The sequence below is a fragment of the Aquila chrysaetos genome, chromosome 9, assembly GCF_900496995.4.
Source record: "Aquila chrysaetos chrysaetos chromosome 9, bAquChr1.4, whole genome shotgun sequence".
Lineage (NCBI taxonomy): Eukaryota > Metazoa > Chordata > Aves > Accipitriformes > Accipitridae > Aquila > Aquila chrysaetos.
In genome coordinates, this window is record NC_044012.1 from 16,294,482 (window position 1) to 16,421,015 (window position 126,534).

The 126,534-nt window shown below is 40.8% G+C and overlaps 3 protein-coding genes and 1 long non-coding RNA gene across 18 annotated transcripts; 3 read left to right on the forward strand and 1 right to left on the reverse strand.

The window, feature by feature from the left end:
• Nucleotides 1–14,417: 14,417 nt before the first annotated feature.
• Nucleotides 14,418–39,581, reverse strand: LOC121233506. 10 transcript variants are annotated; one of them, XR_005933099.1, is made up of 9 exons: nt 39,497–39,581; nt 38,973–39,064; nt 33,856–33,933; nt 30,192–30,272; nt 29,157–29,246; nt 27,893–28,006; nt 22,006–22,101; nt 16,879–16,997; nt 14,418–16,512 (listed from the first exon to the last, which is right to left on the reverse strand). It is a non-coding gene; the product is annotated as an uncharacterized LOC121233506 (long non-coding RNA). The 10 variants fall into 10 exon arrangements; XR_005933093.1 differs by lacking the exons at nt 14,418–16,512; nt 16,879–16,997 and adding exons at nt 19,604–19,856; nt 28,543–28,581; XR_005933095.1 differs by lacking the exons at nt 14,418–16,512; nt 16,879–16,997 and adding exons at nt 19,604–19,856; nt 28,512–28,581.
• Nucleotides 39,582–39,671: 90 nt separating this feature from the next.
• On the forward strand, nt 39,672–46,763 carry CNEP1R1 (CTD nuclear envelope phosphatase 1 regulatory subunit 1). Its single transcript, XM_030023824.2, has 6 exons — nt 39,672–39,798; nt 42,146–42,217; nt 44,489–44,562; nt 44,906–45,015; nt 45,154–45,208; nt 45,472–46,763. The coding sequence occupies exons 1-6, from the start codon at nt 39,774–39,776 to the stop codon at nt 45,511–45,513; spliced, it is 378 nt and encodes a 125-aa protein (XP_029879684.1). The 5' UTR covers nt 39,672–39,773; the 3' UTR covers nt 45,514–46,763.
• A 55-nt stretch (nt 46,764–46,818) lies between these two features.
• On the forward strand, nt 46,819–72,404 carry HEATR3 (HEAT repeat containing 3). Of its 6 annotated transcripts, XM_030023819.2 has the most exons (16): nt 47,334–47,493; nt 49,057–49,229; nt 50,105–50,192; nt 51,153–51,265; nt 53,081–53,190; nt 53,944–54,084; nt 54,839–55,122; nt 55,810–55,900; nt 58,981–59,138; nt 60,171–60,253; nt 60,515–60,651; nt 63,098–63,186; nt 64,015–64,158; nt 64,261–64,437; nt 65,389–65,532; nt 71,155–72,404. In XM_030023819.2, exons 1-15 carry the CDS (start codon nt 47,374–47,376, stop codon nt 65,506–65,508), a joined length of 2,028 nt encoding a protein of 675 aa, XP_029879679.1. In that variant the 5' UTR covers nt 47,334–47,373; the 3' UTR covers nt 65,509–65,532; nt 71,155–72,404. The 6 variants fall into 6 exon arrangements, with proteins under 6 accessions (XP_029879680.1, XP_029879683.1, XP_029879679.1 ...); XM_030023820.2 differs by lacking the exon at nt 47,334–47,493 and adding an exon at nt 46,819–46,958 and having other exon boundaries at nt 65,389–71,352; XM_030023823.2 differs by lacking the exon at nt 47,334–47,493 and adding an exon at nt 47,081–47,099 and having other exon boundaries at nt 65,389–71,352.
• An 807-nt stretch (nt 72,405–73,211) lies between these two features.
• TENT4B (terminal nucleotidyltransferase 4B) lies at nt 73,212–119,721 on the forward strand. Its single transcript, XM_030025529.2, is given in 13 exon segments — nt 73,212–73,694; nt 73,696–73,922; nt 96,498–96,621; nt 101,824–101,870; nt 104,737–104,857; nt 105,903–106,010; nt 109,362–109,490; nt 110,771–110,984; nt 111,865–111,991; nt 112,090–112,193; nt 113,939–114,126; nt 114,709–114,873; nt 116,810–119,721. Coding segments are annotated over 13 exon segments (2,055 nt in total). The 5' UTR covers nt 73,212–73,373; the 3' UTR covers nt 116,990–119,721.
• The last annotated feature ends 6,813 nt before the right edge of the window (nt 119,722–126,534 follow it).

A 126,534-nucleotide genomic window follows, 5' to 3' on the forward strand; every position in this document is an offset into this window, starting at 1 on the left:
TCCACTCCAAACCTGCACTCCTGCGGTTATCTGGTCCTAAAGCTTTCCAAATCCTTCCATGTCAAATTTTATCAACACAACTGTTTGAGTTTTAAGTGGATAATCCGCTCAGCCCTGCCAAGCCAAGTAGTGCATTTCAGAGAGTTACAGGCTCATCATTTGGGAGTTTTTAAGACTGGCAGGTTCGTGTGCTTTCTGGATAAGCAGGGTGGTGGAGACAGACAGCACTGTGATGTGAGGGCATCGCCAGCAACAAGCTCCAGAGCTCACCACACAGAATTTACATTTCCCTCCAAAATTCGGGTGCTGCCCCAGGTAGCCAGAGCAACCCACTACCACCACCTGCCAGGAGCCAAGGCTTCGTGAAAGGAAGGGATCCCAAGGTGGCTGGGAGGTCGCACACGCTCACAGGCAATAGGCAAACATGACAAATCTGGAACAGAGCTGATAAATCCTCCTCTGCATGGACAGCATGGTTTTCCATTTTGCCTTTACAAGCTTCAGTAGACTGCCTCTCACATACAGTATAAATGAGTCTCTGTTTGGGGAGGATCACTGCAAATGAGCCGAGCATCTGAAGCTCCCACAAGAGTCAATGGCAATCGCAGGCACTTGGCTTCTCTGGAAATGGACAGTGTTTTACCTTTCCTCTCGTAATGACAAGAAGTTAACAGGGAAACCAAGAGGATAGTCCTTACACCCTCCAAAGTGCATTTACAACCTGATGGACAGGTAGCGGACAGGGAGGACTCCCAGGCCCTGGGTGCCTCCAGCCCCCAGGTGCCGGCCGAGGAGGTGCCGCAGCCATCACCGCCAGCAGTCCCGCCGTAGGAGGGGAGGGCACGCTGCCCAACTGCCCCAGTATTTCTCATGGCACGTCACGTTGCTGCTGTTAGCAACTCAGTCCCTGGGCCAGCATGGCCATAGACCTATTAGGCACATCCTGCAGCTCCTTCTAGCTGTGATAGATCTGTTCTAAAAACACATTTCCTCTTTACAGAACTGTTTAGTGGTTCTGAGTAATTATTCCCTGTGATACTATTTTCCATAGTTTTAAGAGACAGTGATTTATTTTACTGCTGTCCATCTAGCAGATTTTCATCTCCTCAGGAACACAAGTGCCAAGAAAGGAGACAGTGCAGACTCCCTGTGATTGTACATGAAGCATCGGCAATAAAAACTTGCGGCAAGTTTTCATTTTCTGCTTTCCTGAGCTAAGTTTCTGGAGAACTGACATCCATTTGTCAAAAGGCATTATTATGAAGCAATACCTATGAGCGCTGATATTGACTTACTGTCTCTGTGAAATTTCTTCTCATCTCTTTCCAACAGAGCTGAACACAAAGCTGGCACCGTCTCCAGGGAGCAATTCAAATAAACTTTTAAGCTAGCACCAATGCCCAACGCACCTCCTTCCAGGACTGGCGAGACTTCAAGAAACTCTCTGGGAAGAGCTGTGCAAGTGCCGCTGTGGAGAGCTGTGAGATGCACTCTCCTCTGATCCGGAGGGGACAATGCTAAAGGGGCCATCATACGATGTGTGGGCAGTGGTCACCCAGGGGATGAGTTGTTGCTTTCACTCACACGCAGATCTCCCAGGAAACAGCAAAACACCCTCTGCAGCACAAAAGCATCCTCTACATTAAGAAATTGAGCTGAAAAAGGGACATAGCATTTCCGGGACCTGCAGCCGAAGGAGGCGATTACACAGCGGAGGGCAGGGCTGGCTCACAGCACACAGGTGTGTATTTCCCCCCTTTTTTCACTCAGCAGAGCAACCTAATGCCTCAGCAGGGGAACAGAAAGCTGAGAGTGGGGCAAACCTAAGCTTGCCATCTGCTCCGGGCAGGCTGGGCTAATTCGGGTGTGTAATGCCCTGCACCTCCTGCCATGTCCTTCGTGCGGGTAGGCTGCTGTTGCCGGCAGGCAGTGGCGAGGAGCCAGTGCACCCGTGCACCAAGAGCCTGTATTATGGAAATGGCAGTCTGTGATCATAGGCAGTCTTCCGCCATAGGGGCAGAAAAAGTTTTGGCCGTCTTTTTCCCTTGTCACCTCTGCCTGCCATTATCCCTTCTTGCGCTAGAATAAGGAGGTCAGCCAGACCCACACAATTAGAGGAAATTGTATAAGGTTGACCTTGTACCCTGCCAGGTCCTTTCAAGTGTGGGCAGTCTTTATCAGTAGCAGCATAGAAAACACAGAAGAGATGTGCTTATAGGTGGGAGAATGAGATTGTTAAGACATTTTTTTCCCCTCACTCTCCACAAACTAAGATAGTACCTCTGCCACTTGGGTGAACTTAGGTTATTCCCACTCATATCTGGCAGCCCGTGGTTTCCTCCTTCATCTTGACTTCTGCTATTTTCATTCTGTGATGTCTGTACTTTTGCACTATTGGGAGTGGATTGTGTGTGGATCACTAACTTTTGGACAGGTCAGCTATCTCAGCCTGAGCACCACTAGATGGATACTAATAAGAGGAAACGAATACATCAAAGAAAATTCTCTCTTTTTCTCCTCATATCCCTCTCCCAGGCACGCTGCTTTCTTCTGCTCTTGTTGTTGCTGCCCTTTCTCGCTCTGCGTTTATGCTCTGATTTCTGCAGATGGTGCTGTACCAAGAAGAGGTGAAGACTGACTTTTTAGGTCTGCTGGAACTACACGAATGAGCCCGCATGGAGCCTCCCCTTCAAAAAGGACGATGTAAAAGAGATAATGGATGCTACAAGCCATGTACAAAATTTAACAAAACAATTAGAGCCGTGGCTGTTAGGACACAAGTGACAGTGCTGTGGGGAATGCATCAGCAGAGTGTACAAGTGGCTGTTTGAAGGAGAGATCTAAACCCTGGAGTGCACAGGCGCCTCCAGTCCAATTAAGTCATCTGACAGCTGGAGATGGCTGTAGCTAATATTTGGCCCAGATGGATCTAGATAAGCGTACCATGTTTGTCACTTCCTTGGCAGATGATGAGGTGCAGGAACCCTGAAAGAGCTGAGCAACCACCCCTTCATTTTGGACAGCTTTAGAAGACCTACAAGTGGAAACGTGGGGGGTTGCTGTGGTTGCTATAATAGTTTTTCTGAGGACATTGTCCAAACATAAGATCAATTCCCCTTTATTTATAAGTGGTGGAAGCTGGTACAGCTGGTACACTGACCATTATGTCGATAACAACTGTATACTTGCCTTACCTGCCACCAGACCATATGTAACCCAACGCAGAGACACTAGTGAGTTGGTCACACACAAGTGTTGGGGACCAGAGTCTCTCCGGCCGCACTGATCATGGCTGGAGACGTGCACGTGTCTCAGCTGCATTGGCGTAGCTGTCTCTGAGGGCCTAATTTGGCTGGCAAAATCTTTGCTACTGATGGCAATCCTTGAAAAGGAATTGCTCCAGCCTGACTGGCTCACAAGGGCTGCAGTTAGGAAAAAAAACATTCCTTTACCAATAAAAGGAGTAAATAGGATTTGGAATCAGGAGGATACAATAAACCTGGATTCCCCAAACACTGTTTCTACAGCACCAGCACTTTGAGGACTTCCAGGGCAAAACCCAAGTATCTCACATGGCAGAAGGACTGTACTGGGTAAGAGCTCCTGTTTCTGCTGCACTGGCAGATTACAGGAGACCAGGCTCTAAAGCTGAGAAATTTAATGGTTTGGACCCATGAATTCAAAGTAGTTAGGCCCTAGGAGCTTTGTGGAAGACTCAGGATGCTTTCCTAAAGCAGTTTGGGTTACCTTCTTTGAAAACACATGAAGCCAAAAATTCCCCACATGGCAAAGGTCTGCCAGGCCACTGAGCACTTGGTATGGCCTGGGGAGAAGGGTGGCAAAGCTGCTGATTTCCAGCAGTGGAGTCAGTTTGTGGGATAGTTACAGGTACACGGAACACTTGCCTAACCTCTTCCTGATCTCGTGGCTTTTCCTATTTTTTTTTTTTTTTTTTTTTTTTTTTACCCTTCCCCAATTTAAGCATCAGCCATAAGAACAGTGGTGTGGCACAAGGAATAAGAATTCACTAACTCCACCCAGTCCAACCCAAAGTGCTCACCCTGCCTTGGTCACATTATTAACAGGCCTGGGCACAGCAAGCAGTTGCTGAAGGTGCCATGATGTGCAAAGGAGCCCTGAGACACAGCCCACATCAGAGAGATCTTCCCAAGCTTGTGATTAGACACAGCAGAGAGAAGCAAACCAGAAGTGCATGACAAATTAATGGCTTTGCAATTTGTCACTACAGCAATGGTGCGAGTTCGGGTATGCAGACCAGGCTGCCTGGTACCAGCCTCAAGGCACTCTGGGCAGATAATGTGTGCAACATGTTCTTGAAAGACACAGACTTTCAGAAATAGCTTTCAAATCTCTTTTCAAAAACTATAAGCCCTTATTAAACTAATTCTTCTAATTCATTAAGCATCATTTGTATTATCTTAGCAAAGAAGTGCAGAAACACTGAGGTTCAGTGACCAGTTGTTTCCTAGACTCCTTTTTGCACAGGATATTTGTTTAAAGTTGTTTTAATGGCCATACCTGCCTGTGCTAAGTAAAATGGAATGATCCTTCCATTAGTGCAACCTGGAGATAGCATCTCACTTGTGGTTTCCGTTTTTCAGATGCGTTAATAACTACAGCCCATATGAAATCCCAGCATCAAGGACTCACTCCAGGTTGGGTTATTAATAAGCCAGTGGGAAGCTCTGCTGACTTCTGCAAAGACAGCCTGACCCCCACGCGCAAAGGCAGCGGGAGATGCACCCAGGGCTGGTCTGTGCAGCCCTGTGCCCCCGGGGCACTGCCGGGGACCAGAGCCAGCTGCCTGCCAGGGCAAGCTCGGGTGTCTCCTCCTGGGGCTGCACCTTGCCTTACCCTTCAACAGGCAGCATGTATATAATTCTATATACATGGGACAAACACACACGTGACCTGCGGCAGTGGAGGCTGGCAGGGGCACAGTCGTGGGTCAGGCCACCGGCTGCACTCCCAAGGAGGGCGCTGCCAGCATGTCCTGTGGCTGTATGCCAGTACATCCCAAAACCTCACGCCCATACTGAGGCTAGCTGAGCAGCCGGTCACCAGCTCGTGCTGCGGCCGCCTGCCATCACCCACTTCAGCACAACAGCACAGCAGCCCCAGCCTTTGCTCCATGCTCTCGGCTCATGTTTGGGTTTCCAAATACATGTTTCATGCAGTATTTCAAAGACTAAATACCAGTCACCTCTGACACCACTTGCTTTTAAAACCTCATTTGATATTTGTATGTGGGGCTGTATTTTCCCTGGTGGTTTTACTGAGAAATTATGGTAGATTTACATTTTTCCAACACAATTATTTTCCTGAATGTTTTTTGCTAGCTGAAAAATAGTACATGGGGAAAAAAGCAACAACAAAAAAATCAAAATCCTAAAGACACTGGGTCGGGAAACACAAGGTCCTCCCACATGGCAGGGTGGTCCCAACCTTGTGGCAAGGAGCTCACAACCACCCACCCACAGCAGATGTCTCGGCCCAGCCATCCTCCTTTGGTCATGATCTAACACTGTATTACACCAAGTGTGAAATTAGGATACCACAGTTTGCTGAAGAAGGCGATGCCCAATTTTGTCAACAGCAGTGGCGGAAATGTTTCCACCTCCAAAATTTTTCTGTGCACATTGGCCCCTCCTGCCCAAAGCAGGGAGGTCGATGCTGTTTTCCAAACACCTCTGGTAAGAGATGAGGCAGGTAGAGACATACAACCTGAAATGATTTTGGTGCATGTGCCAGGGAGACCTTACTAGGACTGGACCTCAGACGAAGAACTGCCTCTGATCCCAGCAGTACCTGCAGGAAGCATGGCTGGTCTCAGCTGTCACTGTGCCACCAGGGCAGGCTGCTGGCCACCACAGTCCCTCATTGGCCAGGCAGAGATGAGCCAAAACTGATGAAAACTAACCCAGATCACTTTGCCCCAAAGCGGCATGGGAACACTCATACGTTCCCGTATGCCACTGGGGCCCCTCTGGGGGAGGGAAGGGACATCAAGGAGTGGCAACATCGTCCCCACGGCAAGGATATGTCACATGGGATTTGCCCCCACCCTACTGACCCATAGCTTACCATTTCCAGCAGTCATTTTTTGAGGAATTGGCTGTCTCGGGGCTGCCCATAGCAAGCCCCCACATCCTGCTGAGCCCCTGCATTGGCACAGCCCTCCCGCCGGCCTGCGCTCGGACACCCCCGCGTCTCTGAGCTCTCCCCGTTTGCTAACATCCCCATTAGCTGGTAATGACTAACATTTAGAAAACATATTTCCTCCCACATGGTTCCAGAGGGGTTTGCAAACTGAGCGACAAGAGCTCGGCGCAGGGACTGCTCTGCTCTCTGGGGCGAAGCACCACAGCGGCTCCAGGGTGTACCGCAGCCCAGGAGAAACCCCACGCACCGGCACTGCTGTGGGACAGTGGCGATGCCAGCAAGGGGCTTGGCACTGGGGACAGATTCCTGCATGCAGAGCTGCCCGTGCAGGGGAGGTAGTCCCCAAACGAGGCCAGCATCTCCCAGGCATCAGCGGTTGCTGGTGTCCCCAAGCAGCACTGCATCCCAGCGTGGTCAGTGCCCGGTGGGCGAAGGCTGCCCAGGGACCACCAGCGCCAAGGGGGGCTTTGCACCATGGGCACCCACTGGCCCACACCTGCTGTGGGGGCTGGGAAAGCCAGCATGACAACAACCGTGACAAACTTCTGCTACTTTCCTAATTTTCTAAATGTCCGGCCATTAAGCGTTTATTTCAAATTCTTTGCCACGGAGTCATTACGCATTCAGGTGGAGAGGAAAGTGAGCTCCGCAGGAGGCTGACAGTAATTCTGCATTAGTTAAGCATTAGCTGACAGATGTACAAAGCAAAGCCATTACTCCCGTCAGCCGCTCTGCCCCGACTCCTGTCCCTATTATGGGGCTCCTCCAACCAACAGCTTCAGAGTGCCACATAAACGTGGGGACGAAAGCCTAGCAAGAGGGGGTGTCAGTCGTCATTAGAGGTGAAAGAAAGTGGGGGGAAGGATTTTGTCTGGAAGGCAGTTTGGCAAAGCGTTACCATTGCATTTATTTATTTCAGTGCTTTTCTGTTGAAGCAATGTCGCGGATACAAACATTTCTGACTGCGTACGGGCCATTTAGAGCGGTATCCTGGCTTCAGCTGGGATAGAGTTAATTGTCTTCCAGAAGTCATGCTTACATAAACTTCAGGTTGCTAAATATTAAACAAATTTGAATTTATTTGAAATTCAGCCTATTAGTAATGATACTGTAAAACCACAAGAACTCCCTAGAAAATTTGGCCTCCAAATAGCTTTGACTAAATCACTTACTACATACTAATCACTAAGTACTATTAATAGGAAAAGAAATACATGAAGAGATCACTGAGCCTGGATCCAGAACTGTATAAAAGATCGATGCTGCTTTTCTGCAGAGCAAACTTTAAAAAACATTAAATATATAGAAAATCAATGCAAATTACAATTCCCTATGATTACTGTTGTTGGGTGCAAAAGCAAAGATACACGGAGCAAATAATTAATTCTCTGTAGTATTTCTGTATCCCTCCATCATCAGTATGTCTGAGCCCTGCACAAGCCTGAGCACTGTCCCATCACCAGAGACAGAGACTCTGCGGTTAACAAGCACGCTCAGCGCTATCAGGAAGAAATTTCCAGTGCGGTAGAAAAAAACTGGTGTCTCAGACAGGTCCTTGTCTGACAGGCAGACCAAGTCTCAGACAAGTCCTTCCTATCGCATACCATTTAATGCAAAATTATGCCCAGGAACCTAAATAGCACATTATAAAGTGCTTAAAGATATAAGACAGCCCCCCCCCCCCCCCCCCAAACCCCAGGGTCCTCTATTCTTGCTGTTTATCAGATGACATCTATGTTAAAAGCTTTTGCGCAAGCAAATGCAAAGATACAGTGGGAACAGGACCTGCACTCCCTCTGCATCAGTCTGTGTGAGGTCGCCCACAACCACAGAAAATAAGGTTCAGGAAGAATTAAAATTTACCACTCTCTATGATCCTGATAAGACTCAGCTGAATACTTATTTTCAAACATCTGAACAAGATCTGCTGAAGTTTCAGTGCAAGTAATTCCTCCCAGTAGCAGTTCTTGCTATTTTGCCCCCAATACTGTCACTGCTGTGCAGTTGCAGTCCTTTCCTTCTCTGGGCAGACAGTGTCAGCAGTGAAGATGTTTCTCTTTAACGCACCTCAGAACAGCTTTTGTCTGCTTTTAGTTTCTTCCACAAATGGGCCATACGACAAGAGGGAAGCGAGGATGGCAGGTGCAGCACCACAAGCAGGAGGCACCCTGACGGCTGTGTGCGCCTGAACCCCCCAACAGCGCTGGGCTGCCTGCAGGGCTGCTTTGGGGGTACTCTGCCCCAAGTCCAGCAGCTCAAGCCAAAACAAACCCTTTCTGTGAACTAAACTAATAGCAGAGGAGAAGAGAACAGTGAATTCTGAGAGCCAGAAACCTCCTATTGTATCATTTCATTTTTAAGTTTAAATCTAATTCACAGATGAAAGACCCTGTAAGCCCATCGTTCCCTTTAGGATCTGTGTGGAAAGGCACAGAACAAAGCTCATACCCACCGGAATTTCTCACGGTCCTGTGGTGCTTCTTGCCCAACAGGCAAAGCCTGTCTTGCCTTCTCTCTCTCTCCCCCACCTTTAACTACTTGGACATCACCCACCTTTTAATGACTGGCTTCAATATTTTATTGCCCTGTACCGCTTTCTGTTAAACCATCCTTTATCATTTCCCTCCTGCCCGTTACACGCTCCCCTTTAATAAATTATTAAAGCATGTATTTAGATCACAGAAGCAAAGAAATTAGATTACATTGATCCACAGCAATTTGCTCCAACACCGTTTCATGAAACAACATCCCTGCCATGCTTCATTCACATCAGACCTCAGCACCAAACTCTCACCTCCAACATTTTCATCAGCTCAGCATGTGGCTGACCTGGGAGCCAAGGGCGGGCACAGGGCAGGGGACACCACGCATGGCGGGGATGCCCAGGGCTGGCACAGCTGTGTCGCTGCGGGGTGGGTGCTTTGCAGGACGAAAGGAGGCCCCCACAGAGAGGGTTATCAAACTTGAGAAGGAGTATTTCCTCTGTCTTGCATTCCTTTTCTCTTTGGCAGCATTTTTCTTAAAGAAGACACCAGATGGATTTTTAATTATTTTCAAGACTTTCCTGAAATACCAATGTCTCCATATAGCCCTGGCAGAGCTGGCACGGGCAGCTGCGGTACCCTCCCAGGGACAGTGCGTTGCTGCAGGCCTGTGATGGTGGTGGCATAACCACGTCCCACAGCACTGCAGAGGGGACAGGCAGCCATGGAAGGGGCTTGCAAATGCATCGGGAAGAGATTGCAAGGGAATCTTGCAATCCATCCATTTGAATCTATCCAATTTTGTCCATGGACAAAAAATTTTTTAACACTCTGCCATACCTCCCAAATTTGGTCCTTCTCCAAAACACTCTAGTTATCTCATCCTGCTGTGTCACTTTTTTGACACAGCAATTTAATTTCAAATGGAAACCAGCAAAACAGCCAGAGAAGTGTCACCTGTAGGATACCACAGATAAACTCTACCAGGACCAAAACCAACCTGTGCCTCCAGGGAGCTTGTAGTTCCACTGTCAGGAGGAGTTGAGCTACCCCATCCCATGGGAAAAGGCTGTGACTGGCAGGCAGGTTGGGGTGACTGCTGGGGCCCCCGGCTCTTTCTGCACAGGTCGGGGGTCCACACAGGTGCTGAGGAGCACAGCTGAGCCCAGCACCGGCTTCTGAGTGGGGCCCTGCCCTGCTGGCTAACTGCAGACAATGCACAACATGGGCAAAAACCACTTAGCTTAAACAACCTGCGTCTGTGGGGAAATTCATCTGGATCCAGCTTGGCATATTCAAAGCAGAATAGCTATTTCTGACCAACTAAATCCATTATCAACCTTATTCCAAGCTCTGAAATTAGCCTAGGCTGAAAGTACAGACAAAGACTAACATTAATCAGGTAACTTGGTTTGTGTCTAAGCGCAGGAAGTGACTTTGCACACCAGTGGGACAGAGGATTGTTTTCCACAGTGAAAAACCATTCCACTTCAGAGGGGTTGCAGTTTCCCAGGGCGGACAGACCCAGGATGTTGGCATGAGGCACCCTGCTCTGCCCAGGCCAGCAAGTGGTACACCAGCAGCATAGGAAGGTCCTGCCTTCACGGGACTGTGGTGCCAGGTCTTGGCCCTTTGCAAGGGGGATGCTGGACGCGTCAACCTCCCCAGCAGCCCAGGTGCATCCTTCGGCCTGAAGGCTGCGGTGCCCGTCCCGCTCTCGCCCGTTGCGCCCCTGACCCGCCACGCACGGCCCGGGTCGTTCGGATTGCTGCTTTCAAACGTACGGGAAGGGGACTGTGCAAGATACCCCTCGGTCTGGAGAAGAAAGTCCTCTGTCATGCAGGTCTACTTCTCCTTTCTGTTCTTTCCTTAATGATCCGCCAGAGCAGGCTTCATACTGAACGGATGCAAATACTGTAGAACACGGTGCTTAAACGGATCGGTATCAGGGAGACGATCGAGAACTTCTAGCACGTTTTTCTGACATAAACGACCTAGCTGAGCAAGACTCAGACGCATTATTACAATGTTTCTTCTTGCTCTTCCCCCCGCTCCTTTCTCTTTTTGAAGGCTCCCAGAAGCAAGCTCCGACCCACGAGGCCCGGGTCCTGCAGAGCCACCGCTCCCCTGCCAGCACGCGTCTTGCCGAGCCGTCCTTCCCCGCGCTGCGTGCCGGCCTGGCCAACCCCCGCCCGCACGGACACCCTTCGCGCGGTCCCGCCGCCGCACCCCAGCTCGGAAAAGGCGCGATTTAAAATCACGCCGCCGGCTCCGCCCCGCGCCCCCCGCTGCCGACCGGACCCCGCGGGCGGCGGCTCCGCCCCCCGCGCGCTCCCCGGTGCGCCGCTGCCCCCTGGCGGCCAGAGGCGGCAGCGCCGCGGCGGGGCTGGCGGAGCGGGGGCGGGGGGCGGCGGTTCACCCTGCGGACACCGGCACCGCTCCGCCCGTCCGGGGCCAGGCCTGGGGAGGGGGCACAAGGAGCGGGGCTCTCCTCTTTGTCCAGCCGCGCGGGGACTTCCCCTTTCCCCAGGGCCGCATCCGTGGGCTCTGGAGAGCCGGTACACCCACGCGCGGCTCTCCGAGGACACGGGTGGTCTCTGGGTTCCGCGCAGGTGCCCGTCTCCACCAGCAACGGCTGAGGCAACTCAGCATCTCTGGGCTGTCTCAAACCCCTGGAGTAAAGCCGAGCCCAGGCAGGGGCTGCTCCAGCCCAGGAATGCCTCTCAAAAACTTTTCAAATAACCCTCGAGCTTCCCATTCGTCCCGACGAGCCGCTCGCATCTCGCGTTCACTTCAAAGTCACAGCTTTCCTAACCCTCACAGCCCCTTCCCACAAAGCTGGAAAACTGGTACCAGGGCCCCTGCAAGCGGGTCAGCCAGAGGAAGCAGAGCGCAGAGAAGTACTTCTGCGGGTGAACAACTTAAAAAAAAAAAAAAGTCACAGAGCTGAGTTTGGTGTAGAAGGGGCTATTTTTCCCTTCCCTCGCCCCTTACGTCACTGCTTTAGGACTCAAGGCACATGGCAACACTTTGAAGGAAAGGCTCAGCACTGAAGAAAACAAAGGCACTGAAGGAACCCTTCGGCAAGCTCAGGAGAGGTGCGACAACCCCTATAGGAAAGGCAGGATCTGCAGGCTGAGGCACTAGCTGTGATTGCTAGCCAATGGCAGGAGTAATTAATAACACCGTCTTGGCTACTGCCAGGGTTGTAAGCCCGGAATCGTTAGATTATCTACTCTGCCCATTCATGCAGATGACTTCTCTAAAGCAATTAACCCCTTGGAGCTCCAAGCTGCAGAGAAACCGATGTATCAACAGTGGTTGTGGCAAGTCCCTACAATGACAGAAGAAATAAAAAAGTTGTTGATTCTGTGTGTAAACCCCTGGAACTTGGGGCACATTACATCCTTGTCAGCAAGGGTAAAAAGCTTCCCAGTTATGAGATGACTTTCCTCTGCCAAGATGCCTGGATACTCATATCATATCCAATCATCTTTTTGTGAGAAAAATAAATCTCTTAAAACTCAACAGCATGAGGCTTGTTTTCACAGCCACGGCTCGTTTCTGTGGTCTTTAATAGGCTCCCAATGTATCTCCAAATCCTCCCTAAAATACGGATTCGAAACAGGAAATTCTAGTATTTTTTCTCCAAAACCAGCACCAGTAAGTGTTCTCCCTTCTGCTAATGGAACCAAGAGAAAAATAAGCCATGCAAGGATTGTATTGATTTCTTTCACCACAGCACAGCACTAAGTCTTCCAGCTGCAGCTCCAAAACACCATCTCCCATCTGAAACACAACTTGCCTTCTTTGTACCCAGAAGTGTAGCAAGAGCCAGCTCTTGCCTGTGGCTGTGTTTGCTGATTGAGTCCACTTAGCCAACCGAGTCAGACAGAAACAGTGTCTTTGTTATTTACTACCTTGCTGCTTCACTGTTTGAAAGTTTCACCAGAAAAAGGGTTTCTATCACTTAGAAGTGCTCAATCTACAGCACACAGGCTGTGCTTGGCTTGACAAACCAACTCATCCTGCCCACAGCCTGTCTCTGCATCCGACCTTTCCACACAGTTGTCAGTAGCAGAAATTTTAGTGAGATTTAACCCAAGAGCCTAAATGCTTACAGAGAGAGATGAAGAGGATTGAAACCTCACTGCTTCCATGAGAAAGGTATCTGCTGTTGCAATTTCAGTGTAGCTCACAAGAGGCAGCAGATACATTTCCAAGAAAAGTTTCTACTTCCATTCATCCCATTTGCAATATGTGTCTTGCTTCGACGCATCTAATTAGTTTACACAAATTACACAGTCTAGCACTCTTCCCTCCAAAAGTCAGAGAGAAGACTCAAGCAGACGTTACTAAACTGCTCCACAGCTGGTTTGCACTGAACTGCATAGGAAATTGCTACTAAATAAAGCAATACAGTGAAGCAATACTGCTACTAAATAAAGCAATACAGTGATGCTTCTGTTTGCTTTTCACATCCTAGGAAGCCCCACAAAGATTTACGGATGCAGAACAAAGCATTCAGGTGTTAGGACATGTCTGAATTGAAGGTGTACGGTCCACCACAAGGTCTCTCCAACACCCATGTGTAGTATGGCACACTCTCCAATTACAAGATTGCATATTTAAATAAAGACACACCACTTCTCTAATTGAGTGACTATCTATTTGATAAGGAGCAATGCATCATTTTATTTACCATCAGGGTTTTTTTTACTATAGGGAATATAACGAAGGGAGTGCCTTTGGTTACCACCCAGCATTTAGCGCACAGCCTCCTGTTTCCTCTTTGTCGCTTGTCACTGAGGTCAAAAGAGTCAGAGAATTTGGGGTACCCATTGCCAGCATACCAAATTGGGTACTCAGAGAAGTCCTTACACAAACAGGACCCAGTTACAGACACTTTTTACACGGTTAAAGGCCTAAAGTTACACGGAAAAGCTGTGACAGGCAAGAAACTCCAGGAAAAGCGTCATGATCTTTGTGATCTCTCAGGTCTCAGGCTTAACATAGCCTTAGAGGATTAGAGTCTGTTGCTGACTTTCATCTATGAGGAGCCTTGCAACTTCTGCAACATCCTCTGCCTTCATTACGTAAGGTGGCTTTGATTCTAAAACACCCCAGATATAGAGACAAACAACCTGCGCAAGTGAACAATAATCAAACACAACAGAGGACAACTATAACTAAGGAATACAGCATAACCATTGTACATCCCATCAGGGATGGGACTGAACTGGAACCTCAGTTCAGCATCTTCTAAATATTTGATATTGCAGCTTTAGCATTGTCAATGTAGCCCCAATACATAAAACCAGCACCGAACACAGGTTACATACCTTAAATCAATCAGAACTCAATAGTTAGGTACTGACACTTGAGTCTAAGATTTACCCTGGAAATCAGGAATTATAATTACAGAGGATGCCAGAATTTGGCAGTGAACATTTCTGAATGATTAGTTCTCAGTGAAGGGATATTAAGAAGCTGCTAAGACATCAAAGTAGCTTAAGTACTGTCAAGCCAACAGTGTACATCATTTCATTCATAACAGACCTGAGAATGGAAACTTTCTTCCCTCTACATGTTCCACTTACATCCCCAACAGTATTACACCCCATTAAACACTATAAAAGGATGATGAGGAAAAAGTACCAAAGAGGAAAATACCCAATAAAATATATACTTTCACAAACATCATTAGAAAGTTTACAACACACAAATGAGCACAAAAGAAAGGATAAGGGCTTTAGGCTCACACCATTTATTCAGCCCACAGACCAAGTAAAACCAAGTAAATAACTTAATATCACAAGAGGAAACATCTTCTTGCCTGGTACGCACACAGCACTCATCTTTAGCAAAACTCATTAAAACAAAACCAGCAAACTAAAAACCTATCAAAGTATTTGTGTATGCCCAACCCTATGTATCACAGGTAACCATGAAAAAACAGTTTGAAAAAGAATACAGAAATAGGAAATGCTTAAAAGAACTGTATCTAAAAACATAAAAATTGTTAATCATCAAGCTTTCATGATCATGCACTCAGACACTTAAGCAACAGCACTCATCACTCAGCAATTAACAAGCCAACCAATATTTGTATTTTTTTCAACACATCTGTTACAAAGACCAAAGTTTACTGCCACCATACCGCAGTCAGGTACATAACCCCCGGCCTCCCTACTCACACTCTGCATTTGGAGAACACTAGAAATCACCCTCATAAACCAGTAAATTTTCTTTCTCAATCCTACAGCTCATGTGAGTGCTTGAGGGGGACTGAGCACACAGGTTTCCCCACAGCCTACCCAGGATTCATACCACACCTGGGTACCACAAGGCACAGAAACAGCTAAGCCCACTGTGCCCAGGTTTTACACACAGCCTTTTAACAATATGCACAAGCAAAACTGCATTAATTGAAGCCTGCTTTTGCAGTTTATAGATTACTTTAGACAAATGTCTCATGAAGAAGCTCTTACCTGCAGCAGGGCCCTCCTCCCAACACACTGCCAGCAGCAGGCAACCCTGCCAGGTGGGGCAGGTTAGCTGCCTGTCCCTGGCACATGGCTCACCTGCCCATCACTAGCTGCCAGCTCGTGAAGCAACAGGATAAAAGAAAAACACAGGCAGAGGGAGCAGTGCACTTTTCTCCCCGGTCTGCAGTGGGTAGAGAGCACACCAGGCTCATTTTGCCCATGGAAATAAAAGGCAAAGCGAGGGCACCGATTCCTCCCCCTCGGTTGGGCTGCAGCAGCTGCTGGGCTCTCTGCAGCACTTTGATCTGCTCAGGCAGGAGAGCAGCTTCAGATGCCTCTTTGCTCTCCATGATTTGTGTTCAGTTCCCAGGCTTCTGGTGAAGGGCTGGCAGCGAGAGGTGTCTTCCCCCCTCAGCAGCTCTGACCAGCAAGGCGCAGCGCAGCCACCAGCCAGGGAGCTGGGCAGCCTCCTGCTCCCTTTGCCAGCACTCCTCTTCCCGCCTCTGTCGCCTTAGGTGCATGGCAAGAGGGAAAGTATCAGACTGAAACGCGGCCATGATGCTGGTACACTGCAAAAAGAAGTTATGTGCCCCGAACCACACATTTTAAATGAGGAAGTCACCTTCTCTTGCCTTGGTTACTCAAACTTTGCCAGACCTCTGCAGAACGACTACAGCTCAACAACATTTTCATTTACTCCAGATACAACATTTAAGTTCAAAAGCAGGTGAGAGTAGCACTGCTGTTTGTCTGAAAAATACTTTAAATCCAAGTTTTCTGTCAGAAAAGTAAATCCAGCTGAAGTTGTAAGAGTGCAAGGAGAAAAATACAGTGCCTTTAAAATATACCACCACATGAGCCCTGAGGACTTCTAAATCAACCGTAGTACTGGCAATATGAAAAGCATTCAATAATTCAAGCTCTCTGGGCCATATGTCAGCCTTAACTACAGATGAAAGTTATCTTTCCTTTTTCTACTTGATCACTGGAGCAGGATTCTGGTTAAAATCTCATCTGATACATTTTCTTTGTAAAACATGATGTAGGCCTCGAGTGACTACTGCACAACTACGCAGTTCAGAAAATAAACAGCAGATTGATCGAAGGATGCATCGAGAGTCATTTGGTGTCCACAACACACCTTCTGCGGGCCTCTGACACCGCCACGCTTTGTATTTACTCCCATCCTCAGGAGCAATACGAAGTTTTGAGGACCAGGAGATGGACAACTGGTGAAGCTTCAGTCATCTTCGCCCGTGGGTGGCCTCAGCCAGCCAGCAGTTTCACACAGCCCTGCAGTCCATGCACAACCAGTAGCTCTAAGGAGAACACAGACACCTCCAGAAACTCACAGGCGACTAAAAAAACGAGCAGCAAAAGCAGCTAAGCGGGAATTCACGCTCTCTCCTTTGCTTTCCACAACCAGTGGCCTAAATCGGTCTGGGCTGGAGCACCTGTACTGCCACGGCTGAGGCAAAGCCTCCTGCCCTGGCTGCGCCGCATGGCGGGGGCAGGCGGCACCCAGCCCGGCCCCGGCCCTTCTCCTGCGCGGTGGCCGGCTCTCGTAACGGAGACGGATCCACTGGCTCCCTACAACACGCCTCAATGGCCGGGCTGCTTAGTCCATAAGGGAAGCAATATCAGCTCTTTTAAAACACAGCAGGACTTAAATATTTACCTGTTCGAGGTTCAGTTTGCCCTTTTTTTTTTTTTCCTTTACTCACCTGTGTGGTGCTGCATATCATCACACTGTTCTTGCACGCTCGCTGGTACTGTGAACGTTTAAGGACCATTGGCCTTTTTAACCAAATTAAAATTGAGCATACCTCACCCAAACACCTCACTGAAAGAGAAACAAGCATTTTTATTTGTCTATAATAAACTTTAAGACCACTTCTAAGAGCCTGCAAATAGCAGGTCAATGAAAGAAGTACCTAAGCTGCTCAGAAGTTTCCTCAGGAAAATAAATTCAAAGTTCACAATTCATTTAGCTGACAACATTCTACAAGGCTTGGGTTTGGGTTTTTGTGTTTCAGGGGGTTTTGTTTGGGTTGGTCAGTTTGGGGGTTTTTTTGCTGTATTTAAATGAGTGGAGTTTCAAACATGATTTCCTTTGTGCACAGGCATGCTGAGTTTAGAACTCTGGGGTTTTATTTTTCTCTAATTTCACATCAGTAAGGCTACTAACTTAAATCTAATTCTCTTGAAAAGTAAACATCCACAGAAATGCCCCACTTGTATCCAAATGCAGGTGTAAACTGGTTTTGCTGTGGTTAGCTCCTTTAAATTTCCTTTTCACATGTGAAGCCAGAGGCTCAAGTTGACTCCTAAAATAGCAACGTAACACCCCTTTTTCACTTTCTTTTACACGCCTCATTTCTGTTCCTCACAGTGCAGGTACATACCTCTTTCACTCTTTATTTCCTTAGGATATTTAGTTTTAGCACCTTCCCCACAACACGGAGTCATTAGGGCTTATGTGCACAAGGTGCCAGCTCTCCAGCCACTCGTGGCTGGAGCCCACTGCAGGGCCAGCAGGACCTGATCGATCCCTGCCTGTGCCAGAGCAGCACTGCAACTTCCCACTCCCTGCTTTTGAAGAGAGAGACTTTTACACCATGGCAGGTAACTCTTCAGCAAAGTTCACCTCAAAACCTCAACCTCACGTGTTAAAAAAGAAAAACCCTTAAATAATACAAGTTATTACATTTAATCCCTTTGGGAGAAGTGGGGAATGATTTTGTGATTAAGGACCTACTGTGGGGCTCAAGAGAATTAGTTCAATTCCAGGCTCTGAAACAGGCTTCCAGGTTCCCCTGGGAAAGCCTATGCAATCTCCTATCTCACATGGACACCAGCAGGGTAATTTATAAGTGGATACAGCCCTCAGACAGTGTAGTACCAATAGCCAAATAAATGTACAGGTAGGAGTTAGATGGGCTGCAATCATTTTGAGAACTAGTTAGCTATCCAAAGAGGGCACTACCATTAGACTACAACCATGGAAGTCATACTTAAGTTTTTAAAAACAGGTATTAGAGGGAGTCTTGAAAAACAGTAAGTTATATTATTACTCACTCTCAGGCTGACAGCTAGTTCCTAATGGTTTTAGCTAATGCATTAAGTGAATGAAAAAAGCTGCAAGATAAAAATAAGTTGGCAGGTCTTGCAGAAAGACACCACTTAGTTCTCAAGCACACGACTATTTTCCATGGTTTGCACTGCAGGGAAATTTTGCTCAATTAAGATCTATAGTTGGTATTGTTTCTTGGCAAAATTAAATTTATGAATTGATTTAATTCATAGAATGCACAAATTCAATAATGAAAACTCATATGACAACATGAGTTATGATAGAGCAAATCAAGCAAGCACCATCAGAAAAACATAGTACTGAAGTGACTGTGTAACCTTCTAGACAGCAAAATGCTCCACTACACAATCCACAGTGAAAGCATTAGACAGCCTGTCTTCCAAAAAGAACAAAAAGATTTAATTACTCTGATATACTGATAAGCACACATATTAGTCAGTTCTTTCCTATTATCAGCAGAAATTTTCCCCTACAATTATGAAAAGCTGTCATACACACCAGAAATACATAAAATAAAAACTACTTCCCATTTTTAAAGACCTCACAATCATTGAAAAATTTGACTCCTTTCTGAAAAAAGTACTGTGCCTATTATGGTTGCAAGTAATACCTATAATTTATTTAATGCATTACAGAAGTTACCTTCAGTAACTTCATGTGTGCTTCATATATATCTAAACTATTTTCTCTATGAAAGTAATTGCCTCTTTCAGAAGGTGGAAAAATCCACATAAAGTTTCAAGATCAGTGTTGCTGGCATTGTTTCTTTATGTGCAATCTATAAGCAATAATTTAACCTTGATACTAAGTATTTTTGCAGAGCATCTACCATTTATTTTGCATGTATTAAAACCAAGTATACTTGATATTTCAGTAGAACAGCTGTTAATATTTTTTAAATCTGGCATTTGATTGCCTTGTATACAACTACAGATTAAGGTGGTTTTTCACATTAATTTACTGGACTGCTTTTCTAACTGCAATTATTTCAATATTTTCCTTAATTTTTCCATTGTTTTCACTTCCATTATAACTTGAAGTTACAACAGTTGAAAATACAAAAAATCCCAAGCAAATTCAATATTCAGGAATTCAATATAAAACGGTTTCAAAGCTGTCAGTTATTAGGTGAGCAAGTAACATCAACAATTCTGGTTGAAGCTAAGGTCAGTCCTTTTACCTTCATCTCTCATTAAGGTAAAATGCCAAAATAACTGACAGACTTGCCATGAATTTAGAGAATTCCATCCATCCCATCAAACATGCACTGAAAGCCAGGTCTGACCAGATCTGCCCATTCTAACTTGAATAGCCAGATAAAGTTCAACCACAAAGTGAAACTGGTGACAACTGTGTAAAACAGGTAACTTTATTTTGTGACTGTTTAGCACCTTCTAATTTAAAATTACCAAGGTACAACACTGACATTCATGAACATTTGTTTTAATAGAAAAGCCTTCTTAAATTTTTCAGAAGTTCTCATGGGCTGGAGCACGAGAGAAGGTGCGATGCATGTGTGGTTACAGGACTTCCACTATTGCCAGTTATGTCAGCAGTGTCTTCTTAATTAAGCTCTCCATTGGTGCTGTACTGGTTTAACATGAACAGCTGTGACAAAACACAACAAATACTGTAACACAGTTGTAGTTTCTGTATCTGGTCACCCTCCCCACATCTACTTATATTTAAAAATCAATTCCCCTCTTCCATCAGTGAAAGGCTAATTGCCATCTCAATGTTTCATTTTACTGTATTATCAATCCTAATGATTTGCCATAAACTTTTGATTGTTCCATGTCCTCAAATAGGTAATCTAACATCTAACTTCTCACTTCAATGCAAAATATAGTCCAATATCCTATTCCTTTTAAGTATCCTGCATACCTGAATCAGGTTTCAGGCAAGGGCCCACTGCAAAGCTAACATACTCCTCCAGCTAATATTGTGCTGCAGAACATTGTTAAAATGAAAAGGTATCCCCTGTTCTAAAGCCTGATGCAGAATCATGTATACCTGTTTTACCACTGATGGATGCATGTCTCACCAATTCTTGTTCCTGTCCAGGCAACTTGTTTCAATATGAATTGGCCACACACTTCTTCCTCACATCTATCCTGAATCATCTTTATTACAAATTAAACCAATTACTTATTATTCTATCTAAAATGAACACAGAGGAAAGTTGTCTCCTCTTTAAAACCTTGAAAGAATCAACCCATACTCTTGAAAGAGTCAACCCATGCCAAGAGGAAGAGCTTTGAAAAAAACCACACACGATTCCTCTAATAATCTTTTATAGTTCTGATAACACCTTTCAGATTATGTCAGCTCACAGCTACTGCGCACACTCAGATAACACCAGAGCACTGCACACCTAATAAGCAGTAAAATAACCCACTTCCATTTCACAACTAGAGAAGCACATCAGTATATTTTTTATATTATATTTTATATGTCTATAAAACACAGGGATGGCCAACTAATCACACATTTAACCATCATGCTTCATTATTACTGCAACTCCTATGAAGGAGGAAAACCTTCACTCCTTAAAAAGGCTGAAAAATACACTCAAAGCAACCATCAGCTTGCCTTGCAAATCAAATCAATGTGAAATGTCACTTGTCTGCTCCTCTCTAAGCATTGGCTTTCTACTGAGTACAAGCTCGAGCTAACTCTAAGCCCCTTCCCTCCTCTCGCTCCCCTTGTGACCATGGCTGCCCCAAAACCTCTGTTCTAACACAACAGCCAAATTACTGACCAACACCAAGAAGCTTGGAAGTACAGAAAGCAGCTCTGACAGGCACTGTAGCTACATTACCAAAAACCATTGCCTGCAAGAATTATCAGTCACCATGGGTCTAATCCCCTTTTAAATTAGTGGGGAAAATTGTCTGCAGTGTCTATTTTCCTTTCCCCAGCCCACACATCTACAAAAACAAAGGCAAAGCTCTACAGAAAAGCTAGCCAGCCTTCCTACAGGCCAGAAGGTATTTCTCTCTCAAGGTCTGCAACCCTGAAAGCAGGGCACATGACTGCTTAGCTAGAGTCATTAAGTAGTTCATTTAAACTGATTGTGATCTACCTTTTCAAATCTACTCTTAGTGAACTATGGGGATCCAGAAAATTATTTCCGCCCCCCCCCCCCCCCCCCCCCCCCCCCCCCCCCCCCCCCCACTCTGGAAGAGTTTAAAAAGAGAACTTTAAACTCAAATGGTGATGTACAAAAATTATTTATTTCTGGTTTAGCTTTTATTTGTTTCTCCAGCTTAGAAATCAGGCCTTCTTTCTCTCCCAATTAAAAAAAAAAAAAATTTAAATCAAGAATTATTATTATTTTTACTTCACATCTACAGCAATATCTAATAATTTTTTCTACATAATTTAAATTCTAAATACTCCAATTATAAATTACATTATTATATTTCTACTGTGAATAACATTTCATTTTGCTTGGATGACAACAGTAACAACCACACAGGCATCTATGTGTTAACTACCCTGATTATCATGAAAAAGCCAAAGCAAACCACTAGACTTGTATGCTTTAGAAAGCAGTACCTAATTATTTCAATACAGAAACAGTATCTTTCATGCTGAGACTGGCTTGAAGAAAGATAGCCATTGTTTTCGTTATTTAAATGAAATAAAGTTCTCCAGCTAGAATAGATGTATGGTTGTCAGCATCATGAATGTTTTAAGTAGAAACAATTTACAGTTATTAAACCAAACAGCTACAGAGCTTTGTCACTCTCACCTGGCACTGGCAAAAGGCCAGGCGTCCCTCCAAGCAGTGGCCATTTTGCAGGTTGATGTCAAGAATATCCCAGAAGTCCAAATCCTTTAGCAGGTGCTAAAAGAAGAAGTGGAAGATTATCCTTTGCATCTGACAGTCCTGTTTGGAAGTGGGTTTTGTTTTAAAACAGTTGACAATGAAAAACAAACAGTAAAATCTGCTTTTGTTAGCAGAGGACACTCTTAACTGTGAGGGTCTAAAAACCACCAGGCTTAAGAAGTGCCAGTTAGCTATCTGCAAACAGGTACAGAAGCAAGCACTGCAGACAAAGCAGTGACACCACACACCAATAGCTATAAATGCCTTAGCCTTTATCATCGTGCCCTACCACTGAGCTACAAGTATAACCTTCCTGTACATATTTAACAACAGAGCACACTGACCTGCAGTGTTGCTAATCTTAGCACGAGCACACTACAAAGTAAAACTCTCCCTGACATTAATGTTAACCTGCACATGCAAGTTAAAACACAAACTGAAAAATGAAGTACAATTGTTATGGAAAGTTAAAGCCAGATTTTTACCTCCAAGTGATTTTGTCATGACAAATATTAGATGTCATCTGAGGCTTGTTCTAAGCAAGGATTTAATCCACAACCATAATGTAGGTCACTAGTTTTGATACAGTTTGTGCCTAGGATTCATTCCAAGGAATCAGACTCAGCACTAACATCAATAGCTGTCAAGAGTGTACATGTGGTTTCTTTTTACACTACCATTTAATAAAAGAAAATAATCCAATTAAGCAGACATCACAATATTTTTTGCTGGCTGACTTATTTATTTCAATCATTAAAGCAGTATTTAATTTACAACAAAGCACCACCCTCTAATCCTATACATCCAAGAATGTTCATGTTTAAAACCTGAACCGCCCTTGCCGTTTCTGCTGCCCTTTTGGTTTTCAATGAGCTTCAGTAACTCAAAAGAATTGCAACCAACTTGGTAACTAAAAAAGAAAGCTTTGTAGAATGGGAAAAGTTCACAACAGGGGAGGAAAAAAGCCTTTCTAAAATAGCCAGGTGTTCACCTCAACCCATACCAACTTCAAACAGATGCAAGGACAGTAGTTGAAGCTGATTTCAGATTAAGGACATGAAAGATGAGCTTTATATTCTTATGCTTTTATAATGTTAGAACGAATTCATTTTTAGATAAAGAATAGTATACTCCCCTACTCTCCTATTCTTTCACATAAAGTTTGCTCTGAAAATAGCATGGCTGAGTTCCAGTCTTTCAACTACTATTTGATCACTGCCAAATATTTGCAAGTTCAGATTTTTCCACATTCCACCCATCTACTTGGTTGTAGTTCACATAGTATCTACTATGTTTTGTCCTACTTTTATGAGTAAATGTACTGTGGCAAGTGATCAAGTCAGTCATGAAAACAGAACGAATTACTTCAAAATACAAAACTGAAATAGTATTGGAAGAAGAGCCGCTGACAGTCTATCACACAAATGAAGGTTTAACCTGAGGAAGGGGTGGCTGGCCTAAGAGAACAACCCTGCTTGGCAGCGGAAGAGGTGGAGGTTTACTTAAGGTATGGGTGGCAACGCTAGTACATGGCCTTGCACCCTCATGACACATTGTGTCTTCAACTTCAGTTGAAGGATCAGTTTGTTCAGTAACACTTACTCTAAATGGACAAAAGTGGTAAGCAATTCTTCAAAAGATATTAAGAGCACAAGTAGAAGCCTGCAAGAATCTCACTATCCCCATATCACAAGGGGATCCAAGAACTTTCTGTAGAGTAGCTCTTAAGATCTAAATGACACAGATATTCCAAGTCTATAATTTACATATGTGGCTGGGTTTGTTTTTTTTCTTTTAGAGATGTTCTGCTGAATTTTAATTTTTTTAATTAAAGTAAGTTTATACACCATTATATTACTGAATTCTGTTAAACCAAGAGTTGCATTCTGCTTAATGGACTTAATTGGTATCACTAACTTAAACGCATTTGTGTACAGTGTTATTAAAACTTAAATAGTCAACAGCATTAGCAGATCAAATACTCACTTTGCAACCATAACCGGTGAGAGCGCAATTGCCCATTAGGGTATTTGTGTGTATGTCCTTATAACGTGTAGCTCTGTGAAGAATATACGCACCCTACTTCAGGATGCACGTGCTCATTAATACACACACTGGCATTTTATACATAATTTTGATCTCTAGGGCCTATCATTTATTTACAGGTTATTTATGTGGAATGTACCCAAGCTTATTTATATCAGATTTAAAAGATGCTTGAAGTTGTGTTTCAGTGGGAAAAAATATTAATACCTTCAACCGTATCTTTTCTGGTCTTTGCATAGTCACATACTGAGTTCAACTCCACCCAATCCAAGTATTTCCCCACACTTAACAGAAATATGTCTAATGCCCAGAGGGCACACTGTACATCTCACAGCTCCCACGCTAGGCAGTCATCTACCAGATGCTGCCTTGTGTGAAACCCTGGTACACTCCTGTTGCTCATGCTCAACAAATATATTCCCAAAAGCTTTAACTACGAGAGCCAGCGCATCCTCCACAGGCATGTTGTTATGCACTACAGAGAAGACATAGCTGGCATTACAAAGCTTGTGTTTTCATCAACTTCACACATTTACAAAAAGATAGAAAAATACAGCTGTTAAGTCTGTGCAATATAATTGAGTGAGATGTTAAACCCTTCAGTTCAGTATTGATATAGCCCTCCTGTAGCTGCAGAGGTTAGTTTTGATTTAGCACCAGTATATGAAATTCATCTGAAATAAATGAAAAGTTGTAATTTCTCCTTCCCACGGTCAAAACATTATTGGTCATTCATGATCTAAAGCTAAAACTGAAATAAAGACTCCCAATTCCATACAAAGGCTTTCACAAACAACTATACCTGAAATAATAGGATTAGTACAGATTTTTTTCTTAATTTCAGAATATTTTTACCTAACTGGAAAACAGGGTAGTTACTTTCTCTCTGGGAGAAACTGCCTTTTTACTATTGTGTTCTTGATACAAGAAAAGATGTGGAATTTGTACATTTACAGTAAAAATTTCTGAAACAAATACAGATAAAAACTTTTAAGAAGGACTTTGGTTCATTTACACAGAATCAATGCAAGAAAGTGAAATTTTAATTAAGCAATTTCTATATAGCTTCCTATCATTATTATATGTGACAATTTGTTGTATGTATTTTATGCCATTTAAGCAGCAATCCAGGACAGATATTTAGTCATTCAATGAATTATTATGAATTATTAGAAATTAATTCAGTGAACTAGTTCAAAACTGTCTCATTTTAACTAGGTCAAATTCTGTTACCCAGAAGTGCAATGAATCAGCATTTAAAATTTAATGGGTTTAAAAAAATTTAAACTGCAGTTCTGAATGGGGACTACTTTAAGTGACATCTCTCAAACAAGCTAAACTTTCTTTTGATAGAATAATGAAGCATGATTACAATGCAAGAGAAAAGTGCTACGTTGGGCTGTTCAAGAATACAAACCCATCATTTTTTACTTCTTGAAGTGCATGTGTGAGATCTGACTTATGTACAGTATATTATTTCCATACAAGACTAGGTTCTTGTAACTGATTGCCCATAACTCTAGCATATTCCCCTGAAGAAAAAGAGAAGTTGGTTATACACAAATAAAAGTCTGTGTCATTGTTTCCTATTGCTGTGCTGTTGCCATATTGTACATGCCAGAAGCCACAAGTATCAAGTCCAGTGTTGTGAGGTATAACCCCCTCCCCAAAACAGTGTTCATTGATCAGAAACACTTCCTACAATACCAAGAAGTAACTGTGATCTCTACCTTATGCCACACAAAGTTGAAATTATTTGTCAAAGTATAGTTGGAAGCTGTAATATACATAAAAGGAAGTTTTTTTAGTTAGTGATTCCTGCTTGATCATGTTTTAGTGCTAGATTTGAGAGTGAAATACACTAATTATTGAAATTATTTATATTTAGCATTTGATTCTATCTCATCATCCTAGTATACCAGGAAATACTCAACTGAAAAGAATACAGTCTATTATGAACTATTACACTGGCATTAGTGTAATTTTGTTAGTAGCCTGGTTTTTTAAAAAATACTGAAGATAGAGGGCACAACAATTAAGGGTAGTGATCCATATGTTCTGAGGATAGATGCTAAACATTATCCTTTAAGAATTTTACTAATATCTTGAGTTTAGACTTTTAGACTAGGAATATCACATTTCATACTGATACCAACGTGGAGAGATGAAAGTCACAAGCTCCATTTGCTTCACCAACAAAAAAGCTGGCTAACACTGATCCTGAAATTACCCATGGGACAGCAGACAGTCAAGGAAGAACTGTCTTATTTTTCATATGCTGTAGTACACCTACTTTTTTAAACAGTACTAAAAGCATTTCATTTACATATTAAAGCAACATATTTGGGCTTAAAACAACTGAAAACAAATTGATTTGTCAGCTTCAATTATTTTTGTTTCAAAAAATTAGAAGTCAATTTACAACCTGTTCTGATTATCCCACACGATCTTTGCATTTCAGGCACATTAACCAACCCAGCTGCAGCAGCTGTACTTTTTCCTATCTGGATTTCAAGTCCCTCTACTACTGACTAAACATTTCAATAGACCACTAAACCATGATAGTGGCAGAGAATTTCCAACTCACATTTGAAGAGATTATGTACCACTACATTTCTGCAACACTCCATGAACCGAAACAGAAAGTCTCTGGTGTATTCCCAATCATATTTGAGTATCAGAAGGGGATATGTCAAACACAGAGGTCAGTGAGGAAGAAGGGAATTAAATACTGCATTTACAGCACCAGAATTCAATACAAAGAAAAGCAACTGTCTCAGCTTAAAATTCTGTTGATTCTATTATTAGAAGATGTGTGAAGGCAGAATATAAGGTCTACATTTCCTGTAAGTTTCAAATGCATTAAATACATAGGGAAGTGATACCAGTAACAAATTTGGTATTAAACATTTTGCTACAGGGAATAAGAGAGAAATGAAAGTTAGAATATCAAAGCAGCAATAAGGAATTCAAAGCAGCTACAGTTTAGATTTCAGTTCTCTAGATAGTCCTCTTAGAAGAATAATGAATTCTGTGTATTTGAGTGGTTAAGATCTCGCTGTATTCAAGTTGACCCAGCTCACCTCCAGAAGATGAACAGAGCAACAAAATGAAAACTAACGCTTTTCTGAGATTAGACACAGTTGTGATAGAAGTTTGTCTTCTGTTTAACAGAATGTTACTCTAAGAATTCATTTTTCCAAAGTGTTCTTCTAGTTTTGCTTCAAGTACTAAGAACTAGACACTAGACAAAATACTTGAAAGTCCTTTCATATAGCCAACTAGCCAACTCCCATTCTTCCTTCTGTTGGCAACTGTGAAAGGAATCTTTTCACATTAGAAAGTTATCTGATGTGCATCAAAACCTTCAAAGATTACTCAGACAAAACCAGTATCCGAAACTACTTTTAGTATGTCTAGATTAAGAGACCACAAAATCCAACCAAATGCTGCAAGGTGGCCTTTAAAACAGGAAAGAGAAATTATGATTGGATTAAGATCAGACTTAATTCTGAAGTCAATTTTTTTTAAGAACCTAGACAGGTACCTCATGGCTGTCATTCTCCAAAGCCTGGGAGATGTATAAGAAATTTTAGGACTACCTAGAAGTATTAAGGACATCCAGAAACTTTAAATAGGCATAATCTCCAAACATTATCTACATATTTGCAGCGTCACATTTCTGAACTGGGTTACACTTACCTATGTAATTAGCATCACTGTAACAGAATTTGGTGAAAAAAAAATCTTAGTAGAAACCTACTTTCGCTCCTTGCTGATGGCAACAATGACAGTCAGAAGGTGTCTCATTCTTTCCGCATCTGTTGGTAAAACTGCAGGTATAGCTTCTCTCTACAATCATTCCTGGTGCAGTCATCTGCAACCAAGTGAAAAATCAATTAAGCAACAGCACAGACTGCAAAACTATATTAGAATATCACCAAGTCTTCACTACTTTACCATTTAACAATACTGTCAAAAATGATAAAAACAGTTCTTTGAAGCAAGTTGGTTTGGTTTCCCGCCCCCCCCCCCCCCGAGGAAATCTGTTACAGACATGCAAGAAGGCATAAGAAACATGGTTAAACTTGGCTGCAGACTTCTCAGAATTAATCTACTGAGAACAGCCCATTCATCTATTCCAACCCACAGAGGATTATTTTTGCCCCATTCTCTCCTGAACTTTCTTCCATTTTGATGCTGGGACTCAAAGATCTCACTCCAAAGGAAGGCAGTGAGAGACTAGGAAAAGCCAGACTGCTTTTTGTTTTGCTAGCCAGACAGTAGGAGCTAAACTGGAGCATTTTTCATCTGTGTTAAAGAACACTTTACCCAAATACTTTAAGAGCCATGTTGAAAAAATACCCACACTGGACACACACCAATGTAGGAGTCAAAAATGAGCTTGCTTACCTATCTCCAACATACAGTCACCTTCCAATTTTTTTGGATCTGCAAAATATACACACATTTCTTCCTCACAGGGTGTTTTGCACTCCCTAAGTAACTCAAGAGAGTTATACCACTAGTTCTCAAACACTAACCACTTCTAGCTCCTAGCTCCCCATCACATATCACATCTCAGCCCCACCCCAAATAAATGGACACTCATGAGCTGGAGCCCTGAGAAGTAAGCCCTGCTCTCACAGCCTGCTCTACAGCCTCAGTGCCAGATAAACCCACTGACTGCCAGAAAAGATGATACTGTAAACAAATCTTTCAGAATTTTGCTTTGCTGCAAGGTGGTAGCAATACAGACCATCTACTGCCTATTGCAATCCATACCTTCCAGTTCTGCTCATTTCAATAACTGGCTGAATTTTTCAAATGCTGAACATGGATATACAGCATTTTATTGGCATGACCTTTCAAACCAAATTAAGAGGTTAAAACACCAGGAAAACCAGTAATTGTCACATTCTGCTAAACATTTCTCTGGAACTATTAGTCTTCACAATCTTCCTAGCAGTCTTAAAGGAGGAATAAAACAACAAATATAATTCCAGGTCTATTGCTCACTGACTTACCTGCACAAAAAAACAGGTAGTTAAAGCAATATCCCTCTTGCACCATCTTGGAAGAACTCAGACTGAGCACAGGTAAAACGGTAAGTGATCCTGCAATTCAATTAGCAATTATTCCTCACACAGCTCTTCCCACGTGCTACAACACTCACACTATTCATTAACTTGTCCTAGATATCATGGGATTAACAACTTCTTTAGATAGTTACAGAAAACTCTCATAAATATTCTTCTCTACCCTGAAGGGAAGTACCTATGTATTTTTGCCACTGAGTTCTACCAAGGATTAAACTTATTTCTCACATTCTTACACTCAGCTTCTATTATCCCTGTCTCCTTTTATTGGGTAGATCTCCCCATACAGCTAATGCAAATATGGGTGTCATTGTCAAAATCTTTTTCCCCTTCCACCACAGGAATGCATGGTAAGCAACATGAATTCTTAAAGTATCTGCCTTCCCTGAAGTTCCAGCATAATGTCCTGTGATAAACATCTACCTGGTCTGCTGGGAACCCAAGAAACCCCTGGTGATATACAAAAATGCTGCAGTAGAAAACCAGACCAGAGATTTTTTTCACCTAATCCTAGTGTAGCCTGTATGCAAGCTCCTCAATAATGGGCTCCTGCCATACTCCCACATTTTATAAATTTGCTGGATTGCATCCACATATTCAAATGCAACTCATGTTCCCAAGTGTGCTGCTATACCTGGATATACCTGCCAGCTTTCCCTGGGACATGGTACTCTGTCTTACTGGCCTTGACAGCCTTTTTGCTGCACTAAGAATGAATCTTTCTATCAGCTCTCAGAGGCCACACCACAATTTTTGTGAGCATCACTTAGCACTTCAAGCCTCAACCACTCACCAAAGAGTGGTACCTCCTGAAAATAACCAGAGTTATGATTTTTCTATAATGATTTAAGGCTACCACCAGTGGACCTTGAAGAGAGACTGACAGATATTATGAACTTGTCTGTCAACTATAGACAAAAGTGCATGCTCTAAGAAGGAACAGGAGCTAGTTACAATTCTTACCTTTTTAGGAGTACTGGTATCTCATACTAATCTTCTTTCCCTGTCAAATGCTCATATTGCTGCCCAAATAGCTCTTCAAAGCTAAGGAGAAAACATGTTTTGAATGCACTCTTCAATTTAAAATAAAAGGCCAGTTCATGCAAAATGTTTCTTCCATGCTTATGGGGGGATTTAAATAAATCAGACATATCAATTTTCAAAATACTAAGTGTAAGGGAATGCTGCTAATTGAATGTATATGTTTCACCAAAACTGAACTGATGCAGAAGACTGTTCCTCAGAACTCATACAAGCTCATTTTGCAGTAGCACCTAGTTGCTCTTCTTGCTATTCTGCATTTTCTGTTGCTCCCAGCACCTCCAGTTATCTTACCACATAAATTCTCTGTATTTCATGGGGATATAAAGCATCTTTTCACTAAATATAGATCAGGCTAATAAAATGAGGGTTTTGAAATCTATTTTTTGCTTTCCTAGAAGGGTAAAAGGCACATAAGCCTGGCACAATGTTTTAACTCCAGATTTTAAATAATTTGGCATTCTTTAGAAGGCTACCTTTTTCAGCACTGAAGCTTTTTTAGCTTACAAATTCAAAGACTTAATCAAAAGAAGAATATTTAAAACAACTGGCAAAATCATTAGCTGCACTTCTAGAAAGCCATTTTGGCAAGAGAGATTACTCCAACACACCATTTACATCAGACATCTGTGGACTAGCCACTTACATTGCTAAAGAGAATATCTATCTTCGTAAGGTCCTTTTGCTCTTGAAATTAAATACCCTATTTTGAAAACCACTCTCATACTTTGGATTGTAAGCACCTGCAAGATCTTTGGTAAACAGACAAGATGGAATGGGTGAAATAAAGCCTTACAGTATATCCCTATTTTTTATATCCATGTATTTTTATTCCTATTCTACAGATTGGAAAAATAATCAGCAGTAATTGATGGTTATTTGTCATAACTATTTGTAATAGTCACAAAAATGGACAGGTATTTCATTTTGTATGGTTATTATTACATCTAAAGTGAAATTTTGAGTAACAATTTAATCCAAGAAAAACCATTTAGAGATGTTAAAATCAAGACAAATAATTTATATCACAGGTGAGAGATCAAGTTGCAAATAGAAGACCAACATGTTAAAATTAGGCCAAATGCAAGTTAGTTTTGTGCGCAGTACAATTATAATCCTGTCAAGCTGTACACCTCATTCTTAAAACTCCCTAGTAATTCATTAAAAAAGCCTCACTTACCTTCCTACAAGAGTCACTATAACAAAGGTTCTTAAAGGACCACATCACCTAATCCCCTTCCAACATTTTTCTAAACTGTATGAATAACAAATTAATTACATGAAATTTACTTAACCATAGCTTGACCTGAGTTAGAAGATGTTAAAACTCTCGAGAACTTTTCTTCAAGCATCTTCTATATAGCTAGATTTAGTCTGTAGTGGAGAGTAAGTTTCTCTTACCGCTAATAGAAAAAAGTTAAGGAAAGAGGTAACTAATTACAAAATCATCAAAAATTGCAGGATGACTCCAGAGCTGATAAAATATGCACCTATGCATTCTGAAAAAGAACAGGAGAAAAGCCCCATTTGCTCTTGAAACAAAGCATATGTATTGGGTTTGCGTGGCAAGGGTTTGGTGGCGGCTTCTGTGGGAAGCTGCTGGGGGCTTCCCCTGTGTCCGACGGAGCCAACGCCAGCCAGCTCTGGGATGGACCCGCCGGTGGCCAAGGCCGAGCCAATCAGCAATAGTGGTAGCGCCTCTGTGATAACATTTTTAAGAAGGAAAAAAAGTTGCTGGGATAGATAGACAGAGGCAGCAGCCGGAGAGAGAGTGAGAGCATGTGGGAGAAACAGCCCTGCAGACACCAGGGTCAATGAGGAAGGAGGGGGAGGAGATGCTCCAGGCGCCAGAGCAGAGATTTCCCTGCAGCCCGTGGGGAAGACCATGGTGAGGCAGGCTGTCCCCCTGCAGCCCAGGGAAGTCCATGGTAGAGCAGATATCCACCTGCAGCCCGGGGAGGACCCCACGCCAGAGCAGGTGGGTGCCTGAAGGAGGCTGTGACCCCATGGGAAGCCCGCGCTGGAGCAGGCTCCTGGCAGGACCTGCAGATCTGTGGAGAGAGGAGCCCACGCTGGAGCAGGTTTTCTGGCAGGACTTGTGACCCCGTGGGGGACCCACGCTGGAGAAGTGTGCTCCTGAAGGACTGCACACCATGGAAGGGACCCATGCTGGAGCAGTTCGTGAAGAACTGTCTCCTGTGGGAGGGACCCCACGCTGGAGCAGGGAAGAGTGTGATGAGTCCTGCCCCTGAGGAGGATGAAGCAGCAGAAATAACATGCTATGAACTGACCATAAACCCCATTCCCTGTCCCCCTGCGCCGCTGGGGGGGGGTTGGTAGAGAATCCGGGAGTGAAGTTGTGCCTGGGAAGAAGGGAGGGGTGGAGGGAAGGTGTTCTGAGATTTGGTTTTATTTCTCATTACCCTACTCTGGTTGATTGGTAATAAATGGAGTTAATTTTCCCCAAGCTGAGTCTGTTTTGTCAGTGACAGTAATTGGGAGTGATCTCTCCTGTCCTTATCTCGACCCACAAGTCCTTTGTTATATTTTCTCTCCCCTGTCCAGCTGAGGAGGAGGAGTGATAGAACGGCTTTGGTGGGCACCTGGTGTCCAGCCAGGGTCAACCCACCACAGCGTAACACAGGACAAACTTTTCAAAAAGTATCTAGAATCAAGCCTGTACACCATTGTTGTGGTTTAACCCCAGCCAGCAACTAAGCATCACACAGCCGCTCACTCACTTCCCGCCCCACCCCTGCAGTGGGATGGGGGAGAGAATTGGGGGGGGGGGGCAGGAAGTAAGACTCATGGGTTGAGATAAGAACAGTTTAATAGAACAGAAAGGAAGAAACTAATAATAATAGTAACAATAATAAAATGACAATAATAATAATAAAAGGATTGGAATATACAAGTGATGCACAATGCAATTGTTCACCACTCACCAACTGATGCCCAGTTAGTTCCCAAGCAGAGATCCCCCCCAGGCCAACTCCCCCCAGTTTATATACTGGGCATGATGTCACATGGTATAGAATACCCCTTTGGCCCGTTTGGGTCAGCTGCCCTGGCTGTGTCCCCTCCTGACTTCTTGTGCCCCTCCAGCCCTCTTGCTGGCTGAGCATGAGAAGCTGAAAAATCCTTGACTTAGTCTAAACACTGCTTAGCAACAAATGAAAACATCAGTGTGTTATCAACATTATTCTCATACTGAATCCAAAACATAACACTATACCAGCTACTAGAAAGAAAATTAACTCTGTCGCAGCCCAAACCAGGACAACCATAAAAGTTGTCAATTCAAATCATTACAAGAACATCCACTCTTTTTGCCAGACTTAAACTCAGTAGCCAGGTACCTGTAACAGACAGCACTTTGGAATTCAATCTCAAAGAGCAGAGTCTAGAATTTGGTAGGCTTCAAGGCATGAGATGTTTTTCTTAGGTATTTTATCTATTTATATGACCAGATTACTATTGAAATTAATGTATATTTCTGCTATAGCATTACGAATATTTTTGTTAAACACATAGGATGTTCAAAGCCTTAGAATAATTTCTATTTATGCTACTGAAATTTTCTTACCTATTCAGATGTTCAAAATTCTTTGAATAATCATCTTGGGAAGAATGACTCTTCTAACATCATTTGTAAGGATTTATACTAAAAGAATTAAGAATATGAGGTTAGGTATATGTTACCAGAAAAGTCTTTTAAAAGCTAGAATAATGCAAAGTGTTAAACAATGATAGAATAAGCACATTTAGCAGATTTTCATACTACATTTGTTTTTTAAAGAGTGTTATTATATCACATAAAAGTGATGTACTATTTCTACTTCACCACTCTTTTATTAATGAACTCTAGGGAGATGTGAAAAGGTCATGTTTCCTTGTTTGGGTTTGCCTAACCTACTGAATGCCTTCTGATACACTACACAGCAGCTCAGTTCCTCCTGACATCATTTAAAGAAAACTACACTGATATCACAACAGTTATTGCAAAAGTTTGCAGCCTCAATGGGACATTTTAAACCAAGATTTCTGCTTACACAAGATCATTCTAAAGCTTTTGCTTCATCCATTTTCCTTTGAATAAAGAGGTACTGAACAGTTTACAGCAGGAAGTGCCTTTGTTAAGCATCAGCAGCCTACAGGATCTAAAGTGACTTATGTTAATATTTCATTTATTTGCTTTCCATAAGATGTGGCACTTGTACATCACTCACATTCTATATTAAGAACGTTTTTGGACTACAGTATTGAAGACAGACGTTACTGAAAAGCTACATCCTGAACTCACCATAGGAACTTGCCATAGGACAAACTTGTACATACTTGCTTACTTTGGCTTGTACCAAGAGATGTCTTTCATGAGTACAGCTTTGTTAGGAAATAAGTCAGGGTTTTTTTTATTTTTCATCCCTCTATTTTTCTATTGCAGTGGTTATAAGGATTCTCCAAAACAGAGCTGGGATATGTTGCACTCTATTTGTACTAATTGCTGGACTTCCCAAAGATCCTATGTTCTAAGACAAGAGACATGCAGAGGATGGTGCAGAGGAAGACTATCTAATGCACGTATTAATGCAAACATGATAGCCCTAGGGGTGTGCGTTTTGTTTTTTTAAAGATCCTGATAACCTAACTGAGCACAAATAATGACAGATAATCCATTTAACTTCTGTATATTATCTAGAAATATTGTGGTTTTCCTCAAAAGATGATTAACCAAAAGCCTCAATAGAAATTACCTCCCACTTCTCCTGCATAACTGCAATACTATAGGGAGAAGAGCAAGGAAAGTTCACTTAACAGAGGAATTGTCATGTTATTTCAGAATATACTCTTTTGGAAGCAGGTATGGGATGGAGCAATGTGAGAGACAAAAAAACATAGCCAGACTTGTGTGCTTGTGGTTATTTTGTTTGTTTTTAGTAAGACACACTTATGCTTGGAAGGAATCACTGTTCTGCAAAAGTAGTATCAAACATTAACAGTACAGAACAAGCAGACAGCTGAATGCAAACAACCCTCAAAGCAGCTGCTGTGAATAGGATCTCAGGCTGAACAAAAAAAATACCCAAAACCACAGCTGGAAACAACAAGAAATACAGCATACCCAGACAAGCCAACAGGGTATATGGCTCACCATTTCAAAAGCCAACAAACTTCCTACTCCCACATCTAGCACAAAGCAGACTGTGAGCAGAAGAGTTCAACCAAGTGATCAGATGCCAACTTTCAGGAAGCTGTCAGCCATATGAATATAGCTGTAACAGCACCACAACCTGTGCTACTGCACTCTGCACCCATCGCAGCCAGTATTAACACCTTTGGGCTATACTACTCCGCGGTGGCAGCTGCCAGCCAGGGAGGGAGATGGGGACATACCCATGGGGAATGACCAGGCAGATGGGAACAGTGGCCTCACCTCCTCTCAAGGTCTGTCTACCCACAGCAAAGATATGATACTGCTATATCCAAAAGGAAAAAACAGGTTCAGCTTTCAGTCTTGGGTTCTCTACATTGTTAATAACAACCAGTTCGGTTTTCCTATGAGCCTTTATTATTATGGTATAACATCTTTGCCATAAATTTAAGATTTCAAAGTAAAATATCCTTGTTCTAAACACATATATTTCAACCTGAAAGTCAATAAAAGAAAACAACTTTTATCATATGAGGGAAGACACCTGAAGAACTAAGGTACCCCTCAAAACAAGGAAAAAGCAGATGAATACACCTTTTCCCTATCAGCTTTTTAGAAAACCAAACACGAAGTGTGGGAAAGCGTGAGGAATAAGAGGAGAGGCTGAGAAGACAACTACTTGGGAATTAAATGGGAAGGACTAGGAACTGGAAAAGCTGCATACACATGATTCAAGATTGAACAAGACTCCTATCCTAACACAAAAACATGACAAAAAAAGTGAAAAATAAGTTGCCGAGGGAGTTTTGTTTAATTTGATATTCTATGTGCAATATCTAAAGACTCACTTTTTCCATAAACTGCTTCATAGCAACATTTCTGTTAGATATTATTCACTTCAGAACACATGGAGTCTACCTGGACCTATGCCTGGGCTGAAAGTCAAGAAAGTTTGCAGATTAAATATTGAAGACAAACAGCAAAGAACAGTCACTACAGATTAATAAAACCCTGTGCTAATTACAACATAGAACTCGCACAACATTCATAACAAAATGTGTTAAGAGGAACAATAAACTAAAAAATGAATTAAGTTATCTTGGATATAAGAAGCCTGTCTTCTGAAGTGCTCTAAGGAGTAAGAGGGTGAGTTTTACTACTCTGAAGTACCTAAAAGTACATAAAAACCTCACTCCAGTTGCAGAAAAAAAGCAGAGGAAGACAAATTAGCTTTACAGACTACTGAAATTCAAACCATTTTTAGCAGCTCAAGCCATAACATCATACTTAATGTGGCAGAACAAGTTTCATACTACAATTCTACAAAGTGAAAAGAAATCTTCTGTTACATCAAGACACACAGAAAATGTGTATTTCTATGCTATGCATACATTGCGTAGAGATGATCCTATGGATTTTCCTCAGATGTCCAACAAAAGGCTTTCTCTTTTCTACTGAAAATGCTGCTATTTGATAAAGCCTGTCTTCCAGGATAATCTTTTCTTATATTTTCTATAGGCCTGCTCCAAGAAAAATGTAACAGAGAAAAAACATTCTGATCAGAATTTTTTTGTTGTCTAAACCAAGAAGCCCTGAATATGGATCTCCTTACAGAAAAAACCCTGTAGTTCTGTGGATAAATAACATTTCTCAGGAAAAATGAGATGGAATGAAGAAAAAAAGAGAGTTCCTTGACAAGATTTTTAAGCATCCAAAAATCTACTTAGGAAAGGAATATAAAGCATATAAACACTATCCTCATATCCCTAAATGTAAGTTAGGGTAATACTCCTCAAACTTGGAAGGTAATTACTACAATAAACAGATTTATAAAAATACAGGATTAGTAAATTCAAAAAGACTGAATTTTTAACAGCCTTAAACATTAACACAGTATCTCTGAGGTAGCATGTTGCCTCAAGAGGGAGGGATTGTTTAGAGAAAAATGAGCAGGGGAAGGGATTATGTTGATGAAAATGTGCAGGAGGAGGCTGGAAATGCAATCAAACTAGGAAACAAGTGACCCATCCTAATTATCTCTGATAGCAGATGCTGCTAACAGATGCTTTCACATTATGCTCAAAGTACAGCTGTGAGAACCAGAAATAGATACCAAAGATGCTAAACTCAGAAAGATGCATCCCTTGCACCTCGAAAAAAGATACTTGAGATATTCTAAGCTGACAAAGCATGTTTCTTCCAATCACCTCTGCGTTGTGAGGCAATCCAAATGTACACTAAACCCTTTTGCTTAAGCTGTTAATTTTAAGGCTTCAAGCATTATTAACGGATGCACTAACCCTAAGAAACAGCTTATTCAAGTCATCCTTGTAGTATGACGACAGTTACATTGTCTTGTCTCATTTACCTTAGGCTAGTCTCCAGTCACCAGAATTGCACAGAAGAGAGTAAAAGTGACTTGGAAAAAAAAAAATTAAAAAAAATTGGGGAAATAAAAGCATTTTGAACTGCCCCAAAAGTTTTACATTACAAACAATAAAGGAATTATAGTTTACTTAAGCATCTCAAGGGTTATTGCTCTTAGATTTTTTTTTTTTTGTGATGTAGGTTCAGCCTTTTTCACAAATCGTGAAAGCTTGAATGAAAACCAGCTTTAAGATATCTGTATCTGTTCAGAAGTAAACTTAATAGCCAAAGCAAGATAAAAAGAGATCAGCAGGACATCTGCACATCAGCAAACTCACAGAATTATAAATAGCCTAGTGCAAATTACAACTTTCTGGTACTTTCAGGATGCTAGAAATCTCCAAGGGCTATGCAGAGCACTCCGTTTTTCAGAGTAGCATCTAACTTCTTGGGGTCTGATTAATTTAAGGTTCTGCTAACTGCAAGAGTACAGCTGTAGTAAGGAAGAGAACATCATCTTCCCCAGCTCCTGTCTTTTGATTCAGTGAAATATTCTAGTGCTAATATCTGCTATGGTCTTTATCAACAGCCAGAAGAAAAACACCACTGAGGTGCTCAGCCTTTCCATGTGGCTAACAGAATTCCAGCCACCACCAGTGGGAGCGTTTCTGCTGGTTTTTACACTGGCAAAACTAGTGTAAACTAGCTAGGCAAAACTATAATAAGCTGGACTCACAAACGCTCTGAAGAAAATATTATGCCATCATCTACATTCAGCAGGCTATCACTAAAGCAAGAGTAACTTAAGACTTTCTAGAAGGCACCATTTTTCGCAATCACACTTAAAAGCAATGAGAGCAAAATGACTACAAATCATATGTTCATGACTTTCCAAGTTCCCTTTAAGAAAGTCTTTGTACCCAAGTAATGTCCTGCCCATGGTCCACAGGAGAGAAGTGATACCACATCCCACCCCTGAGAACACTGCAGTTCTGCAGTTGCCTGCCTTTAAAGGACAGCAACACAAAACTCCCACTGGGCCACAAAATACCAATCCAGCCTCCAATACGGGTTAGCTGAAAACAGACGGCAGCGCAGAGAGCCTTGGTCCCTGGAGAGCTCACTAATCAAGTTAGTCTGTAACTCTAAAAGCTTTCATTTAAGAAAAAAACCAGTTCCATTACCTTTGTATCCTAGCTAGGACAGCAGGAGACAGCAGTAAGGGCCATGGGACCGCAATGGTTGATCTCTTCACGTCCAATGGGACACTTACAACCTATAAAAAACCCAACCTTTAAACGCTGCTTTTGGACACTCGCTATTTCGGATGTTACCACCCCCTAGGCGATGGCTACCGCCGAGGCACAGCCAGGAGCTGCAGGGCAGAGGCCCCACCGACACGCCGCTGTCACTGCCCCCACCTGCGGGCCATCCCTCCGGTGCCACCCCGCTCCCCGCCAGCAGGAGGAAGCACAGCCGCCACGTCAGGAAAACACGCTCTTAAATAAAACCAGCAGAGGGGGGGACGGACGGACGACGAGCGGAGGCACCTCGCGCCCCTCCTCCCGCCGGACATAGCGGCCCCGCGCCCAGGCGCTGCTGAGCTCGTGAGCCTCATGTCCTGAGGGAACCGACGCTCGGCAACGCCCGCCCCGCCCCAGAACCTCCCACCATACCCTGCCGCCCCAGTCCCCCGCCGGGCACTCACGGCCGCCCCGCCGGCAGCGGCAGCACCGCCGCCCCAGAGCTCCGCACCCCATCTCCACCGCCCTCAAATGGCCGAAGCCGCGCCCCTTCCCTCTCCGTAACCAATGCGGACCGCGCTTGCTGAGCGGGGCGCGGCGAGTGGGAGGCTGGCCAGTAAGGCGCGGCGTTGTTGCGGGGGCGGGGCTAGGGCCGGAGGGTAGTGCGGGGCGGGCTGGGCGGCGGGCGGCTGCGGGGCGGCGAGGGGCACGGCCGGCGCTCGCTGCCTCCGCCCGCCCGCCATGAACTCCCTGGACCAGGCTGAGGGTGAGTGCGGCGGCCCGGAGCGAGCCCAGAGCTGCCTCTTCGGCGCGCCGGGAGCTGCCGGCTCCGCGCCTGGGCTGCCCGAGCGCGCTGCCTCGTCCCTCCGGAGTGGGCCTCGCCGCGGTGCTGCCCTGAGGGGGGCGAAGCGGCCGCGGGAGGCCTCGGCTCCCTCTCCGCTGCGCTCCCGGGGCCGGCGCTCCTCCTCGGCCCAGACAGGCGAGCTGGGGCGGGGTGTCTGGGGCTACCTGCGCATCCTGAGGCTCGGGGGCGGGCCGCTGGCGCTCTCCGGCCGCCCCGTGGAGGCGGAGAGCGGGGCTCGCAGGGAAGGCCTGTGCCGAGGGGCTCCGTGTGCGGGCCCGCCAGCCGCCTTCCTCCCCTGGGGAGGAGGGAGCTGCCCAGTGGGCTTTCCCTGTCGGCGCCGCTTCGTGGGAAGGCGTCCCGACTTTAGCATGTTAAAATCCGCTTGGGCCGCGGTAACTACTCCGCGCACGGGTTTTTATGTGAAATGCATTTCTTGCGGCTTTGAGTCCTGCCTCACGCACTCGGCGTTACGCTATGCCAAGGCTCCTTTTGCATTTGAAGAGCGTGACCTCAAGTAGTCCTCTCTCGTTTGAGAACGTTGATGGTTTGGGTTACAAGTTCTTTGAAGTTACAGCTTACAGGACGCCAAAACCCTGAAAGGAGTTTTTAGTCCAAAAATAAGACTCGTAGAGATTTTTAAAATACATCGGTGTCTCAGACTTGGCAGGTGTTCTGTAGCAGATTCTAGAGGTAGACATGGCAACAAAAAATGGTAGTCCAGCGTTGTCGTGGCTTTGTTGCTATGTCTGTACAAGCTGTAGGGATCTAAGAAGTGTGCCTTGCTAGTTACAGCTGCCAAGTGCCAAAGTGATAAACTCAGAGAAGGTTCTTAGAACATGGATATCCAAAAATAAGTTAAAGCTTTAAGTTCCTGTTTTCTGAAAGACTTTTTCCCCCTGTTTTTTATTTTAACGATGTCTATGTTATACGAGTGGTTTTTTAAGAACTTTGTTATCAATAGCTTGATTTTATGCCTACTGGGTGCTATTTCTCAAATAGCAGGTTTTCATGTGATGCCTCATATTCCCCTGCTCACTTCAGTGACTAGTTGTAGGAGTTTGTGCTAGTCAGGGAACAGTTAATTAGCTTTAATTGCTGGCAGTGGCTTAGCTTCCCCAGAAGGGAGGTGGAGGACAGGCCGTAACTACCAGGCTGTTGGCAGTAATTAAGACTAGTTAGCTGTTCTGTGGCTTAAGTCAAGATGCTGTAATCTTCCCCCATGAATTCACCTGCAAACCCTTTAGGAATAAATTTAGTTTGGAAAACTGCATTAGTAATGATCATAATAGGTATATTTCTTCTGATCTTATTCTCTAATTGCTTTGTTATGGTAAATAATTTAGCAATAGTTGCAAGTTGAAGGGAAAAAATTCCAGAGTGATGCTAACTGAAAGGCTTTAGCTGAAAGTTAAGTGTATGCTAATAAAAACTTAACTCCAGGTAGAATTCTAGCTTTGACTGGAAAGTTGTCAAATATTGACCTTGTTGAACAGAACCTTAAATCTAACATAGACTTCAGGTGAAACAGCTCCTTGTAGACAAACATTAGGTAGTTGGCTAAGACTTTTTTTTTTTTTTAAGCAAATTAGGAGTATGAACTTGAAATGCTGCTTGGCACTTAACAACAATTTCAGTGGAAAGACCGTGGGAGAATGATGGCAATGAGAAGAAAAATCTATTTAAAGAAAAAAAGAATTAAAATAAGATCATTGGGCTAGTGTTTGCTGTGGGTTTTTACATATATGTGTGTGTATATGTACATCATGATGCTAAAAGTTTGTATGAAACAAAGTCATCAAAGCCATGCTGCTACAAGTAATCCCTTGAACAGCTGGCAAATGGCCAACTTTTTTTTTATTACTGTTATATAGATAATAGAACTTAATGGTTTCCTGATGTACTTAATACTCCAAAATGTGATACTTTTTTTTCTGTGTGGAGGTGCTATTTAAGCTATTCTAAATCTAACTCTCAGTATTTTTAAAGACATCTAAAATACTCTGATTTCTCAACTATATTGATTTTCTTTTCCATAAGTGGGTCTGTTTCTTGCATTTAGTGTAACTCCACCATTGTACTTATTAGCTAAGGTTCTGTGAAGCTACTTTGACTGTGCTTTTATTACATCTAAATGATCATTGCATTAGTTTTCTCTGCCTGTTTAAGAAATGGGTGTGCTCAGAGGAAAAGTGAATTCCTTTTATCTTGTACATTAAAATTTGATTAAATAGATGAAGATCTAATTATGCTTGATATACATCCTCCCCAGATCTCAAAGCTTTTGAAAGAAGACTTACTGAATATATTGCATGTTTGCAACCAGCTACAGGACGTTGGAGAAGTAAGTTTGATGTTCCAAGGGATAAATGGGATTCTCTCTTTTGCAAGCTTTTTAGATTTACCAGTGTGTATCTTTGATTTATGTTTGCCCAAACAAAAATCTGTGCTTATACTTTCTAAAATTTCTGTGGTGTATGTTCAAATGCTCTGCAACAAGATAATACAAGATACCAGACTAATACTTTAGCCATAGTTAGATAAATGAGGTCAAGATTGAATTGGCTCAAGGCTGAATTATTCTGGAAATAGTTGGGCCAGTAAGTTGCTGTATTTGTTTCTGTTTTATTTTGGTTTTTTGTTGTTGGTGTTTTTTGAAGGCTCAGACTTCCCAGACCGTCACTATAGTTATTGAACTAAATATGACTGGGTGAGATAGTCCCTATAAAATTGAAGGTGAAAAACTTAACAGCAGTGTGCCTTAAGGGCAGAATATGTCCTCATGTCTGTTCCAACAGGAAAGTTTGAAGGCAGGGGGAAGGCAAAAAAATACCCCAGATATTCTGCCAACTTTGGGATCAGGAGTCCATGGTGGAAACAGACTGCTTTTTTTGTTCTAAGATTCTGCTGAAGTTTCCATACTCAAAGAATACAGACATTTTTTAGAACATATAAAATAGCATATTTTTCTCCTGAGAGGCCAAGAGGTTAATTTCAAATGAAGGAACTGGAGGAATGACTACTTAAAAACCAAAAACAAAAAACCCACCCCACCCCAAAACACAACCAACCAAACACTACCACCCCAACCCCCGTTGTTTTAAAGCAATTGGGAGGCAAGCAGGTATTTGTAAGTAAATCTGTGCAACTTGTGTGCACCTACTGTAGGAATGCATTTGGCTTCCAGTATTGCTATCTACTGTCAGCTATAATAATAAAAATAAAAAAGTACTGGAAACTTCTAAGTGTATTTAAATGAGGTTTGCATAACTAGTATTATGTTCACTAGCTAACTTTTTTTCCTAACTGCTTGTTTTGCTAGTTTTGTAATTAATGTATAAGAGGGAGTTTTTACTTTAATTATAATGGGATATTTAACCTAATGTTAACTTTTCCTCCTGTTATCCTGGGGAAAAAAGGTATTTATATAGAGAAGAAGCTCTATGCTTTTGATAGATCTTTTCCAACTTTCTTTTGAAAGCATAACTTCTAATGGTTACTTTTTAATTTTGTTTTTAATTTTGTAGTATCAGTAAGGAATATGCAACTCAGCAGTAAATTATAACAGTCTTGCAAACCTGAAAGTAGTATATCATGAATATCTGGGTTTTGTTTTCAGGTTCTTTCCTATGATCCTAAAGTCTGGTAACTCTGGGTCTTCTCTTTTTTTGTGTTGGTCTTTGTTTTCCTTCCCCTCCCCTCCCGTGCCCTCCCTGGTAAAAGACTTCATTTACATCCAGAACTTCAGGGTCCACAGAAAACACTCGGAACTGCCAAATGTCCAATGAAAGCTGCAAGGCTTTATGGGTGTGCAACAGAACATGAGCTTTCTCTACCTTTACATTTGTTCTGTTTTCTTTTTCCATCAACCCCTGTTCCCCAACCCTTTGTAGTATCTCAAAATCAGTCTAGTATCTTGTGTTACTCTAGTATGTATCTAGCATTATCCATTTACGGTGAATTGATTGTTCTTCCTAGGCCATTCTGGATGTGTAGAGGTTTTTGTTAATCTTCATGTGCTAAAGCAAACATGCCTTCTGACTCCTGTTTAAATTTTGTGGGTTTTTCTCTGTGTCAGCTTTCCTTGCTTGTTATTGTGTTGCTTGGGGTAGGGAGCATAACACAACTTAGATGTGCCACTGAAACTGCTGGTGCTAATGCCTCAGGCTGCTCTTATGCAGAAGAGCTAGCAGGGTAGAAGCTTTAGTTCTGCTCTGCAATTTACTGGTGCTGCATTTCTGTTGTCTAGACTGCATAAGCTCAAATAGCATGCTGAACATTTGGTACAACTCTTACTCCGGTCCTCCAACTCATATTTGTGCTAGCTGTGATACTTTAGAAACTTTAATTTCTTCAAAGCATCAGGATATTTTTACTTGAAAGAATTTAGATTTTGGTACCTACTTGTCCTGTCTAGAAAACTTGTACAGAATCTTTATGGTTTCACACAATATAAGTTTCTTTGCCTATTTTAATTTCTACCTTCCAAGTAGAAGCTTTTCTTACCTCAGAAGTGGGAGAAGAAATAAATGCTTATGAGCTGCTGCTGAAAAATAAATGCTTTTTAATAGGAGTGAGGTATACTGTTTATGACTCTCGTCCTTTTCTTTATCAGTGATTCTGATAGTGGTATCAGTCTGCACAGCAACTGGTGCTTGGAACTGGTTAATAGACCCAGAGACACAAAAGGTAAAGATCATGCTAATCCTGAATGTAGTCCATTTCATAGCTTGGTGTTGCAGTCAAGTGGTATAGTATATTGCAAACCGAAAGGCTAAATAAAGGTGGTTCTCCCATGCAACTGGGAAATCATTTTTAGTTAAGCTCTCAAGCTGTCTGGAGTTGTTGTGGCATATGCCCTGGGACAATGCCTACTAAAATGCTATCCCTTGAATGATTATCTAAAGAATTGTTCACAAGTACTTAGAAATGGCTAGAAGCAGTATTTCTTTTTAAATTAAGTGAACTAGGCAGCAACTTTGTGAATGTTTTTAGAAAATACATAGTGGGACTAATTTGATTTCTTTCCTAGGTGTCATTTTTCACATCACTTTGGAATCACCCATTTTTCACCATTAGCTGTATTACCCTAATAGGCTTGTTCTTTGCTGGAATACATAAGAGAGTGGTGGCACCATCAATGTATCCTTTGATCATATTTGTCAGGTTAAAACCGGTATAGTTACTGCTGTTATTGAAGCCTATGCTAATATTGCTTTTTCAGTTTTTATTTACTCTGTGTACAAGTGTTAGCTGCTTTCCTTGACACAATCCACACAGTATAGCAGCCCGATGTCGAACTGTTTTGGCAGAATATAATATGTCCTGTGATGATGTAAGTGTTAGTGGTTCATTGCCTAAACCTTGTTTTTGAAAAAATGCAAGTAATTTAAAAAGGCACGTTTGTTTTTTTTTTTATTCTGAACAGCACTTGCGTACACCTTAACAAATGCTGTGTGTCTGTAAAACTGGAATGTAGAATATTTAGTATTGTTCTGTGTGTCATTTTAAACTTAGCCTGTAAAATTGAACTTGAAGTGCAATTGTTGGGCTCAACTTTCAGGGTCTAAACTTTATATATTTTTTTCTGTCTTGCAGACTGGAAAATTAATTTTGAAACCTAGGCCTCATGTTCAATAAGGGCTGTCTTCCTTCAGTTTTTTCCACTGCCATGGAAACCAAAAAATGACCTTTTTTTAAGGTAGTATGACAGAAAAAAACCAAACAGGACTGGTTGTCACTGCCTGGGAGTGAAAGTCTTACACAGTTGACAGTCAAAGTGTGCAATATTACTTTCTTGAATATTTACCCCAATTCTTTGTTATCATATTATCAGTGCTTTTGCTATTTCTGATTACCTCTTTTTCAGTATTAGTGTCACTTTTTTTACTTCAGCTAGAACAGAACATACAGGTGAAGTATGTTAATCGCCTATGAAGTTGAACTTGAAAGTCAAACCTCATTTGTGTTACGTGTCTTTGCAAGCTATTGTAGATAGCAGATCAATGCCAATGTTCGGGAAAAGAAGTAATATTTGCTGTATGGATTTTTTTGTTCTTGTGAACAGTATTGAAGGGAACACTTATCATTCCCATGATGTTTTATTAGAACACGTACTCATTACAGCTGTCCTTGTCTCCTGGTCACTCTTTTTGGAACTGGTTAAAAGGCTTGCAGAAAGACTGTCTGTCTGTGCTGGAGAAAACTGGTCTTGCTGTTTAAGAACTTTGCAAATATATCAAGGATCACATTTGTCAAGTTGTATATATAGTGCACCAGCCACTTTCATTGTGGTCATACGTAGCTCCTTGTTTGATCTGGTTCACAACACTGCTATTTTAAGATTTTAATCTTTTAAAAATTGTCTTAAATATGCTTGTATTTTCCCGATTGTAAGGTTGTACTGTATCTTAAATCCCCATGACCATTCTGAGTGGATTTTTATGCTGTGATAGTCTGAATACGAAACTAGTATTGCAAATGTATAACTTCAGATTTGTTGAAGAAAATATAAAGAGTGCCACAATAAAATAACAAAATTTGTTATTCAGAGTGTTAAAAACAAGGTGTGGATGTTATATGCATAAAGTGTAACTTTTGAATAGCTAAAATTGTAAAGAGTTTTAAGAGTTTAAGTTGTTCAAGCTGCCTTTTTAATTGTTTCAAACTCTTTTAATTGACTAAAACGGCAAAACTGTTGCAACTTCGGTAACTCCTACTGCAAGGTAGACTGGCTTTTACAGGCAGCCTATCGATGTAACTTTGTCAGTTGAGATGCTAAGAATTGTCTCCTGTAATTTTTCCAGTAAGTCTTCTGCCCATCCATTATTTTTAACTGCTGTATATTTTGTAGGTAAACATGTATAAAATAAATTCTTTGTATAAACAGATGTTATCTTCTCTTGTACTGTGCAAATACAGATCCCAGGTGAACACAGAAGAACTTCAGAAGTTTATAGCTGAAGTCTGTAACTTTCATACCGGACCAACATTTCCCTTATTCGATGTGGTTCTTGCAGTCTAAGATACTGACACCAGAGGGAAAGTCCTTCCCGTTTTCCATCCTGCAGGTCAATCCAGCCTCTGTAAGTGCCGCTAGAGGAAAGTGTTTCATTCCACATTTACCTTGTTTGAGTTTTTGACGCGGGGAGACGTCCCGAGGAAGACGGCGTGTCCTCGAACCCACGCAAGGACGCTGCCGGTGCTGGGCTCGCGGGGGGGCCGGGGTAAGTTACACCCGTTCCGCTGGGCGCGGAGGGTGTTGCGCTGATCTCGCTGGCGGCGCTCGCCCGGCCGGTGACCCGCGCCGCGCGTGTGCCGGCGACGGCGCTGCCGCTTCGCTGCGTCCGTAGTGGGAGAGCTCGTCACCTGGCAGTAAGCGCGTCTTCGGCGCGGAGGGCGGCCGGCCTGCCGGGGCGGCGGCGGCCGGGCCGGGCTGCGCCTGCGCGGGGGCGCACACGTGGGTGCGCCGGCGCCGAGCGGCGCGGCGGCCGCGGAGCCATGGGGAAGAGCCGGGCGCGGCGGTTCCGCAGGGCCCCCTTCTCCCCCGCCGGCCCCGAGCAGCGCCGCGAAGGGGAGGGCGGCCCCGAGGAAGAGCCGGCCGCGGAGCTGCTGGAGAAGGTGCGGGCGAGAAGCGGGGCCGGCCGCGGGTAGGGCGGGCTCGGCGCGACCCCCGCTCGGGAGCGGGGGAGCGGGTCCGCCCCGGCAGCCGCGGCCCGGCGGGGGGCTGCGGGGGCCGGTGCCCGCCGCGGCCGGTGGGGGTGGGGCGAGGCCTCGGGCGAGGGACCGGCTGCGGTGCCGCCCTCGGGCGCGGGAAGGAGCCGTGCGGGGCGTCCCTCCTGCCGCCGCCGCCCGTCCCTCCTGCCGCCGCCGCGTCGCTTCTCCGGCGTCACGGCTGCGCCCGCGGGCGGCTCGGCAGGCAGGGGCGGCGGCTGCCGCCGCTCTCCCCTCGCCCCCGGGCCCGGCACCGGCGGGGCGAGGGGCAGGGCACCCCGTCCGGGCTCTCGTTCTCGCCTTCCTGAGGGAGCGGTGCCGAGGGGCCGGGGCGGGGCGGGAGGCTGCTCGGTGCCCCTCGTCCCAGGAGAGGCTTTGGAGGAGTTCTTGCAGTGCTCGGCTTCAGTCTATCCCCCCGGAGAGTTTTCCTACGGGTAGCCAGAGCGATGAGTCCAAGATCCACATGTAAGAAATAACCGACAGAAAAAGCTGAAAAGGACTGGGTTTGGCCGCCTGTTGGCCGCATTCCTGGTTTTGGTTCAAGTACTGCAGATGAAAACTAGTTTAAACCTCCTCCCGCGCATGTGACTTTAGAATCGGAACTAGAAATCTCTTTTCCTTTAAGTAAATACATCGCCTTTGTTCACTTCACCTAACTGAACTCATTGAACAACTCGCTGCTCGATTATTCTTCTGGACTAACCTATTTAGTCTTTTAAAGAGAGTAGAATAAAAATATATATAAATGCCCAGGGGAGGATGAACTGAGAGACCTCTGTCAGTTTCAGCAAGGCAGGATCTGATGTACCGCTCTTCTCCACTCTGCTCTTCGGCAGATGTTTATCTTTTCTGTTAGGTTTTCAACAAACTCCATGACCTGCCAGGATAGGCTCTTCTGCTGTTTTATTATTTTTATGGTTTGCAATTCTTACATCTCACCTAAACCTCTGTTACAGCACAAGTCAGTGTTGTCTTGTGGACGTAGAGCGCGCTTGTTCCTTGTCTTTAAGCAGATGGTTTTAGTGTAAAGGCTATTGTGTTTTTTCATATTTTTTTGATTCTTTAGTTTTTCTTTATGGTGGCATACGTTATGGCTGTTCTACTTCCTTGATGGTATTTTTTCCTCCTACTTTTGTCCTTTTTTTTTTTTTTTTTTTTAAACATGGTTATCAAAAGTAAATATGAGGTCTCACCAGTGCCAGCTACTGTCAAATCTGTGTCTGAACTACGGCTCTTTTGTTAAACACCCAGAATAGTATTTATCTAGTCAAGTAGTTAACACACATAACCCAGGCAAAGATTTGTAAACTTCCATGGAAGTTAAAAGCTCTTGATTCCTTTCAGGAGTAGTAAAACAGGAGCTACAGTGCTGGGCCTGCACATCAAAAGGCAGATCAGTCTTTTCACTCAGTGAAAACTTCCAGCTACCTTTTCCCTCGCCCCTAATCTGCCCTGTTTGTGTCTCCCCAGCTGCAGCATCCGAGTGCTGAAGTGAGAGAGTATGCCTGTGCCAGTATTTCCAAGCTGTTGCAGCAGAAGCATGTAATCCCAGCCTTTCTGCAGAGAGATGTTGTCCGATGTTTAGGACCGTTGTTGATGGATCACAGTTTAGCTGTTCGTGAGACAGCTGCAGGTGCTCTCCGGTAAGCATTTTAAAATATTTATTAAAATATTAATTTTAATATTAATTTTAATTTTTAAAATTTAATTTAATTTTAATTAATAATAGTTAGAATGAGGTACTCCTGGCATGGTAGAGAAAAGAATGGGGTTTTACTGTTAAAAGCCATGAACTTGAATGCCAGCCTCTCTTTCTTTAACTCTATTTTGAGCAAGTATGCCTATGTCAGTCAAAGTCCCCGAGGGAGGGGCTTTTCTTGCTCCAATAGGCTGTCATGAGACTTCAATGTCAGCAGCAGGGTTTAAGGTAGTTACTACCATTTTATCTACTCCCAATGGAATGCACTGCTTTCCATCCTTATGTTATGCAAAAAAATCAACAGTAGCATGAAGAAATATAGAGAACTTGAATGCTGTTAGTATGGCATTTTGTATCTTGATTACACTGTAGGAGCAGTGGATTATTTAGAGAATGCACATAGCTGGCTTTTTGAGAAACTTGTAAATATTGAACAGCATCAGTTTGAGTTGGTATTCTGCGGTCAGACCTACAGCTTGCTTTATTTGTACAAAATTGTAATGCTAATACTTGTTAACATCCATGTTTTACCTTACACTGAGTAAAACATGACAGAAGTCATGTTCTAGTACAGATAAGCTTTCTAGTTATACTAGATAAGTGGATTTTATTTATTTTTTTTTTTCCTAACACCGAAGTTGTTCTTTTCTGTTAGGATGGTAGAAGACTAAAGTTACTGATTAAGCAGATTGATTTTAAAGCAAAAAGTACCATAACCTTTAAAGAAGAATACGGAATGCATGTTTTTTTGAAACATTCCTGGAAAGTATTGTATTTAATCTAAAGCTTTTTTTTTTTTTTTTTTTTTTTTTTTCCCAGAAATCTGAGTGCTTGTGGAGGATTTGAAGTCTGTGATGACATGGTGACAAAAGACATCATGACACCCCTTGTTGCACTTCTTAAAGAGGTGTGTTTATTTTTATTCTGCTTTTAAAAGTGATCTAGCCATTGAATTATCCCATTTTCAAAAATAGTTCATTTTTTTAGCCATTATCAAGATAAGATATTTGAAAGATGTTTTAAAAGAGTGTTTCAGTAGGTTTAATAGTACAGAAGTTATTCTGGAGATTTCAAACCACTTGCTTCTGCCTACTGACCTGCTAACTTGGGTCTGTGGTGAGGTTTGCTGCCTAGGATGATTTTTGCATAAATGGCTTGGAGATTTTGGGTCTGGAACATCAGTCAAGACAAGTCTATTCTGTCAGTCAAGATCCAGATCCAACATTTATGTTGCAACATTATTCTAGTGAGGTTTTTTTGGTAAACAGTTTTGTCTAAATGGAAGGTTGGATTTACAGTTGGGTAGTTACTGCTATTGTAGAATAATCTGTACTGAATACTTATTCTTTGTTTGGTCCAGGTGTTGCAGTGCAGTTTGGAAATTGCATTGAATTCTGTCACCTGCTGTCTTTGTATGAGCAGCCTTGAGCAATACCATCATTTTCTGTATGTTTCTTCCCCATTTTAAAATATGGGTAATAGCATTATTGTAAAGTGCAGCAAGATATTAGCTGAATTAATCTTTGTGATTAGAAAGAACTGTTGAAAGTTGCATACAGACTATTAGCAAGGAACAGCATTTCAGATTCTAAAATGGCTAAGTATTTCTTTATTAAAAAAATGCTTCTGGAGACTTTTGAATACAAAGCAAGTACCCTAAGTGTCTTTTTACAAGAGAAAAAAAATTATCAATGGTTCAATTCCATTGTGGCCCAGTTTTCATAGAGAGTAGGAAACTAGTCACGTTTTCTGGTAATAAACACTTCATGAGAGATCTCTTCATTCACTCTGCTGCTAATGTTTTAAGTTTTTGCTTTTCTTCTTGGCTTGTTTGTTTCCCAACCCTGGTTCTCTTGTTTGGTTGTAGTGTAGTACTGGACTAGATGCTAACCAGCTCTCTCCAAAGAAATGCAGAGACATGAACAAAAATTATATTGAAGACATAGCTAATGAGGCTATTAATTTGCTGTGGAATGTATGGTAAGTGCTGTATAAACACTGGCCTTTTAGAAGAGCTAAATTAAATTGTTCCTGAAAAAGAGCGTGGTAATTGAGGCAGAAAAGAAATTACTGTCCTTGCATGGGAAGATGTATTCAGTTGCTGATTCTGATTTCTGATTGTGTTGCTCCTACACGTGCCTTGCTTAATAAATGGCAAGCCCTCATCTGGTCTGAAATACAAGTTTATCTTCTATCATAAATTACTTTTCTAAGTGAAGGATTCTAAAAGTGCACAAAGTTGGTCATAAGTTTTAGGAGAGTGTCAATTTTTTTTTTTGTATTGGTTATTCACCCTGAGTTCTGATATTGTTTTCTGAACATGTTCTGTCATAGTCTCCTGTATAGTTTGGGTTGTGGAGTCTTGCATGCAGTTCCTGTAGATCCTTATTGTGATACGGGAGATGGAGAAAATTAAATTCTGATCAGTGGACTCCAGTGCTCTGGGAATGAGTTTTTGTACTACTTCCTCCCTCTGCAGGTCATCCCAAAAGTTAATATTAAATGTTCGGACAAACTATCCTTTAGTGGCTGAGGCACTGATAAAAATCTACTTAATGGTGTAAGAAAAACTACTAATTGAGCAGTTCACATTCTACATTGGAAACACCAGGTGAAGGAAGAGAAATGGCAATGCTATTAATACAGAAATGGCTATAAACATTAAAGTGATACAAACCTGTTTTGAAAGTTCTCCTTGAATTTTGTATTGTTTCTCTTCATTTTTTAAGAGCTCCATAATGTCATTATACATTTGGTCCATACAGGATTTTGTTTTGCACTGTACAGTATTGCAATGGAGCTGCCTCTATGTGTGTCTGTATGGTATGGCAGCTGGCTTGAGGCCTTATTTGTAAATTGGGGTTTGTTTTAGGGATTGGAATCTAGAACAGTACAGAAACTGCTTGCTCAGCACCTTACACAGAATACAGGACCCTTTGTAACTCTGACTTGACAATCTTTTGTGTTCATTTTTTTTATTGCTTTTGTAGACATAAGTGCTTTGGAACAGGAACTGCAATCATTAAGTGTGCTATAAATTACTTCTGTATTTTGAACTTTGTGGCAATGCCTGTGAACTGCTGACTTCATTACTAAGTTTGGTACTGATAAAATTGAGGCTGGCATTGATGCTGAGGCATAGTATTTTCAAAAGTAAAATTTTAAAGACCCTTGTAGCTAGTTAAGTCTCATGGTTTTTATAGTTTGAATTTGTCCTGTATCAGTATATTAGTTTAAGAGTGGCAAGAACTGTGAAAAAATAAAGAAGCACAAATCCCACTGTTAAATAAAGTAAATGTCACATTTAGCATTGATTTAGCATGCATTTCTGAATGTTAAGAGCAGTCATTTTCTGGAGTAAGTGAATATTTATGTGAGAGGCAACAGCCCACTCTGTTGTCAGTGGGTTTGTGGATGAAGTCTTCCATGGCTGCAGAAAGCCCTGGGCTGGCTTGTAGCCTGCAGCTATAAGCTACCTTTCATGCTCTGGCTGGCTCTGTCTGTGTGAGACTGTACTTAGGATCCCAAATAAACTCCTGAATACTTTGTGTGAGGAAGAACCTGGCAGAAGCCAGCTTTCCTCAGAGGTGTCCAGGGTATTGCAGCTTCTCTTTCTCCATTTTTATATAGAGTTGATCATAACCTTGATAACAAAGGATAGCTCTTTGACTACTGTGTAATTCTTAGGTAGGTTTTTAAAATGTGAGTAATAGTGAATACATGTTACTTAAAATGTTGTTACAGTAATTTTTTCTGGGAAAAGCGTTTTATTAATTTTTTTGTTTTATGCATTAGTGAATGCAACAATACCGCAGTATACATATTCAATAAAGAAGGATGTCTGGAGGCTGTGTTACATTACATGAAGAAATTTTCCACAAATGTGGATCTGGCTATTTCAGTAGGTAAGTAGTAAAAAGAGAAGATAAGGGTTTAAAGATACTTTTTTTTTTCTTTACCATATGAATGTAACACTGATATCCATTGCATAATGCACCTGCCTTAGCATTACTTAAACTTTACACTGAATATAAGACTTTGAATTCCTTTCTGAACAGCACATCATTCAGAAGTTGACATCCGTTGTGCTTGTTTTCAGTCCAAAGGAGAATGGCTTATTGGTGGTTACATGGGAGGAAGACTTTTGTGGAAAGCAAGCTCAGACAGAGGCTGAGCTTCATTTTATTTTCTGGTTTTGGTAATGAAGGGTTTAATTTGTAGAGCAGAGGACATAGTCCATCTAAAATAACCCCAAACGACTCCTATCACTTAAAATGTGGTTTTATTAGTAGTATTGTTATTATAGTCTTGTAATGGTATTATAGGTGCATGTGCTTACAAGCTTTTTTGGTGTTGTCCCTAGTCAGTATACAATGGAGAAACTGAATTTTGAGTAGCTGAAATTAATACGGCTAGTCCCATGTCTGATGTGGTACTGTCCTCACCTGTTTTATGTACAGATTTGCCATAGAATGTCTTTTAATCTAAAACACAGCTTGTGAAGGACAGTGTCACACCGTTACAACATGATGCTGCATGAAATGTTTTTTCCCCGTGTTTCATTACTCCAGCTTTCAGGAAAATAACACTTTCTCATTAGAAGAGTGAAAGCTACTATTGGGTTTGTTAATTATCTTTGTTGTTGTTGTTTGCTGCAGCAAACTGCTTGCAGGCAGTGACGGAAGATAATCCAGATCTTCTTTCTTCATTTAATGCTTCTGCACAGCAAGTATTGGAAACTGTGATGTTGTGTCCAGAGAGCACAATGAAGCATATCCTTCTGAGAACGCTGATAGCAGGTACGGTGCTCGAGGGTGTTCATTGCTGTGTGATGGAGAGCACGGCAGGTAAAGGAGGGTGGGAAAGATAGGCGGCTTAGTCTTCTCTGCTGTAGTCTGGACATCTGATCGTCAAAGCCTGTATAGATGGTTCGTGAGGTTACTTCTGCCTCTTGGGATTATGTTTTGGAGTGACCAGATATTTGCAACTAGTTTTAAAACTGTCTTAAATGCTTGATTCTGAATTCAGTACCTGCTTAGTGTGATAACCCGTTTTAACTGTTCATTTGGTTTTCAGCAGTGAAATGAGTCAATAGTAGTACAGGAATCATTTTGATTTCGACAGGAGTAGATTTTTACCTCAGGTTCTCTACCTTGCATTCTTCTTTCTACCTCAAATGCTCAACCATGGTGACTTTTGATACCAGAATGTAATGAATTAATTTTGAGAATCCTTAGAAATTGGTTATCTCGCATGGGTTTGTGTATTGCAGGTAAAAAGTGTCACCAAGGTCACTCCACATAAATATGCTGCGTATGCTTCCATGCTGAAATTTACTTGAGATGTGGGCATAACATAGTTATTACAGATGAGTATATGAAATGCTAAACAGAAAAAAATACAGAAAAAAGAGAAAAGACTTGACCACTCACACTGAAATTTAAGTACTGAGTATTTTAAGTAGCGGAGGCTGTGTCCTTACAAAATATATGGCTATTACAGAGCTGAGAATTGAGTATTTTAATTTTTATATGTCAACTATCTCATGTTTAGGCACTATCTGGAATATCAAGGATACCATTCCACCAGGCAGTCTGGGAAGCATGGTTAATGCAATCCTGAAGATTTTTTCAGAATCATTAGCAATAGATGCTGGCGAAATGATTATTAGTATGAATGAAGCTGAAAAGAAGAGGTTAAAACTTGCCGCGGAGGCAGAAACAGAGGAAAACATGAGTGATGTTATAGATAACTGTGTTTTGAGTGAAGATGATGACATGGAAGAAATACCAAAAGGAAAAGTCAGGAGAGAAAATGACATTTCAGATCTACTTCCGGTAAGCGTGGCTGGCTGGCTCTCGGACAGCTTAGTGCATTTGGCTGAGCATCTGACTGGTCTTGACTCAGCATTAGCCAGGGTAAACTACCTGCAAGTGTTACTCATCCTAACTCCCAAATAGCTTGACTATTTTAGCTAAAACTTCAAAGATGAGCATGGAGAATTCCAGCACAACTTGTTCCAGTGTGTTCAAGTTGCACAGCACGTAAGGAAAGCACATTTCCATTTTTTACCTCTAGTGGAAGGTATAGGCTTATCTGACACTTCTACCTGTAGCTACTGCGGGAAGTTCTGATTTCTGCATAAGGCGAGTGAGATTTTTAATGGTTGTAACCATTCAGTCGTGAGTGGAGATGGCTCAGAGATTAAAAAATGCATTCACTATTGCATACATGGAAAGAATAACAGAAATACATGTTTCTGTTAGGACTTTAGCTAACTTTAGGTAATCTTTTCTGTTACAACTTTATTGCAGGTGGCATTTCTTGAAGGTAGAATTTGTTTTGAAACATCCAACCGAAAGATGAGAGATAATGCTTTTCTTTGGTGTTTTTTTTAAAGTTTTGGTGTAGGATAAGAAGAGGAAATGGCTGGATTGTATTTTTAACTGACAGCTTGGGTACTTTAATTTGCACTGAAATGTTGTTTTACAAAATTAAATTCAGTTCATGTTTTTATTTTTTAGTCTGATAAGTGGGAACTGAAAGAAGTGACAGCTTTACTGATGGCTCAGCAGACTGCTCTGGAAATCATTGTTAATATGTGCTGCAGCGAAGGTTTGTAGGAATCTCTTTCATTGCAAGTGCTGTGGTGCATTTTGTTTCTGGAATAGGTCATGTTTAGTTTGCTGTTTAGTGATCTTAGCTTTTAAGGGTGAATGCACATAGACTTACTGTCTCTGATACCCTCAGCTGAGGGGCAGATTGGATTGTAATTTCTATTACTAATTTAAGTGGATTTTTTCTCATTTAAGTAATTTCTGTTGCTTATGGATTTTTTTGCATGATGCTACATGTGCCAACATTTAAGAACAAACACAAAAGCACTTGTGCCGAAGAGATACTTCCTAAAAAATATTACAGCAAATTCTTTGTGGAGTTAGAACGTGGTCTAAGCGTTCATCGGATACAATATGGGTGTGAATCTTATTGCAGGATGGGGGCATCATTTTTTTTAATCAGATAAATCTTGTAGTTTTGATTTAGTTTTGATACTACAAGTGTTGCAAAAGGAGGAGAGAACAGCTTTTGCATGCAACTCTGGCAACAGTGCAGATTTAGGCTGTTCAGAGTTCTGCCTTTATGAGCTTGTTTGGAGGAGAAAGCAAGCCTGTTATTCTGGGGGGAGTAGGAAATAGATACTCTGTATCTTCTATGAACTCTGATACTCAGTTTTGATAGCTTTTTCCCTAATCTTCAGGAAAACAAATCAGTGATTTTCAAATTCTGTTTAAAAAAAAAAAAAACAAAGAACAACCAAACAAAACTAACTCCCCCCAAACCCCTACAAAACCTGAAAACTTTAATTGGTACTGCAGTTTGTAAGGCTGATGCAAAAGTAATTGTGTAGGAGATAACTTTCCGAGTAAATCTTACAGGTTCTAATAAAATCCACAGTAATACCCAGATATTCCCAATGGTGATTTTTTTTTTCTCTTACAGCGCAAGGAAATTCTGCACCTAGTATATGAAGCTCCTTTCATAACTGCATTTCTCATCTAATGAGCTGTAATTCATAAGCTCTCCCCTTTAATTGGAAAATCTCTTGTGGATAAGCTGCATATTCTGCCATTCACTCAGTGTAATGTAAGGTTGATTGTGTTGTATTTCACTACAGTACTTTGCCCATTCATGGGCAGACAGAAACATAGTCTGTAGAAATTAAGAGGAATCCAGAGGCAGCTGTTCATTTAATTTTCAAGTTATTTGAGGACTAAAATAGCTTTAGCCATTATGCTGAGTTCATGGAAACACTCAGCTTGCCACAGAACTGAGGGAAATAACCAGTCTGGCAAGAGACGTGTTTTACTGAACGCTGGCCGGCGTTTGGAGGAAGCAGAGTGCTCTCTCCCCTTAATGGGGACATGGGGGGGAAGTCAAGTCAAGAGACTTCAGCATTGCTGTACAGTCTGTAGTTTGTAGGTTACTAGCACTAGTTAAGACAGGATTGCCATTGGAAATGCTTCTGTATTTCCAAGAACATTACAAGAAACCTGATCTTAGTTATGGGCTAACGTTCTAAAGCCCAGTTCCTGCTCTGCCCTGGTCGCTGACTGTGAATATATGATGATGTATCTTTGTTGTTGCTGAATTGCATGGTCAGCTCATACAGTTATCATTTAGTTTTCAAAGGAGATTTTTGTTTGCTTTGTAAAGATGCAGGTGGAATTTTATTTTTTTAGAAGACGCAAGAGACTGACTGAAAGCAGGATGTCTGCTTTGTTTTCATGCTTGTTGCTACTGTGGGTTGGTAAAGCATGAAAGACAACTGTTTTTCCCATGCAAAGGCTATTAATACCAGCATATTATGGCTGTAGAATTAATTGGATATTACCATAAGCAAAAGAAGATGCCCATGTGATCAAATTGCCACAGCCTGATGAGATACCTTGCATCAGATAAACATTAGTCATCACTTTCAAATAAATTCTTAAGCTGCTGCACGGTGCAGGTGAAATGCATTCAGTTAGACCCTTACTGCTGTATTTTAAGTTAATGAATTTACCTTTTGCCACAGAAAAGTGCATGGCTGTTACCATACTTACTACGGTACCTAGATCTCGTGTGAATCTGTGTTGTGAGACAAAATTACTTGGGGGTGAATGGGATATTTTTTTTCCACAGTAGTTAAATATCCAGACCTATGTACACAGGCAGAGCTTTCACCTGTCAGTGAGGAGGATCAGTCCAACCTGTAGACTTAGGACTTGTGTAAACACCAGTGTCACACCAGTTAAAATGTTACCAGGTTTAAAACAACTTTAGATAAATCAGTGTAAACCCTGTGGACATAGATATATCAGTTTAAATATAAATGATGGACTGACTTTGTGCTTGTCAGGCTGAGTCTGCCTTTAGCCATGGACAGATTATTCACTTTACAGTACCTGTGCCCATTGGTAATAGGACCTGAACCCCTCTCACCATGTCTGCCCTTACAGATCTGCTAGTAGAGTAAATCATGTAAGTATAAACCTAGTTCAGGTTTATAACTATAAACCTAGTTTAATTTACTTAAAATATGCTGCCTGAAATGGCTAACAGAGATGATATGGCTTGCTTTGCCTTGTTTTGCTGTTGTTGTTTCTTTTCAACTGGCCTTGCTGTGGAGAGAGTAGCATCTTCATCCAGTCCAGTTACTGCCCAGTCAAGAGGACATGTCTGTGGCTTTGGTATTGCCAGAGAAAACAGTTGCCTTAAACTGATTGCAGTTAGCAAACAAATTAAGTTACACTGGTGTATTTGCATGCTTGAATCTACTTCAAAAAGTAAAATTGTACAATCCAAGTTAAAATCTTCATAAATGCTTTATAAAATGTTTCTTCTACACCTTTTTTGATATCTTTAAGTGAAGCATAGTTAATATCAGAGAATGAAGTACCCATGTATGAAGAACCTCTTTCATAAGAATGCTTGTTGCCTGAGTGAATATTAAATACATAATCTTTTAAAATAAAACAGTTTAAACAAAAGTAGTATAATATTTAGAACTGTGGCTTAATGGCACTTGCTTTTTGTGGACTTCATTAGAGCCCAAGAGCTTAAAGACTCCTAAACTAAGGGGTGGAACCAAGTATAATTGAGAAGTAGGATACCTATTGCGTGAGTGCTGTTACAAGTCTGTCTTCTGTTTTCAGATCCCTCTGATGATGAATGGGAAGAACTCTCCAGCAGTGATGAAAGTGACTTGTTTATGGAAAACTCATACAATGAGGGGAGTGGGCTGCTCATGTCACCCTTGTGCCTCTCTGATGAGGTTAACTCAGCATTTCTGAACAACCTAATTCCAAAGAAGGTATTGTCTTTTATTTCTAACACATGGTACAGTCTTTCTCTTGTGCCTGATTTGTATCCCAGGTTAGGCAAACAAATTATCCCAATCCATCTGGAGAAAAGGAATATTTTTTTTAAATCAGCTTAGCTTCGCTTTTTTTGGCTTAGAGGTGGAGTATCATCACCTGAACTGTCATGACTTAAATAATTTCTTCATGTAAGTGGGAATAGAAGGTTCATGTGTGTCAGAAATTGTGTTTTGCTTTTTTTCTTTTTTAATTTGGCTTTTCCAAAATACAAAGGTTATTATTCCTTGATTCAGACATGAAAAAGATTACCTGCAAAAAGAAAGGAAACTTTGAGTAGAAGCATGAATGCCAGATTTCCATATTAGCTAAGTGAGGTGGAAGTAACATATGTCAATGGCACCAGTCAGCACTGCAAAAGTACAAGTTCCTCTTTCTCTCTGTTTTATACACAGTGTCTGAAGTATAATATTTGACACTGACAAGAATTCAGATGTTCTTGTTTCAGAGTTGTTTTGCTCGTTCTTATTTGGGGTTGTAAAGATGAAGTTTGTCATTTGAATCAGTTACTATGCTAGTTCAGCAGCATTGCGGAATTCTGACCCAAGACATCAAGGTACGAGATGAAAACATTCAAGGCTTTTTGTACTTAATACCAAGCAGTCTAAGTTTCATGGCAAGGTCTTTTACACTTGCACCTATCTGTGAAAATTCCATAGTGGAATCTGTAAGAAGAAAGATTTAAATAAAAAAGAATAGCAGAAACATAGAAAATCACCTTTTGTTCAGTAGAGTTGGATACTTAAAGTATGCTATGCTAAACCCAGTGTGTAATTGCACCATTTGAGTGATTGAGGAAGATTCTGGCATTTTTGGCAGGTGAGACACTTGCTATCTGGAAAGCTTTGAAATATGTAGTTTGAAGTATCTGTTTGACATTAAGCTAAAATGTCAGTCTTCCTTCCAAACACACTAAAAAAAAAAAAAAAAAAGCTTTATTGCTAAACCTTTCTTTTTCCCCTCCCCAGATTCTTGAAAAAACTGGTTTTCCGAACAGTGTTGCTCTAGACATCTGTATGCACAATCCGTCTTGGAAACCATTAATTAAAAAGTAGGAACTTCATTGTCTCTCTTACTATTTTTCATGTATATTCAGTTGTTTTGGAAATCTTAGAAGGATTGTCCATCTTTGGGTTACTTTTAAGATCTGGACAATGGCAGATATGATACATGATTTTGAATAAAGGGATACCAGTGTTTCTGTAAACTGCACACTGGATCACAGTCTTATTTAAGTCAAGATTCTTCTTTGTATTTTGACATCTCTTTTCAAAGAGATCTACTAAGTGCATTTTTTGTTTGTTTGTTTCAGACTGAATGCAGTGCAGTGTAGAGCTTTAACGTGTCTTCATAGCATTTTGTTAGTGTCAGACGTGGATTGTCTTGGAGGAGCTTCAGCACTTCAGTCCCTTGCACAGCATCTCTCACAGCTAGTCTTTTCTAAAACGGGTAAGATGTTAAGTAAACAGGGCTTGCTGACCCCCTTTGCTGATCATATAGATATAAGGTAGCCATGTACATTGTTATGTTTTAATGCCATTGTATTACTAACTTTATCCCTTTGGCCTTTCAAAATAAGGATACTGAATGTCAGAAATGTGCTGTGTATGTGTTTATCCAAATTGCATCTTGAGCAAGTATGCTTCTAATGCAAGAATATGCCTTACATCTGTGTGTGCACACAGAAAGTCACCAAGTTAGGGGATGAATCCTGCCTTGCTGTGAGACCAACTGTTTGCTTGATCATATTTGTGAGAATATCAGTTCTTGATCAATCAGACAAGCCATGAAGAAGATGGAAGATTTTCTTTTTAAATGTTCTAACTAGCCTAAACAGACGTGAAAAAAGGGTATCTAGCACAGTCTTTCACATCATTTTTTTCTAGGAATCTTAGGAAATTGTGGCAAAAGTGGTTGTTGCAAAAATCTCCAGAATGTACATGCTTATTACAGTAGGAAGGAGAGCAGCCCCCTTGTCTCCAGGGCATGCTTTATGCATATGATTGCATAGCTTTACTGAAAACGTATTTGTAATAAGAAAATATACAAAGTTTTTATGACTAGATATTAAAGCTGCTCAACTTCCTGTTATGGTGGTGGTTCGATTTCAATGCAGAAGGCAATAAATACCATTTTTCTAAAAATACTATTTTAGAATATCAGATATATCCTGAGAAACGCTAGAATTTATCCACTGTAGTTCCTCCAAGGCATATTATTTCACAGAGATATTGTTATGGTTTCCCCATACATCTGCTAGTAGCAGTATTATTAGATGGTCTAGTGTAGATATGCAGCAGTTAGCATTTCCAGCTACCTCTTGTAATCTTATACATCAGATGAGCATCATTCCAAAAATACTGTTGGACCATTTATGCTATGATCTCTCTGTTACTGACACTAGAGAAGCTGAACTGAGATTAAAAAAAAGGCAAAAAACCCCACCTGGTTCCAAGCTGATGATCTGGTTCCCTGACAGGCTGCTTCATTCAGACTATTCTGATAATCTGTTTTTGTTTTAAGGTCAGTGATGATGGCTTTTCAAAAAATAAGAGGTATTCTTAGAGACTGGGAAAGCTTGCCAATTCTCAAAATTGTCAGAAAACATTTTTCCTAAGACAGATCTGTTGAAGTCTAGCATATGCATGGCTTTGTCATTTCTTGTCTCTTAGAAGCTTGAGAAGCTGTTTTCTTCCCTTCCTTCAAGTGTCTTCATTTGTAGCCACAAATGTGGTGTATGTAGTTCTTATTTGCTGTAGTGTATAGTATGACACTACATTAATGCTTGAAAATGCATCTGCCTGCAAAACACTCTTTTCTCAATGTCATTAAAAGCATATGATCAGTCTATGGGAACATTATTACTGAGAGTGTAGTGCTTGAAAAACTAAAATGCAGGAAATGAAAATAAATATGAAGACATATGCAAGGAAGCACACATAAAACATTTGTCTTGTGTTTGAAGAGCAGGACTTCCAAGATTTCAGGGTCTACATGTTATGCTTCGCAATAGTCAAAGTTCTTAGATAAAACTGGAGAAGGGGCTGCCTGAAGACAGAGGATGTTAATAAGTTAGTTTAATGGCCCAAGTCCATTTTTGTTAACATAATATTTTTTTAATAGTTAAATGCTATGTAATGGCAACTGCCAGATAGAGTTGATAACATACCAACATGTGGTTAGAAGGAGTTCTCTAAGCAGGGTGAAAAAGAGGTGTAAAGATCTAGTTGCTTACGTGGGAGAGGAGGAGATACGCATGAAATAATCAAGAGGTTCTGTATCTAGAGTGGTCCAGAAAATAAGAACATATTAAAGGAAAAGAAAAAGCTTCAACAAATGCAGAACATGCATTGAAGATGATGGCTGGTATTGATGAATTTGAAGTTAAACGAGAATAATGCAGTGTTTGAGTCATACATTCCTGAAAGATTATTAAACCACTGGAAAAACATGTTCTTTGAATTGGAAGGAGTCTGGTGTTCTGGGTGTCTAAAAAGCCTGCTTAGAAGACAGAAGAAAGGAGTTAAAGTATGCAGTCAGCTTCTGTAGTTTTCTCAGTTCCTGTATTATGGCCTCCATGTGATACCAGTTATCAAGCTTCTGTTCTGACAGCTGTGGCTTGTACCATATGTTAGGTCACACAAGTGTCTTAACTAGGGATGTGCCTGAAAATGAGGACCAACTGTGGTCTAACCTCCAGATGCAATTAATACTGAATTCAAAGAAATCACTATGGTTACAACCTGCAAAGACCAGCCTCTGAAAATCTAGCTCTTCCTGTTTGTGGTAGTACCTGGAGGAACAATTAAAGGGATTAAGGAATTTGTATTTCTTTGGTTCTCGTATCCTTCATCTTACTGTTTAACTTTTGGCTCTGGGTTCAATTCTTTGACAGAACTCCCTGCAGACACAGAATTCCTGGAAGCCATAACCAGTGCTTTGAGGGCTCTTCTACAAACAATGGCATCAAAGAACATCTCCCAGGTAAAAGCTTTCAAACTCAAATGCTCTGGTAGGTTCAAAACGATGTGAGATTATGCTGGACAGTTTTTGAAACAAAACCATTTAAATGAAGTGCTAAATTTCAGCAACTGTGAACACTGAAAAAATAGATTTAGTAGCATTCACTCTTTGTATTTTTCATGGACCTTACAGGAATATGTTTTTATGTATCTCCTCCTTAACATGTAAACAGATGAAAGGTATTTCAAAACCAAAATAGCAATAAGCCACAGGTAGTATCTTTAGGAGATGGATATAGTGACAACCATTTAGTAAATTAGCACCTAGAAATGTGGATTCTTTTATTTCCTGATGTCATCTAGTTGAAGCTCATTGTCCTAGAATCTTGGTTGGACATGAATCAGTGAGCTAAATATAGGAATGAAGCATAATAGTTTGTTATACAAGATGTAATACTAGGTGGCCTGCTGGTCCTTTCTGGCTTTAAATTGAAAAATTAGCTTCTATGCTGTAAGTTGTAATGAGTTGGAAATAGCTATTGAGCTAGGTAAATTTTTGAAAACCCCTTTGGGCTCAGAACTTTTTCCTTCAGCTTCATGACAGCCTTGGTTATGTTCTGGAAGAAACACCGTAACAAGTTGGAAGGGAGAGTTTAACTGTTTCTTGCTAATTAAATTTTCAGAATTCATGTAGTTTTCATAATACAGGACTCTGTTTCTCTGTTATAAATTTGCCTGTGTTCTGTAAAAGCGAATTATCTAAATGTCATATTTGAAAATTTCCATGAAAATGTAAATATGTCTATTTTTTTCTTTTTTTTTTTTTTTTCTCCCCCCCCTTGCTAAACAGTGTATGACTCCTGAGCAGCTATTGGCTTTGTGTGAAGCTGGTATTCACAGCAGCAATGCCAGTGTTAGAGTGAATGTAGTGAGCATCCTTGGAATTTCTGGCAGTGTCCTAGCAAAAGGACAAGATACAGCTGAAACACTAAAGGTGAAAAACCAAACTTTGCACTGTAAGCCTACAACAGTCTTGATACTTCTTTCAGTTTTCTTAAGCATTGCTGGAAAAATCAATTTTTCTCTCTTATTTCAGATGATTGGAAAATTTCTTCTTGAGGTTGCTATGAAGGAACCTTCTCTTGTGGTAGCAGGGGAAGCCTTGGATGCACTTTTTGATGTATTTGCAGATGGTAAAGAAGCAGAAAAGGCAGCGGTACAGATCAAGTTGCTTCCAGCACTGAAAGAATTTCAGCCAGTGTTCAAAATGAGGGTAGGCATCAAATGCAGCCAGCTCAGGGTCTCAACACACCATGTGGGTTAAAGCTTTGAGATTTGGGCTGCTAGAAGAGATAATTAAGCAGGAATATATGGCTTTAAATGATGACCAAAGAAAGAAAACAAATAATTGAATTCCTGATATTCTACTTTAGAGGAAAGCAAATGCACTTACCTTGAGGTTCATGGAACCATCAAGGTAACAGTGCAGCATCTGCATTGCAACATCTCCATTACACCATCAGCATTATTGATGTCCAAATCACTGTACTGTTCTGATACCCTTGTTAAAAAAAAAAAAAAAAAAAAAAAAAAAAATCCTGTAGATGTCTCTGGAGGAGAACAGCTAAATTGGTGGGAGAGAAATTACATTGACATCTTTTGTTTTCAACGTGCTGTAGTTGCAGGTGGACATTTTTGTTCTGTTGTTGGTTAATTAAAATAGATCATGTATTCTGTACTTTTAAGAATCACAAGGCCAAAGTTCTGAACTGTAATTTTAGGTACATCCTTGTCTTAAATAGAGAATGACCTTTAATACGTTGTTTCATTAGTCAGATGAAGCCTGAGGAGTGACTTTCATAGTCTTGAAGCCAAGCACTATACACACAAAAAAATAAATACCTGACGGTGCCACAGTTGTTTGGTTAGTTAGATGTGCAAGGTCTTAAACTTATTTTCTGTAGCTTTTTATATGAATGTTTCAGATTTATGAATGAAATAGCGTGCCAGTAGCAGTCTAGTTTTAGGCAGAGATGTATTATAGTAATTTGACTTGCAGACATAACTGCTAGCTGTGCATGTGCACACGTGAACAGGTTGGAGTTCTCAAAAGGCATGGGTAGTATGTCTTGACAGAAGACCTATATAGACTTGCTATAAACTTTAGGTCATGTAATAGGAGAAACTTCTCCGTGAGTAAAGTAATTATTTTTTGGTTTTACAGATGCGAAAAGAAGGCAAAGGACAATATAGTACAGATCAACTGTGTGTTCTTGACAATGTGAAGATGAATTTGAGAAGATTCATTGCATATCAGGAGACACTAGGGAAAACCCCAACTTGAAACATCGAGGAACTTTAAACTAAGGTTTCCCTTATTGAATAATGTTTTCCAAAAATATAATCATTTTGAACTTCTAAAATTTATTGAGCAGAGCAGTTTTGCTTTCATGTTAATACTGCATTTTTTTTTACATTCAGTATTTTTATATTTCTGGGTTGATGCAATATGAAAGTCACATCAGCGTAAAAAAATATAGCATACTTTGAGATTAGGTGTTAGCAGTGATAAGAATGTGCTTTTGCAGTCCTGAGGTCTGTACATAGCACCACTGCCATTGTTTAGAAATCCTCACATATCCTGGTGGAAAACTATAATTGCATGAAAAAGTAATTTAGAGGATATTCTTGGTTATGTGCCAGGTCAAGAAAAAAATTTTAAAAGCTCAAGATATTTTTCAGGGAATTGAGCAGTGGCAGAATGCTCATATTTGCTATTCGCTCTTACCTGTTTCTAGAATTGCACAGGCACTTACAGCAAACTTCCCAAGAGAAGCGTGTGACAAATGTGTGGATTACTGTCAGCACTTGGATCTGTTACTTCATGAGGTTTATTGAAGACTGTTTCAGATTCATTTATGATAAATTCAGTATGGTAGGTTTTTGCTGTGGAAATAAGTGTAAGAAGATCCTACACTTACATGGAGCTCCCTGGTTTTACTTAATTTTGATTGGTATTTCTGAAAATCAAGTCTCCTGATTTACTTTCTTCCTTGTAATTCTACATCTGATGAATTTGAATTCAGGGAAGTAGTAAACCTAATATTTTTTTTTTTTATACTGAGATATTATCTAAGTAACTTTATAATTGCCTAAAATATCTTTTTCAAATATTTCTGATAGAGATTTTTTTAAGCTGTAAAATACAGAAACTATTTTCAAAAAATGTCACTGATTGATGAAGATTGTATATGAAGTTCCATATATCAAAAGCTTCGGTTTTGTTTCTGTGAATGAGATCCTCTCATACACGTTTTTTTAAGGAAAAAAACCCACAACGAAACACAAAAGCATCTTGTTATGCTGATTTTTGAAATGGGAGTTTTTCTCCCCTTCTTCTCTTAACATGCTGCCTTAGCACAGGCATCTAGTTTTTGGCAAACTTTTGCCCATGGTGTTAGGCATGGAACTACCAAGACCAAATTTGCTCAGTTTGTTAGATTTCAGTCTCTTAGATTGGAAAGCAGGCTCAGGAACTGACCGGCTAACTTGCAAATGACTTGACTTTGTGAAATCCTGACATATGGTACTTTGTCAAATGCAAGAGAAAGTGAAAAATTAGTTTAAGCAGCTATACTGCCTGGAAGTCCTGTTAGTGCTATTACTTTACAGGAGTTGGATGAAATGTGTGATGTGATGCGATGCAATGCCTGCTAATCAAATGAGTGAGTGAGAGTGTGGGATTGGGAGGGCTCCAGGGCCATTGAGCCTGGCCTGGAGAAGTCCTGAGGAGCACAGAGCGGTTGAAAGGTTATCCTGGGATTTGGCGGGGGCAGGCAGCGAAGAGGGCTGGAGTGTAACAGCTGAGGAAGGAGCAGCTAGGTGGGTTATGGCACAGTGCGTGGATTTTAATCCTCATGTTAGTTATATTTGCTGTACACTGATGGTAGTATAATATTAGCCTGATAAAAGGTATTAATACTTGTTTGGAGCACGTAAAAGGATTTTCACGCAGAAAGTTCTGCGCTCACTTTCTGGGTGCTACATTGAAATGCAGGATCATCTAGGTTGGAAAGGATCTCTGGAGGTCTCCTAGTGCAATCCCCTGCTCAAAGCAGGACTTAATTTGCAGTCAGATAGGTTGTGCTAGGCCTTGAACATCTCCAAGGATGGAAATCCCACAACTCCTGACTGCCCTTGCTGTGAACATTTTTTTTTTTTTTCCTTTTTCCCCTTGTGACTAGTAGGATTTCCCCCTGCTGCAAAAAGTGCCTGTTTTCCTTTGACTGCACACCACCAAGAAGAGTCTAGCTCCACCTCCTTTATAACCCCTATTTGGTAGTTGAAAACAGCTATATTCCCCTCTTCTCCAGGCTGAATAAACATAGCTCCCTCAGCCCTTCCTTGTACATCACGTGCTCTAGCTCTCTAACCATCTTGGTGGCCTTCTGCTTGACCTGCCCTATGGCATCTTGTACTGGGGGGCCCAAAACTGGACGCAGTACTCCAGGATATGGTCTCATGAGTGCTGAGTAGAGGAAAGTAATCAATTTTCTTGACCTGCTGGCCATGCTTCTGCCAATGCAGCCTGTTATTTATTAGCTGTCATCACTGCAAGGGTGCACTGCTGCCTTCTCTTCAACTTACTGTCCACCAGGACCCATAGGTCCTTTTCTCCAAGGCTGCTCTTTGGTCATTCAGTCAAGAGCCTGCTCTGTTTCATGGGATTACCCTGTCCCAAGTGTAGCACTTTGCATTTTACATCCAGCGTAGCAGTCAGAATCTGGTTCCAGGGGACTGTTAGAACAATGAAGTATGTTATTTTTTGTTTAGGGTTTTATTTTTTTAGGTTACTAATGAAAAGAAGTGTTTCATCTTCAAATATGAATCTGAAAGTTGCAGATAAATATATGGAGGATAGGGCATCCACTAGAAAACCTGGTTTTATTAATATGATCTACCAGACCCTGTTTTTTTCCTTCAAATGAAAAGACAGACTGTCATTTAGATCTTAAACTATTCCAGCAGTAGGAACGCATGGATTATTTTTTTTTTTGCTATGCACTAATCAGTTGAATGTCTTAAAAAAAAAAAAATTTTAAAAAAAATTGTGTCATAATAAGATAGGTACATAGTATGAACCATATTGCTTGCAGAAGTATATGATTTTTACTGCTTAAAGTGCTTGTTTTTATCTTCTGGTACACATGCAATTTCTAGCTAATAGCTGGAAGAGAAATGAGGATGTGCGAAGGCATTTTGGTTTCTTGTGAGTTTGTAGTAAAACCCTAACATGCAAAAACTAAAATAATCCCTTCACCTTTGTTTCATCTGAGGAGACCTGAGCATTTTAGTGGGCCTGTTTGGCTGAGGGCATGAAAACACTGACAGGCTGGCAGCTCTGTCTCCAGCACATCAGGTATGTTTTAGTTGATAGAGAGGTAAGCTGTAGTTCTTGGGAGGTGTTTTTGGTGTTTTGTTAACCTCCTTGCTAATATTAATCCCACTTTTATATGTGATTTCCTAACATCCCATGTTGTTAGGATCTTTGCCAAAGTCTATTGCCCTTAACAGCGCTCCACAGCAAAATGGAGCCCTCATCTTCCCTTAGGGTTTCTATGATATTATAGTTATCTAATAATAATCAGCCAACTGCATGTTTTGGTGTCTATACTTTTATTTCTCTCAATGAGAAAATCTTACTCTATCACCTGCCTAGCTACCAGTTTAGTGTAACTTGCTTTTGGTGTCTAATGGAGGGCTTGTGACTGAATGAGGGGTAATAATTTTGTACATTAGTTTAGGGAGCATGTTCTGCTTGTAAGGGACAAGATAGAAGATAATAGGAAAAGCATCGAAGACTTTTGAAGACTTTTGTCCATGGAAGACAAGGGATGTTATCAGTGATTTAAAGAAGTGTCAGATTGGGCCCTAAAACCAGAGGAGATCTGTAAGTACAGAAGAGCTAAGCTGTAAGATTGGGGCTATAAAAGTTGTTCTGACACAGTTAAGGAAGATAAAGGCAAGGCACCAGAAGAAGAGATGATGTGGTGCAAATTAAATGTTTTGGAGGCTCTTTTGGCACTGGTTTGTTTAAATAGGTTTAGGGTAAGCTTGAGACGAAGACAAGATCCTTGACAGCCTACAAAGGCAAAGCCAGATCTTGAAGATACTTTGAAGGTGGCAGAAATTGGACTGATCTAGACAGTATGCAGCATAAGTAAATAGATGATAGATGTAAGCGATCTTCATCAGTTCATTTAATCACGCAGATAAGCCTGGTATCAAAACAGGTATCTGAAACTAAATTTGTTTGCTTATCCTGGTCTCTAAGGCATCATCTGTCTCTGCTTCAGTTAAAAACAGCAGTCCTTTGAAAGTATGGATTGCTGCTTTATTTGTCTCACTGTCCGACACCTAGCCCACCAGAATCTAGCTCCGAGTTGAGATTTTATACCAAAGTAGGTGCTGAAGTTAAGTTGGGTCTATTGTATTAAGTAAAGAATGTAAGGAGGGCTGTGGGCTCCGTGCCCTGTTCAGAAGCAGCAGGACCGGTGGCATTGGCTGCTGCTTTGGCCTCTCTGCAGCCTGCAAAATGTTGAATCCCCAACTGTGTAGATAAGGAGTTATCACTGCTATGTGGTTTTATGTTTGCTGTCAATGGAAAGAAACAAGTGGCAAGATTTAAATAAGCATTTTTTGTGAAGTACTTTTTATACATCATGCTTTGACATTCAGAAGATGGCTGTAAACCCTGTTATAGTCAATAGTTTAACTATTTGGGGTTTGTGGTGTGTGTTGAAGGTATTTTTTTCACAGTATGTTTTTTTTTTTTTTAAAGATTGTCACCTTAGAGGAACAAGAATAACTTTAACCAGTACTACTTGGCTTGGTTTTATGTTTGTATTTGGAGAGAACGTACCAAAAAAAAAATCAGAGCATGGTAAAATTACAGAATGAGAACTGTGTCGAAGAACAAATTAATTTAAAATCTGTTTGTAGTTTAAGTATATAAATGAAATGCATATCTTGTGGACTATTAACATAAAACAACCAACCGAAAATGCGTATAAACTCAAGTTCTGTTTCCTTAGTAAGTAATTTTCAGTAAAAGCATTCCCAGAGGATTGGATAGAAACGTCTAGCCTTACATTTACTGTTGCAAATTCAAATTCAGGCAATGGTACTGGTAATTGAAAATAACATAATTGTTCTTTTCTGGCACAGATTAATTTAGCAAACAATCTAAATATAGTTTGTGCCGGACATACTGTTAAGATATATAACATTAAGATAATTGGCAAAAACCTGAAAACTCTTGACAGTCACAGCAAATTAAGGAACTTGAAGTTTTTCCACAAGGACTGAAACACGGTGAGCCTTTGTGTTTGAAGAAGCTTTTACTTGAGTGGTGGGTTTTTTTGGTCTAATTTCCAAATAAATTCAAACCATTAATTTTTGTACCTTCCAGGAAAACCAGCATGCATTTAAAGCAATTCACTCTAATTTCATTTTGTTTCTGTATTATTTTCATAAGTTCCCTTTTTCTGAGAGAGGCATTTTGTCAGATGTAATTCAGTGACCACATAAAAACATTGTTTGAGACTTGCACACAAAGGGTATGGTAAGACACCCCCCCTTTTTTTTTTTTTTTTTTTCCCCAAATCTGGGTGTCAGGAACTCCTTGCATTACTGTTATATTAAGAGCTTAAATCAAACTGCTTGTGAACTGAAATAAGATACCATTGTAATAATCTGTATGCTGTTAGAATGATTGTGGCTGCTACGTGTTCTCAAAACAATGGAGGGTCCCGATGCAGCCCTGGGATTGCAAGGTGCTCACATAAATACCTATACCACTTTTAAAGATGTATTGGGATTTCCATATACCTTCTCCTGGTTTTGTGTTCCTTTTTTTGACAAAAATCCTGGCAAGGATTCTTTGTTTTCTTTCTCCCCTGATGTGAATTTTTTTTTTTTGAACTTTAAGGAAAATTGCATTGGCCTCTTCCCTCCTCCCCGCCCCTTGATGGCGAGTGAAAGGCACTTCCAGAATTTAACTGAAGAATGGCTGATTCAGCTAGAAAATGCATGATGTTTCTAAGTAACCTTTTCTGTGAAGTTCTCTTTTAGTAAGTAAAAGAGTTAAAGTTCAAAGTCATAATTAAAAAAATAATTTTTGACCATATTCAAGTGGGGGTTTTCTTGTTGGTTTTGGGGTGGTTTTTTTTTTTTTTTTTTGGTTGGTTGGTTGGTTTGTTGGTTGGTTTTTTTTTTTGTTTTTGTTTAAATACCTGGTAGGTATACTCCCTCATCTAAAGCCTTTGTGGTACTACACCACCTGTGTTGTGTCCTGGCTTTATTTGCTTGGGAGTAAGGTTGCTACTGAGGAATCCTGTAAATTAATGAACATCAGTCCTACAACAAAGCTTGTTTACATTTACGTGCTATGAGTGTAGAACAAATCATTTTTTTTTCCAGAATTAGCTTTTAAAAAAAAAAAAACTACCACAGGTATTTTTTTCTGTTACTGTTATCTCTTTAAGGATACAAAAAAAAAGAAGCAAAAGTTTATGAATCGAAACCTTTTTATTTGTATCTTTGATGTAAGAGGACTGTCAGGCTAGTCACTTTCTAGTTACCTTTTTCTGGTATGTTTGTAATTCTCAGAATAACTGAGGAATGTGGGGTTTGGAAAATAGGATTATTCAGGGCGGTTTTTCTCCAATTCCAAGCTGTGCTTAAGTCCCACCACTTTCCACTTGACTTTTGATGGTAGTTTTAGGTACAGATCCTAATTCTCAAAGCCATTAAGTCTGTCAACTCAAGCCCCAAATTTCACCCTACAGCTCCTTGCTGTAGTGGGGTTTCTCTTGGCCAATGCAGATCAGACACCCTGTGACAGAACACAGGAGGGCTGAGGACAAAATGTCCTGCGCTGGGATGGTGGGGCGAAGCCAGAATTTCAGTCTTTGTCTGTCATCAGGAAGCGGTGCTAAGACTTCTTTTTTGCCAACTGCCCACCTCATGGAATACTTGGAATTGAAATGCAGCTTTTTAATTCCAAAACCTCCGCCTCCATCTTCCTAAAGAGAAATCCTCTCCCATACAATTCTGAAAGTATGGGAAGCACCAGGCCCTCCATGCAGCATGCTGGAAACTTTCTAGCCGATACTATAGTAAAGATGTTTTAAGGCCGTAGTATGAAAACGCTAAAAATAAAACTGAGCCTGACCAGAACTTGTACTGCTAAATGTTGCTGTTTGCTCTGTTGTGTTGTGTATGTATGTAACGTGTTTTTCCACCTGCAGAAGCGTTGGCTATACAAGTATGGCACCTAGGCTCTCTTTTCTTCTTCTCTGGAGCAGAAGGGAAGGCAGGAAGACCCCTAAGTGTCCATAACCATCCCCAAAACAGTGTTAGGCGAGCGCAGTGGCAGCTGACGGTGTACGAGAAGGGTAACGCGACCGCAGAGCGCTGGTACTGGTACGCCCGACGCCCTCGCCTAATTAACGCGCACGGGCACTCGCCTTACGCGTTGCTGGAAGCAGCAGACCCTGCGGCCGCCCTCCCCGCCGCCCCAGCCCGGGCCGCCCCCCCGCCGGCGGTGCTGCCCCCTGCCGCCCGCCGGGGCCTCCGCCGGCCGGCCCCGGCTGCACCTGCCGCCGCGGCGGGGCCGGGGGAGCCGGGGCGAGGGCTCGTCCGTACCCCGAGCGCGGCCCCTGCCTGCCGCTGCCCCGCGCAACGCCTGCAGCCCGGGGCCGACAGCCTGCGCCCCGCTGGGGGGCCGGGCCGCCCCGGGACCGCGAGAGGAGCCGCCGCTCTCGGCCGAGAGCCGCCGGGCCTCGGGGCTGCGCCCCGGGGGCCGGCGCGGCGGCCGAGGCGCGAGGGAAGGCCGGCGCCGGGCCGGGCCGGGCCGGGGGAGAGGCCGAGGCCGGGGCCCGCCGAGGGCGCCGCCCGCCCGGCCCCGGCGGCCGCCGCCGCCCCCCTTTATTGCACGCGGCCCGTGTGCCGGCGGCCCAGCCGGGCCCCGCCTCGCCGCGCTCGCCAGGAGGGGCGGGGGCTGTGGAGCGACGGCAGCGAGCAGGCAGGCGCGGAGCTGCCCTTCCATAGGAGCCGCCATTAGCGCTGGGACCCGGTGACAGGGTCTCGGCGTCGGCGGCCGGCGCGGCGCGGGGAGCGGAGGCAGCCGGGGTGGGTCCCCGTTTGATGGATCCCCGGATCGCCTGGTTCCAGCCAGAGCAGCTCGGCCCCTCGAACCGCCTGTGGATGCAGATCTGGGAGACCACGCAGGGGGTCCGCAACCTCTACTTCCAGCAGCAGCAGCAGCAGCAGCAGGAGCAGCAGCAGCAGCAGCAGAGCGCCCCCGCCGGGGCCGGCCCGGCCTCCCCGCCCGGCATGTACCGCGCCCCCCGCGCCGACCCCCAGCCCGACTTCCTGCCGCTTGAGAGCGCCAACAACCAGCACAACCGCAGCCACCACCAGGCCTCGCCGCCCCCGGGGGCCGCCGCCTGGGCCCGGCCCGCACGGGGGGGGGCCGCCCGCCGCCGCCGCCGCGGCCGCCAGTAACAAGAGGAAGCGCGACAACAAGGCCAGCACCTTCGGGCTCAACTACAGCCTCCTGCTGGGGCCCCCCGGGCAGGGCCGGGCCCCCGCCCTGGGGGACGAGCCGGCCGCCCGGGCCCAGGCCGGCCTGGCCGAGCCGCTCTACACCGGCACCCCCTGGAAGAAGAGGAACTACAGCCAGGGAGTCGTGGGGTGAGCGGCCGCGGCGCCGGGCCGGAGGGAGGCCGGGCGGGCGAGGGGGCGGCCGGGCAGCGGCCGGCGCCGGGCCTGGCCCCGGCCAGGCCTCCGGGGGAGGCGGGGGCCGCGGCCCCTCCCCGCTGCGAGGCCAGCGCGGGGAGCGCGGCCGCACGCCGGCGCCGGGCAGCGGGGCGGCGCGGTGCCGTGGCTGCGTGCGGGGCGGCCGCCGAGCTGCGGCGGCGGGCGACGCTGGTGCCGCGGCGGCGGGCGCGGCCCAGGCCCCGGCCCCGGCCCCGGCGGGTGGCGCAGGGTAGCCGGGCCGGGTCCGCGGGGCTCCGCTCGCCGCCGGCGGGGGGAGACGGCGGCAGCGGGCGCCGGGCCGCTGCCCCGGCTGTCAGTGCCCGGCGCGGCGCGGGCCGCCGGGGAGCGGCCGCGCAGCACCCGTCGCCCGGCCCCGCCGGTGCCCGCCGGCCGAGCGGCCTCCGGCGGGGCAGCCCCTCCTGCGCCGCGGCGCTGGGCGTCCTGCTCTCCGGGGCGAGCGGCGTCGGGCTGGGCTGGGCTGGGCTTGGGCTGCGCGGCCGGCCGGGGCGGCGACTCCTCGGGGAGGGGGAAATAAACGCGTTTGGTGGCGGGGGGCTGCGCCTGCCGCGGGTGCCCGGGTGCCCGTGTGCATGCTAATGGTGCGGGCACGCCTATCCGCAGGGGACGGGAGCTCCTCGCTGGCTCTTCGGCTGTCACCGCGTGTGCACGTGGGGCGTGTTACACGCTCCCCGCCCGGTAACGCGCCTTGCTCCTCAAACGCTGGTGTTCCGCTGTCACCCTGCTGCTCGCTTTGCGTTATTCTGTTTTTTTTTTTGCGGTTGTTGAGATGTCTAGTACCGTTGCTGCTCACGCAGATGCAGCGGGGCTGGATGGGGCGCTTCCCCTCGGCTGTCGCTCAGGGTGGCTGAGCTGGGGGGGGAAGAAGGAGGACAGCAGGCTGTCAGCTGTGCAGGTCCTGCATGCCTGCCTCCCTCCGCAGCCGCTGTCAAGCACACTTCTAAAGCTTTGTGCTACGTGTGGAACAAATGCATAGTAGGAGCTACAACTTAAAAAAAAATAATAATCTGCTGCTGTTAAAAAAAAGTGCATAGATTAGGTAATTATATGGGGAGCGTGTTTTCTAAGACCTGACAGAGGAGGTGTGCTCACATGCTGGCACCTGCTCTCAGAAGCTTGCATGCATGTATAGAGCGTTATGGATTTCAGTATGGGATTATTAATGGTTTTCACGGATCTCTGACTGTGGAATGTGTGTGCTGATCTGAGTATTTTGTTCGTGATGTTTTTTGTGTTAGCTTAGGTGTCATCGGTTGGCGTTGCACGAGCCCACAGAGATCGAGGGCAGGCAAGCGTGTATCTTCTGTTTACTTGAAAACTGTTTTGAGCCCTCCCTTCCCCCTTTTTTTAAACAGGGGGATGGCTTTGATATGGGTGATGCCCTGGATAAAAGCCATTTGGTAACTGTGTGGCTTTTTTTTTTTTTTTAAAGTTCATGCTTTTCAAAATGCAACCTTTGCCTTGACCCATAGCATACACCTCCTCCCTGCGGCAAGAGCACATTGACGTGTATTTGACTTGTTAAGTGTGGATTTCTGGTGTGGTGTATGCAGGTGTAATACCCTTTCCAATCCTGTTCCTTTACAAACAAGTCTGGCTTGGTTCCAGGGTTCAGATGGCAGAGGTGTATGGTGACAGTCGAAGGCCCAGAAGAGCTCGTTTTAGAAATCAGTAATAATTTGGGTGCGTCAGTTTTTGTGTGCCCCACTTGTACCTAAGGGTCCTTCAGCCCCCTCCCACTGGAAAGCATTGAACTCTTTGCCTTCCGAAATTGCTGTTCTGTAAGATTTGTCAAAATTACTATTCAAATTTGCTGGTTGCTTTAGAAGACAAACTCTTACCACTTCTTGTTCCCTATTTTCTTGCCAGCTCCAATGTTACCTTTACTGCTGGGGTTATAATAATTCATAAAATGACACTGCAGAAGTGTGCTATTTTAAGTTCTATAGCCACTATACATTGGAACCTTCCATAACTTTCTTCACATGACTTAAAAGTAACGTGTGCAAAACATACCAAGTACTGAATTTTTCTGAGTTAGTTTTTGGACTCTGTTTATCTTCTCGCTTGTCACTTATTTACTTGAAGGTTGAGGAACATTTTTAGAAGTGCCTTTCTCTCTCTCTGTCTTGTAAATCCATAAACCTTTTCCCTGTATTGAAGATACAGGGCGGGGGGGGGGGGGGGGGGAAGGGGTGAGCTTCGGCAAGAGATTAATAATAATAATAACAACAACTGTACCAAAGTATTCAAGGTGCTCTCTGTTGCTAGAGTAGAATTTTTGAATCAGTTTCAAACTCCCAAGTGGACGCACATTGTGGACTTTTTTTTTTACTAGAATCAAAAAGTACTCAAATACGTTGGTCTACATTTGGCTTGACTGTCTGGTTTGTGGCATGTACCTACATGAAGCTCAGGTTCTGTTCTTTCCTTTGTTCAAAGCACGGTAAGGGGTCGCTAAGATACACCCCTACGTTGCTTTTCCTAAATTACAGAAGTGTATGTTGTTTGCTTCTAAAAAGCTATTTATTCCAAAGGTACTTAGAGGCTAACAAATCTTGAATGAAAAATTGTGAAAACAATTTCTAAAAGGAGCTGGAAGCCTCTTAGGAAAGCATAGAAAATGGTTAGGTCTTGTGAAGGTTGTGGCGTGACCGACTGGCTGCTGGCAAGGCTGCGTGACCCCTCCTGTGTAACTGCCTGTGGTGTGCACTGAGGTGCTGCCATCGCTCCTGCATACAAGCTTCTTTCTAATAACTGTCAGTTGTAAGGCATCTGTCTCGGGTCTTGAGATACTGGCCAGTGATGGTGGATAGAGAGGTTTGTAACCTAGCAAATGAGGTTGTTGCTAAGGTAAATATTTTAAAGTAATTATTTCTAAGATTAATTCCTAAATTTGTGTTGACTAGTTCTAACAGTTATTGGGGAAAAAAAGATACTTGCAGTTCTATTACAGCATTACTTGCGTGTTAACAGGTACCTTTTTCTTCCCTAATTGTTTCAGTGCGAACTGTGAAAAAATAGTAAAGGCTCTCAACGCTTTTCCCTATATACCATCCTGTAATTTTGTTCAGTTAATCACTTTAAATTTCGAGTCTTTTGAATAAGACAGTGTTGTGGAACACTCCCATTTTCAGAAAGATTAAGCCTGACTTGCTGGCAAACACAGTTGAAAGCTGACATGTGGCATTCATATTTCCAGTGCAAGGATGTCACTTATGTGTACGGCTGTGCAAAACCAGCTCTGAATACACAGTTATATTGATCAGCTGTCTGGAAAAACAGTCCAATAAATTGTAGCTAGTTGGACAGTTTATGTAAACACATAACAGCGTGTAACTAGCTGTCTAAAGATTTAGGTAAGGTAAACGTGTTGAAATAGTAGAGATCTTGGTTAAAAGCTAAGTATCTGTTCAGTCAAATATTTGAGTGTTTTCTTTTCAGGTTTTTTATTTTTATTGAGAAACATACTTTCTTAGTTAACACTATTTACACATATAAAAAGATAACCACATAATTAAAAAATAACCTACAACAGTATTGTTTTTGATTTCAAGATAAATTTCTTAGAAAGTATGCACAATGTTTGCTAACATTCACCAGTGCTGAAATACTGACATTCAACATGTGGCCAGTTTTTACTCCCACAGAGTTAATGGTGCTATTGTATACATTATATTCTGGTCTATCTTTAATATTTTCCCTTATTCTAAGTTTTCAGACTCGCAGTTCTATGTGATGTTTGTATTAGAAGGTGCGTTGGGTGTTTGCATTACAGGTACTCTACTTTGTTCTGGCACTCTTAACTTTGTGACTTCTGAAGTATCGCTGTAAATACATTGTCTAGCGCTGCCTGCAAGTTGCTTTGCACCAGTTGGATTCAGCTTGCATATCTTACATCCTCTGGGGACTTTGTCAACAGACAGTAGTGCTAAAAAGAACAGATAACACAGAAGATGAATAAAAAGTTTTATAGTATTTGTGTGATGCTACTGTTGACTCAACACAAAACATACCTTTAAAGAGTTTAACTGGATTTGCCTTGACAGGGTACTTGGTAGCAAAACTTGAGGCTGTAGAAGGATGTGTGGGTTGGGGTTTTGGAGGGGATTCTCTGTGTGTGTGTGTGTCCCAAGGGCAGTGGTAAATAATGTTAGTAGTGTCACAGTTAAAAAGGAAGAAAAAGTATTTGGGATACTGAAATGGCTGTTTTACAGCTTTCAGTGAGTTTAGATTGAGCCTAGCTAAAAGGTGACACAAGAAGGACTGCTTAAGCCAGAAGCCTTAAGTGTAACATAACCCAAAAATAAAGACTTGCACATAAGTTTGGCCTGTCTTCTCGTAGGTTTCTATGATTCTTGCGCCAAAGGAAAGAGTCCAGTTCGTGTGCACTTCCCAGGTAGGAGATGTGGATTTTGGGACTCTGTGGGGAGCTGGTTAGTTTTCAGAAGAATCTGCAGCCAAAGGCAAGGACCCAATTATGTGTGACTTTAAGCAGGAAAATCTGTCATTTGTACTCCTGACGAGGAACCTGGGTTAAATAGAAAACACTGAATTTTTAAATATTGAATATACACTGTTTTGAAGTACTGATGGAAACTTTGCCATGAAAGGGAGAGAATCCTCTGACCCCCAGAGGAGGGGTGTGCACATGGACATGCACATACTTGCAGGCTGCTGAATTGGTTGGCACAGAATTGAGCAGGCTTCAGCTTATTTGATTTAAGGGTTCCCAGCATGTTGCCCAGGATTACAGAGGATACCATGAAATAAAATCATAACTACTTTAGGAAGAAAATAGCTTAAAGCCATACATCTTTGCTACAGGAATTCTATTACTTTTTTTTTCACGTGAAGTTTGTCAGCTTCTCAGGTCTTTTAATCTCTTTTTTAAAAGAAGCTAAGTGCATTAAGGCGGGCGCAAGCTCGTTCTCTGCAGGCTTTGAGCTGACCAGAGGACATGTAGCTACAGTAATGCAGCTGTCTGCCTGAGATAACTTACCCTGTGTCTCTTTAGCTCTTACTTGCTCAGGCCCTTGCATGGTGTCAGCCACGGTAGTGTGATTTCTATGTGGGTTGGAGCATGAACAGAAAGAGCTGAGTGTAGTGTGAGCAGAGCAAGTATGTGTACCCGCAGCAAAACACCTAGCCAGACGGAGTGCCTAACTTGGGGAAATCTGATAAAATCCTAATCAATTGTGTTGTTTTTCATCATGTACTCTGAAGTGCGTAAATTAAATGCATGGGTGGTGCTTGATTTGCTATTGCATTACTCGGTACATACAAATGTTTCACATAAGTGAAACAAGCACTTTTGTGCACAGACTTCTGATTTCTGGTGAAACAACAAGGTGTGTGCGTGCCTTCTTAACGTATCTTCTGTTAGAGTAGTTGCATGCATTTTGGATTTAGTGAAGGCATGTACATTGAAACGTAGGTTGCAGTTGAATTCACTATGTACGTCATGTGTAAAAATGAATTATTCAGGAAAAATCCATAGACACAAATCTTCTTGCTTCCTGAAAAAGCCTCTTAAAACAGTACTCTCTCCTCACTCTAGCTGCATATGTAAGCTGTAAGGTAGAAGTGCAAGGATGTGACTCGAGTGCAAATCCTTTTCTTGTATCTGTCTGATAAGATCCACTGTCGCTCTCCGTCTCGTCCTGAGTCATGCCACAGCACAGTTCTGGCAGTACCCTTGTGACAGCTTGTGCAGCTCTTGAAGGCGGTCATCTGGGTTTTATGGGAGTGAAATCAGATATTTCTCCACAGCCTCCTGTAGTAAGAAATTACTTCTTTTGGAGGGGTTGGGAGAGAAAAACAAGTTTACTAGGGGATGAAGATGTTGGACTGAAGGCACTTTGAGGAAACCTTTAGGAAATATACTGTAGATATTATATAACAGTATTGTTGGAGCTTGCAGAATTTTGGAATGGTGCCAACATTTCAGCATGTTACGTATAAACAATTTAAGGAGGACTTCAGAGGCCTGCTGGTTTCTACACGTGCAAGGAAACAGCATATGAATATATTCTTGTGAATTGTTTTGTTTTCTTCAGTTCCTACCTTCTGTTTGGGACTTGGACACCTATTTACCTTGGAGTGGCTATATAAGGAACAGAAGTTTGGCAGACTTTTTTTGGTAGATAGAGATGTCTATATTAAGTAATCGGAAGAGTATGTCATTCCCTCTTGTGTGCTTGCCGAGTCCCAAGAGCCGATATGTGCTTTCTGTAGCAGTATGCATTTGAAAAAAGAGGATCTGCTCACCCTGAATCTTTATTACTATTGTATTAAACCATGTTGGGGTTGTAGCTCTTATTTTTTAATTGGCAAAGTGTTAGTATAAGGTCAATTTTAGGAAGCCTAAGATCATGTTGTGGGTCCCAGGGAACACAAATAGATGGAGACCCGTATCATGAAAGCATATTGTTGCTTTTTTCTCTCCTTCAATTTTTTTTTTTAACCGTCTTGCTGTTATACTTTGTTCCTGGGCACTTTCTTTTCACTTATTTGAAATTGGAGTACGAGGTCTGTTTTTTACTTTGGCAATTTGCAAAACTTTGAAGTGTGGTCTTGAGAAGTTGTGTACATAACCTTACTATCAAAATAGGCAATAATATAAATACTTCATATTTCTTTTTATTGACCTCATTATATGGTGATTCAGAATATATCTCTGAGTATGGGGTATGTGCTCCCAAAATAATGTATATGCCAAAATTTAAGAGGTGACTGTTGCTTCAAAGTTTTTTTATGTTGCATGTGATGTAAAACAGAGGTTCTGACGCTGTCTTTGCTGGATGTCGGAACTGGCAACAGTAGCAGAAAGCAGTCTAGAGCCAGCTTAGGTGTTGTGTTGAAAGGTGTGTGTGCTGGTAGTGATATAGCAACATAACCAATGAAAATCTTGCATAATACATATTATAAGAAATTAAATACTATTGCTGTTCTTAGTGAGCAGTTGTCATGCTAATTCATTATTTGAACATGCTGGGATTTCTTAAATTAAAAGCATTCTTTTTTTTTTTAATTATCTTTTTGGATGAACTGCCAAAGAGCGCTCAAGATGTCTGTCATATTTGAATATTGCTTTCTGTCCCTTTGCCTAGAAATTGGGACTAAAGAAAATATTCCCATAAGCAAGAAAAAGAGAGGAAAACTAGTGAACTGGATGCATGCTTCAGATATTTTTCCTAGGCTGCAAATAGCTTTACAGAAGGGGCCATTTGAACTTTAATGATTTTGTAACTTCAACCTACAATAGATAACACAGCAGGAATTTTCTCCAGGAATACTATGAACTTATGATGTCAAAGGAAGAGATAGATGTGGATCGAGGCAGCAGAACTCTTGTTCGTAAGTTTGTACAAAAACCCCTCTCCTACAGATCTCTAGAGCCTGTTGAAATCTTTTTAATAACTTTGTATTGGTGATACTCATGTGTTGTATCGTAATCGTGCAATTAGTGTGTTAGTATTGCTGCATTTAGTACAGGTCTTTTCATACGAGCTGTTCCTGATGGTTATCTTTCTGACCCTTAAAGCTGTGTCACAAAATTTGTGCGAGACTGAGCAGCACAGCCCATGAGCTGATTGTGTACCATGGCCGCCTATACGGCCGCGAAGCTCTGAGGGTAGGTCGCAGGTAGGAGCCAGCTGCTCCAGGGCAGTTCTAGCACATCAGCTCAGTGTGAGGATGAACTGGCTGCATGACTGGGTCTGAGGATGTCTTATGCTGGTACATCAGCAACATCTGTTAATTTTCTTCCTCCCATGGCAACAATTAAGATTATTTGGCAGCCCTCATTCCAGATCAGCCTCTCTGACAGCCTCGTAATGTCCTCCATGGCATGAGAACTACATCTGAATTATTCAAAAGCGATGTGTAGCTAAAGAGGCACAGTCTTGCTACAGTTGCTCGAGAAGGCTTCATGGTGTGGAATTCTCTGTCACCATACTGTATTGCATACCTCTTGCAGGTTTTTTTTGCATTGCATTTTACAGGATTTTCACTGGAAAACAGTGATAGAAGAGGCTCAAATAAGCAGAGGCTTAGGATCAAAGTAAGTGTGCATCTCCACTCTTCCATCTTGTTGGTGTGATTTAGTAGGGAGAAACAGCCAACGCTATATTGAAAATGTATTTAGACAGCACGGAGGAAATTGTGTTGTGATTCTACAAGTAGTAGGATATAAGAATGGGCAAATGCAAGCATTAAAGTCCTCTAGAAACTTCCAAATCAGGGAAATTAGGGTAGTAGAGGAAGAGGTGTGTAGGTGAGTAGGAACATTGGCTCATCATCTTCACTCAGTGTAGATTTATTTCCAGGTAGATTTAAGTACACACATTTAAAGCGTCTTATGCTTTCTTACAATTACTTTGTTTATGGACCCAGTAAAATCTGAAAGAACTTGCATTAACCTGTCACAAATATCAAGTATAGATAAGCCCTTCATATAATGTCATACTGTAATTAGAGTAAGAGTACCGCTAAAATACAGCATGCAGGAATATCTTGCTGTAGTCTGATCACTAAGGTGTTGATCTTACTGTTATGTGTCAGTGTGTAGTCTGAAGATAGCGAGTCCTTAATCAAAGCTTGTTGGCCTTGCCTGACCTCTTGATGTTGTGATTGATCTAGGCTGAGGAAATGTGATAACATAACTTTCTTCTTTTCTTAAGTTTTTGTCTCATTGTGTTAATTTTAGAGCTATTCGCTTCCTCTGTTACTTGAGGAAGAGCTGATATTTTCTTATGTAGTACAAAAAGCAAAAGGTTTTTTTGTTCTGGTTTGGGGTTTTTTGTTTGTTTCATTTCAAGGGGATTGTTACAAAAAGCATACTCCTTTATGTGCGTTACATTGCTCCCCCTTGTCCCTCAGTGAGATTTTGGCTTTAATCTAAAATAAGTATGCATGTCGTTTTTTAAAATTGTGTGAAGTTCTACTCTGGACTTGCGTCTTGCACAATGGCTTTATCTCTTACGTATTCAGAGGTACTCCTGGTCAGCAAGTTTTCCACAACTGTCAGTTAAAGTATTGAGTTAAACATAGTGAGGTGAAGGAACTATCTTGATCAGAATAACGATCATGATTGCAAATTACACAGTCTTGGGTCAATATTGAGCCAGGCTGAAAAAATGAGGTCCTGGTAGTTTATTTTATTTAATTTTTGCTTTGTTATGTCACACTCTTCTTCAGTTGGGTGATTCAACTCACATGCTTGAGGATCTTCTATTTACTTAGCCTTCCGGTTGTGTTTTGGACTCAGTGTCTTACTCTCATTCATCCATGGGGATTTTTCCTTGTAGTAGTCATACTTGGCAGGTACTCACAGGAGAAAATTTTCATGTTGATTTTTGCCTTGAAGAGCTAGTTCGTTATCTGAGGTAAGCAGCTTCTTTACATGTACCTGTGCTTCCAACATCAGGTGGAAAAGAAGTTTGCCTCATCGAGCTGTTGGATTTCCTCTTACGGGATAGTTTTTCAGATTAAGCAGAAACGACAGTACTGTCTTGCTTTTGTTGCTGTCTTGTAATTACATTATACATCAGTTGCAACCGTTTTTTTTTTGCTAAAATCTATCTAAATTTGAATTAACTAGTGACCTTCTGAAGCTGCTCTTGTTACAACTTGGCCAAATGTGACAGGGCATATACAGATGGTAAAAGGTAATGTTTCAATGGCAGTGAGTATCAGTGTCAGCTCGGGACATAACAGCACCTTGGAGCAAATGAAGAGAATAACTGTGTAATAACAAATTTCCTCTCTCGTTTCTTGTATAGTGTGGTATTTGCCTGTAGGCATTAAGTCACTGAACATTATATGCTGGAATAGTTCACTTCAGCCTTAGCTTCTCTGAAGCGTACCTGTTTCAGGCATGCTGAAACATGCTCTTTCTGGTTGCGATTGATTCAGCGGTTTGTAGAACTCACAGCAGCCCTCTTACGCTTCTCCAGTAGCTGGTCTCCGCTGCTGCATCTTCTACTCGCTTTTTTTGGTACACTAGACACATTTGCTTAATCTTCAAATTATTATTGAAATTATTTTGAGAGAGTGGTTTCAGTCAGTGAGTTGGCTGAATCTTGAGTGGGTTTCTGAGAGCTCTGCACAGCCCCTCAATTTGCTACTTTTTTTGGAAGACTGTGCCCAAATGTGTTAATGTACAACATGCAGACAATGTGAGGAGGTGTGCCATGCTAGGGATATCCCATCTTAGAGTGGGTTCCAGCATTCACCTGCATGATACTAGGCCTGGGTCAGCTGTTAGGCTTTAACTCTCAAACCATTGGAAGTCCCTTTTTTTCACCATGTGCTGGTTCTTTTGTCCTTATGTCCAAGCAGAACCCAGCAGTTGAGGTAGTTGCATTAAATCTTTTATAAGTCATCTTTCAGCATATATTAGTGTCTCTGAATTTTAAGATTTTGGACTCATGGAGAGTATTTCAGTGAAGTATTTTCTAGGCTTATATTGGTAGTTTTCTGACCGATGTACCAGCTGAAGCTTCAGGGGAAAGAACACGACAAAAAACTGTGATTTGATCCATAGGGTTACTCAGAGACCAGCTTCTTCAGATACTTTGAAGGATGAGACATTGCAGTCATCTACATTGGGGGAGGAAGCGTTTCTTCCAGTTCCTGACATCGAAGCTGTTGAGCGGGCATCTCTATCACTGGCCTAATAGCGGTGACCTCAGGAAACATTTTTCTGTGATTTGCTTAGGCATTGTCCTTTTTTGATGGTTATTATTTGTAGCTTTCTAGCCTGGAGTGATAAGCAGAGCAGCAGGAGGCTGGTGACTCTCCAAAATACTTTGCAGGTTGAGTGCTACTGCTCCTGGCCCATGGTTTTTCTGGTACCTATGACATCCTGCCTTTCAAGTGGGAGTATCTGAGCACAAGAGAACAAACGAGAATATGAACAAATAGTTTCTAATATATACCTTTAAGGGACCATATTGCTGCATCATGAGTCCCAAAATGAATAGTGCATTGTTTAATCTGAACATAGTTCACTGTGCATACCCATACTGTAAAGGTAACAAATCATCAAAGTACAAAGTTACCTGAAGTGTTCCTTGTACCTTGCCATAGTATTGTGCAATTTTCCTCCTCCTCCTTCAAAATGCACCCGCTCCAGTCACTTTTGAGCATTTGGAAGTGAGAGGGACAACTACTTCTGGGATTTGAATTTTGCCTGGATATGACAGCAGCACATCTAAACTTGTATTAATATTGTAGCAGAGTGTCACCAAAGTGCAGTAACAAGTAATAAATGGGTGATAAGCTGGTTCTGAACATGTGCTAAACAGGTAGGTTGGGGTCACTGTCCATTTTGCTTGAAAAATATAAATTTAACATACAAACTTAAAACCTTGTGGTTTTAATAGTAATTGCTAACTTCAGTTCTTTTCATAAGAAGTTCTGAATACTTCTAATATAGGAGATGCGACCAAAGTGACTTGTGGCTTACTTTCATATTCCTTGAATGTTCTAAAACGCTGTGCAAAATTCCCTTCTCTCTCAAAAAAGAACCCCACCCAAAACTGTGAATGTTAGAAAATGTTGGAAAGCTTTAGGAATCTGCATTGACTGTCCAGGTGGCATACTGGCACTTCAGATTTAATTTGAAAATGTTCTTATGCTGGAGCTGAAAAGGTATTAACAAACTGCAACTGTGGCTAGTTGTCGGACTTAATTTTATATTAAATTGTTTTATTAATATTATATTATTATGTATTATTGTGCTGGTTTTGGCTGGGATAGAGTTAATTTTCATCATAGTAGCTAGTGTGGGGCTATGTTTTGTATTTGTGCTGAAAACAGTGTTGGTAATACAGGGATGTTTTCGTTACTGCTGAGCAGTGCTTACACAGAGCCAAGGCCTTTGCTGCTCCTCACCCCACCCCACCAGCGAGTAGGCTGGGGGGGCACAAGGAGTTGGGAGGGGACACAGCTGGGACAGCTGACCCCAACTGACCCAAGGGATATTCCAGACCTATGGACGTCATGCTCGGCATGTAAATCTGGGGGAAGAAGAAGGAAGGGAGGGAGGGATGTTTGGAGTGATTTGTCTTCCTAAGTAATCCTTAGGTGTGATGGAGCCCTGCTTTCCTGGGGATGGCTGAACACCTGCCTGCCCATGGGAAGTGGTGAATGAATTCCTTGTTTTGCTTTGCTTGTGTGTGTGGCTTTTGCTTTACCTATTAAACTGCCTTTATCTCAACTCACAAGTTTTCTCACTTTTACCCTTCTGATTCTCTCCCCCCTCCCACTGTGAGGAAGGTGAGTGAGCGGCTGTGTGGTACTTAGTTGCCGGCTGGGGTTAAACCACGACTGTTATTAAATTTGATCTAATGTCTTACTGAAGCAGAGGTGTTTAGAGTTTTATTCTATTCTTGGTTCTTCTGCCTACTTAGCAGCTGAAAAGCAGCCTTGCTGCACAGATGGACGCGAGGTGGCTTTCTGGAGTTAGCACAGTGCACTCTTGGGTGTGTGTTACTAATTTGCAGGGACAAGTGTGTAAGCAGTACCAGCTGCCAGCAGGAACTTGGGCTTTAAACTGCTTTTTGACTTGGCTTTGAGGTGAACAGCATAAGCCTGGGATTGTGGTAGTGTCTCTCTTCCTTCTTAGGAACTGGTGTGGGCTTATGTGGAGTGTATGTTTGAAAGTTTAAATCAACTCTGATGGAAGGAGATGGGAGTTAATAATTACATTGCTCTCCTTCCTTTCATTTAACTAATCTTTCAAGTCAAATAATTTATCAAGTCATAAACAAGAAGAATATTTGCCAGGCAGAACCCTCTGTATGTGTGAAAGTAGAGGGCTTTTCTCCACTCTCTTCTGTGTCAGAAAACCCTGTTTTGAGCCCTGTGTGAGGCTTGCCTGGCTTCATGTTGGGTGACCTGCTGCACACGCAGCCGTTTACGTGGTCACAAAGATCTGTGTTGCGAGTTTTTTAGCTCCAGTCAGAGTCTTCAGATGGAGATATTTTTTTTTCCAAGCACACATTATCCATCGAAGTGCTTGTCAGCCTGCAGGGCGTGTGTTAGTCTTGCCTCTGCCCAGATAGTATGCGGTGTCATTTATTGGCAGGTCACAGATTATTTGTTTATGTGATAATATTTACTACACTAACAAAATAGTAGCAATATACTAGTGATGTATAAAGAACCGTCTTGCTAGCCTGGCTTTATGAAGACAGACAAAAAGGTGTACTAGCTGACCTGCTCTATCCCTCTGTTCTGGTTTCATAGTAACACCACTGGTGATATTTGCAAAACTGATCTAATACACTTTTTTTTTCTTTTTTTTTTTAACTCCCTTCTCCTACCTGCTGTGCTGGTGCAGAAGGGGTCAGACCTACTCGCAAGCATTGCAGGGTTTTGCTGGCTATAGCTTTTGTTACAATCCCAACCTAAACCCAAACATTACTGGGAAAGTTCAGCTAATATAAATTGAACTACTACTGATACTGACAGTTACTTTTACTTCTTGTTAAGCTCTTGTTTAAAAAAACTTATAAACTGTTGTTTGGTCTTCTTGAGTGAGACCCAGTTAAACAAGGTGAACTGGCAGGCTGAGGAATTACTAATTCCCCACTTATAGGAAATAGATACCTTTAACTTTTCTGTGGTTTTAGCTGCTTGGAAATTGACCTCAAGTTGTAATTACAGAATGTGTGAAGAACATGGTAACAGTTGCACTTTAAACTTAAAGGCTTTTAAAAATATGTATCTGTATTTTAAATTATGAGGTTGCAAACTGCATAGCTGGTCTGTATATGTAACTGTCCCAACAGACTAATACTTTTCTACAAGTGAGCTAAAGAAAAATCTTGTGGTAGTATTTTATAGGAGATGTTGGAATTACTGGTGTGTTTCAAGATAATTAAATATTACTAGAGCTGAAGCCTTTTTGTCATTATGAAATAAAACAGCTATTTCCCATCTCTGCTCTTCCCACTTTGTTTTGCCTGCACAAAATCTTTCTCTCCTGCTTCATCTTGTTCTTTTGTTAGTACTTTTTCTTTCAGCTCACTTGAGGTAGCAGTTTATCTTAATTTTTTTTTTTTTTCACTCCTCTGTTAGTGAAACACATGTCTTACTTTGGCAACCCATTGCCTGGGAGAAAAGAAGCAGCAGACTCTCATAGCACTTGCTTACAGAGATGGGAAGGAGGGGCAACACATACATACTTCCCAGGGAAGAAATAGAAGGCTATTCCCACACATGTAGTGATTCAGCTAGATTGTTTTTATGTACAGTATGATTAAAAAAAAAAAAGCAATGGGAAGTAAGGGTACTTCTCAAAATGGTCTTTCCAGTTGGCATTTGATATTTTTGCTGTAAAAGTAGAGAGCAAGACTGAGTATGCATATGGCGTGAGTTTAAAAGCCAGTGGGTCAGTTGCAGAGTTATACTTCAGCTTGCTTATTGGTAGGACTAATTCAAGCATCTGATTTATAATTAAAGTTCAGTAGGATTTTTTTCATCTTAAAAGACAAATTTCTGTAGGAAAAATTCTGGTACATTTGAATGTATTTTAGGAAGACAAAGCACAAATTGTAATTTATAAACAGACAAAAAATGCTCACTTCTACCTTGACAGGAAGAAAGAGTCTCTTACATTATTTCTTGAGTAAAGAATGTGCTTGGGAGTTTTAATTACAAATAACTTGAATCAGTTTAAAGAAAGCAACATTCATCCTGATTGAAGCAAAGGATCTATAAAATAAATAAGACTGAAAAGACGGAGATAACAATTTAAATAATCGAAAAGAACTGCCCACATTGCTTCTTTCTCCTGTGTTTTAATACGTCTTTACTACACTTTGACCGTTTCCATAAGGCAGTGCTATTTTAGTGCCTTTTATGATGCAGTTAAACCCATAAGTTAATGTTAAATCCAGAACATAAATAAAAAACTACATTAATTTGAGGGGTTTGGGGGGGATGGGTGTTGATTGGGAGGAAGAAAGAAGGGACTATGCTATATGCTTTCAAATATTTACACAGGATAGAAATCGTAGGTCTTGTAAATTTAGTAGCATCTTTTTTTACTCCACAGCATTTGAAGAAACGTGTATGATCAGTCCACCATAAATTGTTGAAGTGAACAAACTAACTCCATTCAGAAAAAGTGTTTTCAAACTCAATATCAGAGTGATTAAATTAATCCCAAAAGACATTAGTCCTGAAAACAGGATATGGGTTCCTGAATCATTTACGTGTTTGTGAAAATTTTGCCCTCCCTCAGTCAGTCCTAAAAGGCAATTCTGTGAATTACTCAGCAGACAACAAATGCTAGTCAGAAAGGTCAAGCTGTTCTTGGGTAAATACTGAAAGCTAGTCAAATATCGCTTGGTTGCCGGAGGTGGTCTTCTGGAGGTACGTATGCCAGTTGAAGGTGTTTCTTCCGCTGGCCTCTTTTTGCCCCTTGACATCTGGGTGGAAGTGACTGCTGCTGCCATCCTCGAGGGGTCCTCTTCGGGCTCCCCGCTATGCTTAGGAGAAGTTGGCTGCTTTAGCTGAACTGATGAAGGTGGTGGGATTTAACTTGGCTAGCTTGCCTTAGATGGATTAGGGAGGCTTGTGCAATCCTGTTATAACAGACCTTGTCGCTGGGACGCCGGGGAGTGGTACAAACACCTGGGCTATAATGGAAGGGGACAGAGATAAATCTCATTTGCCTAGCTGTCTGCAAAGTGAAATTATCCATGTGCACCTTAGGAAATTGTTTATGCAGTAGATATCCTGATTTTTAGTGATGTTTATTAATCATATGGCAGTGGAATACCTGTTTTTTCTGCATGTCTGTTTTTAGGTAAACTGTGAAAAGATGGTCTGTGAAGCTGTATTTCAAACAGGTGAACTGAACTGAAGAAAAATGTGTGATATCAAAACGCCAACTCCTTCAGCTTTCCTGGTTTTGTCAGGTTACTAATACGAACATCTTTTGGGATGTTTCATTTTAAAGCTCCCATAGGGCATATGTGGCTCAAAATACAGTTACTATGTAACGTCTAATATACTGATATGGTTCCGTAACTAAGGTTATAAAAAGCGATGGTCAAAGTTCCTGAGGCTTTTGAAAATTGTTTGCTTTATTATGCACAATTTTAGTTTCTTATGAGGACTGATGTATCAGTCACCATGAAACTTAACTGCCTATTAAATGACCTGCAGATGCAGTTAGGTGTTTTTTTAGTAGCTTAAACCAGCAAATATTAAAAGAATTTGTCTGCTACAAAGGCCCAGGTGGTAGGGAGAGGATGTCAGCAAATGCTTCATATTTACAGGTCCCTTCACTACTCTACTCTTAATGTTTGGCTTTGCTTGAGTTTGTAGGTGGGAAAATAATTTGTGATGTTTACAGTGTCTGCTGTTGTTCCTGCTTCGTTATTCAACACATGTAGATGGTAATAGTAATCTAGAAATTACTTTATTAATCTCATAGGAGATTAATGTTAAAATTGAAAGCTAATTTGGGAAGCTGTTGGATTCCCCATCTTGTGGAGTGTCAGTGTTGCTTTTAAAATAAATATTAAACAAAAAATAAATACGGTTGTGAGGGGGAGTGGAAGGATTGGGCTCTCTGTGTCATTCCTCTACCTTAGTTACAATTTTGTTCAAAAGCACTTCAGGACCAAGTATGTTGCAGGTGGGAGAGGGAAGAGCTTTGTTTAGTTCATGAAACTTCCGAAGGATCAGAATTTCCTGCCATAAGTCTTTTTTTTTTTTTTTTTTTACAGTTGCAAAAACAGTACCATCTTTTTCTTAGTAAAATACCTTGGGAAGCTTCAAATTGAAGTTATTCTCTTTTCTCCTGTGCAATGCTAGCTTTCTTCTTGGGAGTGTAGGGATGGATGCAGTAAGGACTCTTAAGTATTGATGCTTTCAAGAAGCTAAAATACGTCAGGCTCCTTCTTCACATTCTTCCCCGAACACAATTATAAACCTGAAATTCTACGATATTTCTCTGTGTTGCCTTTGTTGGTTTTTTTTGTTTGGTTTTTTTTTCTCCAGAGGAGACTTAAGATGGTAGGGGCAACTAAACACTGTCCTATAGGAATTATTAATCCAAAGAAAACTCAAATACCAAAAGCTTATTTAGTGTTACAGGGGTACATTGCAAATATCCCATCCAAGTGTAGGTATAAAATCAATAAACTCTTAAGTCAGAAGTGATTCTTCTTAAAGCTTAAGAGTTTGGGAAGGCAAAAGTCATCTGTGTGTTCATTGCTTACTTCTGCCCACCATCCGCAGAGGTTCTAAATAGTTTAGATTTTCATCATTCTGAAAATGAAGCTTCCTTCAGAAAATCCTGCCAAAGCATAAATTGTAGTGCATGAGCACTATATGATTTTTTGTGTATGGTTAATATCCATTGTTTTAAATTATCTTCAGTGGTGTTGCAAATAGCATTTCCAGTGCAAAGGAATATGTATGCCCAATGCAGAGGAAGCTCTTTGGGATGGATGAGCAGAATTTTTAACCCAGTCATTTTTAACAGTTGGAGCAGAACCTATGGGTAGCACCCTGATGGGAGAAATTAGAACATGCATGCCTGCATAATTTCTCCTGTGGAATGAAGACTGAAGAAGAGCCAGAGGAGAGTGGAAGTATAACACAATTCCAGAATGACAAAAGCAGGAAATTTTTCAATTAAAAATTATTACTGTGGTTACTATAATACTGCATGTTGGCACTCAAAGGCAACATTTAACTGCTATCCTGTGATCAAGCAAAACCAGTCAGAATTATCTTTTTCTCACTGGCTGCTCTGCTTAGCAGGGCTGTGCTCTGTTTCTCAGCTGTGCGGGGCAGGCAGGGAAGGTCCAGGGTATTGTCCCACTCTGGGCAGCCGCTGGTGTGGCTGCTGAGTGCTGGGCGTTGGTTGTGTCAGGCTGGCTTCCTCCAAGCTGCTGAAATCTGTGAGCACAGTGGACTGGTCATTTAGTCTGCATCAGGATCCTAGTGCAGAGAAGTGAAACTTGCATCTCCAGTTCCGTTTCATAAAGCAACATGCCTTCCAGTATCACTCTTGGTACCAGTTCTGGACTTAAAGCAATAGCAAGTTGTGCTGCTTTATGTCTCAAGTAACTGAAGCGTACGGTCAAGCGTATGTGCTTGTCCACGTATCTGTCTGTCTGCTGTGCATATAAAACAACATTTTGTTCATACAGGATTACTTTTTAATTGATTGCCAGAGGTGCAGTAGGATTCATACTCCAGAATAACAACGTCTTGGGTGTATGTAAACTAGTTCGAGAATCCTGAGTTGCACATTTAGAGTCCACAAGTTGTGCTAGAAAATAAAGTAAGATGTGATCAAACTAAGAAAGAAATGTAATGCACTGTGTTCCGTGGTACTTGCATCTGCACAAAAGCTGTGGCTTTTTACCTAAACGGCTTGAGTCTAGCAGATTTGGGTTCCTTGTGGTGCTATTCAGCGATGTTATGGTGGGAAGTCCTTGTGATTACAACTTTTGCAGCCATAATTTATTTTTTAATGATGCATCACTATCTCTGTCAGGTAAACATAACAGACACTACAATCCACTAAATTTAGTGGCTTCTCTTCTCTATAATTCTATTCTGTGAAATTCTGATGGAATCAGACTACCAGGCTTGAAAACACACTGTGATGCCACTAGTACTTTGTTTTAAAACATACTCAGAGAAGGTGTAAGAGCCTGTTTTATTTTTCTTTTCCCCAAGTGTTAAGATTTCCTGAAGTACAGGACAAAGACCCACTTGTTTACTGCTATTTACTGTAATAAAAACAGTAAACTAATGCTCATATGCATTGCAGAGAGCTCTCTCCATGCATCCTAAGTAGGTCTTGGGTGTTGGTATGCTTCAGTATGACTGTAAAGCCAAATGAAATATCTCTGCATAGTGAAATCAGGTTTATTACAGCGTAATTTCCTTCTAAAAACAAGTCTCCTTTTAAGGACTTTTATCTAAAATAACTAATGAATGTAATGGCATTAAATAATAAAATACTGTTATGATGCCAAAAATAACGTCTTGGTCTCTTTGATGTTCATTTCAGCTAAAGATACAAAATTCCACTAGAGACTCTTGTAAACAGACTCCACTAATCCAAACAAATTGTTTTGAAAAAACAGCGACTATAATAGATGTTGATTAAGACAGTGAATAACCTTGAGTTTTAATTTTCAATACAGCTTGAGTTAACTCCACATTAATTGGAGTCACGCCTCTAAGTCATGTTGTACTGCTCCGAAATCTGCATGTGGCTACTTCTGTTTGTTTTGGCTTTAATTAATCATTCCCTTATTTCTTGGCAGCAGCCATTATTGGGCAAGGAAACGCGGTTCCAGGTGTAGTCGTGAGCCTTTACAGCTTCTGCCTGCCTTCTGCGTACTGTGGCTCTGTGCAGCACAGGCAATCCTAGCAGCATGGAGTCTTGCAGCAGATAAAACACAGATATGTCTGTAGTATTTCCAACTGGTGTGCTGATGGGAACTTTCTCTAGTGGTCTTTAAGCCTTTCTTCTATCATTGAGAAAGTTCAATTTCCATTTTTCACACATCTGCATTGTTTAGTAACAATCAGTGCATGTGTAATGTAAGTTTCTGTGTGTTTGCATGCTGCTTAATTTTTTATTTTGCCATAAAGCTTACATGACCACCTAAGAATAAGAAGGATCCCATTTAAAGAGATGCAGACATATGTTATTTATGTTTAAAAAAAGAAATGCGTCTGGTTCTGACAACACATCATTATTTTACGTGCTTCTAAAGAATGCACCAATTGAAGTAATTATCTCTATTAAGAGTGTCAGTGAAGTTAATAAAGACAAGTGCCCTGAGAACTCCAGCGTCTGTATGGCTTGGCCCTTTGTGCACTTTGGGGACCTCATTTCTGATTGCCTTGTTCTTTCAAAGTTCCCTTATGGGGCAGGGGAACAATTAACTCCCATAAAGCAGAAGCCCAGGAGCAGCTGGGCCCACTGATGATGGGCAGTATGGATTTGTGCTGTGCCATAGGTTAATTTCTCCCCAGGGATAGTCCCTCGGTATTATCCCACCACGCCTTGTGCTGTTAAGTGCCCTCAGACAACGTGGTGCCGCTCCTCATGGCATGCAGTGCATGCGTGCACTCAATCTCACGTTACTAAAAACGTTGCTCTGGGGCAAATCTTGTGCCTTGTGGATGTAACCAGTCTGTTCCAGCTAGTCCAGAGGAGCGGAGGCAGAAATGGGGCTGGGTTGCATGATCAGTTCCCCACAATGTAGCCGCAAAGAAAGTAAAGAGTTTGCCAGACATGATAGGAAGCCTTGGGCTGACTCCCAGGTCTTCCTCTAAGCTGGTTCACCAAATTATAGCTGAAAAATAAGTTGTGTTTTCTAGAGTTTGATTATCATGTTTTTGCCTGTTTTCCTTGTTGCTCTTGTTTTTGAATGCTACATTAATGGTCAAGCACTTGGAGACTAAATTAGTAATTCAGTATGTGTGACTGGCAGTGGGGAGAGTTAATTTGGTTGCTGGAGTGTTCAACTTGTCCTTTATTGTGTACTTCTCACCTGAATTCAATACTTACAATGGGAGGATAGCTGTAAGAAGGTTTAAGTGCCAACACATTGAATAGCGGTGAAGAATAGAAGAACAGGAGATGGCTGAAAAGCCAAAGGCAGAGGAGTCAGTGCCTGTGTAAGGGATGGCAGTGGTGGTTTGGAATGTGCAGGTTGTAAGCTTACCCCAGGTTGTAAGCTTCCAAGGAAAAGCAAGAAAGCAGCCGCAGGAGGAGGTAAGAAATTTCCTAGTGATGTCAAAATAAATGCAGAAAAAAGTATTTATCGGTATGAATATTGCAGTGACATTGTTCAGAACATCCTTGTGGTACCTGAGATGATGTGTGTGAACAGGGTTTGGTGCCAGTGTGGCAGTAAGGGGGCGAGAGGAGGGAGACGGCACCTTCCATTTTTGCAGGAGATCTTTGCGGGGGTGTGTGTGTGTGTTTTGGTTTAGTTTTTAGTTTTAAGTGTTTGTAAGGCTCCCTCTGTAGATGTCAGAGGGAGGGAAGCTTCTCCAAAGGTTGATTTAGAACAGCTAAATTGGGTATCTGTTTGGATCCTCCCTTTGGAGGAACTCTGTCAGAGGAGTTTTCCTCTTTGCATTAGCTATAGAGAGCTGTGGTGATGGCCACCACAAGTTGCTAGGCTTTTATGACTATTCCCCGAACCGTGCATGTGGGAAATTCCAATAAATGCTCGGTGAAAAGTAATGTAAATATTTTATTCCTCTGTCTCTGAGAGGAAGCAGCTTGTGTAGTTCATAATGCTGCAGTATTGAAGAACATAACGCAGATGGTTTGAGTTCTGTCCCTACCATGCCTCTGTTAAATACAACTTTCAGATATTTTAATCCGTTTTGTTGACACCGGTATACAACTTCCAGTTATTAACATTTGATTTATTTACGTGTGTGTGAAGTGGGGAAGTATTAGATTTCACATCTCATCTAAGGGCTTGCTCTTAATGAATTCCTCTCTTCTGATAGTCCCTCAGAGCTTTAAGGAGAGATGCAGTTGTGCTTGGTAACTAGAAACAATACATTTAAAAAAAATAACTAACTGTTACTCTAATGGTCATTGCAGGAAACAAATGAAATTAATTTAGCTACTCTGTGGCTGGAATTAAAGGGTCATGTCTGGTTTTTTTAAATACATTGTTAGTCAAGATGATGATGTGTTTATGATATTACAGAAGCATAGAAATTTGTGGCACTGTATGAAGACATTTTTATTTCAGCTCTTATCATAGGCAGTCTAAACATAACTGACTGAGAAGCACATGTAATATGGTAAACTGTCAAATATATGGCTTAACTATCTGTCAATCACTTATTCTTTTGAGCCACCGCTGCTGCGTGTGTACTACTTATTTTCTTGTTATGAGGAGAGAGTGCGTATTTAGTTTATGTGTCTTCTCTATCAGTAAAAGAAGCAGTTTTTCTAAGTCTAGTACTGGCACAATTACTATCAACTTTTTAAAACCCTGGTACTGAATACAGGCTGATGCGTGGAACTCCCTAGCTGGTGCCAATGGGCTGACTAGGAAGCGCTGGCTGAAAACCTCCTGTTGAAATTTTTGCGCAGTGTGTACTTGGAGCTTACAGCTACATTCATAGTTGAAGACTGAACCATTTCTGCGTTACGCTGGCATTAAAATACAGAGTGTGACTTTCAGTGTGAATTGAAGGTGCTTGGATTTAGATTTGCTTCAATACTTTTAGCAAATGCAGTGCAATACTGACCTATGGCATAAGAAACTAACATGAAACTAATGTTAGTAAGTGTTGTGAATCTGGATTTTTTTTTTTTAATTGCATGCTATTCTTAAATTGCCCCTTAACTAAATAGGTAACTAGGAGCTTAAAAAGCCTGTTTGGAGTAGTTACTATTTCATTCTCCTGTGGCTTTTTCCTAACTTTTTTCTTTTTTTTTTTCTTTCTTAGTCTTCATGAAGAAATAATTGACTTTTATAAGTATATGTCTCCCAGACCTGAAGAAGAGAGAATGCGGATGGAAGTGGTGAACAGGATAGAAAATGTTATAAAAGAGCTCTGGCCTAATGCAGATGTGAGTAGGACACTGTTCTATTTGTGAATATATAAAAGCAACATTTCGTGCCTGATTACTTTGCAAAGTATTGAATAATGAAAATACTGTTTATTTTTTCCATATTAAAAAAAAAACCCAAGAGGATTTCTGGTCAAATGAGAGAGATGATCTTAATTTCTAGAATAATACAGGTCAACATTTTCTATCACACGTAGGAACAAAGACAAGCTAGACCTACTCTAGTCAAAGAAAGGGCATAAGGTGTGGCAACATTTGGTCTCATTAATATTTATTTACTAAGATTAATGGGAACACATCAGGCATGCATGCATGCTTGTAAAGTATTGTGTTAAAAAAAAATAATCTTCTGAAACTCATAGCTTCACTAGCAGCAGGGCTTCTAGTCCAAAGACCTGCAGTCTTGAGTAAGTCTATTAAGGTGGAATGCCAGCAATGCCATGTTACGTAGACGATGCTATTTTTAATGGGCAGTTAAACTAAATTGACATATCTTACAAATTGAAAGGAACCGGTTTTTTTGTACAGGAGCAAATAAGTCTGTAGATCTGTGTATCGAGCTTAAAATCTGTAGTGCCTCTTTCCACTGAAGATGGGGTTTTTGCTAGTACTTCGTTCAAGAGAAAAAAGAGTTTCTCCTGTGCAGAGCTATGCTTTTTTTTAATAAAGGTTGGATTAAAGAGAAGCCAGAGAAGTTGCTTTTACAACTCAATATGGTTCTATGGGGACACAGTTGGATTTTTAGCATAATTGAGTCTAGTTTAATTGTGTCTCACTACTAATATGGTAAGTAGAGAGATACATTTCCAGAATGCAGATGTGTACCTGTAGTCATCTAACTGTGGATAACAGTAGCTGAAAATAAGGACTTGTTAGCCACAATAGCAAACCAAATTCAGACAGCAGATCTTTAGTATAAGGAATGCTCTTTGATCCTGCCATGGTAAAAGATAGTGTTTTGACATGAATGACTTAAACCCACTGTTCATTTCAAATCTTCTTAACCTGTTTTTTGGAATGTGTTTTTAGAAATTGGCAAAATACGACAGAATGTGAATTCTGTATAAGCTATATGTATGTGGTGTGTGGTTTTGTGTGTAAAATACACTCACATTTTCAAGGTGGTTCATGTTGTTATGGACAACATATTAATGACGTATAATATGGAAGGAGCACTCTTCACTCAGTGATAGCTGCCTCTGCACAGTTATAGAGAGTTGATAGAGTCAGTACTACATGTGTCTGGTAATTTTCTCTTTGAGCAAAACCAATAATCTTTCCAAGGGAACTGTGTAAGAGACTTCAGCATATCTCACAGCTGTTGTATAGCTCTCTCTAAGCCAGTGAAACAGTGATGGAGACCCTAATGAAGAACAGGAGTAGTGGGCTGCCAGTCTGACAGGCAATATTATAGGAAACAGTGCAGGTATGAAACAGTGCTTACTGTGATACACCCTGCCAAAGTCTTGTAGAAGGGAATTTCACCAAAATAACTACTTGCTTCAGCCTGGAGAAGATGCCGCTATTTCCTAGACAAGTTTGTGTGCTGCAGACTTAACTAGTGTATTGGGGTGAATGGATTTATTACCAGGGGATCTTCCTTTGTTACTGCTAACATTTTGAATGGGGCACAAGAACTTAGTGCTTCCAGAGATACTCTGTGTGTAGGACAGACTTGATCTGTAAAAGCTAGGTATTTTGTATTAAAAATAATTTTTATATATATATATATATATATATATATATATATGACTTTGGGGCCAAGGTACTGAAACTGTTTTTTGTAGCCATAATATGTTTAAGAAGGGGAAGCAAATTACAAGCTCTACCACAAGCGACAAGCTGGCCACTGGGCTTAGCTGTAATGTGACTGAGAGGAAGCACACACCGTGTAGTTGAAAACTGAAGTTCACTTTTCAATTAGTGCCAGTTAGAACTGCCATGACCGTCTTTCTTTGCTGTTCTTCAAAATGTTAGAGAGCAAGAGCATGGCGGTTCCTTTTTCTCAAGTCATTAACTGCTCTTCAAAGCCTAACTCTGCATTTTGTCTGCTGTTGTTACGTCGAGAAAGAATTCTCCTCTTGTATGCCCTTCCGTTTTCTGGAAGCTAGAAGGGAACTGAATGGAGACAACAGCATGCCAGGTTATAATCTGGAAATTACTGTAATGTTATTTTCCTAATACTTTACCGATCTGCCTGGGAACTGAACTGCTGAACTCAACTGTGTTCAACTTTGACAGTCTTTTGTTGTAATTTTTCAGTCGTTTGAGTTAATCACTAACTGTTTGGAAATCTGTGTTGGTTTAGCTACTTGTAAGATTTAAGTTTTGAGTACATGCTCTGAGAAGGTGGAGTATTACCTGGTCCAATGTCCTCAGCTTTAACTGTAGTGTAAAGCGTTAAGTTAATGTTTAAGCTGTTCATTTTGAGTCAAAGATGTGGTGAATCCAGCTAAAATAAACTTGTAAGTTAAACATACACATTTAGTTTGTAGTTTCTCACTAAACATGTAGGTAAGACGTGTTCTATAAAAATCAGATACCAAGAAAAGGAAAATCAGGTTTCATGAATCTAAATGTATAGAGAGCGTGTGGAATGTGTCTGTGCACATACATCTTTTTTTCCTGTTCCACTTAGGAAAAGGCTGAAAAGGCAGATGGAGGGGGGGGTAAAACTAGGTATCCTAAACTGTTACTTTATTTATAGAAGTTAGCAATTGTGTCATTTGCTCTCTTACTCAAGGGAATGTGCTTAGAAGGAAACATTCCTTGTACGTGAGAACTGTTCTTGGCATCAGCAAGGCTCTGACCATAAGAAAGGCTTTAATTACACTGAAACTGAACAACCCAAAACATTAACCGAAAGCATTTTAAGGCAAAGTTTTTTACCAGTCGCATATGAAAATTTGACTATTGAACAAATAAGTACTTATACAGTGGAATTTAGGATACATTTGTTATAATGTCCTCAGCTTTGTGCCTGAGTATTGTGTGGCCTCGTAGATCTGAAAAGAGATAATGTTGCATACTTCATGCATTTCAGTTATGAAAATGCTATGATTGGGAATGGAAGTAGAAAGATGAACTCTATTTAGTTCAACAAACTTCAGAAAATTCTACATGATGTAGAAGAAAGAGAAATTTAAATTGGCTACGGATAGCTTTTTTTGTTTTGATGGAGGGATTTTGGTAGCAAGGACTTTCCAAGCTTTTGTGGGTTTCCAAGTTCTGTTGTGCATAGTGAGGACATATTTGGACACATACTGTAATTAAAGCTCTGTCAGGAACTTCGGAATTTAATACGAACAAGTGTGCAGAAATGTAGGATAAATAGTAACAGTAACATACAGGAGTAGGAGTAGTCCATTACAGTACTGTGAAGTCTTAAGTTACCTTATGAATGCAAATACACATCTCTGTCCACATAGAACAAAAACATAGTCGGCAGAGTTAGCACACCACAAAAACTAATGCTTAATGTCTCTCAAGTCATAACAGTGTCCTATATTTGGGATGCTTTAAATATGTACATGGCTACAGAGCTTCAACAGTTTGAATTCCAATTCAATAATCAATCAAAATCCTTTAAAATTTCTCTTCCTATTTCCCCGCTCTTCCATCTTTCCAGATTTGATGAGAGAGGGATTGAAGTGTGGGTGTGGGTTTCTTGTAGAATAATTCAGTGTTTCTCATACTCCAAATTATTGTACAACAGATGTTGTCTCATTCCTTTTGGTAAAGGTCATATATGTTGTATCAGTAAGTTTATGAATACTTACAGGGTGGTTTATTCAATAAAGGCTCTCTCTGCTGTTCAGCTGAACACACTATTTTGTTTGATAATGTGAGAGCACATTTAGTTTTTTCTGAACCCATCAGCGGTTGTTTTATTGTGCAAAAACACTTTTCATATATTTTTGGTGGCCTAATAAATCCTGGTTTGACTGAACCCAAACAGTTTCACAAAGGATGCTTTTATTTTTATCCTGGATTAAAAATAGTAATAATAATTATTACATTCTTAGCTTTGTGATGCCTTTATGCTTTTGTCAAGATCTAGTACAATATTGATGTCAGTTCTGTGGCATCTCTTCCAGCCTTTTCTAGTTTGAGAAGCTATGAACTTTCAACATTAAATTTACTGCCAGCATGTGCTTTTTGTTGGAGGTGGGGGTGAAGGGGTAAAAAGGGTGAAGTGATATAAAATAATCAAGAGGAAGCACTCATACTGCTTCTTAGTCTACTAAAGTATCAAGACACTTATTTGCAAAACATCATCTTTTCCCATCTCCCCTTTTTCTTATCCTGAAGGGGAAAAACATAAAAAGTGGGTCACTTGACATACAGATAGGTTGCAATCGAGCTAATGTATGAGACTCATTAAAACAGAATACACAAGCCTGTGTAAGGTGGCTCCAGGAAACACATCAGAAGACTGGTTGAAAATTAGTCCAAATGTGTAGACATTTTTACTTTGAAGTCTCACCAGTCCCCCACTTAGCACATGAATCCAACCTCCCTGTGAGGTGTGGCTAAGTTAATGAGAACGTGGTTTCGGACAGCTTACAATGGAAACCTGATTATTTAAACCTTCAGTGCTAGTAAAAATCCAGCATAATAAACTAAATCTGTGGGATGTGAAACTTTCTGAAACTTTTTGTTTGTTGTTTAAGCAGAAATAAACAGAGTTGTGCTACTTGCTCTGTAATTCAGAAAAAAAAATGTATTGTGATTTAATTTTTCTTTTTAAAGTATGCGAAGCAACGGAAATATATTAAACTTAGAAAATGTGTTTACAAACTGAAGGGTATACTTTGAGATATGAAAGCAAAAAATAAATTGAACTGATACGGGGGTTTTTAATGTTCTATCATTCTTCAGCGTTTTAAAATCTTTCAGTTTATGAGTTTTTGCCAAATTTGGTCATGGTGAAAATTTTTACATTACAAAGAAGGTTTTGTAATAGAAAAGTCGAAGTTATTAATGTTTCATGGGTAGTAACAATGAAGATTAGCTGTTTATACTACATTAAAGATGTAAATGCTTTAACAGAAAAGAGTACTTCTGTTCAAAATGTGCCTGTTAGCAATACCAAAATCTACCAATGGAGGGTAGCAATAACCAGCTTTTACAAGCAACTTAATAGAACTTGTTTCTGAAGCCTGAAAATTTGTTTTCATATATCCTGTTCTTGTGTTTCAGGTGCAGATATTTGGAAGTTTTAAAACTGGTTTATATTTACCTACAAGGTTAGTAATTTTTCAGTGTAAATTCTGTACAAGAGAAAACATAGCCTGTTAAACCTGTACCCCTGTAGTGATTTATCTGATCTCCCAGTATCTGTTACTTGTGTGTATACTTGTTATATTAAGAAAGTGTTAAGCTGTTAGTACTCTGCAAAGTGTACAGAAATATAATAATTAAGACTATTAACTATAATACATGTGTCTATATAGATTTTGCATGTATCGGTAAAAGATATGAATTACCATGTTGTCAAAAAAGGCTTATTTTGTGATTTGGCTTCATTAACTGACTGAACCAAAAGAAGAAGTTGGCCTTAAAAGCTAAGTTTTACCTCCACAGACAATTAAATTGAAGCATTTAACGTTACTTTATTAATGATAATGTTAGCACTGAAGAGAAAAGATTACATACAGATTGCTTTTTTTCTTTCAGTCTTCTTTTGTGAAATCTGTAACAATAGTCAATATCTACCTTTTCCAAATTTATTACTAGTTTTTGTAAAGTCATTACTCAGTGACACTGGTATCTTCTATGTAGAAATTTTAAGTATTTTTGACAATTAAATAGAAATAGAATGAAAAGCTTAAATGGCTGCAGGGATAAATACATTTAAATAGCCTAAGTCTGAGGTTAACGCTTGAATTGAGTTCCGTACTTTGGGAACATGAGGAATTAATATCTAGTACTGACTGCAGGTGATGGATACCCGAGCCATCATTTCATCTCTTTTTGAAAAAGGAAGTATCTGACAGATGCTTTAGTATCTGCTTTAGTCTAAGGAGTTGCAGGAAAGCTGAATTACTCAGCTTTTCTTTGGAGAGTCAGAAGTAAGGTGTACAAATACACATTGTTTTCACATTTGGCCTCGTTCTTGGCCTTTTTTTCATTGATTTTAAATAGGCTTGATTAGACTTGATTGAATGCTGGTAATGCAAGAGAGATATCCCTATCCACATGACTGATACTAATAGTTCTTTACTACATTTGCTTGATTGTTTTGAAACTGATGCAAGAAAAACACTTTGCTGTTGTCTGTTTGATTTCATATGCTGCCTTTCCTCCATATTTGTTTCAGCTGAGTTTTGGGGGGAGAACAAAGGCAGATACTCTAAACACAGTACATAAACCCACAAAAAACCTTCCTGTGGCAGTACTTACCAAACTTTCAGAATAACGAGCATTTGCAATGTTGGTAATTAATTCACTGTTGCCTTCTATGAAAGCTTCCCTTTGCCCTAGGTTTTCCCTACCTGTCAGTAACTGTATTGTTAATTCAGATTTCAGGTTCTGGGATTCAGAAAGACCTACAGTGTGTCTTTAATTCTGTTACTCTGTGTTAGAATTTGCCTAATATCGTTTTACTTAAGCTGATATTGAAGGTTTGGGCACACGGTTGTTTAGCTGCTAGATCTCTGTTATTTTGCAGGCAATATCTATACTCAAGGTGACAACAGAGCTGCTTTTGCTTTCTTGATGTGCATCAGAAAGATGTCTCCTGTTGTTAACTGTCAGCATCAGTAGTGGGTTTAACACTTACTTAGTTTAGAAGAGAAGTGTCCAGCAGCATTTCCTGCTCTCCAAGCAGGTTTTGAACACAGTTTTCTGAAACTGGCTAAGTGCTGCCTATCCTTGTCAGCTGAATGGTATGCAGCTGAACTGCTGCTGAACTTGCCTGCTGCCGACACTGTTTGTCGGCAAGAGATATTTCATCTAATGCAGATGTAGTTTCTTTTGAGATTGTTAAAGCGGTGTTGTTTGTGAATCAGCAGACCTGTAGAATCTATTGCGGGGGGGGGGGAGGTGAGTATTCCTGCATTTTTTGGTGTTTTCTGTTATACAGTTTTCCATATCACTGGAGTGGCCTGCTAGTATAATTATAGGGTTATATGCTCACCTCCTTTGTGCTTCCAACCAAGCAGGTGAAGTCAAAGAAGAAGTTGGGGAGCAAAGGGGGAATAGCTCAGGATCTCACAGTAGCCTTCACTGGCTTCAGTTTGGACACCAGCCACCTTTTGAATTTGACTTCAGGCATTGAATCAGGGTGTCAGCTCCCTGAGTAGTCAAGTGTATGTGTATGTGCATAGGGAGGAATTGTAGCGGATGGAGACATCCCTTCAAGGAGCTGAGTTAATGAGAGCAGTTGGTTAGATGGTTTGATCTTACTTAACAGCTTGTTGCTTCTTGAAGTCAAAGTAGCCACATTTTCCTCTCTCCTTCCCTGCTCCCTGTTCTTGGCACTACAGGCCATCTGCTTACCATGTGCCCACTGGTACTCTGATCACCCAGAAAACCAACTTAGAGATGCAAAGAGGCAGGAAATTACCCCAGGATGTTTTGCGGTTTTTTTAAGGCAGGAGAGAAGTTGGTTTCTGCCAGGCCCATTAATATGTTGAATTGATTTGTTGCGGATTAGACAAACACCAGACCTAGAGACAGGGCCATGCACCTGGGAGTAGAGGATGGGGAACAGGACTTTCCCTTTCAGAAGCAGGCTGTTAAATTGGCATTACTGATTAATACAGCCCAAAGGTGGTGATTCACAACAAGTTAATTTCTTGCTCTGAATCACTCTGGAGAAGCTGATCCCACTCTGCTGACAATGTGGCCTGAGGAGACTAATATCGGGCTTTGCAGCCCAATTGATTTGTGTGTGTATCTGTCCCCTCCCCTTGGCAACCTGAAATGTTCTGTATTTCCCCAAGTGTAAGAGTTCATCTCCACCCCTTTCCTCAGAAAATTAAAAATAAACTATTTGGTTAAGCTACATTCTGTCAGCTTTATTCTAGTTATGTGTGGATGTCAGTTGTTTATCTTTTAAGTGTATTCGTCTTTTAATTTGAATAAATCTATATTTTCTTTCCATTTCAGTGATATTGATTTAGTTGTGTTTGGAAAATGGGAGACATTACCTCTTTGGACCCTGGAAGAAGCTCTTAGAAAGCACAATGTAGCAGATGAAAACTCAGTAAAAGTTTTAGATAAAGCAACTGTAAGTTTGGGAGAAGAGGGTGTTTCCATGTTCTAAGCTAAATTTCTAATCAAAGAAAGATCTTGGTTAAAAGGATGAATTTTCATAAGCAGAAACTATTTTATATATAAATTTGAAATAGAATCAATAGAACCTCTTACTTAGTATGGTTTTTATTACTGACAAAATAATTGATAGTGCTCCAACAGAAACATTTTTTCTGTTGTGGAAAATCATCTGATTTTCCATACTGCACAACATATACTTGCTTTTAAGTGAGATTATGCTAGTCATTGTTGTGAATTAATGTGATTAGACCTGTGTATTTCTGTACTGAGTTTGTACATAAATAAATTATTTTTTTCTTACTGGAAGTAAGCAGACATAATACATTTTCACATAGAAGTAGTGAGTACAGCCTTGTGTAAATATGTAATGGTATGTCTTGTGCAGGATAGGATTAATTCCATTATAACTTCCTACCTTTTGCTAATTGTAAGTGTATCTAAGAGGGTTGGGGTTTAAACAGGTGTCCAGTTGATGGCTATTATTAGTAGAGAGAGATAATTTGGAAACCACTCAGGTGGAGTTATGTCAGAGTGCTCTCAATATCTTGTGCTTCTTGTTTGAAGATAATTTTGATGAGGAATCAATGACCCACAATGACACAGGAGCGTGTCTTTTCTTAAGCGTATCTATTACCATTCATCTTTATTTCTTAAGTGTTTGTCTCCCTCTGGTGTTCGTTTTTCCCACTAGAACTATGCTTCTGCACCAGGAACTGACTAAAACCAATTTAAAATTAATCACTTTCAAGATGAAGTGTTATGTTTGGTTAAACAGGATAGTAAACTGAAAATAGCATTTATGAGTTACAAAAGCAAAGTTTATGTAAACAGATTGGCAAGGAGAGTGAGTTCATAAACAGACAGGAGTCCTGTTTTCTCTCTCTACCTCCTCTCTACAAATTCATAAAATGTTTCAGTTTTACTGGTGCATATAAGTATGAATGGAACCAAATGTGTCTTGGATATCTGTATTGACTTAATCTGTCTTTCTTTTGCAGGTACCTATTATTAAACTGACAGATTCCTTCACTGAAGTGAAAGTTGATATAAGCTTTAATGTACAGAATGGGGTTAAAGCAGCCCAGCTCATCAAAGATTTTATCAAGGTTAGGCAACACTATAATAGAACTACAGAGCTGAATATTTGATGACTTAATTTGATTTTCTGTTTTACTTTGACTGCATCCTTACTAGAGATCCGCTTTCACTCTGTTATTTTTTGTTGTCTGATACTACTGTATGATGTTGCTAGGTTTTAGATATGTTGTCCTAAAAGGCATGAAGATTGTAAAACGTACAAAGAAAGCATGGAGAAGTTATAGTGGTACAATGACTAAGGAATATGCACTAATACCTGTCTTAAATGTTCTGCTCTTCTAACTGTAGTTCCTTGAACTTAAAATTAGTAATAACCACACATTCCTGAGAAAGTAGGAATAATCTCATTCTAGACTGAATATTGGTTCAGCATACAAATGCTAATTTAAGTAGAATAAGTTAAATTTAGTAAGTTATTGTTCAGGGATTCACTAGTACTTGTATCATAGATACATTACAGTTATTCTTGTTTAATATATGGGATCATTTTGTTAGGATTAATGTGCTTTTGTATTTAAAGTTTTGAAGTATCATCACACTGTTGTCCTTTCCTTTCCTTCCCCTATTCAGTGGATTAGACATTTGCAGTAAATGTCTCATAAAAGCAGTAGAAAATTTTTCTTGGATTTTCGTGTTCTGTGTAGGGAGAGGAAGTGCAGTTCAGTCTCACTTATGTGCTTAGGTATTACTATTCTACTACTGACTGCTTTGGTCATTTTAACCAAACTAATGTACACCAGGAGAATGGAAGTATTTCAATAACTAGACAAGTAAAACTCCTTCAGAAAACTCCGTAAATCTAATAAAACAAGCACTTTACTTTCAATCATAAGGGTTAGAAATCATGTACATCTGCTTTAACAATGTCATTGAGTTGCAAAAAGTCTTCTAAATTTGGGGGGATTTTCAGTTGCTGATGAGTTGAATGTATGGCCTTCAACTTGTTAGTCTTCGGTTCCTTCATGTATGTTTAGTAGCAAGTATGAAGGTAGCTCAGTTTGCTTCTACAGTGTCTTATTTCTTTAACCTGTAGAATGACACAGGAGAAAAATCTCTGTCCTTAGTTTCAGTAGAATAGTCTGAGTTCTTGTCTGTGTAGTCTCACCTTATATGTGCTTATATAAACCTTCTGCTTAAACCTTGTGCTCGTGAGGCCTCTTGCACCTGTGTTTGGAGTAAGAGGGTGGGGTGGGTCCAGAGACCTTTCTTCTCTTGGCCTCTGTCTGATGAACAGAAATCAGTTGTGTTGGCCAGCCGTTTGCTACTAAATCAAGACCAATAGTTTTGTGCTGTGTAGCTCCTTGTTAGGGAAAGCAGATGCCCAGATTCTGTGTTGTAAGACGGCTACCTGGAGTTTGGTAGCTAACTTCAGTTTTTACATCCTGTGCATTGTTGCATTGCCTTGTGTGGACAGGCAGTCTGTATTTGGTTTTCTGCCATGACACAGGGGGTGTATTTCTGTTACACTCTGCATATAAATTTATTTTTAGGTAAGTCCATAAAGCCCTGCATACTGGCTCAAAATTGCCTATGTGCTTCTTCATTTCAAGATGGGAGATAGTCATCTCTTGAGAGCCTGAAGGCATTTTTGTGTGCTTAAAAAAAGAAAAAAGTGTTAGTGTGTTCCTGTTGCCCGGGTTATTTGTAACCCTTCGGAGGGGCAGCTTTGGCCTTGGGTCGGGGCGAGCGCGGGCTGTGGCCCCGAGGAGCGAGCGGGAGCTGCGTGTGGCAGCTGGGCGGGCACGGGGCAGGGGCCTTGCCCACTGGGGTGCAGCCCCATGGTACTCCAACCCGAAGAGCAGAGCAGGTCTGGTGACAGTAGTCAGGGTCAGCTCGCAGTCCGGCCAGCGGCTGGCAGACAAGTCCCCCCCGTGGTGAGGAGGTCGAGGCTGAGGACGCCAAGTCAGGGGTTAGGGTCAGGATCAGCATCAGTGCGCAGCAGCGTGGCTCAGGCAGACACCAAGGGCAACAGCTGAGATGAAAAGCGGCTCTTGAGCGAAGCGGAGGGAGTCCCAACAAGGCTTCTCACATGGTGCTTTCCCACACGGCTTTTCTCCCAGCAGCCCAAGCCAAGGCTGTGCAGCTGTGCCGCACCAGAGCTGCCCTTGAGCCTGGGCAGCTGAGCCTGGTGTGGCAGGGGAGAGGTGGCACTCGGCCCTGACGCGCAGCAGGCGATGGCTGCGCTACTGTGGAGGGTGGTTTGTTTAACTTGGAGAAAACTCGATGTGTCCTTGCCAAGTGACTTCACCGGTGTTCTTGAGGATCTCTCTGTAAAACACTTGCAGGGCGTACTCTTGGGTCTTATTTTGTCCCATGTAACTTTGAATACCTAACTGTGGTGTCGTGTTCAGTATTACCCTTGGAAGTGCCTATTTCTCTTCATCCGGTTTATTTAGGAAGTCTGGGGCAGCTGAAGCCTTAATTAAGGGTTTGCAGTTTCCTGAGAAAAATCCTGTCTTTGAATTTTGGTATATACTGATATTCAACACTTCAGCTTGTGACTGTAAGTTCTTAACAGTTCAAAAACGGGATCTTGGGATCTTCGGTTAAATAGGGCTCCCAATAGTCACCATAAGACTCGTGCAGAGAAGTTCTTGGAGAAATTCTTCTTTCCCTTTAATCTTTTGCAATCACAGATACCGTGATCCACATCTCTTCTCTGACACTAAGGAACTTTTTAGCTCTGTGTTGATTAAAGGAGTGATATTATTGAGCCTCTTTTGCCCCCTCCCCTGTGAGGGGGTGTACAGAGTGCAGGCGTAGCCCCAGCCTCCACTGCTGTCCAAAAGGTCCGCGTTCTCCACACGTGCAGCGTATGCACACCTCTAAGGGAAACCATGCAGACAAACCTATTGAAGGACCAGTTACCCAAAGGTAAGTATTTGGCTCCTTTGAAAATGTTATCTGGGTGTAGTAATTTTGAAGAACTGTTTCGAACTCTGGCTGTCTGAAGTACTTGCAGGACAGAAGTCTCAGTCAACTTTGGGATATCACCTTGGTTGTAGCAAGAAGGTTTTATTACAGATGTGGATATCTCCATAGTTCTTCCTTTGCTTTCCTTTTCACTTGTGTGAGAAAAGCAAGTGTATTTATATATATAAAAAAACCATTCTGATTTTATGAGGTAATAACTTTTTTCTATTGTTAATATCTGCCACCAGAGTTGAAGAGGTAAAACATAACTGTATTGATCACAGGCAGAGCACTTGGCTTCTCCCCTGTTACTAAAAATAATAAGTTAGAGTTATACTTAGCTTTGAGACTCAATATAACAGCTTCAATTAGTTGTATAGCATCAGTTGTATATGTGTTGTGTATATGCATCACAGTATCCTAACACCTTTGTTTTTCTCTTTCAGAAATACCCTGTATTACCGTATCTAGTTTTAGTATTGAAACAGTTCCTGTTGCAGAGGGACCTTAATGAAGTATTTACAGGTGGAATCGGTTCTTATAGTCTTTTTTTAATGGCTGTCAGTTTCCTTCAGGTAAGCTCAATGAAATCTGTTGATGCCATTGGTGCAAAAGGACATTACATTAAGAAGGAATTTAATCAATCCTTAAATTTAATCATTTAAGCTATCCTGTTTGTGGTTTTGTGTCCCCTTTTCATTTAAAAATAGACGTCCCACCTGTCTTCTTTTTTTCCTCCCATACTGGTACTTTTGGTATTAGAGATGTTTGGAACGTCTGTTGGTGTATCAATACCAGGCACGTGTGTGAATCATGGTAAAATAACTTGACTATTGTGTAACTTATTTGGAACAAGCTACATAGGTTAGTGTTCAATGCAGCTGTCCTTTATAACACTTGTTTTCCAGGTCATACACCCTGTATGTGCTTAAATGAACATAATGGAATTTTGCTTGTTTGTCTTAAGTTTTTAAGCTGATATCAAACAAACATGTTTTACAACTTTCTCTTAAATCTAAGAGAACAAAATGCATGAGCTAAATCTATATTGTTGTGCCTGGGGGAGAAAAATATTGTAGAAATATGAAGTAGCCGAGTTCTGGCTTTATCAACCTCATTCTTTTTCTTGTACTAAATGGTACTGTATAACTGTGTCTGTGTATGTGTATGTCTGTACTGTTCCAGATTGTAGTTACTTTTAAACGTGAGCCTTGAACTGGAGCTTGGTGTTTGCTGAGCGCTATTGCAGTTGCCTGCTGAGCACAAAAGAAATGAAGGCAACAGGCATGTCTTTTTGAAAGAAACCAAAATCTCTCCCAACCCCAATTTTTTATTATATTGGCTAATAGCATTTCTACTTGCTCCTGTAAAAAAAGAAGTCAGGTTTTATATCTGCTACAATTATGAACTGGTTTTGTTCATAGTCTCTCAGGCTGCACGCTTAACAGTAGAGGGGATCATTTATATAGCTGTGCACACTAGAAGCCTGTATTTGTATTGCAAACCCAGGTTTATGAAGTGCAAAAGTCTTTGCTTTTTTACAAGAACGCTGCCATTAGTGCTGGAAGTTCACTTACTGAACTGGAAGTTCAAATACAAAAACATTAATACTTGACAGCCTTATTTTTAAGAGGTAATTAGTTTATAAAAGTTTTGATAGCATCTTGTTCTAAAGATGCAGAACTGCTTTATCAAGGGAAAATAACTATGTTTAGACATGTTTGCTTTATATATTATGGGCTTTTATTATTTATTATTGTATTTAGACATGTCTGCTGTGAAAAAGAAAAGGCACTTAAAGACACTTGAAACTTGAAATCTTAAGAAAATGATTTTTTTTCTCTCTTCTTAATAGCTGCATCCCAGGGAAGATGCCTGTATGCCCAATGCCAACTACGGTGTTCTTTTAATAGAGTTTTTTGAATTATATGGACGTCACTTCAATTATCTGAAGACTGGAATCCGAATAAAGGATGGTGGCTCTTATGTTGCCAAGGATGAAGTGCAAAAAAGCATGCTGGATGGCTACAGACCATCAATGCTGTATATCGAAGATCCGTTACAGCCAGGTATCCTCATAAAGCGAGATTTAACATATTGACTAAGAAAAAAAGTTAGGGGAATGCTTAATCCAGAGGAGTTAAATCAAAGAATAGCATAGAATGACCACCAAAAACCAAATAGAAACACCTCAGTCCTGTCTATGAACCCAAGATGCACTCAGAACACAATGATTTTCTTTAAGACATGTTCGTAGCTATAGTTACCGTGCCGCCCAAGGGCATGCCTGTACTGCAGTCAGGAGGTAGGGTATGAGAAGGCATGCCGAGCAACCGTCATGTGCTCTGTGGTAACAGCAGTAAAGCTACAGCAGCATGGGCCTGAGTGTGGGCTAGATGTACCTACATGTACGCGTGGTCCCTTTCACGCTTGTGCTTGCCTGTATCACAGTTGCGCTTTATAATGTATGTATACTCTTAAGCATTCTCTCCTGTTTGATTCTGTAAAGTCACATAAATACGTGGTGGTTTCATTCTGTGCTGTTACCTTAATGTTAAGGTTTGTTGTTGACTTGAATGGGTGGCTTCTGAAATGGTGAGTCAAGTGCTGTTCATAGAAAAGAGTTAACATATTTCTGATCTAGAAGAATGTAATCCAGGACAGTACTGTTACATGTGTAATAAATGCAATACAGGATTTTTTTTTTTGATTCATGTGTTGCACTTTTACCCAGAGAATTGCCATTTTGGACTTCCGTGCATATAAATATCTATAGGTCTTTTAAGCTCTTTTAAATATTTATGCTTCACTAGTCCTATTCTACAAGAGGTAACTGCACTGAGTTGGGACATAAGGGCAATTTTTTAAAAATGTTACTCTCTCCTGTCTGAAAGGAGATTACCATGGTTTCAATCTTATTTATTTATTTACTTATATTCTTATTTTAAGGTAATGATGTTGGGAGGAGTTCCTATGGTGCCATGCAAGTGAAACAGGCTTTTGATTATGCTTATGTTGTTTTGAGCCATGCAGTTTCCCCAATAGCTAAATATTATCCTAACAACGAAACAGAAAGGTAAATTTTATGAGTCTAAATCTCAGACATTAATTGCTTATATTTTTGTGGGTCTAAAAATTAATTGTGACGGTTTTGGTTTTTTCCCTGGTTTACAGTATATTAGGTAGAATAATAAGAGTAACGCAAGAAGTGGCCACATACAGAGACTGGATATCAAAGCAGTGGGGAATGCAAAGTAGGACAGAGTCTTCATGTAATGGTAAGTTTTGACTAAGCATGGCTGATGGTGGGGAAGCTTCCTGCATATTTTGATCACACAGATTTTGTTGTTGCTTTTGCCTCACATAAGGCAATGTATGCATCTTAGTACAAATTTACTTTTTTGCTCAGTAGTGATAGACTTTGTCTTGTGTCCTCATCCAGAAAATTTGGATTTGTACAAGAGTAAAAAAGGCCATGTGATAGATTTGGTCAGCATAGGCGTTTGTAAAGAGTGCTGGCTTGCAAGAGGAGACTTTTGAAAAACTTCCAGTTTAAGTTACCCATGTTATTACTGTCACACTTCCTTTGTCCTTTCAATGTGGACATGGTTTTAAAAAGAATTACTGGGAATGCTAGTTTAAATCCTTACTCTCTGTTCTTTTATTTTTCATTTTAAAGGTTAACATATTGTATGTGTATAGAAGCAATATCTAAACCAAGATTGACCATATAAGTGGAGTAGGTCTTTTAAACAGAAAAATCCTGAAATATCAGTCATAATTCTTGTTAATAGCAAATGGAAACACACAAAACCTAGCCAGAGAACTTGCTGAAAATGTCCTTTAAAATCATCTTTATTTTCATTGCCCATCTTCTGACTTCACCAGCCAGTTGCCACCCTCTTTTGGTGTAGGTGCATCTGCTGGCTGGGAGTTTTCAAATTAAAATTAATTTTAATACTGTCAATTAATTTTAGAATGTTGCCTGCTAGAAGTCTTCTCTTGTTAGGGATTAATAAGAGAAGACGACACAACTACCCGGTCTTCAGGCTAGGTTGGGATTTAGTTTCTTTGTTTTTAAAGCTTTTGTTAGTGATTTCCCTCACTGTCCTTGCAAATTGAATGTGCTTCTGGGCCATTTTTGTTTTATCAGTCTGTAGACCCTCGTGGCACTGCTGTACCCCCTGGTAATGGCAGACAACCACGGTTCAGTCCTGCAAGCTCCAGACTAATACTTAGCTACCTATTGTGGTGTATGTATTAAACTCTATATACAAATACAGCTAGTGGGGCAACAAGTGTAGGTCATAAATCAGAGGTAACTCCTAGGTGTCTTATGTGAGATGAAACGGTAATGAAAAAAAAATAACCCTGTATCAGGAAGATAATGGTGACAGTTACAGTTGTAGATTTAGCTTAGATTTAGGTTCTGATTCTTTTTTTTTTTTAATTAAGGCAGAAGTTAGTGAGATATAAGATTTCTGTATCTTGTATTTTCAGTGTAGGGTATCATACAAAGCAACCAGACTTATTTGAGTACTTATGACCCTAGGAATTCCAGCAGAAATAAAATGGGAGTTGCTGAGTGTTGGGTATATATATAGGAACAGATTTTAAACCTATGTAGTTGAGTGCTGTTGAAGTGTGTCATGAAACAATCTTATTAAGCAGCACATCTGAATTTTCTTACTGCCTTCTTCCGTGTCTTACTTCTCTAATTTCCATCTTGAACTGTGGGTAATGCTTGGTGGTTTTCATAGTGTGCATTAAGGGATCTTGTCAGGAAACCAGCACACCCTGTGTGAGATGTTGGCTTGCTGCATGCAGTACATACACACAAACACATGCGCACATGTGTCTGCATGTATTAAAAGTATGTACATGTGCAGATGTCTGTACGTGTCCTGCTGGATATAATAGATAAATAATACCGGCGTGGGTATATTTAAAAAAAAAAAAAAAAAAAAGCGCAGCATATTTTAGCAGTTAATGTGTGGTGATGCTTCTGTTTTGTTTTTAATAGGTAATGGAGTAACCTTGATAGTAGATACTCAGCAGCTAGACAAATGCAACAATAATCTTGCTGAAGAGAATGAAGCACTGGGAAAACCTAGAAATAAAACTTCAGAAACTCTTAGTAAACATTCTTCAAATTCTTCATCAGGTCCTTTATCATCATCATCGTCTACGCTGTCGAGCTCTAGTGATGTAGTAAGTACTGGAGGTTTTCTGATTTTGTTTTTACATTGTCTTTGGGGTTTTTTCCTGATTTGTATTGCCACAGAATACATTTTGAAAGCTCGGAATCCTAGTTAGTTATTTCATCCAGAATCCTGACTTGCATGAGGTGTTACCCCTTATGCAATTTCTACACATGTAAGTTGCAGTGTGTTTTTGACACAACACATGTAGAAAGTGAATACAGTGGATACAAAGTTACATAGCCCTCTTTTCTCTGGGAAAACTGCATTTCAAAAAAAAGACTGGTAGTCCTAAGCCATAGGCTTTAAAAAAAGAAAATCCTTAAAAAAAAAAAAAAAAAATCTGTTTGGGAATTCTATTTGAAAAATAAAAGGCAAATCCCAAAATCAGAATCATGCATCAATTCAACATTTTTAAATCTCTCCGTTTTATTCAGTAAGAATTCTGGATTGAAAGAATTATAATACCTAATAAAATGAACACATTTTAAGTTTTGTCCACTGCTAGCTTTATTTTTAAGGGAAAACTCACTTGTAGAAAAACTCACTTACTCTGAAGAAAAACTCACTAATACTTTACATTTTCCTGAAGGATTCTGATGGAACACCTTGCAAAACCTCTAAACAATTGAGTTGTCGTCAGTCTACCACAAACAGAGTGGGGTCACAAGAAGTGTCACTGGAATCCTCCCAGTCAAGTGGGAAAACACAAAATAGCCAAACAGCCAATACATCCAGCAACACGAACAAATCTCAGGTTTGTGAAATGTTTGAAAACAACAACTGTATAGATTATTTGGATATTACACATGTCCTCCATGAAAGGGTAGCTTGTTCTGGAAAGGAAACACTGCATTTTTCACCTCCCTTTTACCCCACTAAAATCTTTGAGCACTGATTGTATCTAAAATCACCTGGTTCTCTGTTTAGCTTACACAGATGAGTTTGCAACAGTGGCTTTCCCAGCCTTAAAACAGATTAAATTGGATTGACTTTATTTTGGGAAATCTAGATTTTCCAGAAGTATACAGCTGTGTTGCACCCATTTCCTTTTTTCAAAAAGCATGTCAGTCCAGTCTTTACTGCAGAATTTGAGAACTAATGAGACTTGCCAACACTTAGTGAAAAAGTTACCAAAAATGTATGTTTAAAATTGCGACTGGCTGCTCTGTTAGCTGTTGATAGTTGTTGAACTGTCTTTCATCAAGGGAGATGAAGTTTCCTTGCTGATACATGAAATTCCCTCTCATTTCCCCCTAAAGACAAAATATCTTCATGATGAGACCTACCAGAGCTTATGCATTTAGGGGGTTTCTCATGTTGATGAATACTTCTATGACAACTCAGTAATCTGGAGATACTATATGCCTCTATATACAATATACTTTGCATATATGCAGTTTACATTTTTATACTTTTTCAGAATTTAGGACTTCTTTAACATACGAAAAATAGCCTGGAATCTTCTGGAATATTATTCCTGAAAAGTAATTCTGAAGACTTGCCTACTACTTGCTGACAATCTATCTCTAGCTAGTAACAAGGCAGTTTACAAACTAGGCCTTGGATATACCATGAATGTATGTCTGTGCTACTATGCAGAGCTAATTCTGGTGCTGGAATGTCAATATGCACAATCTGAGATACTCTACATCTGTAAAAAGATGTGGTAAAAAATTAGTCCTGGTCTTAAAAGAATGTTATCTTAATTTTGCACGGAAGATGAGATTTGAGCAATTGTCATGGTTTAACCCCAGCTGGCAGCTAAGCGCCACGCAGCCGCTCACTCACCTTCCTCACAGTGGGAGGGGGGAAGAATCGGAAGGGTAGGAGTGAGAAAACTCGTTGGCTGAGATAAAGGCAGTTTAATAGGTAAAGCAAAAGCCACACACACAAGCAAAGCAAAACAAGGAATTCATTCACCACTTCCCATGGGCAGGCAGGTGTTCAGCCATCCCCAGGAAAGCAGGGCTCCATCACACCTAAGGATTACTTAGGAAGACAATCACTCCAAACATCCCTCCCTCCCTTCCTTCTTCTTCCCCCAGATTTACATGCCGAGCATGACGTCCATAGGTCTGGAATATCCCTTGGGTCAGTTGGGGTCAGCTGTCCCAGCTGTGTCCCCTCCCAACTCCTTGTGCCCCCCCAGCCTACTCGCTGGTGGGGTGGGGTGAGGAGCAGCAAAGGCCTTGGCTCTGTGTAAGCACTGCTCAGCAGTAATGAAAACATCCCTGTATTACCAACACTGTTTTCAGCACAAATACAAAACATAGCCCCACACTAGCTACTATGAAGAAAATTAACTCTGTCCCAGCCAAAACCAGCACAGCAAGCTTCATCTGTCGTCTTGGATTATGGACTTAGGTTTCTGTAAAACACTTTTTTGATGGTTGCAAAATGGGGGCGATAGAACAGTTTTATCCTTTTCAAAAGTCAAAGTGCTCTGCTCTTCTCTCTTGACCTGCATGGTTTTGGGTCTAGAGATGAACATTTGTTTGCAACCACCAAAGTGGAAAATTCGTGGTGATGTGCTGCTGTCTAAGCAATGGCCTAGCTTCTTTTGCCATATCAATTTTTTCAAGTGTAACACTTTCATGAGTTAATGTCCTCATTATCCAGAAATGGGGTTGTGTAATTGCCATGCTTTTTTATTTTTAGCACTGATTTACCATGTTCTCTTTCTTTTACAGCATGGATCTGCACGGTTATTTCGCTCTTCTAACAAAGGCTTCCAAGGTCCAGCAAACTCAAGCCACGGTACCTCAGTCACAAACAAACAACATCAAGGCAGCAAATCACACCATCAGTTTTTCCATGGCAAAAAGAGGAAACACAAGAGGGATGCAGCCCTTTCAGACCTTTGTAGATAGTTGCCTATTTTATGACTGTTCTTCTGTGTGCAATGATCTCATGCTACAGGATAGTTTGATAGTGACTCCTTGGATCTCTTCCGGAGCTTCAGACTGTTCAGACATTGATTAGCAACTGCATTTTTTTTTTCCCAGCTCGCCACGGAACGGATCATGAAGATTGATCACTGAAAAAAAAAAAAAAAAAAAAAAAAAAAAAAAAAAGAAAAAAATTCTAAAAAGAAAAAAAACTGGAAAAAAAAAGAGGAAAAAGGCTGCTCATTTGATAAGTCATATGCTACAACAGGGTCATTTAGGATATAAAAGCTTGAATGTAAAATAAATGTATTTCCCATCAGCTCATGCTGACCTGTAGAGGTAGTACTCAGTGTGTCTAGGGGGTGGTAACAAACAAATAAAACACAAAAAAATAGGAAAAAAAAGCAAAAAATTGTATTTTGAGGGAAACCCAGCCTTTAAAGGTGAAAGTAATTTGTGCATGATTTTTTTATTATTTTTGCATATACTTACCATTTTATTGTGTATATATAGATGACCATATAGGAAAGCTGACATTTGTAATAGTGGATTTGTTAATACTTTTTACATAACATTACTGTTTAAATTGTAAACATAAATTTTTCTCAGGATTAGTTTGGAAAATAATCTGAATTGTCATCTTAACATCCATATAAAGAGACATTACTAGTTATATTGCTCAGAATTTCTTTTTTTGGCATTTAAAAGATTTAATAGAACATTTGATCTGCAAAAGCTGTTCCTCTGAAAGAAAGGTTTATGGTGGCAAATGAAGTTTTTCATTTGTATAAAGTGTACATGTACTTTGTGTAGACACTGAGCTTGTCATCTCAGAGAAGTAACCTTCACCTTGGAGTGCCATCATTTCAGGCAATGGGGTTTTATAGTTGCATCCTTCTCTTCCTCCCCTTAGTGGTCTCTCCCTGACCCTTTCTTTTTTTTAAAGAAATATAAAGCCACTTGGGGTTTTTTAGTTTGGTTGGTGGTGGTGATTGTTTTCTTCTTCTTTTTTTTTTTTTTTTTTTTTTTGTTTTTAAAAAAACAAACAACAAAACTCAGTTTGTTACAGACGTTTGCATTCCTGGGCTGCTTTAATCCCATGCCTCTTTGTTTGTGCCTTCCCTCCCCCTTCCAGGTCTGGGTTTTTTTGTCTTTTATATTTTTGCTAACTCCTGTAGGAGATTATAACTGTTGAAGCTTTAAGTAAATTTTACAATTAAACTATTTTTTTCTCACTCCCCTCTTAGGCATTTTTATATTTACACTTAATTATTTAAAAACAACCAAAACAACTTCAAATAGTGAAATATATTTTGTATTGCCTTAAAGACCCAAACCTTTCATATCTCATAGTATTTCTTCATTGACCTAGTTATCATTTAATTTAAACTCCACATTTGTCTGGTTCAGTCGCATTACAAGTCTAGGTTGCAGTAACTTTGATGCCATGAATGCGAATTAAATGTGTAATTACACTCACAGGCATAGCTTGGAACAGGAGTTGGGACACTTTAATGGTAGAAAGTTAAGTGGCATTTACTTTCACATATTTCTTTAAAGAGGAAAGTCTGTACTCTGCATATGTGGCTGTATTTAATGCAGCTGTTCTGGAGATGATGCTTTTATAAAAAGTACTATTAGCTTTTAGAAACTTTTTTAATATACATTTACAGAATACTACAGACCAACCTGACCTTTAATGGGCACTAATGAGTGCAATGTTTTTTTAAAGTAAAATAATGCTAAAATAAGACCAGAACTGATGTCATCACTTAAATTAATAAACATTTTCAATGTGTTAAAGTGTTTTACTTCAAAAAGGAAAATACATATATTCCAAAAATACGGAAAGTCATAACATTTACTCAAACACTAAGTGATGTTAATTTGACAATTTTTTTTAAATTTTTAGATTCATATTTTAATTTGATCAGATAATTTTATCAACAAGATGTTGAGCTTTTGTTCATAGAAACTAGTAAAAGTTGTACCACATTATGCATAATCACAGTATTTATTTTGTTTTAGATTATTGTGAATGTGTAGACTTATGTTCACCGCTTAGGGAACAATTATTTATAAATTATATTAATCCAGTATTGTTAGCTGCTATTAGCAAAACTGTTCCAAAACTTAATACTTGCAAAGATCTGTATCGCATTTACCACACTGAAGTGTTTTTAAAAGAATCACCCTCATCGTTGAAAGCAAATGTACTCTTAGGGTGCAGATATTAGTGTTCCAATAAGCATGTGATAATTTTAAGGTGGTGGTAGCGGGAAGATAATCTTGATTCCATTGGGAATCTTAGGTTTGCCTCAATTTATGGTTTTCATAAATTTAATGGGAAATAGCTTTTCCTGGACTGCTCAAGTTTCTTTTTGGTAAACAGTATCTTTCTAAAAGAAAAAAAAAAAAAAAAAAAAAGGAAAAAAAAAAAAGCATGAAGGAAAAATTGAGGTATTTTACGTTGCCTCAAATGACCAGCATTGTATTCATAAAATACTGTATATCTTGCAAATCTTTATTTAAACAGAACAGTTGAACTGTTCGTTTTTCAATCTGAAGTAAAATACTTTCAAGACCTTTTAGTTTGCCTGCTCATTTGTCTTGTACATTTCATCTCTGTATTTGACTCAAGTCTAATTCCTTTTTGAGTTTCAATACTTTTGTGAAGATTTTGTGAATATATGAAAAATAAATGTTTAATCTAACTACTGCAGTTTATCACCATTCTTGACACTTAACCTGTTTTTTCCTTCACAGTACTGTGGAAAGAGCAGACTACTCAAGGCGCTTTGTAATATTTTTTGTAGTATCTGGGTGCTTCCCCAGCTGAGTGCTGGGCCCTTCTGCCTGGAATTTGGAAGCTTGCTTTGTTCAAGTGGGCCTGGTCTGCCATGTTTCCTTCCAGGAGAGCTGAAGCAGAGTCAGCATGCCTAAGAATAAGTGGAAGAATATACACGTATAAAGGGTTCTTAATGTATTTTTTTTCCTAACTTTCCTCTGCACTATACATAGGAGACTTGTGCAAGGATCCGTTTTCTTTGCCTTCCGAACCTGGGTTAGGGGTAATGTTCCAGCTGCGGGAGAGAAGCTGTTCAAAGGTGCCACACTGAGGAGGGTGTTGTAGAAGCGTGCAAAAGTTAATTTGAGTTACCTTCAGCTAGAAGCCGTGTTTAGCATAGTTCCTGAAGCACAGTTGGTATTATTAAAGTATGTTCCTAACTTTGGTTATCTTCCTTCTTCGCATGAATTGGCAGGGAGACGTACACATACTGAAAGTTCTTGTAGTCTTGCCGCTGGTAGTCTACCAAAGACCATCCGAAATACATAAATAAGCTGAAATGTTTATCTATCTTCCTGTTTGACATCAGATTGATTTGTTAAGGGGTTTCTTACTTTAATTTTTTAAAGAATAGTTCAAATGGTGTTTATAGTTAAAAGCTGTGTATTTATTAATTTTTTTTTTAATTGTCAGTCTTCTACCTTGTGGCAGAAAAGAAGCTGAAATGTAAGTAAATCTTCCTGTTTGTGAGACATGGCGTGATTCTGTTTACTGACCTCCATGTTCTGTCCAGCTTCACCAGAATTTACAGCTCAGGTTTTTAAATATTTATAATAAACTTGTTTTCCTAGAGCTTAATCTTTAGAAAATAATTAGTAGCCCAATGGCTGGTGGCCACTTTTTTAATGTATTTTCAAAATGGACTTTTTCCATTTTATATCTGAAGTCATCACGAGTGCATCCTAAATACAACATGTGAGCAACTGATAGGAAAATAGTCTCATCTTGAAAATGTAAATAAAAGCAGCCAGCCATTCGTCATCTTGATGGATGTTAAAACTCATGATAGATGTTAAAACTGAATGTGTAACTCCAACTTTATTTCTTGAAGAGTGAAAGCTATAGGAGATTACGAAGTATGTAATTACTCAAGAAGGAACTATATTTACCTATTTAGGGTCTGTAACAAAAATTACATTTAATTATTCCAGCTACTGTTAAAGTGCAGAAAGTAGTGATCATTTATTCTGCTGACACCTAGAACTTGATTCTTTTGCTTCATGATGCACCATAATTTTCTAAGAATCAAGTTTACCATGTCTTGAAACCATTTGTCTTGAAAGCGCAGAATTTTAGAGCTTTATTTTCTAGCTAGTTTGTAGTGTTTCCACAAGTTTTCCTCAAAAATGTTTTCCAGGTGCAGTGACCTAAATGCAAATGTGTCTTGACTATATTTCCATGAGTTATCTACCAGTAGTTCTGACAGATATGTATTCATGGTTTCATCTATAAGTTGAAACCAGCTTTCCAGTTCTCATGGTCTTTAATTACATCATGGTTTTAGATTTTCCTGTGCCAAAGTTACTGGGCTCTTCCCCGTAGTAATTTGCTCTGAGCCTAATTAACTCATCTTCAAAGGTTGATTGTTAGGATGTTTGAGGTGATCCCAGAGAAATTATCCAACACAAGAATCCTTTGCAAGTTACTTAATGAACAATGTCCTGAGTAACACAGGAATTAAAATTCAAATAGCCTTATTGGGTCTTTACAAGCCCAAAGTTTGTGTCAAGTGTCTACTTGAAAAGGAAATAGGAATAAAAGAGCCAGAACATGGCTGTTACTTGTGCATTTTAGCATGGTAGTGCCAGATCAAATTAATCAACATTTCAGATTACTCTAAAATTTAGATAATTAATTTTGAACAGCTTTGAGTTTAATTCTTGGTGTATTTAGTGATTTCCCCACCACGACCATTTTATTGATTTGTGGGCTCCAAAAACTTCCACCAGAAGTGTGTTGCCTTTGTTAGACACCTTGACCATACAGTGCAATAGGCCTCTCTCTTGCCAGTAGCTAGCTTAAACCTGTTCCCATTTGGTCCTTCCTATAGCAGTGCGACCAGTGGTGAGCTTGGATATGTATGAAACTGGGAAAAAAAAGGAACGTGAATCTTTAGTTTGCTGTAAAATAATCGGTAAAAGCTGATGGGATCCTGAAGATCACTTAGGCACACAAATAAGTAAGGGAAGACAAAGAAGAAAGCTTGGAGATCCTCCACATAAAAGCCATTTGGAGGAATGCCGTCTTTCTGCCTTCCAAGATGCACGAACAATGAGGTGCTGCAAGTCTTCTGGTGAATCAGTTTGGTCAGACATTACTTCTTACGGGATACTGAATGACCTGAGCAGTGAATCTGCTCACCCTGGAAGTATGTTGAAGGTTTCTATGTTCTGCAGCAGGTTTAAATAGCTGCAAAGGTGTTTATTGGCAATTAGACTGATGCTAGTATGCCTTGGTTCTGCTCTCTCCTGCTAGGAGTCTTTCAAAAGATGTCTTTTTAATCCTTGATGGCTCTTGATATTTTAAACTTGCTGAATTTAGTCTCCTTTTTTAAGTCTGAGTCCACCCTTTGTTTTTTGTGGCCCAGAGATTTGGTGGTGAATATGGCACTTACCAAATCCTGTCCAACAGGCTATAGTGAAGCAGGAAGGGGATAGAGATCGATAGTGCTTTAAAAAGAGTATTTCCTGCTCCTACAGCTGCTTTTTAAAGAAAAATAAAACCCCACAAACCTCATTAATTGAGCAGGCTGAAGTAGGAATATGTCCCCCTAGCCCTCATACATCCATATCTGAAGCTAGTTTCTGTGCAAATCATTCAACAACCTAATGTTTGGATGCTATGCTAATTTTCTGGGTTTTTTTAAAATCCTTTGGTATAATGAAGTCCTAATTTCCCATAGTACAAAACACCTGAGGAAGAAACCACTTGGCTGTATGCAAGACCTGGCTTGTAAAGAATGCATTTGTGTGGTGGTGGCAGAAGTCTGAGGAACCATGGGTGCAGATTTGGTGAGTGTTTTGCTTGTTTAAAATAATAAAAAAAAAGCTCTTGTACAGGTATAAAAAACTACTTTTGTTTATGTATGAAGCAATGTTTGACTCTTGAGCTAAAAGATCATTAAGCAATCAAATGCTGCTGAATAGCTAATAGAGAAAGTAATCTGTGCTCTCAGCTGCATTTCCCCAGGTCTAAAGTTCATTTACTGTGCCAGATTTGGTGCCAGTGAAATCTGAAAATAAACCTGGTTCAAATTGCTTGTTTATGCTGCCTGGCAATGTGACACAACAATATCTGTTCTGAACTTAAAGCTCCCATCTTAAAAAACCCAAAACAAATCCACCTTGCTGCTCTGTGTACAACAGATATTTGCACCAGGAGTATGAAGAAATATTTTTCTTAAAACAATAACATTATGTGGTTTAGGTGAAATACATGTTAATGGTTGCTGTTTGCATTTCCCTCCTTCTGCGGCCTATTTCCAAACAAGACTGTTGTTCATTCTTATAATAAGTAGGGGACTGATTAAGGCTGAGTTGTTTTTTTTTTTTTTTTCCTCTTCACTATAGTGGGTCTTGAACCAAACTCATTTGTGGTTGCCTGGTAATCAGTAACTATGAAAAGACCATTCTCGGTCAGAAAAATCAATGGCTAACCCAACTGCAGGTAGGAATCTTTCATATTGTCTTCCTTTGATGCTAGCTTGTTTGCTTTTTCTTTTGAAAATTTTTGACGGTGCAAGGGAGGAATAACTTACAAAATAATGTAATCTTTTCTATAAGATTTTTATTCATCCCAAAGCATGTCTTACTAAATCTGTGTTATGATACCAGCTTATATCCATCAAGATACCATAATAAAGCAGTCTAATTGCTGAAAACTTCAAGTATCTGAGCTGGAGTGTGTGCCATCTAGTAAATCACTTTTGTGCAGTGTCTAAGCGACATACTCCAACCACGAAAGCTACTTTGAAGGCTGCTGTTTTATAACGTTGTTCGTATGCAGACAGTAGCACCTTCAGGTAGTAGTAGCTTACCTGGTATTGCTGAGCTATTGCCTGCACTTACGCATTCTAAATCCCACAGAATCCCACTACTCTAAGGGTATAGCTGGGAAAACTGAATTTTATTGCCTAAAAAAAGAAAGTTTAAACAGTATTAGTAGGGTCAAAAGCGAAGGTGGTAAGGGGGGGTACCTGTTACTAGAAAGAGGAGCCAGTGCAGCGGGTTGCCCTGGCACCTCCGGCTGTGCAGGCAGGCAGCCTTCACCTCCTCCAGCAAAATGGGCCGGAGACCACCATGGCCAGCTCTCGCTGCCCCGGACCTGCTTTCCTACACAAAGCACTTTACAGAAATATATTTAACAACTAAGTACTTCTAAGTTCTTCAGAACAAAGTCACATGATGATCTAACAAAACCAGAACAAACTTCTCAGAGAGTATAGGCAAATACAGAAGTTGGGAATCTGAAAGCTGAAGCATTAACACAAAAGGGAAGCAGTCCAACTTTTGCACATACAGGGAGCATGCACTTACCATGCATGCATAGTCTGATTTTAAAAAACTAAACAAACCAAAACAACGCCTAAATCTTCAAATGGCATTACTGCACTTTATTTATATTGAATAAAGTAATATTCTAGATTACAGTGGTGATTGTAGAGGAGTATTTTTGAAGTAAAAGCAATAGAAAACAATAACAAGTCATGAAATAGTGCTAGTTCTATAGTTTCTCTATTATGTACTTCTTTTCTAGTTATCAACACTGAGACATAAAAATCCGTCCATGAAAAACAGTAGTTGTGAACTCTAATTACTGTATTTGTACATTTGGGAGAGTCTGAATGTTCTGGTGTTGCTTAGTAAGGGAAAACTACAATTAACAATTGTGATGAGCTGGTGCAATACTAAAACGACATAAATTAGAACTGATGTTTACATTTCTGATGTCATTATTAGAAAGTTACTTATTTTCATTTCTTGTTTTGTGTCCTCATCTGTGTCTCAATTTTTATATACTTTTTCTACATTTGTGCCTCATCTGGCCTGCATAGGCAATCACAGCTGTCCTGTATTCTAGCTGGCTGCTGGCATCAGTTAAGACTTAATTTTATGAGCTGGATGGATCACTGTTAAAGAACAGCAAGTATCCATTTTTGATACAACCATGTTCGAAGCTACCTAAGTTTCTCCCCTGTTTGGTAGTCTATCCACATGGAAAAATTTTATCATAACAATAGCAGTACAACCCACTACCATGTGGACATGCTAAAGCACTAGACAATCCTTATCCTTAAATTAGTCACTTCCCAGCTGATTTCAGTTAATAGTGTGTTGTGCTGGAATAGTGAAGGTGCAATTTTAATGTTACTGTATCAATAAAAATTCTTAGATTTTATCGCAAAGGAGAGAAACCCTTGCTGTTGCAAATTTGAGGTTACTCATTTGCCTTACTCTAAGAATTACCACTAAAAGCCTGGTTCTGTTGAACTTAAGGGGAGTTTTCCTACTGATTTCAGTGAGATCAATTTTATCCTGTTTTTTATCTGATTTTTCAATGTCTTGATTTCAGAGCTTCAAAGACAAATTTTTTAGGCAAAAGCAAATGTATATACATCAGCGGACTGATTAGAACTATGTGCACATCTTGCTCAGTTCTAGACCACCCATTAACATTTAGTGACTTGTCTTCAATCAAAGTTTGTTTAGAAGACAACAGCTGAAATGTCAGAAACCATGCCAATTGACAAAGTAACTGTGCGCAGGTTGTGGCTTCCTGGAGGGGGGTGGGTGAAGGAGTAGGTGGTCCTAGAGGCCCTGCCTCCAGTTCCTGGTGAATGGGGAAGGACTTCCAGTACCACAGACTCCACCAGGGATGGGGTCCCAGAGACTAGACCATGTTTGCCTTCACAAGCTAGATTAACCAGTTGCCCACTGTTTGAACCACTGAGGCAAGACAAGACTCTTAAAACCTCCTTGCCCCATATTTAATAGCATCATGATGTCTGGTGGTACCAGGATGGTTTTTGATATTGGTCTTGTGAGCAATTAAATGACACCATCTGTCACTGCTGCAGCAGAACTCTGTGATTTCAGGATAGTAAGAAACTAAAGCATTTCCCATCTTAGTCCCTCTCAGCTTTGGGATAGTTATTATTTTGGTTTCTTTGAAAATAGCAACTACTTGGAGAAAAACAAAGTCCATTTCTTAGCATAAAGGAAAATAAAGGGAGTACTATGTTCTTGCTCTGTATTGTCTCCTTTAAAAACACCATTGCAATCTAAATAAACTAATCTTCAAGAAGTCAGCTACTTAAGCTCAGTAAGTTAATTTAAAAGGCTAGATCCTCAGGTAATATAAATAATTTTTACTCCATTGGCTTCAATATAATAGGGCTATGTTGATTTAACCAGATGAAGTTTGTCCATGCACTTTTAAAACCGCTTTGTAACAGACTTTTTTTTAAGTGAATCCATGTTCCCTAGTGGATTCTCTAAGAACTTTTCTGTTCTAGAATTGTATTCTGATTTATATAAAAGTGTTTTTCCCTAATAATATACATGGTCCATTTGTTACTTACTGATTTTTCCAAAGTATTCTGCTTTTCTTCCAGTATGTCCTCCTGGCTACTAACGCAAAGATACTGGAAGTGCAAATTGAAAACAGTTAGCTAAATAGT

Bases quoted from the DNA above. Each gene is read 5' to 3' on its own strand.
- CNEP1R1 (XM_030023824.2), top strand. From the start codon at position 39,774: ATGAACTCCCTGGACCAGGCTGAGG. The intron at 39,799-42,145 runs GTGAGTGCGGCG...CATCCTCCCCAG, and splicing joins CTCCCTGGACCAGGCTGAGG to ATCTCAAAGCTTTTGAAAGA. The intron at 44,563-44,905 runs GTAAAGATCATG...TTTCTTTCCTAG, and splicing joins TAGACCCAGAGACACAAAAG to GTGTCATTTTTCACATCACT.
- HEATR3 (XM_030023819.2), top strand. From the start codon at position 47,374: ATGGGGAAGAGCCGGGCGCGGCGGTTCCGCAGGGCCCCCTTCTCCCCC. The intron at 51,266-53,080 runs GTAAGTGCTGTA...TTTATGCATTAG, and splicing joins AATTTGCTGTGGAATGTATG to TGAATGCAACAATACCGCAG. The intron at 55,901-58,980 runs GTTTGTAGGAAT...TTCTGTTTTCAG, and splicing joins TAATATGTGCTGCAGCGAAG to ATCCCTCTGATGATGAATGG.